The sequence below is a fragment of the Vipera ursinii genome, assembly GCF_947247035.1.
Source record: "Vipera ursinii genome assembly, chromosome: 10".
Taxonomy (NCBI): Eukaryota; Metazoa; Chordata; class Lepidosauria; order Squamata; family Viperidae; genus Vipera; species Vipera ursinii.
This window is the reverse complement of record NC_139520.1, coordinates 9,193,609-9,337,787: the sequence shown is the minus strand read 5'-3', so window position 1 is coordinate 9,337,787 and position 144,179 is coordinate 9,193,609.

Genomic DNA, 144,179 nt, shown 5'->3' with positions numbered 1-144,179 from the left:
CTGTTTGATCCCATACTGGTGCCTTTCCAACTGTTAAGTCTTAAAAAGTCCCTTGGCGTTTCTCTCCTTCCATCTGCCTTCTTGGCCCTTGAGGATTCTCCAGATCTTTTGAACTCTTTCCCTTTCTTTCTAATCACTTCTCTTCCCTTTGCTACCCAGTACTTCTCAGCCTAACTGTTACCCTGTAATCTCCTAAGAACAAAGCTAATCTAGTCAGAAAGGAATTGGATGGCATGGACACTCTTGAGCATCCCCACAATTCTGGAGGAAGCCGTTTATAAGAAAATGAACAGAATAATTATTGGTTACTTTCTATTTGTAACACTGAGAGTTGAATGAAGAAGGAGAAAGCCAGGTCTGTACACCAAGAAATAAATTAAATAAAGGTTACAGCACTCATGAAGGACTGAGTTACTCTACTTAGGGATGCTATTCCTGTGATGGTTTACTATCTTCTGAACCCAGGCATATCAGCTGCGAGGCACCACAACTATCACCTCTGCTCCATGCTTGTGAGTTTCTGGGGCACAGTTGATTTGTCCACAGAATGTAAGATCCAGAAATGCACTCTCAGTGATTAATCCCCTGGCACCTCCAAGTAGGACAGCATGGAAAAATACTAGATAATTGTTAAGTCGTGGGCTCTTGGGTGCAGGAAGGAAGACACAAAGCTGAGTACAAGATAACACATTCTTTATTCTTGCCAGAACTGTACTGGAACTTGGGCTGCAACCAGCCACAATATATAGTCTAGCCCCTAGGCGGCAGCCAATAGGTTTGAACCCACTCTTGCTGCCTGGGGCTAACCAATTGCAGGACCGGAGACAGTTAGTCTGGGTTGCTGGAGAGCCGTTAGCTGCTCCAGCAACGCACGTGGTGTAACATCACAAGCCCAATACATAACAATAACTGTAGGTAGTAACTTTTTTCTAAAGCAGATTCTTATTATTAAAATAGATGCACAAGAGTGTGTGTCAGTATGTATGCATGAGAGAGAGAGAGAGAGAGAGAGAGAGAGAGAGAGAGAGAGAGAGAGAGAGAGAGAGAGAGAGTATAGCAGAAGAACAGAAGTAAATAGGATGGATGACAGCTATTTAGGATATCTGAGGTTTTGGTCCTAAATCTCGCCCTTGTTACTTTAGAAGTAACTCAAGGCAGCAAACATACATAATACTCCTTCCTCCAACTATTTCCCCCTCAACAACAACCCTGTGAGGTGAGTTGGGCTAAGAGAGAATGAGTGGTCCAAATTCATCCAGGTAGCTTTCATGCCTAAAGCGGGACTAGAACTCAGAGTCTCCTACTTTCTAGTCCAGCACCTTAACCACACCACCAACTTAAAGAGATAAACTAATCCAATCAACTTTAAAGAGTATGAGGAAAATATTCGATATATATCTGGTCCTTAAATGCCATTTCTAATATCATTGTGGTTTACAAGCTTTGGGTGCTTGTGATCGAGGCTTTCACTTACTTCATTTACTAAAAATGAAAGAGTAAAATTAGGTATATTGTGTCTGTTATTCACATTGTGGAATCAATGACTCAGTCACCTTTTTTTGGCACTTGCTAGATTTCCTGTTTTACCTGGACTCTATAAACCATCCTAGAAAATAAAAAAAAAATTATCTATAGCCTGACAATTGACTCAGCCTTCCATCCTTCCGAGGTAGGTAAAATGAGGACCCAGATTGTTGGGGGCAATTAAGCTGACTTTGTAATAATGCCGCTTGGGGCCCCCCCAAAAGCCCTAATAAGCAGGCATATACATAGAATGAAGGCTACTGCTAAGCACATTGATTTGTGCTTTAAATTGTAAGCCGCCCTGAGTCTTCAGAGAAGGGTGGGATATAAATGGGATTAAAATAAAAATAAATAAATAAATAAAAATATCAACCCTTACAGATAGGCCTAGTCAGGATTGCACTAGAATGCTGAAATTCTATTTTATTAATATGAGCTAAAGTAACAAAGCCTTGGAAGCCTTGGAGTGTGTTTTACCTTCCCTCCCTAACTTACCCCAGGGATTTAAGGCACAATCAGTTTAAGTTTCTTTTTAATGTTTTCTTTGTTTCCCAGGCTTAAATCATGCCACCCCAGAGTTTGTCCTAGGTCGTTCATAAAGAGATGCAAAAGCCTTCTTCAGGAAGCCACTGAACCAAATCCACACGGATATTTAGAAACAATTATTACAAAAGACTGATTCCAATTCCAAGAAATATAACGTGAACTCCTTTTGCATAATACCAAAAAACAGAACTTAAATCAAGGCGACATCTTTCTTTTTCTTTGCTTGGCAGAACAGCCACAATTGAAATAGGCCTTTTTCTTCCTCTTCTTTCAGATGCTGACATTTCTGTTGTCAATTCTGAACAGGCTAAAAATTTTTATTTCTTTCTATGTAAACATTAAGGGGGGGGGAACTGTAACTAGACAAACTGTACAAGATAAGCAAAAATACAATGGAGATTTAGGTATACTAAATCTGAAATATATACTTGTTTTCAGTCCAAACAAGTATAATTAATAATAATTCAAAATATGTTTAAGTTGAAGTAGTAGTAGACAACCTAGTAAAATAATAGAAGAAGGAAGCCCTTTATTTGAAAACCTCCGATAATAGGGCAATTTCATTGTTATCTGAAATTAAGAATTTAAATCTATATTGAAAAATTGCCCTAGAAGTTTGGACCAAATTCCTAGCTTCATCTTTTTCCTCTGGTCACCAAGGTATTAAATATTGACATAAATACAATTAACTAGATTGGAAGTCTAGTTAATTTTGTGCAAGATTAGAAGATGTGGAGAGACTGGCCCACAGAATTGCCAACAGTTGGACACAACAACAACAACATAACAACAACTACAACAGTAGTAATAATAGTAATGAAAATAATAATAATAATAATAATAATAATAATAATAATAATAATAATAATAATAATAATAATAAAGTTGGAAGGGACCTTGGGTGGTCTTCTAGTCCAACAATATCATTATCATCATCATCATCATCAAATAAAAAATTGGGGGACAGATAACTTAGAAAGATTAGTTATGGGTATTACATACAAGCTGGATGAGGCATAAGTATTCTGATTTCCCTATTATATTTTCAATAACCTCTGTTTTTATTAATGTAGCCTGAAGATGAATTAGACACATTATAACACAATTTCTAATCAGGTGTAAACATTGACAAAAAATGAAGAATGGAGTATGTTCATTGAATATAAGTGGAATGAAAAGAACCTTTTCAAATTTATACAAATGTTGTATGAAGTATGATCAATTTACCCCAAAGTCTTTCAAAAATCTGGAAAAAGATTTGGTATTTGAACTTGTTAGTTCAAATACCAAGTCTTAGATTATAGGAATAATTTTCAATCTGTTTGGGAAATTATCGAGAACTGACTAGAAAAAAAAAGATAACACAATTTTTAAAAAATTGTGTAAATCCTTTAACTATTATGGGATACTAATCAGAAACATTATAGATAGTCTCAGAGGAATTAGAATAAAATAAGTACTGTACATCTTTCTCATTTTTATTTTTCATTGTAAGGAAAATTACATAATGGTTTTTAATCTTCATGTTAGTGTGGTTTTTTTACCATTGCCTTTACTTGGATATATAAACTGGTGTAACATAAGAAATTAATCTAAAGGTTTTTTTGTTTGTTAACTGACAGATTAATAAGTGAAAAATACAGAAAACACACACACATACACATAACGAATGGTAGTCAAAAACAGAGAAAATACTTCTCGCTGAAAAATCAGCACAGAAGCACAGAGTCTTGAAGAATTATTTAAATAAATACAATTTGTAAATACAATTTGTTTTTATTTCATAGTTACATCAACAAAGTAATTGCAAACAGATTACCCCTGTTTGTACAAGTGTCTCTTGGGACGCAGCTATTGAATATGAATGTACAAAATTGTGCAGACATTTTTATAGAATAGTCTTCCAAAATATACATACATGACTGCTTTGTGTTTTCTTTCCTGTTCCCCCCATATACACACACACTCTCCATTTTTCACCATAGTTTTAACTCTTGATTTTTTTTTTTAAAAAAAAAGAATTAAATTGTATGGGTATCAGCTCTAGATTTTGCCAGTCCTACTATCTGCTCACTGTCTCCAAAGGCAAGGTATCCCCTTGGCAATATTATTCCCCCTTGAAATTCCACTAGATCTCAATTATAAATATTTTCTAACATGCTTTGTTAACATCCTCCCTTTCCTTCTTCTTTTTTCCTTTTTAATAAATTAGGCATATATATATGTGTATATATATATATATATACAGAATATATATATATATTCTGCTGTTAAAAACCACTTTGTGAACCCTTTTCTTTTCCTCACTCCAGGCCAAAGAATTGATTGATTTTCAAGTTAAACATTGGCATCTGCTGTTATTGAAAAGCAGGGGCCAGGTCTCCACTCATCCTCCTTGCTTTCAAGCTTAGCCACCAGTGGGCCGCAAATGAAGACAAGCTGTTGTCAAATGAGAAATGCAAAACAGTCAATCTGTTTGTCTGTTTAATGTAACTGGGAACATAAGCTGCTAAAAACCCGAGCATTCGGCACTGTCAGATGGGGAGCAGTCACTAACAAATGAAAGCCTAATGGCCCATTTTACTCGGTGCTCTGGAGTTCCTCCTAATGGTATTTTCCATATGCACTTCAACATGCTTTTAACCGAAATTGCAAATGGTACTATTTTCTCTCTAACAGAAGCGTGTAATCTCTGCAGCACCCGCTTTCCACCTCAACCCCCCCCCCCACTCTCTCCCTCCATCCTCCATTTCCCCCCCCCCTTTGGCTCGGATGTCTTTTTTGCTTGGCACGGTGCAGGAATGCTGATGTTCAAAGCGTCTTGAATCAGCAAGCATATTGTGCGCCCATACGAAACCCTGCTTTGTTTTACACCTGTCATTTTATGGTATTAAAAAAAGTGTGGGGGGGAGGAGAGAGAGAGGAAATCAAGTCATTAACCATGATAGATATGTTTTTAATAAGAAAGTGTTTTGCCTCACCAGGCAGATAAATTGCAAGTCTTAAGACAGCTCCACAGCTCTAGCGCACAATTAGAGAGATGAAGCCCGGAGTTTCGAAACACACTACAAAGATTATGACAACTCACCCTGGTTCTTGGCTCCCTTCATTGCTCAAGTATGAATCAATTAGATTTCGCTCCACCACTCCAAGCTGGGGAAGACAGGCTACCACTCACAGATCATGGATCACAGGGCTGTTTTCATCTGTAAGGAAAGGCTTGAGGCTGGAGCCCTGGTGGTAGCCAAAAGCTGTCCACTAAATTTGTTGGCAGAGAAACGGAGTGGTAGGTCATTTCTCCAAAGTTCTGAGAAGGGTACCAAAAAATCCACTAAAGATTTCTTAAAGGCAGGATTTCCTTTTAGGAGTGACCCAAGACCACATGGAGGAGTGAACCCTTCATAAAATCTTTTTTTTTTTTTAGGATGGAGGGAAAACAGGGAAAAAGGGTCAAATCCTTTGCAGAGATGATTGACCTCACCAAAAAGAAAAAAGGCAGTTAATGCTGTATATATACTGTAATACTTTCATAAACCAGATTTTGTAGAGACATCTTTGGGAGAAAGTATCTTTCACCAATATACTTTGTGATACAGCAGCCTAAAGTAGAGGATAAGACGATGGGGCTGTAGACTTGTAGGAACTGCAGCTCACTCCATCTGACTGCCTTCCTGTTTTGCAAGTGTGTAGGATACTTGCAAGTGCTTAAGGACAGAATTATGAATATCAGCTGTGGGCAGCAAATGGGACCAAAATTTCTATTGCTAAGCAAAGAGTGAGTCATTCCTGTGTTTACAAGCACATTTTTGCCATGGTTAAGGGAATCACTGCAGCTACTACAATGAGTGAGTCCTGTGGTCATTAAATTAATCCAGCAATCACATGACCCTGGGATGCTGCAACCATTGTGATTATGTGCCTGAATTTTGATCACGTGACCACAGGAATGCTGTGACCGTCGTAAGTCACTTTTTTCAGTGCCGTTTAAACTTTGAACGGTGGCTGAACCGATGGTTGTAACACTACAGTTTGCCACCAACTTACCCTTTTTTAATGTGGGGAGCAGGTCTGTATTTTATGTGTACCTAATAACATTTCAGAGGGACGCAGTGGCTCAGTGGGTTAGGACACTGAGCTTGTCGATCAGAAGGTCGGCAGTTTGGCGGGTCGAATCCCGAGTGCTGCGTAACAGAGTGAGCGTCTGTTACTCATCCCAGCTTCTGCCAACCTAGCAGTTCGAAAGCACGTAAAAATGCAAGTAGAAAAATAGGAACCACTACAGTGGGAAGGTAACAGCATTCCGTGCGCCTTTGGCGTCTAGTCATGCCGGCCACATGACCACAGAGACGTCCTCGGACAAGCGCTGGCTCTACGGCTTTGAAACGGAGATGAGCACCGGCCCCTAGAGTTGGAAACGACTAGCACGCATGTGCGGGGGAACCTTTACCTTTACCTTTAATAACATTTCATTCTGACTTTATTAAAGCAAATTTTGCTTGGGCCCTCTTCACCCACTTCTTTGTTCTAGACTGCTTTGGGTTTGCTGTCTTCAAGGCAACATCCATTGCTTCCATCACTTGCCCTAATATGTCCCTCGGCATTGAATTTCTGCTTCCCTCTTTTTCCAAGAGGGAAAATACAGCATATACGGAATGTACCTCAGTAGTTTAAAAGAGTGTGGGGAACAGAAGTAGTTTTCTGGAGTTTTATAAGTTTTGATATCCTATGAAACGTTATGGGGTTGAAAAGGGGAACCGGGTCATCATATCTCCCAATCTAGTGCTCCCTTAGCTAATGTGTGTGTGTGTCTGTGTGTCTGTGTGTGCATGTGTGTGTGTGTGTGTATACACCTACACACACACACACACACACAAAAACACATATTTCCCATCCAATTCAAATCCTGACTTGATGTTGACTAAACCACCCCACGGTGTTACAAGAGCTGTGAAATAACTTAGTCCTATTTGTTTACTGTGTGCTTTAGAATTTGTGCAGTTCTTGCTGAAACAAGCTCTGCTTCCAAAGTGCCTACGTTTCCACTGGATTTAATTTTAGACCCAGCTTTATCTCTGTCCTGCACAAACCCGCTATTATGACATGGGTATTACTGTAAAATATTTACATCAGAAATGCTCAGCCATATAACTCGAGTTGCAGAAAATGTCATGTATGCTAAAGAAATCAATTTCACATTTCTGAAAGTGTCTGTCAGGCTTATTTGCCTGGCGCACTCCTCTCTTGCTGACTTTGCCCCACATTTCGGTCCTGGGGTTCCTGGCAGGCAGAGGTGAAAAATAAGTTGCTTCCCTTCCAGATTTGGGATTTGAGACCCAGCGTTTGCTTTTCTTCAAAACAGCAAATGGATGGCACCAATAAAAGAGGATATTTGCAGCTCAGAGTTGAAATGAGGGGTCCTTGGTGCTCTCTAAGCTTGCTTGTTTCCTGAAGACATTTCACAACCCAAACTGGATAACACCATCAGTGCTAGTAAGGGAGCATTTGAGAACAAACCCTACTCCCTTACTAAAATTGAAAATATCATCTGGGGAAAAAAAAACAAGCTCAGAGAGCACCAAGGACCCCCTCGGAGCAAATGGCATTCTTCAGTTCTGTTTTTTAAAAGTCATGTTGTCTTTTTTTTTTCCATGAAGTGACCCAAACTAAACACTTTCCAGAAACTTTTCAGATTTGGAGTTATTCGAACTGACTGTAGTGAGTCACAGGATTATATATAGTTTTGTTCCAGGAACAATTTTTCAAACCAATTTTTGTAGATAACAGGTCATGTTATCACTTGCAGGTATAAACATGGTGCTCACTATTTTATAAATACATTGAACAGAGGCTACCAACTTGCCTTGCCCATAATGTCCGAATTATGCAGTGTTTTAAGAAGTCAGGTGCAGACATGCCAAGGAGTACAAGATTTGAGGGGTTTATTTATTTGATTCTTTTAAGAGCAAGAATGGTTAACACGTCTAGTCATGCCGGCCACATGACCACGGAGACGTCCTCGGACAAGCGCTGGCTCTTTGGCTTTGAAACGGAGATGAGCACCGGCCCCTAGAGTTGGAAACGATTAGCACACATGTGCGGGGGAACCTTTACCTTTCGTAAGACCACACCTGGAATACTGCATCCAGTTTTGGTCACCATATTACAAAAAAGATGTTGAAACTTTGGGGGAAAGTGCAGAGAAGAGCAACAAAGATGATTAGAGGCCTGGAGACTAAAACATATAAAGAACGGTTGCAGGAGTAGGGTATGGCTAGTCTAGAGAAAAGAAGGACTAGGGTGAGATGATAGCAGTAGTCTTGTATTTGAGGGGCTGCCCCAAAGAAGAGGGAGCCAACTTATTTTCCAAAGCACCTGAAGGCAGGACAAGAAACAATGGATGGAAAGTAATCAAGGAGGCAAGCAACCAGGAATTAAGGAGAAATGTCCTAACAGTGAGAACAATTAACCAGTGGAACAGCTTGGCACCAGAAGTTGTGGGTGCTTCATCACTCGAGGTTTTTAAGAAGAGATTGGACAGCCGCTGATCTGAAATGGTATAGGGTCTGGGTGCTGGATTAGAGTATCTCCCTTTCAGCTCTATTCTGACACATAGAACAGTTAACATCTGGCTAACATACTTTTAACACTGCCAACCAATAACATCTGCCTATCCCAAGAATCTTGACAGGTGGATGAAAATGCCAGATCCAGTCTAAAAATCTGGCTGACCATGTGACATACCATAATACTTATCTGATCTAATAGAAATGACTTAAAATGCTTATCAGAGAAACAATGAAATTCTAAAGAAACACTACTAATTTTATAACTTTAGTATGATAAAGAAAACGTTAGGAGGAAAAAGTCACCTGGAACAGCAGAAAATAATTTTACTTCACCTAACTTTTTAAAAATCATCACTCAGATAATTACTATTTTTTTTTCCTGTGGGAAAAAGGGAGCTATTTAGGCATTCCTGTTTTTAAATAATATATCTTAAATTTTATTTTATTTACTTTGTCAGAGGCTTATTAAATACGTGTCTTTAATGAAAATAGTTCTTTTTTTTCTCTTTTCACACAAAAGCTGTACCAACTGTTGAGATCTTTTGTTTAAGAAAAAGAAAAGAAGGAACTATTGTAACAGCTCATTATCAGCCATTTACTGATTCATCAGTTTCTGCCTGAATGGTTTAAAATGCACACATGGAGTCCTGATGGCAAACACAACAGTGCAGGCTGGTGGAAAATAAAAATAAAAAATAAAAATCAGTGTTTACAACTAGTTTACAATCCAATGATTGAAAATATTTAGGTGCAATCACAGGGTTATTGTCTTTTAACAATCAAATGGCATCAAAATGCAGAAAGGAAGAATTAGATCTCAAGCATTTTGGCCAGAGGGTAAAACTGTATATAAGAGATGAGCCAATATCTTCAAATACATACCAACACACTACAGATAGAACTTAAACACTCCCTTTTTTCTTTTTCTTCGCAGATTAGAAGATCACAGAAGATCACAAAGTGGTAAATTAGCCAGCTATTTATTAAAAGACATAATCCTACAGTAACATATTGCTGGGAGAGGCAGAAGTTCAATGGTTACAAGGGCAGAGTTAAAACTTTCATGGAAAGGAGGGTTAGGATTAAATCTATACTAAGTCATGAAACTCATGGGGATTCTCACACTAAGTTATTCGTAAGGTTCAGCAAAATAGGAAGGGAGAGAAGATCAAACAATCTGAATGTTATCTCAGGGTTGGGATACATACTAATTCACGCCCCAAACTGGCATATTATACAAACCACACAGCTACTATAGTTAGTCCTTGACTTACAACCACAACTGGGGCCAGAATTTCTGTTGCTGAGCAAGGCATGTGTTAAGTGAGTCACAGCCAATTTCACAATCCCTTTGGCTACATTGGTTAAGAGAATCGCTGGTATTGTTAAGTGAATCACAAGGTCATTACGCACATCTGGATTTCCCCGTATACTTTGCTTGTCAGGAGCCAGCTCATAAAGTAACATGTAATGATTACATAACCTGGGATGCTGCAATCATCGTAAATACATGTTGGTTGCCAAGTGTCCAGAGTCTGATCATATGACCATGGGAATGCTGTGACAGTTGTAAATGCAAGGACTAGTCATAAATTCATTTTTAGGGCTGTTATAACTTGGAATGGTCACTGAATGAACAGTTTCAGTTGAGGACTATCTGTAAATTGTACTGATGAAAAATCAAGGGCAGGTTTTGGCAGCAACCATTTATACGCACAACGTCTCCAAAACTCTACTTAACACACCCACAAAACCCCTCTTTTATGACCCTGTAGTCCCATCACAAGTGGATAATTACTTCTCACTTGGATTTCAACTGAAGAGAAGAGCAGACAGAGTTGGGTGGCGGAGTGAAATGAGTCATCGGCCTAGACCATTCCCACAAATGGTCTAAGTTCAACCCTTCCTAAATTACACTGACCCTTGTTGTTGTTAGTTGCGATCGTGTCTGACCCATCACGACCCCATGGACAACATTCTTCCAGGCCTTCCTGTCCTCTACCATCTTCTGGAGTCCATTGAAGCTCACGCCTACTGCTTCAGTGACTCCACCCAGCCACCTCATTCTCTGTCGTCCCCTTCTTCTCTTGCCCTCAATCTTTCCCAGCATTAGGCTCTTCTCCAGTGAGTCCTTCCTTCTCATTAGGTGGCCAAAGTATTTGAGTTTCAACTTCAGGATCTGGCCTTCTAAAGAGCAGTCAGGGTTGATCTCCTCTAGGACTGACCGGTTTGAATGCCTTGCACTCACAGGAGTCTTCTCCAGCACCATAGTTCAAAGGCCTCACTGACCCTTATCTGGCACCAATTTAATGTTGAACTTTAGTTGACTACATTCTTGGGTATAGGCTTGAGCAATAGATCATCTGAACTGCAACTTAATGTACGGTCCCATTTCTTTGCACCCGACAGAATCTTTCCTACCAAAAAAAAGGGGAACACCCATATCAACATATCATGTTGGCCGCTGTCAGCAACGATTGCAAAGAAAAGAAAACGCATCTAGCCATTTCCCTGCCAGGCAAGGGGAAAGTAAAAGTTTATTTTTTAAATTGTTCCTAACTGCCTTCCATAAATTAATAGGTCATCAGGCATGGTGCATTTAGCTAATGGAGAGTAATTTTGTCTGAAGATACTCACAGAAAATGTCAGCCTGGCATCTACTTGCTGAACTGAAGGTATTTGTATAAATGGAAAGATTTCATGCTGGACTTGGCAAAGGCTTTGCAAAAAAAAAAAGATGTGTGTGCCAAGATGAATGGCATGGCTTGGACTTCAAAATTCACTGGGTTCTCTAATTTAGATAATAGTCCCTATCTGCCAACCAAGTAAATTCTGAAGAAATTGTCAAATAGTATGAAAATAACTTCAAAAATCAGAATCTGAGTGATGGATTTCAAGAAATTACTTTAAAGAGTTCTTCCCTCCACAAATTATTATTATTATTATTATTATTATTAATAATAATAATAATAATAATAATAATAATAATAATAATAATAATAAATCTGTGATGAACTTTTGATGCAGATATCATTGCATCATGCTGCTCAGAAACAGGATAAAGGAGACCATTTCTCAATGTGTTTGGAACCATACACATAGGGATTACCAGTTTGCATGAAGAAGGGGATTGATTTGAGTTGAAAAAAAGATTGATTTGAGTTGAAAAAAATAGATCAGACCTCATTCAAACAATTGGAGCGATTCAACTTTCGAGTTTAATTCGGTTCAATTAATTTATTCAAATGGTCCAGTTAGGTTGAATTGATTTGAAATCTTCATTTTAAGTTGGACAACACATTCTTCTGCACGTGCACAGAGAGATCCTTCTGTCCGACAGATCCAGTGAGACTGTTTGGTCGAGTGGGATGATCCTATAGATTTGCTGCCTCAACAGGGAATTATTGAAGCTCATCAAACTGAATGGGAAAGATGAAAGTGGTGCAGAACCTTAATAGTAAGCAAGCACTTTGTCTTTTGCCCGGAAACAAAATGGCAACTAAGGTAATTCTCCTAGACATGTATAATGTGCTCTCTTTGAGTTTTACCAGAGGCTAACTTGACTGCTTTGTTCCAAACCACTTGAGGTTTTAACACAAGATATAAATGCAAATTCACGTGGAGGGCCTTGCTATAATTGTTGAAAACATCAGTACCAGCAGTATAATTTCAAGGATCTTTTCATTCAGGAAGAGACACATTTGATACAACCTCTTAAAAGAGTAAAATTCACCCCTGCCAATTGGCATAATCTGGGAAACTAAGGAACTAAGGAATATAGAAAAAGTTGCACCAAGATTGGATTCTACTATTAAAAACAGAGCAGGGGATCGCAACCTCATCCTTAGAGAGCCACTTTTTTAGGGGTAGAATGACCAGATAGATCTGTAGGGATTTTTTTTTTTTTAAAAAAAGGCGTTTCAGTAAAGATGTTTACATTTTTATACAGTTTTATAATGTCGCAGGCTAAGAAAACAGACAAAAACATAACAATAACTACAATGTATTTTTGAAGGAAGCTAACCTTTCAATGAAGCTTTTGAGATTGATTCAAAGAGTTTTTTTGAGATGGGAGCAGAAAACACTCCATTTCTTAATTTCTCTTAAATTAAAATATAAATAAAATAAAACAAATAAAACAAAACAAAACTATATAGACCCCCAATAGTAGAATAGAGATAGTCCCTCTCATAATGAACACAATTGGGAGCAGAATTTCCACTGCTAAGCAAGTTGGTTCTTAAGAAAGTCCTGCCCAATTTTATAACCTTTTTTGCCATTGTTGTTAAGTGAATCACTGCAGTTGTTAAGTGAATCATGTGGCCATTAAGCAAATCTAGCTTTCTCCATTTGACTTAGCTTGTTGGAATAGAATAGAATAGAATAGAATAGAATAGAATAGAATAGAATAGAATAGAATAGAATAGAATAGAATAGAATAGAATAGAATAGAATAGAATATTATAGAATAGAATAGAATAGAATAGAATAGAATAGAATAGAATAGAATAGAATAGAATAGAATAGAATAGAATAGAATAGAATAGAATAGAATAGAATAGAATAGAAGCTGGAAGGGACCTTGGAGGTCTTCTAGTCCAGCCCCCTGCTCAAGCAGTAGAAGCGATACCATTCCAGACAAGTGACTGTCCAGTCTCTTCTTAAAAATCTCCAGTACTGGGGCGCCTATGATTTCTGGAGGGAAGCTGTTCCACTGGTTAATTGTCCTCACCGTCAGGAAGTTTTTCCTTAATTCCAGGTTGCTTCTCTCTTTGATCAGTTTCCAATCATTGTTTCTCGTCCTGCCCTCTGGTGCTTTGGTGAACAACCTGCCCCCCTCTGCCTTGTGGCAGCCCTTCAGATACTGGAAGTCAACTGGGAAGGTCACAAATGTCAATTACTGTACCCCAGGACACTGCAATCATCCTGAATACATGCTGATTGCCAAGGCCCCAAATTTTGAGCACATGACCCTAAAAGGTAAAGGTTCCCCCACACATGCGTGCTAGTCTTTTCAACTCTAGGGCCTGGTGCTCATCTCCGTTTCAAAGCTGAAGAACCAGCGCTTGTCCGAGGACGTCTCCGTGGTCATGTGGCTGGCATGACTAGACGCCAAAGGCGCACGGAACGGTGTTACCTTCCCACCGTAGTGGTCCCTAGTTTTCTACTTGCATTTTTACGTGCTTTTGAACTGCTGGGTTGGCAGAAGCTGGGATGAGTAACAGGCGCTCACTGTTACGCGGCACTCGGGATTCGACCCACCAAACTGCCAACCTTCTGATCGATAAGTTCAGCGTCCTAACCCACTGAGCCACCATGTCCCCTAGGGATGCTGAAATGGTAGTTAAGTGCAAGGAATGGTAATGCATCATTTTTTTTACCAGTGCTATTGTATCCACAAAGAAATGTAAACTTTCTAGAATAATATCTCAACAAAGTTGAATTTAAAATTAAAAACAACACTGTCTCAGACTATTAGTACATTAACCAATATGAGACTTCAGTTCTTCTGAGTAAAACAGAAGATTCCATCAGATGAGAATGAGGGACGAATCTTGGATGAATGGGGCTAGGTGAGACCTAATTATAATGAGAGTTAAAGAAAACCAAATTGTTAAATGGCAGGCTGGTATTTATGCAAAGCAAATTCTATTGATTTCAGTGGATTTTCATTCACGTAAGCATGCACAGAATTGAACTCTGATGGGATCTTTCTGGCTGAAGATCAGTTGGATAAATGCAATCATACTTCAAGTAGAATCATTTAGATCAATAGGACTGAATAGGGTTGAACAATACCGCTGCTGAATCTTATCACTGGCTGGTGTTTTATTTCAAAAGACACAGACAGAAGGGTTAAACGTTTCCACAGCTCTTTGCTTTCCAAAATGCATTCTTCCATCCTCTGCATAAAGCTTTGATTGATGCCAAAGAAGACTTTTTAAAAATTCAGTTCCAATGTGGTGGATAGGGAAAAAAGCAACGGGGTGGGGGGCTGGGGGGGTGGGGTGGGGTGGATTTTATCTCTCCCTCCTCACACAGAGTGGTTCTAATTCAGATCAAATCTCCCAGTTTTAGAAAAGAGAGGCCATGTGCACACCACCAGCATGTAAATATTGAGTCAAATATGTACTGTTGACCTTTACTCAAATCATGACTAATGTAAGTTTCACTGATGGGTCTATTCTAACTTTGACTAAGTCTGGATTCAACCACCAAATGTTAAAACAAATAGTTAAAGGTGTTTCCAGCTCTCCTTTGATTTGAAGATTTGAAGAAAGAAAAACGTATTAAACATATGCAACCTTTTTGATGATTTCAGGATCTGAATTTTCTCAGGGGATCTATTGGATGGACCTAATGCCTCAGCTGGTGAATATCTTTCTCTTCCTGGTACCACATAGGAGCAGAAGTTCTTCTTACAACTGACCTCTTGCCTATAAGTTTTGAAATTAAACTAAAACTGATTAACATTAACCTAAAGTCACCATAAGGCCCCAGGACCCAAGTTGCAATTCCTTGTCCTCATATGTCAAAGCCCCTCCTAATGCATTTTGAACAATGCTAGAAGCCGTCAAGCTATCATTAGCATGATAGTCTGAAATTGCAATGCTTGGACCTGAAATGACCAATTATGAGCTAATCTCAATGTACACATAGTTGTACTTTGACAATAAAGGTTCATTTCATTTCATGAGAATACAGGTAGTCCTCAACTCACGCCCATAACTGAGCCAAAATTTCTGTTGCTAAGTGAGACTTCCTTTGATAATGTGTCCCACCCTCAAATTGCTCTTAGTATTTGTTCTTTCATTGTGTTTATGTTTTGTCAGATAATTCAAAACAGACTAGAAAAGGGTCTCCCCTCATTTTATGCAGCCTATAATACCTCCATTGGCCCAAAATTCCCTAGTGACTTCCATGATCCTGTGGAAAATTAAGTGGACTTGAATTTTCTAGTCAGTAATCTCAGTAATCCTTACATGGTTGCTGTAACACCAAATCAGAATTAAATGATGGAATGTAATCAGGAGGTGGAGGGAGGGACTGCAATCCAGAGGAATAAGAGGCAACTCATCCTCAATGTTAGGTGTGAGAAAAAGAGAGTAAGGACAGATTCTTCCTAACAGTTCACAGAGTATAGCATGGATGCAGATAGCAGAGTCCTCCGCCTGGCAAGATTTTGTCTGTAGGTGTGAAACAATAAACACCTCAGCTTGGAAGAATGTCCATGTATCAATTTTGGCTTTGGTTTTGTTGTAGGATCTTAAGAGTTGTCAAAAAGGTATAAAAGAATATCAAACCAGTGTTCGAAAGGTAGATGGATTCTGCAGAAAAGCAAAGAAATCTTAGGTGCAAATCCATAAAATGATGCTTAAGATATTGTGGATTAACATTACAATGCTGCCTGAATCGTTTCTATTAGGTTTTATGGAAATTGAATTCGAAAAGAAATATGGGAAATTAATATTGTATATGGTAACAGCGGCAAGATTACTGTATGCACAAAGATGGAAGAATAATGAAATACCCACTGCACAAGATTGGATTACTGTGTAAAATTGATGGAGCTTGCAGAAATCACAGAACTGACCACTTGGCTCTGGGGGGGAAAACAGTAAGGCCTTTTTTTTTTTTTTGGAAAGAATGGAAACCTTATATGGAATTTGTGTGGAAAGAAACAAGACTGAATTGATGATCTATGGATTTTGGGGACTAAAAAGTATTAAAGAGGGTGGAAAAAGAATAAGATGGCAACTACTTGGCAGAACCTGGTGGCGCAGTGGGCTAATGCCTCCTTAAGTAACACCAGCTGCCTGCAATTAGTGCAGGTTCGAGTCCCACCAGGCTCAAGGTTGACTCAGCCTTCCATCCTTCCCAGGTAGGTAAAATGAGGACCCAGATTGTTGGGGGCAATTAAGCTGACTTTGTAATAATGCCGCTTGGGGGGGGTGTGTGAAAGCCCTAATAAGCAGGCATATACATAGAATGAAGGCTACTGCTAAGCTTGTAAGCCGCCCTGAGTCTTCGGAGAAGGGCGGGATATAAATGGAATTAAAATTAAAAAAAATTAAAAAATTACTTTACAAAAAAAAAGTAGACTTCTCATTCCTCCCTCTCCTCTCCTCTCCTCTCCTCTCCTTTTTTCCTCGCTCTCCTTCTCTCTGGTTCTTGTTTTTTCCTTTTTCTTATTCTTCCTTTATATTCTTAATCCCTTTATTGTGTTGTAAAACTCAAATAAAAATAAATAAAGATATTGAGATCACAGGCTTTCCACCTACCGTTTAAATTATACAAATTAGGTGCTAATGTTACATTTGGTTTTTATCAACTAGACTTCACAGCTTGAAAGATTTCCATGTTTACTGCTCTTCATCTCTTTTAAAAGAATAAAAATCTTACCTCTCCCCCTTACCCCTCCAAAAGGGGGAGGAGATGAAAATGACACTACTTTACACAGCTGGCAAAAGTCACAGAAGCCCAGAGAGAAAATAATATCGCCTCTTTTTATTTTTGAACCCTGGCCAGATTCTTAATGAAATAAGATGGCAGGCAGGAACTTAATGTTATTCAACAACTAAAAGCAACTAGTTGCATCCATCTTTAGCTCTGGCACTGGTAAAAAGACAAAAGCAATAATGGAGTTTTGGAGACACACTGTCAGCTCAGTATAAGATGCAGCCAATCATGGAGTGGAACTCCATAACATTTTGGAACTATGCACGATTTACTAAGAGTCCCAAACTGCTCATTGGTGCCACTATTTCAGACATGTCAAACACAAGCCACGGGGGCCGGATCCGGCCCGCGAAGTGGTTTCATGCGGCCCGCGAAGCCATCCTGGAAACAGTGAGGGAACGGCCCCCACTGCCTTGGCCCTGGCCCAGAGACCCTCAGATCTGTCCCACTCCTGCCCAGGCCCCCATAGGCACCCTTGATGCGAACGATGTAGAGCTGGCCACGCCCACCCAGTAGGCCATATGCACTCTAGCCATGCCCACCCAGTAGGCCACGCCCACCCTGGCCACACCCACCCGGCCCCTTGAGGGCAACCGCCATGCTGATGCGGCCCTCAATGAAATTGAGTTTGACACCCCTGCACTATTTGCTAAGATGGGGAAAAAAAATCTTCTTCAAACAGAGCTCTGGTGACATTTCAACATAGTATTCTTGGCAGAAAGCTATGACATACAAAGTTTATTTAATGACCATTCGAAGTTACAACATCACTGACCATTTTTCACACTTACAACCGTTAACAGCATCCCCATGGTCATTTGTGCTCTTCCTGAGAGTTGCTGAGGGCACTTGGAGGGTTTTTCCCCCCTCAGGGTCACCTGAATAGTACAAATGGCTGAGGAATCTTATTGGAATGGCTGAAAGGACTATGTTCTAAACAGGAGATAGAGTGCCAACTTCCAGATGACTGCAAGGAATGTAAATCCTTCCATTCTCCACCATTCAGTACAAACTGAAGAAGCTTCTTGGGTGAGGAGCAAAACGCCTTAAAAAACAAAAACAAAGAAAATCCATTTGTCTTTGAAAAAGCATCTTTGGGATAGGTCTCCAGAAGTTCAGCATAATGAGTTGAAGATCATCTCATAGCTGAGATGGTACTTGCACTATTGTCTTTGAAAAAGCATCCTTGGGACAACTATGACCTAGATCAGAAGTCCCCAACTTTTTGGGCACCAGGGACCGGTTCCGTGGAGAGAGGTTTTTCCGTGGACCAGAGGGGGTGTGGTTTTGTGTGCTGCCTGTATCTCGTGGATGGGACTTGTTTTTACAGCCCGGTTGCTGGCATGCTGCAGCCCGTTACTGGTCCACAGACTGGGGGTTGTGGACCCCTGACCTAGATGACTGGGAATCTCCATACACACTCTGGAGACCTAAATTTCTACTGTGTTCACCTCTCTGAAAATCTCAAGACATTCAGGATCGATTTGGGTATCCTCTAAAACAAACAGATTGCAATTCCAAAAATTTCAGTTCTACATTTATCACTGCTTGAAATTTTGAGAGTTCCTGAAATGTCCAGCTGAAAAAAGCTAACAAAGTTTAGAAGATTGTGGGACGTGTTCTTCTGGAGTCATAACTGTTTTACCAGGCAAGCTCGTGATAAGTTAAGAAGACTACCAAATTGCCCTTCTTAGTAATTACTTATTAATTCAGCCCTTAATAATGTGACCCTGGACTGGAAGTTGCACATTTTAATGGAGTAATTTGCTGAAATGGGCAAATTATTTTTTCCAAGGAGCTCGCTCAAGTCAACATTAATTTTCTCCTTAAAGGTAACATTCATAGAAGGTTTCACAAACTTGTTTTCATCTTCCTTTCATGTTATTTATGGTATATTTTACAGTTTTTGCCTTTTCTTGTTTTTCTTCTTTGAACAGCTCTGATAATTTTGTTATTTGGAAGATAGATAGAGATGCACAAAAAGGACCAGTATCTTTCTCAGATCCTGGGCTGCCCTTCCAAAATGTTTAACAGTTTCAGCCTTTTATTTTACAAAATGAAATTTTAATTTGTGGATGGTGAGGCACTTTACCAAGTAGTGAAATTGGGATTACCATGTTATGTAGCTGTTTATATCCAGACTCATATATAATATTTATTTTTGAAACAAAACCAGGAATGAGGCAATTTTGTAACCCACATGGGAAATGGGATGGGAACTCAAATAGTTAACAATCACTTATAACAGTGACTAAGATAGTAATATAATGTATGAGAAAGATAAGCAGAGCCTGTGGGGGGGGGGGGAAGAGTCAAGAGAGGAATAAGCCTGGAGTTGTTATGTTTCCAGAAGTGGTCCAAGTCCAATCCCTCTTGAATTCTGTTAACTCTCATCTAGCACCAATTTAGGCTTGACCATTAGTTGACTAGATTCTTGGGTATAGGCCAAAACAATAAATCAGCTAAATTGGAACTTAACATGTGGTCTTGATTCTGCCTGAGAGATAAGCACTGAATGCAACATGATTTACAAGACTATGCCCTCCTTGCAGTTCCTCCTTACTTGAAAGATGGAGATAACTTATAGAACAGGCATATTTACAAGTTACTCCAGACAGGAGGCACACCTAGATGAGCTAATTTTACTTTATTGTAAGGTTACATTAATGGAATCTGAAAGTACATTTCTTCCATCATCTCCTTTACAGCCCAAGAAACTAGGGAGGGTCCTTCTCAAATGTTTGTCACACCCACTTTTCCTCTGCAGTCTAAGTTGCCTCTTATTCAACCGTACTTCTGGATGAGGTATCTCCCTATCTGTTAAGGTCATTCCGATAAGGCTTCCCTTAGGGGATTTTTTTTAATGGGTGACAATGAGCACGAGAATATTTTGAATTCTCCTTGGATTGATCCTGCCCCCAAAGCAGGACCAAACAGCAATCAGCTCCCCAAAATGGGCAAATCAGAAACCTGCCTGTGAATAAGGACCCAGTCAGGACCCAGCTGCTCAGACTAACCAAACAGAACCCAGTACAAGCAGAACCAATAAGGAATCAGCACTCCAGAAATGATCAGTCAGAAGCTGGTGTGAACAAAGGACCAATCAGGAGCCAACTTCACCAAAATGAACAATCAGCATTGGGTGCAAACCAGCCCTCATCAACCTGCACCAGTCGGAAAACAGCTAGACTAAAGGCCAATCAGAAGTCAAGACACCCAGTTAGTCAGACCCTGTTTTACTTGTGTAGCCCACCACCTTGTCTCTGAAGATGTCAGCCACAATTGCTGGCAAAATGTCGGGAAAGTTGTTTCCTAGATTCCAGTCTGTAAACCCTGAAGTTCAACATAGCCCAGCTCCTTGGACTTCTTCTATTGCTCTTAGATCCTCTCTTCCACCCTGGCGCCAGTCCTTTGATTCATTGGGGTAAAATGGGAAATTCATTTTGGCACCAGCTTCTTTAACTTTACATTCTCCATTGCCAAGGAAACCTTTTTCCTGGTTTCCACAAAACTTGTGGAGAATGATTGCAAAGTTGGAGGTGCATCTTTGTGAGCCAGCAGGAGCAGGCTTTTAATGTAGCCCATGAATTAAACATGCTAGTTCACAGTGTAGAGATAATAAATCAAGTCATGCTCTATAATACTCCCAACCATCACCTTCTTCCTCCTCTCCCTCTCCTCTCCAACTGTTTTCTATTCACTCAGGTGATATGAATATTGCATCGTGCCAGGAATCTCCCCCGTTATTCCACTTGCATCACTCCCATTATGGCAAATGGATGGGCTAAGGACCACACGGGGTGGAACCAAAATTTTCAGCTACAGGGAGGTTGCGTTCATTAGACACTGGTTGGGTGGGCAGACAGGCGAAATGGCTTGTAGGAGTCAGACAGCAAAGACACCCAAAGCTTCAGAGGAGATTGTAGTTGGTTATCGAACAAGCAAAACAGCTCATTAATCTTGGTCAGACAGGATAGCCAGATGGAAGAAGTGAAAAGGTGGATCAAGAGAGTGGCGTCAAAGTGGTGTGAACTTTCCCTCCTACTTAGCTTTAAGTGTTACACTTGTCCTTCTTAATAATGAGCTTACAAATGAAGATCTGGAGAAAAATAGAAAGTACGTTGCAGCAGGGCAGGCAAGCTGCTGCTTCAGAGCTGCACATCTTTGAGTCTATGTTTTGGCTAATGCTATTGGTCTCAGATTAGATTAGATTAGATTAGATTAGATTAGATTAGATGATTAGATTAGATTAGATTAGATTAGATTAGATTAGATTAGATTAGAATTCTTTATTGGCCAAGTGTGATTGGACACACAAGGAATTTTTCTCCAGTGCATATGTTCTCAGTGTACACACAAGCAACAAGTGATAAATCATGATCCTAATCATAAAATACTAATCATAAAGCATAAGATAAAACAGTGATAATCATGTCAGAAACCGGGCCGTGCAAACAAGCAAAGCCCCATCCATGGCATGCAGGCAGCACACGAAACCACACTCCCTATGGTCCATGGAAAAACCTCTCCCCACAGAACTGGTCCCTAAAAGGTTGGGGGCCTCTGCTCTATATTATGGAATTTTTTCGTTAGAGGCTCATAGGTTTCATTCAAGATGAAAGTAGGGAAATCCTAAAAAAAATAAGACAATTTGGCTCAGATGATACTGAATCATTCTTGATTCTTGCCTGGCTGTTTTGTGATCAAAATATCAAGCATACTTTTAAAAATATAATTGAAAATATCAAGCATACTTTTAAAATATATATTTGAAAAAGCACTATTTATTTAACCAGGCTGTTTAACTCAAGCAATCCTTCAGCTAGGCAAAGGATAAAATGAAGGATGAAGCTATGAAAGATAGATGATTGTTAAAAGTGAGCTATGTATTGGCCTTTATGCTCATGCATAATAATTGAAGAATGATTTCCTTTTTAACTTCTAGACGAGAACCGGTCTGTGTTACCCATTCAGTAAAACAATGTGATAAATTATCTTGAGAATTTAAATCAGTGTTTTTCAAACTTGTCAACTGGCCTGCTGGCTGGGGAAATCTGAGAGTTGAAGTCTGCACATCTTAAAGCTTGAAAAACACTGATTTAAATGATTTTCAGATTCATTATTGCCTTAGTAGAAGAGAATATTTGTAGCTCAGTGCACTGTTGATGTTCCCTAGTTTGGTCATGAAATGTCTGCAAGAGAACAACCAAGCTCAGAGAGCCCCAAAGACCCCACAATTATTGTATGGTTTATTGCAATTTTACTGAGACTGCTCACAAAGCCATAAAATACACAAGAAAAATTGATGTTGGATTCAGTAATCCAGAGGTCCCCAACCTTTTGGGCACCAGGGACCAGATCCATGGGAAGAGGTTTTTCCACGGACTGGAGGGGGCATGGTTTTGTGTGCTGCCTGCATCCTATGGATGGGGCTTTGCTTGTCTGTGCAGGCCAGTTGCTGGCATGCCACAGCCCAGTACTGGTCCACAGACGGGGGGTTGGGGACCCCTGCATTAATCACTTCCTTGAGTGATCAGAGTTGTTCTGTTGGATGAAAATTCCTTCTGGTCATGGAAACTTTGCTTCCAGCATTACAACTCCTCTATTGTGAACATCCCAAAGAAACAAAACAAAACCAGACTTCCTTTCATTAAAAAAGGAGGGGGATGGGAAGAAAGAATGAGTCCTATCCTTAAGATACCTTTTTTCTTTTTTCCCCAGAACTTCCCAGCCAATATGACTAGAAAGTTCTGGGAACCTAAATCTACAATACAGGTAGCCCTTGATGTATGACCAAAATTGAGCCCAAAATTTATGTTGCTAAGCATGATAGTTGTTAAGTGATTCTTGCCACCACCACCACCCCATTTTACAACCTTTCTTGTCACTGTTGTTAAGTGAATCACTGCAATTGTTAAATTAGTAACCCAGTTGTAACATGAATCTGGCTTCCCCATTGTTTGTCCGAAGGTTGCAAAGGGGGATCATAGGATCCCGGGACAACTGCGACCGTCCTAAATGTGAGCCAGTTTCCAAATGTCTGAATTTTTATCCCGTTAACTCGAGGGATGCCGCAGTGGTTGTAAGAATAAAAAAAAATGGTCTCAAGTCACTTTTTCCAGTGCCGTTGTAATTCCAAACAGTCACAAGTCAAGGACTCCCAGGTTAGCGAATACCGACCTAAGAAAAAGAAATACATATATCCTCGAGTTCAGCCTTGGGAATCTGCCTGGTTATTCCAGTTTAATTTGTTTTGTGCATTTTAAAATCCTACAAGGAAGAAGAGCAGTTATCTGATGTAATGAAACATGGAGCAAGGAAATGAAGTGGGACCTAGCATTACACGGCTCCTTTGAGAGACTCGTACACAACCAAGCCACCAGCCTCTGTTGTGAGACCAAACAATTCAGTAACTTTTGAATGATTTAATCCACAGGCTGCATCCATCAGTCTCATGAGGTTGTTTCACTGGGAACAATGCAGAAGGAAAGCTGCACAACCTCTGTGGAAATGTGAAAGGCAGCAGCGAAGAAAAGGGGAAAAAATCCTACCAGTTTGATCAGCAAAACAAGCTAAAGGTTTGGAGTTAATGAGATCTCTGGATTAAAAAAAAAGTGAATGATTTTTCCCCCTCATTAGTGGGTTTTATCATCAGATGTTAGCATTGTTTGAATGAAATTCATTCAAAGGCCATAAATGAAAGCAGTATTTGGGGGGGAAAAAAGAATTCCTCATTTGGGCCTATTAACAAACAACCCATCTTGATAAATAATTCCTTTATGTGCTGTTCAAGAACAATGCCAATCTGGGAGTCAGCTGCTTCCAGTCGGCCCTCAGAAAAATCTTTAAATTGGCTTCTTAAAAAAAGAAAGAAAAAAAAAAGGACTGAAATGGTTGTTATAAGTTCATACCTGCATTCAATTCAATTAAGCTGTAGCACAGAGATGAAGGTGACGCATAGCTTCCTTTCAAACAGTTAACTCTGGAGGAAGAATAAATCTTGTAAAAATTGTTTCAAAACTGAGCAAAGCAAATACACAACGGAGGCAAACTTGAAGGGAGGAAGGGAGAAACTCACTGTGAAATTGTAACAGGCTCTTTTGGAAGTCAATCAAGAGAAATCAGTCTAAGAGGAGTGGGATAACTCATACCAAGTTAATGACATGACAAAATTGCATTAGTTTTCAAAATAGTAAAATAGTAAAAGATCAGGCATGAAGAATCAGAACCATAGGATAAGCTCCAGTTAAACTGATTTACTGCTCGTGCCTATACACAAGAATCTAATCAACTAGCTATCTTGGTGCCAGATAAAAGTCAACAGAATTCAAGAGGGGTTGGACTTAAATTGTTTATGGGAACATAAGGATTCTAGGCTGATTCCTCTCTTGACTCCAGCCCCAGGCTCTGCCTGTCCTCCTACAGCAATCCAAGGTTCTGATCATTATCTTTAAAGATCTATATGGCACTGAATCCAACTATTTTTGGGCTCACATCTCCCTGAATGGGCAAGTGCCCATTCCACTAGGTTGGATAGGATGACTTTTTGTGTGTCATTATTTTGTGTACCTTTTCTTTCCTGACTTAACAAGGCATATGGAAAGCAAGGAAGACACTTCTAGTCTGTCTTGTTCTGTACTATCCTGTGCTACACTATATACCTAGATCAGCAAGCTTTTTTTTTGCTATAGAAGCCCAGTTCAATATCTTAGCAGGCCACCTGCCTTTCTTTTGTGTTAAAAAAAAGGAGGAGGGGAAGGAAGGCTCTTTGTGTGTCCCTTTACGGCTGCCATTACATTTTCCATTAAAAAAAAAGGTTAAGCTTCCTCAGGAAACTGGTAATCACTCTCAAATGGGGAAGCAGCCAACAGATCAGACTTGATGGACTGCTGTTCAAGAATCTACTCTTAGCTGCTGAAATGCCTTCTTGTCCAATTAAACAAATTACCAAGGAGGACTTCAAGCCAAAGGCAATCCTTGGTAGGTTGCAGCTAAGAGGATGTTTCTGGGAGGGAAGAGAGTGGAGAATAGGATGGGCACTAGGCAGGTGGAAGCTAATATATGAAGGCAGATTTTTCTCTAGGCGTTTGTGGAACACAAGGGATCATCTTGTGGAACAGCGGAAGGGAAGTTGGTGGACTAAAATGCTTTGCTGATCACTGACCAAGTATACATGCTGTTATATTGTCCATAACTACTTCCATTTTCAAAAAAGGGGACAGGGTTGTACTTATGATCTGGAAGGCCTAGCAAATGGGAGAGCCGGTTTGGTCTAGTGGCGAAGGCACCAGGCTAGATAACAGGAGATAGTGAATTCTAGACCATCCCTTAGGTATGAAAGCTACCTGGGTGATTTTGGGACACTCACCTCACCTCATAGGGTTGTTGTTGTGGGGAAAATGGGGTGGGAGGAAGGACTAGTACGTATGTTTGCCACCTTGACTTATTTATAAAAATAATAAAGATGGGATATAAATACAGAAGAATATACATACTGCTTGATTCTTTCTTCTCCTCCCTATAACATACATCTATGAGGGGCAGAGGGAACAAAGGTGGAATCAAAGTTCTAACCTCCCCCTCCATTTTCTTGCTGAGAACATGAATGCAGGTAGGCAAATCGAGAACAGATTTCTAAGAGATGATTAAAACTAACAAAAATCCTTTCAGTTAATACTGGTGAAGCCCAATTCTACCCAAGGAATTTAGGAGGAGTGGCTGAACCTGGGGTGGAATTAAGAGAGGAATCAGTCTAGAAACCTTACGTAGCCACAAGTGAACTAAGCCCAACCTCCCTTGAATTCCACAGACCCTTATCCAATTCCAAGCAGGTGCCTTAGTTGAGCTGATTCCTGTGCATAGGCATGATTGGCAATAAATCAGTTTGCTTGGACCTTCATGTGTAGACCTGCTATTTTGCACATGCCGGGACCCACTAGGCATCTTGGCCCTTCCTATTTTGGCCTTGCCACGCCACTCCCTAAAAGTCCATTTGCTGGCAAGGCACAAAAGGTTGCCCACTCTTTGTAGAACAAACCATTGTCTGGTATTTAATGCAGGGTTCAATGTGTGTTAAAATGAACTAGGGGAATAGATTAGTGAAAGAATCCTCCCATTGTGATGGATAGAAGTCTCTATCTCTTCTCCAGAATTTGCATTGGGAGTCCTTCCCTTTTCCTCTAAGTAGCCCATCCAACTGATTTCCATTTGCTATAGTGATCTTCTCCTCTTTGATGTAATGAAGGAGCTTTATAGCAGGTGCAGAATTGACAACTTAGGAAAAACAAACCCATCTTCATACAAAGAATGCCTGGCATTGCCTGTTGTTTCCCGGCCCTTTCAAGGCTGCCAAAAGCTTTGCCTGATTAAAAAGAGCAGAAACCTCTTTCAAATGTAATTGCTTTATAGTACACAACACATAAAGCAGTTCTGAAACTAATAAGCTTCTGACATTTATTATTTGTTAGATTTATATCCCACTTTTTCTTCAAGGAGGTCAAAGCACTTAGGTAGAAATTTCTCTTTGTATTACTTCCACAAAAAACCTGGTCAGATAAGCTGGACTGAGAGAGGAACTGATCCAGTAGGTTCCATGTCTGAGAAACAAGTTCACAATGGATCCTTTCAGTCCTAGGCTAACAACTCAATCTTTACACTGACAACCCTATTGGAAAGCAGTGAATTACTCTAGGAAGGGATTCTCTTTCTATATCAATACACTTAGGTAAATGAACCAAACGTGGACTCTTCCAAACCAAGCACATCATCCATGGTTTAAATTTCTCAATTTAACAAACCACTGGTTTTCCCAGTTGTGTATGGTTGTGAGAGTTGTACTACAAGGAAGGCTGAGTGCCGAAGAATTGATGGGTTGGAGAAGACTCTTGAGAGTCCCTTGGACTGCAAGGAGATCCAATCAGTCAATCCTAAAGGGAATCAACCCTGACTGTCCTTTGGAGGGACAGATCCTGAAGCTGAAGCTCAAATACTTTGGCCACCAAATGAGAAGAGCCAGATGTTGGGGAAGATGGAAGGCAAGAAGAGAAGGGGACAGAAGAGGATGAGATGAGTAGATAGTGTTACTCTAGGATAGAGTTTTGATAAGGGCTTTTGTTGTTTGCTGTTCAGTCACCCAGTCCTGTCCAACTGTTTGTGACCTCATGGACAAATAGATCCTAGGCCCTCCTGTCCTCCCTCCAGGCCCTCTTGGAGTTCGCTCAAATTCATCTTCATTGTGTGAACATGAATGAGCATGTCCCATGTGTGAACATGAATGAACATGTTTCGCTTCTCATCCAAGAATCTTCTATCCAAGAAGCTTCTTGGATGAGGAGTGGAACGTCTTCAGAGGGGAAAAAAAAGAAGGTCCAGTTGTCTCATGAAAAAGCACCTTTGGGATAACCATGACATGAATGAACAGGAAGTTGGGCAAAGCTCTGGGAGACAATGGAGGACAGGATGGCCTGGCATGCTATGTCCATGAGGTTGCAAAGAGTTGGACGTGACTTTACTGACTGAACCACAAACAAGAAAAGTCCTTATCAAAACGCTATCATAGAATCTGCCCCCTCCCCACCTCTCCCATATCTTTGGGATTCTTAATAAAATGCCGTTATCATGAAAAAGTCCATATAACGAGCCATTCTTTTGGTGATGCCATTCGACCATACGTCCAGAGTAGTTCGGAAAGAAGAAGAAAAAAAAAGTCTAAACATAATTATCTAACCAAAGCCATGAAATTAAAAGAGGAGGGTGAAGGAAACGACACCATTGAAACTGCACTTAAAGTCCCAGAAAATGAGGAAGGCATTGGTGGAAGAAGGAATGTTTGGGAAGGATCTTTTTTACAAAGACAAAACACGAAAGCAAATCCATTGTTTTTAACAGTGGGATATTAACCCCTCCTCCAGCACTGAAAAATTTGCCTGAAGGTAAAAGAGGGGAAGAGGTGCTCAGAAAAATCATGGCAAAAAAAAACCAGAGTTATTTTTGAAGACTGGAAGAATGCAAACAACTAGGTTCTGGGGGGGGGGGTGAGCAATGCTTTGACAGGGTATGTGATGAAAGTTTCATGTTTAATCCCAAACAGATAAAATAACATGCTAGCAAATTTCCTGCCATGGAATTTTAACCTCTGGGTCCGTCACTGTTAGTCAAGGTTCAAGCTGTTCAACGGAAAAGCTAATGTTTCAAACGCACTATTTATCCTAGGATCCCATAAAGCACCTTTTTTTTTGGCAATTTTGAGTCCTTGTGTGCTGCTGGATTAAAAAGCCCATCATCCTTGCCTATCAGTCGTGTCGGCTGAGAGGATGATAATTGCAATTCTTTCAAGCTGAGGTTGAATTGTAGTATAATTTCAGAGTTTTTCCCCTGGCCATTAACAAAGTCTTTTTTTTTCTCCTTTTCCACCCATCACCAGGGCCTCAATATTTCATAACCTCTGACATGTCATGGACAATAGGGAGGAAGGAAGTGGGGGGGGGAAGGCTCCTTGTAAAACTGACAGCTATTCTTACTGACCGTTTCCTTGTTTGAAGCCAAGTGAAGCTTCCATCACTTTCCCTCCCCAAAAAACAATAGATAAAGAGGTTAATACACAAAGATAAGACAGCTGGGCCCTAACCTGGAGCAAACATGCCAATTCTCATCGCCTTCATTTTTGCTAATTGCTGAAGATGCTCCTTTGTTCATTTCTTCTCCTGCCACACTTCAGCTATTCTGCAACCATCTATTTTCTGCTCATCTGTAGCCAGGTGGCTTTTCTTTCCACAAAGATGGCCAAGAAGCTGCTATCTGTAAGCCAATATCTACAACTCTTGCAAGGTATCTGCGAAACCGTCAGATACAGATAATCCTCGACTTACAACCATTCATTTAGTGATTGCTTCAACTTACAAGGGCACTGATAACCAGTTTTCACCCTCTGGGTTGCAGCATCCCCTGGTCACATGAACAGAATTTGGGTTGCTTGGCAACTGATGTGTGTTTATGACATTGGCACTGTCCCTGGGTCATGGGATCACCATTTGTAACTTTCCCAGCCAGCTTTCAACAAACAAAGTCAATGGGGGGAGGAGGAAGCCAGATTGACTATTACGCGATTCACTTAACAAGTGCAGCGATTCCCTTAACAGCTGTGACAAAACGGTCATAGAATGAGGCCCAACTTACCTTGCAACTGTCTTGCTTAGCCCCAGAAATTTTGAGATCAATTGTGGTTGTACTGTAAGTCAAAGACTACCTGTACTGGTGCAGTCACTTCCATAAATAGGTAGTCCTCACTTTGTGACTGCCTTGTTTAGTGTAACTGTTCAACGTTACAATGGTGCTGGGAAAAGTAATGTTATGTATGGTCCTCACACACAGAACTGTCTCGATATCCCTGCAGTCGTGTGATCAGAATTTGGGTGCTTTGCAACCAGCAGACACTTATGGCCATGGCAGGCCCATGATCACCGGATCACTATTTGCATTCTTCACTACCAAGCAGAACCAATAAGGACCTGGCAGTGAAATCACAAGTCGTAGTAATGTGATATCTTGCCTAATAACCGTGATGCTTAGTGTTGGAGTTACCAATGACAGTTGTTAAGCAAGGACTACCTCACATATGTTTGTGCAATAAGAGGGATGATTTTGTGTTTTTTTGTTTTATTTCAAACCAATGGGACTGCAATATGTGTTTACTAACAAAGATGCATCTCAGGACCGTGTAATGACAAAGGTTTGCTTCTGCCTAGAGCAGGGGTAGGCAACCTCGGCTCTTTTATGACTCATAGACTTCAACTCCCAGAATTCCTCAGTCAGCATAGCTGACTCAGGAATTATGGGAGTTGAAGTCCATGAGTCATAAAAGAGCCAAGGTTGCCTACCCCTGGCCTAGAGTCACTTGGTGAGATGGACAGCAAAATAAAATGCATACATAAATAACATGAGAATCTTCTACAAAACAGTTGCTCTGTCTAGCCTGAAGAAACGACTGCATTATTAAGATGATAATACATCTTAAAAATGTATTACCCTACCAGAAAAGCTGGGAGAGATTAGAATCCATACACCCCTCGCTTTCTCTGCCTCCTTTTCAAGAACAGTTCAATACAGAATATATGTGCTCTCTGCAATTTTCTTCTTACAGAATGCATTGAACAACGACCCTGAAGATTAAAGGTCCACAATGCGCAATAGACAACATTCTAACAAAAGGACAAACTGGGGGTCAATCCCGGTCTATTTCAAATGGGCTTCAAAGTCCACAGAAGGGTGGCAAATACAAGAAGAAAGACTCAGCAAACCCAACTTTGTAGCTCTGGACTATCTTAGCTTTCTCCAAGTTCCTACTCTGATGTAGAGAGAGTAAGGAATTGGGCAACTAAGGTGATCAAAGGCCTGGAGACTATGAAGAACAGCTGCAGGAATTGGGTTTGGCTAGTCTAAAGAAATGTAGGACTAGAGGTGACATGACAGCACTATTCCAATATTTGAGGGGCTACCACAAGGAAGAGGGGGTCAACCCATTCTCCAAAGTACCTGAGGGCAGGACAAGAAACAATGGATGGAAACTAATCGAGAGAAGCAACCTAGAACTATGGAGAAACTTCCCTACAGTAAGAACAATTAATTAGTGGAACAGCTTGCCTTCAGAGATTGTGGGTGCTGCATCACTGGAGATTTTTAAGAAGAGAATGGACAGCCACTTGTCTAGAATGATATAGGCTTTCCTGCTGGAGTAAGGAAAGATCTCTAAAATACCTTCCAACTCTGTTATTCTGTTCTAGACAGAGATTTAAGCAAGATGGAAAATACTCAAGGGTTTCTTGAAGATCTTCTAGAGTTTCTAGAGGTGCTATTTTGCCCAATAAAAGAAATCCACCCCAAATTTCTACAGAAGTAAATGTGCATGATTCTTGAAATAGTCTCTGCTTGGCCAAGGCCATAGCCCTGAACAAAATCCAGACAGAGCCTGCTTTTATTCCATTGAAAATCTACATACTTCCGCACATGTGTGTTCACAAAACCCACCCTGAATCATCTGTTAGACAAGGGATGTTTCTGAAAGTTGTGTACCAAGACAAAAATAAAAAATAAAAAATGGGCATTTACATATTTTTTTAAAAAAGAAAGGAGTTGACATCACAGAATTTTACATAATAAAGACAGCAATCAGAGGAATTTGCATAAAAATAATTTTGCAAGGGAATTTGCATTTCCAACTATTTACGTTAGGGGAAGTTGTCTATAAAACTGTTTGCATTACAAAAAGCTGTGAATAGAAATAGATGCAGGACTGTTTTTTTTACTTTGAATGTTTACCTCTCCTTTAAAAAATATCATGGACCAGACAGCCTGACTAATGCAGAGAGTCAAAGGAACAGATTTTCTATGCTCACTTCCTATGCTGAAATGTCTTTCCTTGATAGGCAACATAAAGCTCAACCTCTTTGCCCCATAGCTACAGCATGAAGCATTAAAGGATGTTCATAGGACACTGCTTTTGCTTCATTCCCAGCCATTGTTAAAAAGATTCCCATCTGTTTACTTATTCCGGTTTTAAAGTTATGATTTCCCCAAGTCTCCTGCCTTATTGTAACCATTATCCTCGATCAATAAAGGAGAATATTTGTAGTGAGGAGTTGAAACGAGGGGTCCTTGGTGCTCTGAGCTTGGTTGTTTTCTTGCAGACGTTTCATTACCAAACTAGATAGCATCAGCAGCAGTTTGCTAGCTTGGATGATATTCCCAAGTTTGGGTAATGAAACGTCTGCAAGAAAACAACCAAGCACAGGGAGCATCAAGGACCCCTCGCTTCCTTGATCATTTGCTGATGAAGGGGTTCCAGGTCTGGCATCTGTCCAGCTCCAATGGAATGCTTTAGGCTGGTGCAGGTGATCACTTCAACCCTGGGATCATTGCCCACCATGAGTATTCTGATTTGAGATGTGGGATGTCCAGATACTTGATTTTAACAGAGACACACTGATGCTGTCTGAGCTGTACAGATGTACAGCTGAGCTGTAGCTATGAGGCAAAGAGGATGAGCTGTCTGAGCATCAGTTACATAAGTACAAGCTTATTACTATCCTTAATGAGCAGCAGACCTGTCTAAAAAAACAGGTCTACTACAGTCTTGGATATGTATGCTTGTATATTAGCGAAGCAACAAAGCTGATCAGAAAAGTTGACAAGAGTTTCAGCAAGTGGGCTGATGGATGAGGGAATGGTTTTCTCAGCCAACTTTGCTCCTTTGCTTGCTTCCTCTACTAAATTAGGCATGAAGGACTCACAGCTTTTACCCTCTTTAATAGAAGGCCAGTTGTGATATCCTTGCCTCCAATAACAAAGATATATTTAAATGCAGAGCAGGAATAACATACTGTATACATATGATTTCTCATTATTTTGTTCGCTGTTTACTTTTTAATCTCTAACCAGCAGTTTTCCACCTTGGGGGAAGGGAAAGACCTAAATATCTTTCCCAATTTATCTTCCAACTACTCTTATTGTCAGGTGCAAACAACCAGGAACACTTGTTAAGTTCAAAGCACAGAAGAGTTTATTACTGCTAACTATAGACAAGAATCTGGTCCACCAATGGTCAAAGCTAAATTGGCACTAAGTAAGGGTCAATGGAGCATTGGGAATGGACTTGGGTCTCTTGTGACAATGTGATGATTCCAAACTGATGGCATGTTTGACCCCACTTTCTAGCTCAGCCTGCTCTTCTACAATTATACAATTATGCAGAAACTTGTCAACAGAAGTTTAGCCCTGCTTCAGATTAACAGCATTCCAAAATAGCACTAAAGTAAAAAATCCAAAAAGAGTCGGAGATTCAGATGATCACAGAGTTCCCTTTAAGCACACCTGAGCAAAACACGTGGGCAAAACCAGAGCAATGATTGATAGATGACTCTGGTCAAAATCCACCTCTTTCCCAGAACAGGGTCATCTTACATTATGGAAAGCAAGTGGCCATTCTTTCCCCTCCTACAGTATTTGGTGATAATTGGTAGGTGGGCTTACCAAGTCAAGGAAATCTGGTACAAGTAGTCCTAAACTTACAACCATAATGGAGCCTGAAATTTCTGTTGCTAAATGAAAGATTTGTTAAGTGAATTTTGCTCCATTCTACGACCTTTCTTGTCACAGTTGTTAATCACTGCAGTTGTTAAAAGTTAGTAACACGGTTGTTAAGTGAGTTTGGCTTCCCCCATTGACTTTGCTTGTCAGAAGGTTGCAATGAATGACCCTGGGACACTGCAACTGTCATCAATACGAGTCAGTTGCCAAGTGTCTTAATTTTGACCACGTGACCACGGGGATGCTGCAACGGTCATTAAGTGTGAAAAATAGTCATAAGTCACTTTTTTCAGCGCCGTTATAACTTTGAGTGGTCACTAAACAAACTGTTGTAAGTTGAGGACTGCCTGTAATCCCATTCCTATTAATTTATCCCCAATTTAAAACCGTAAGGACACTGTGGTTTAGACTTGTTGCTTAAATTAAGAGAAGGGTCAGCCCTGAAACCATACAAGCCTGTTTGGGGATTTTCTCAAAGACTGGAGAAAAAAACCAACTATCATGCAACTAAAATGAAAAACCAAAGACTGTATGTGCAATCTGGTTTGTTTTTGTTGGATGCAGGTGATAATAGAGGCTAGGTTCCTAAAATTCATTAGAATAGAATATTATAGAATATTAGAATAGAATAGCAATAGAATAGAATAGAATAGAATAGAATAGAATAGAATAGAATAGAATAGAATAGAATAGAATAGAATAGAATAGAATGGAATGGAATGGAATGGAATGGAATGGAATGGAATGGAATGGAATGGAATAGAATGGAATAGAATAGAATAGAATAGAATAGAATAGAATAGAATAGAATAGAATAGAATAGAATAGAATAGAATAGAAGCTGGAAGGGACCTTGGAGGTCTTCTAGTCCAGCCCCCTGCTCAAGCAGGAGAACCTATATCATCTCAGACAGGTGAATGCCCAGTCTCCTCTTAAAAATCTCCAGTGACGGAGCGCCCACGATTTCTAGAGGCAAGATGTTCCACTGGTTGATTGTTCGCACTGTTAGGAAGTTTCTCCTGAATTCCAGGTTGCTTCCATTGTTTCTTATCCTGCCCTCAGGTGCTTTGGAGATTAATTTGACCCCCTCTTTATTGTGGCAGCCCCTCAAATACTGGAACCCTGCCCCCCCCTATTTCTTCTTTTCTTTAGACGAGCCAAACCCAATTCCTGCAGCCGTTCTTCATATGTTTCAGTCTCCAGGCCTTTGATAACCTTAGCTGCTCTTCTCTGAACTTTTCCAAAAAGACGTCTCAACATCTTTTTTGTAGTATGGTGACTAGCCATAACATACATTGGATACTGATTTGGATAAGAAGTTGCTAATTTCAGTAAGAACCTACAAAGCGTTGTGTGTTTGTTTTTCAAAGGCAATCCACTTTTCTCAAAACTTCATTTACTAGATATCAGATACAATAGGTAGGAGTGAGCCTCCCTTGGGAGATTCAGTTACATTAAGAACTTACACTTACATACAAAGCATAAATAAATCTACACTGCCTATCTATTATATAATATACATCTAATGCTGTTAATAGCAATGAAGCCAGCGTGTCTTCTTGCTTCCATTCATTTCTGAACCACCGCCAACGTCTTGAGCGGGTAACTAAGAAACTGCAAAAGACACCAAAGGCTGGCTTTGATATTTCTCTCGTCCTTCCCTGTTCCCTTTAGGAATCGAAAAAGAGGAAGCGACAAGGCAACCCGACTGGGTGTTTTTGTGACATTATCTAAAAAGCATTCCAAGCCCATCTCTCATTTCGTACCGGTAAGCATAATTCTACTACCCTAAAAACCTGCCTAATCAATACATTACAAGTGAAGGGCTTGTAGATTGTTTAACTCTATAGTATCTTCCAGCGGAGGGTGATAGTGACACAAAAATAGTTGCAAAAAGAAAGCAGATTTGCCAACAGAGTAATGATGCAGACAATGTCACCTTTGTGTGTGTGTGTGTGTGTATGGAGGGGGAAACCACTGGAAAGATGGGGACAATACATAGGAAAGGAAACATTCTGCAAAAGGGCTGCCTTCTCAAATCCCAGAATTCCCTAGCCAATGCTGGGGAATTCTGGGAGGAATAGTCCATATTTAAGGAGGATCAGAAAAAAAAAAATCCGGGGAGGGACTGCAAGACAAAGAGAAAAAAAAGAAGAACAGGATATAAAGATAATGGAACAAAAAAAAAAAAACTCCAAGCAAATTACAGCTGGCATTCTTCCTTCCCAGCTGTAGCCAGACAATGTGCTGAACCATTAAAGACCCAATTAAAGATCTATTTTAATGATATTGGTTTTAATCTCTGTTTCCGTTAGTGATTTTAATTTTAATTGTATCGGTGCCATTGTTTTGTTTTATGCTCTGTGTGCTGTAAACCAGCACGAGTGTTTTATAAACAAAAAAGGCAGGGTGTAATTTCAACAATAACAACAGTTATCATAAATAGTTACATTCACACAAACTGCTGTGCCCTGGTTTTTAACTCTGCTTCATTTTCATGTGTGACTTAGTAAGTCATGAAAATAGAATCGGTTGGTTAGCTATGCTTCAGTGTCTTGCACGAACCCAGAAAACAGAGCAGTTGAGCATGTGCTGTGAACAGAAATATCTACTTAAGAGATGGCTATTTTTCCCCCCTCTACACCAGAAATGCATTATCTGAGGTTTCTGGTGCAAACGTCTTACCAAATTGGCACAAAAGGTCTGATCGAGCTATTTTTATTATTATTATTGTGGGAAATATACAGGAGATAATCAAAACATAACTGGGGAGTGAACATTAATTAAATGTGCCTATAATTAAATGAAGTAACATTGACATTTCATCTTGGTCAAATCCACTATTTTATTCTCCAGGGTATCACTCTGAAGCCAAGTGCCTTCGTTATCTTGGAAACGTTTTCTGCACCTTTATACATTCCTTAACCAATTGTTCCAGGAATTACTAAAAGTTTTTTTAAAAAAATCAGATGTAACAAGTATCCCCCAAGATGTAAAAGACCATGAACAGAGAGCAGAATCTGTTCACAGAAAGGAGTTGGGTTGCATCCATTATATGGCATTCTTGGAGAAAATTAGCTTCCTCCTTGAGACTTGGGTGCCTGGGTGGGATCAAGGCAACCCTATTCAACGTTTTTCCCTTTTTCTTTTTTTCTCCTAGAGTTTATCTTATTCCGTGCAAGCAAGCGAGCAAAATAAATGTATACGTCAAGAAACAGAGAACTGATGACGTTGAAAGATTTGCATCCCAGAAGCAGGCAGTGACGAATCAGAAGAATCAAGAGGACTAGAAGACCTGCAAGGTCCCTTCCAGCCTTATTATTCTATGTTCTATGAATCATTTCAACACTGCAGCCTAGAATACTGTATGGATACCTCCAGGTAAACACACCAAGCGCTGGGCTTGACTTGAGACATTGCACAGAGAAAGAATATTGTCCTTCCAAGAATCTCTATTTGCATAGCACTCCCCCTTCCCTTTCTCACTGCTAACATTAGCGTGACCTTTTCCTGCTAATTGGAAAATCTTCCAGAAATAAAGCCTGTCAAAAAAAATGAGAAGTGTCTCCCCTTTAGGTTGGCCAAACGACCTCATTGGGGGAACGAAGTTCGGAAAATTCCTGCTTCTTCTGCTCACTCGGCAAAATCTTTATTACTTCAGAGAGCCCTGAAAGTTAGTAATGCCCCTCCAGTGCAACAAGAAGTAAATAAATTTCTTCTTATGACCACTTTGGAGAAACACACAACCAGATTTACTCAGCAGGGATAGATACTGGACAAGATAATGAAGAGTGAATAAGAAAATGATAGGGGTTTACAGCCTCTTCTGTCTCTTTAAAGTGTTTTAATCCTTCAGAAACAGGATATCGGATCCATTTCCTTAAAGATACAGTAACCCTTCTGGGACAGGTAATGTTATAAAAAGCCAAGATGTAACATCTATCTCTCAGTATTGATTGGCACTTTAGTGTGATAAAGAGGACTGGACCTGAAGGAGGTAGAAAAGTAATTCAGGACTAGTCTTGAAGCATTGCAAAGAGAGACCTTTGTTGCAGTAGGGCACTTTTCTAAATTACCTTAAATTTACACACAAAGTATTGCTAATGCAAAAATTGGGGGGGCCTACTGTCCAACTGATGCCTAAACTAGCCTTTTTCAGATTTCATTGTCCACTTCCCTCCCAAGATAGGTATAAAGGTAAAGGTAAAGGTTCCCCCGCACATGCGTGCTAGTCGTTTCCGACTCTAGGGGCCGGTGCTCATCTCCGTTTCAAAGCCGAAGAGCCAGCGCTTGTCCGAAGATGTCTCCGTGGTCATGTGGCCGGCATGACTAGACGCCAAAGGCGCACGGAACGCTGTTACCTTCCCACCGTAGTGGTCCCTATTTTTCTACTTGCATTTTTACGTGCTTTCGAACTGCTAGGTTGGCAGAAGCTGGGATGAGTGACAGGCGCTCACTCTGTTACACGGCACTCGGGATTCGACCTGCCAAACTGCCGACCATCTGATCGACAAGCTCAGCGTCCTAACCCACTAAGCCATCACATCCCTTCAACTGATAATATGAAATACCAATTGGAAGTCCGGTGACATTATGCCATTTTGAATTGGATCCAACTTCAAAGGAAAAACTTCCAATCTGATTCTGAACCAGGACATTTAAAATTAAAAAAGTAGCTCAGCATAAGCCTGGTCAACCAGCTCAGTTATAATTCAAATGGCAACATTTGGATAGGACATTGTTTAGCAACATACCATGCCCAGTACAAGGATAGCAGCATTGTTTTAGTCATTGTGAATAATGTCAGCAATAATATTCTATTTAATTTCTATTAAATTTCACACTGATATATTCTGCCCTCATTCTGTATACCAACAAAATGTTCCTTGTCACTTTATTGCAGTGTATATACCTAGCTGACTACACCCAGCTGACTATATCAGGGCTGTAAAACTCCACATGACCGCTAGATGGCAGCAAAGAATTAGATGACTTTATATCTTTTTCCTGCCATCTAGTGGTCCTCTGACACCCTTCTGGTCCTCAGTACAGAAATAGTCAGCCTATATTTATCCAGGAACTGTGTTACATTTTGGTGGAATCATGCTATTTGGCATCCTGCAGAAATTAGCAGTTCGAAAGCATGTAAAAATGCAAGTAGAAAAATAGGGACCACGACGGTGGGAAGGTAACAGCATTCCATGTGCCTTTGGCGTCTAGTCATGCCGGCCACATGACCACGGAGACGTCCTCGGACAAGCGCTGGCTCTTCGGCTTTGAAACGGAGATGAGCACCGGCCCCTAGAGTCGGAAACGACTAGCACGCATGTGCAGGGGAACCTTTACCTTTACCTTTACCTTACGCAGATCTTGGCTAATCTAGAAAAAGCTAAGCAAGTTCAGACTTGATTATTATTCTGATGGAACCACCAAAAAAATACCAAGGCTATGGGCTAGATGGAAAAGTTGAAAAGAATAGCGTCCCAAAATAATGGCAAACTACGTCCATAATGCTATTGAAACTATTATCAGATGTATCTACAAACTGACAGTTGAGATTGATTCAAAGAAGGATTTGTCTTTACTTTCTCTCTAATCCTTTTGTCTGAATTTCCTCCAAATGCCAATATTTATGAAACTGGGCTATTAACATCACTCTTTACTATAAAAAAACCTCAGTTGAGTGCTGATAGGTCTGCAAAATTTTTTGACATGCTGACAAATAAGACATGAGTATTACGTTTGAGTGACTCTCGAGATTTGTTGAAATACAAAACTATTTAAAATATTTTTAGCTTTCCCTCCCACTTCCTGTAATACAGTATGTATCTTTTTAGGCCACGCCATGGCTGGTTTAAATACTGAATCAAACACTGCTAAAAGGAAGCAAGTATCTGTAAAGTGACATCTAAAATATCTGCAAGGTGGGGAAAACATCTAAAAATCAAAATGGAAATGGTTAAATCTTTAAAAATATCAATTCCGTAAGATTTCAGGCAAAACAACAATCCCAAAATTGAGTGAGACCTCCTTTTTTTTTTGGAAAAGACTAAAACTTTTAACATTTTTGAGCAGCAACATAAGATGTGTGTCAAAACCTGCAAGACAACAGGTGCAATATTGTAATTCAAAATCTAAGTGTCATCCTTACTGTACTCGCCATCTGGCAGATTTTTCACAACCCCATTCCTTGCAGGTCCCTTTACATGTAGTCCTCGACTTACGACCATGACCGAGTCCAAAATTTATGTTGCTAAGTGAAACATTCATTAAATGAGTTTTGCCCCATTTTACGACCTTTCTTCCCACAGGTGTTAAGTGAACTGCTGCAGTTGTTAAGTTAGTAACATGGTTGTTAAATGAATCTGCCTTCCCCATGGACTTTGCTTGTCAGAAAGTCACAAAAGCGGAACAGAGGGCTGGTGGACATTGCAACAGTCGTAAATATGAACCGGTTGCCAAGCATCCAAATTTTGATCGCGTGACCGTGGGGGTGCTGCAACGGTCGTAAGTGTGAAAAAAAGGTTGTAAGTTACTTTTTTCAATGCCGTTGTAACTTTGAATGGTCACTAAATGAACTGCTGTAAGTTGAGGACTAGCTATATTCTTGCAAGATCATCATCGTTCAAGGCCTTGAAAATGAGATCCCCAAAATCCCTCAAGATTTGGACCATTTTAAAATTTACTTGGTCACTGTGCAAAAAAAGTCTTGTTAACCCAGCTATAAACTTTCTGAACAAAAAGACCATCTCCAGTAATAAAGGATCAGTTCTGCATTAAGGTGAGTAAAGCCTGACCTGGTAACATGTGTCGTGTGCTTGTTTTTCATCCAGATTTCTGCTTCCCATTTATTGCCCTGTAAATATCCCCTTGCTGCTTCTTTTTGATGCTACAAGAGTTAATGAAACAGTTATCCACCGCCTTCTCTGCGTTTGCCAGTCAGAAGGGTGACATCAGCAGAAACAGGTCCCTTTTCAGGAGCCGCTAATTGTTTCTTGTTTTTTTTTAAATGATCCAGGGCAAGAGCCCCCACATGTTTGGGATCCATCAAAGTGATTGATGGCCATGCTCTCCAGCGAGCCCTGATGCAACATCACCAGTTGAGGAGTTAAAGGTGTCTTTGAAAATCAAGCCTTCAGTGGGTGATAAATGACAGCCTGTAACAAATGTGTTTGCCGAGTTCTGGTGTGTTTGGAAAGTGCCGCAACTTGAAAATGAGTTCTACCGAGGGATGTAAGTTCTTTCCTGCGGACATTGGCAGAACAACTTAATTGGCCGAAAAGCTGAAGGCTGCTTGCAAACCTCAGTTATGGTTTGTCCTAATTCGCCCATTTAGTTTTAATTGGCCATTATTTATTTGTTTCTTTGATTTATCTCTATGACCCCATAAAGTGAGGAGATGATATTGTGCAGAATGGAAGGTTTTTACCTAACAGTGATTCTTTTTGTGTTGGGGGGAGGGGGAAGTCATGGACTGGAAAGGTTGAATAAGCTCAGCATGAGTGCTTTTAAGAACTCAATCTGTAAAATAAAGAGACAGAAAAGCATGGAACAAATCAGCACTGTGCCTTTGAACGCCAGTTGTGTGATCCCTGGAGGGTGAATTTAGGGGTATCAATCATTAGTATAGGGGCTACAGGTGATCAAAGAATTACTCAGTTCTGTTCTACAATTTTTTGTAGGAAAAATGGATGTATTGCATGGTCTACAACCTCTTTAACTTCGCCCAACGAAATTCTTGAGGCGTTGTATGCACCAGATGTGTTCAAACCACATGTAAGTTAAACATCCAGCAACTCCACCCATACAACATGCTAAGTGTGCTTCCCACTTGTATGATAGAGTCCTGTCTATGAATGAACCTTTATTATCAAAGTACAACATGTGTACAGTGAGATTGGCTGAGCCTTCCTTCGTGCCACCCCCCAACTCACAGTGACAACAAACCCACCATCTTGTTACACCATGTGAGCTAATTGCACAACACACCGGCCTCGCAAGTCAATCACACATAGAGTTATTTCCCCTTCAGAAGCCTGACAGCCCATGGATGGAAGCTGTTCTTCATCCTGTTGGTACGGCAGGCTATACTTCTGTAGGATCTTCCTTTCCTTTTTTTGCATTTTAATGTGTTGTGTTTGGTTGGTTTACAGGCTAGTGTAGACAGATGGTTAATTCACTAATCAGCTTAGACATTTAGGTGAGAGCTTTAGCTTTTTTCTTTTTTTTGCTGGGGAAAAAACAAAACGGTAAGCCAGTGATATTGTCCTTGTCGCTTTAGCCTGAAGTGGGACAGCAACAAAGGGGGATCTATCACACAAGAGGGAACTGGGGAAAAAATATTGAAAGCTATCTGTGTCACTGAATAAGTAATATGGCCAAGGTTTGATTGGGTTTACACACTCACTAAGTCACAATATTGTTTTGTTCTGGCTAAGCAAGTGATACCAACCCAGCCAATTGAGTCTAATTGGAGGAACCATAGGAAAACAAATCACAGTTTAGCACAGTATACAAACATAGAACATAAAACATAAAAGAGCCTTGGTGGAGCAGTGGGCTGATGCCTCCTTAAGTAACACCAGCTGCCTGCAATTAGTGCAGGTTCGAGTCCCACCAGGCTCAAGGTTGACTCAGCCTTCCATCCTTCCGAGGTAGGTAAAATGAGGACCCAGGTTGTTGGGGGCAATTAAGCTGACTTTGTAATAATGCCGCTTGGGGTGTGTGTGAAAGCCCTAATAAGCAGGCATATACATAGAATGAAGGCTACTGCTAAGCTTGTAAGCCACCCTGAGTCTTCGGAGAAGGGCGGGATATAAATGTAATAATAAAAAAAAAACCATAGGGCTGGAAGGGACCTTAGTGATCTTCTAGTCCAACCCCCTGCTCAAAGCAAGAGAACTACCATCCCAATTTTAAACGTTTGTCCAGTCTATTCTTCCGTGATGGAATACCCACAACTCTGGGAGGCAAGCTATTCCATTGGTTAATTGTTCTCACTGTGATAAAATGTCTCCTAACTTCTAGGCTGGATCTCTGTTTAAAGATCTTCCACCCATTGCTTCTTATCCTGTCCTCTGGTGCTTTGGAGAAAAAGTCTGTTCCCTCTTCTCTGTGATAGCCTCCTCAAGTACTGGTAGACAGTCGCCCTTAATCCTTCTCCTTGGTAGGATAAACATACCCAGCTCCTTCAACTGTTCATCATATGATTTAGCTTCCAGACCCTTTATCATCTTTGTTGCTCTTCTCTGCAGAGTTTCTAAGGGGTCAGCAAAACTGGGATCATTGGTTCTTAAGCAATGGAATTCACCTAGTCGGTTTCCCAATTGTTCAACCTCAAGAATGTGTTCAAAACAACTTGGTGTTTTTTTTTTGGGGGGGGGGTTGGCCAGATCTACTATATTGTTTAAAAATAGGAAAAGGAAAAACTTACTGCTAATTTTGGCTCTCCAAAACAAGCTCATTCCCCATTCCTTGATAAGATTATTTTCTCAGAAAGTTATTTCAACTGTGCTGTGTATTAGTCTTCTCCTCCCTAATCGCCCTTGTTTGGGTTAGTGGCTCAAAGGGCAGATTTCAAGAAAATTCACCAGGCTTGATTCATGGGTTTTGTTGCATTTTGCAAGAACGTATCAGCTTGGACTCATTAGAGCTTCCTGCTAATGGATAGGTCTTTCAAAACTGCTTATCTGGAAATATTACGGTAAATAATATAGGACAAAAGCTAATATAGTGAGGCACTGGAAGATGGAAGAGGGGGCAAAAAGGAATGAATTGACTCCCACAAGGAATTAGTACAAAAGAAAAATGTGTCCAAATTTACAGGAATAATATTATATACTAATTAGAGTTCTAAAAGCATAATTTGCCATTCTTTGAATTTTCTGCCAAGCATTCTTCAGAGATTTCTCACACACATGGGCTCATTTGAAGATATCTAGCGCATGCATGTTTAAGGGAATGGAAGATCACAAACTTGAAAATAAGTTCTGTCTAACCAAACAAGACAAGAGGCTGCAAAATACAGTTTCAAATCTGGCGAGATCTTAAGTTTAAAGTTTGACTTTTTTCCCCTTGCCAGATAAATTTGCGTATCGCTTTGTGCCATTGTTTGAAGGGTCAATCCAAAGTCAAAAAAACCAGTACTGTTTGAAATAGAAATAACATTCTTGGTAATATGTTCATTTTTATTACAGATATTCTCCCCATCAAAGGCAGCTGTAGGTGATACCATCCTGAAATGTTTTTTTTTTCCCCATTTCATTCCTGAAAACTTCTTTACCTGGCAAGGGGATACCTGGATCATGAAAATAAGTTCAGTTGAGCAGAATAGGATTTATCTTAGGGTAATGATTTAAAGAATCTTTATTTATTTATTTATTTATTTGTCGTATATCAAAGAGCAGGGGCAAGTGTGCAGCAGTTGAGAGGTCGAATGGCATGGAACAAGTGAACAGAAACAGAATTCTTTTCCTGACTTTTTCTTTCATTAAACCTGAAGATTCAATAACTTTAGATGATACACTGTGATTCTTCAAAACAATTGAGGATGATTTTGGCCTGTTGCAGACACAAGTGTGTTTGTGGGTCTCAAAAAAAGAGGTTCAGAGACCAACTCTGCTGAGTGCCGAGTAGTTACCTCTTCAATATTGTTTCAAAGCTTGCATTCTTTGAACATGTGGCACTTTCCTTTCACATATAAATTCTCGACAGCCTACATTCCCAAAGCCTGAAATTGCTGAGTTATTAGCCATGCCAACAAAAAGACCTCACACTAACTAACAACTAGCTTTAGAAAGCAACTTGGTTATGCTGACTCTGAAGGATTTGCCCTTTTGTATAACCAAAGCAGATAATTTCGTCAGGCAAATTTGGAAGAACATGACATAACAACACATTGGAGAGATGGGTGAAATCAATGTCTTGTTTGCTTTGAAAGAAGGAACACATTCTTGGACAGCGGTGTTTAGGTAAAATGCAGCTGATGTGACAAGAACAGTCTGGGACAAATGAATTATACTGAAAAATATACAATGTGCAATAAACTTCAGCAGCAGGGAGGTCGCAGGAGATTGGCAAGGAGCAAGGTAGAGGTGAAAGCTTGCCTTTCCAACAAAAAGCAGCACACGCACACACAAACACACACAGAGAGATGGTTTTCAGATGTCCTTGATTTCTTAACCTTTCTTATTTCTCTTCCTAGGGGTCCTTCAGCAAGGTCTCCAGTTGCTGTAAAATGGTCATGTCTAATGTGACCAAAGGGAGCAATGATTACCTGAGATTAATGATATTGGAATAACATTGCAAACAATTTCTCTCTCTTCCACCTTATAAATAAGAACATTAAATTTCCCCAAGGGAATTTCACCCACGTTCACATATTTTTTTGAAATAAATTTCAAAAGCAAATTCTGTTTCACCAAACTGCATGGGAACTTGTGAGGAAGAGGAAGCAAGCTTTTTTCTTTTTCTTTTTTCAGTATGGCACAATCTTCTCCCTGAACAAATTTCCAAATCTAACAGTGAAGCTTAGGTTAAGAATAATACAATGTATTAAACAACAACAGCCAATCAGTTGTCATTTTGTCTAAAAAGCTATCCCAATATTATCAAGCTTCCTAGGGCCCAAGAAGCTGGTTTGGAAAACAGACTGATGTGAGAACCTTCCAAATTGCTCACAAGTAGCAGCTATCCCAAGATTACCAGCAAACTGAGCACATATCCTTCCTATGGTGTCAAGTAGATATTATTCCATTATCTTGTAGGAGATGATCAGGATAAGCCCGAGGGAGGAGTCAAGCAGGTGATGAGTTTGGAATTCCTTTGCACCCACAAAAGAGCTACACCCAGCCCTCCTTGAATTCTGTTGACTCTTATTTGCCTTGATCATTAATAGTTCAGATTCTTGTTTAGAGGAAGCATGAAATAAACTTATACTCATTTTGGATCTAAGCCTGACTCCCAATTTCTTGTGCCTGACATGTCCCTCTGTTTCTCTTCTCTTTTGTGTGTGTTTGTGTGTGTGTGTGTGTGTGAGTTGCTGGAAAAGGCAGTTCAGATATTTAGCAAAGCCATTTAGCAAAGTTGTATGCTGCAACAAAGGTAGCAAACAGAAAAAGTGCTCCTGAATGAATTAAAAGTAGAGCCCATCCTTTGCACGCAACAGATCCATGGTTCAAGCTTCCAGCCTGTACCTTAAAAAAAAAATCAAGTTGTGCACAATAGGGGAAAAACAAATTTGATATTAGCAATTGCCAGGAAAACAGCAATACTAGTTAGGAAAAGGGCCTTCGATCCCAAACCCCCAAGGTTCTTTGCTTTCAAGCCTTTAGAATTTCTTTGAAAGTTCTAATTCTAAAGCCAAATTCTTTTTTTTAAATAGAAACATGGCTCTTACTATTCAGGTTTCATTTCCTTCCTTCAGTGCTCACTCAAAGGAAAAGTGCTATCCTTCACTTGAGAAAATTTGCATACCCCTTGCCAAAGTTAGCAAATAGTCTTTTCTGTTAAAAGGGAAGAGTGGTTAACTTCTGGTCCATAACTTTAGAAGGCATGGTTCACTCTTCTCCTCCTCCTATCCCAAATGCATCTAATGACAAAACATGACATCTGATATCAAAGATTCCCCTGGAATCTCCCCTGTGTCAAACACAGCATCCCCTTTTTTCTAATCTAGGGAATTTTCTCTTTCTTTCTTTTCTCAGTTGCATCAATCCTATGACAATTCATGGCTGAAGGTACATCTAACCGTGTCTTCTTCCTGATTTTGTTCAACATCTGAAATGTTTACCAAGAAATGTACACAACTGTTTATGCAAAAGTATTTGTCTTAACTTGCAACTTCTTCCTCCTCTCGTTCAACATCTAGATATTTACCCAGAATTTGCACAAAGTACTGAGGTTTGAAATACAGTTTGGCTAGTCTTCTGCACATAACCAGAGATCTATAAACTATGAGGAGGATCCATGCTCCATTTCAATAAATCCTTAGCAAAACTGCCAGCTCAAGCACAGATTCCACTCAAATTACCACTATCCAAACAACATCAGATAAAACTGTGATACATCAGGATCTCGTGATGGGGGCAGAATTGGTAATTAATCCACATCCATTAAGAAGATTACAGTTGGCAAATTAAAAGTCTATGACAGTGCCATGAAAAAGTATCAAGGTAACTCATGATGTTTGACTAGTTACAATTGACTTTATTAAAAAAATACAACTTCTTTATTCTTTCATTTTAGAAGAAAGTACTGGACATTAATTGAAAATAACAATCAATTACTAAAGTTTGGCTCTCCGATTCGACTTAATTTCAGCTTTGTATTATTATTATTTTATGGGCTATGCTGAGAATTGACTTAGAAACTGTAAATGTCTACCCCCACTTGCCGTTTGAAGAATCTCATGTCAACTTTACAAATGGCCATAATTTTTAACAGCACATCAAGTTCCCCACTCCAAATAGCCTGACCTCAGTTATTTTCAGGTAGGGAATATATAAAAATTGAAAGGCTTATTTAAAAAAAAAAAGCCAGATTGATGACACCACTTCACTCATTTTGCAAGCTTCCACACCCCAATGCTATTGTTTGGGGAGAGAAAAAAATCATTCCCCATATTAAATTGATTCTGCTTTATCCTTCTTCTTTTCTTATAGAAGTGCACAAAAACAATGCGAGATGGATTTATAAACAGCATAGAAAAAAATGCAGTCAAGATTAAAATGTTTTCCTGTGTTTTGATTAAAGCGAGGGCTTTAATGCCGGCCATCTGGATGCCTAGATGGAGTATGAAAGGCAAAATCTCTCCGAAGGTTCAATTATCTCACCTTGCCAAGATTAAGGAAACTCCAGGGGGAAAAAAACTTTTGAAGAACCCACTGTGAAAATGAAGGAGTCCAAAGCCTTTCGAATGACTCCTTTCCTTACCTTTGGCCTGAATATTTAGCAGATTAACAGCGAGGATAAAACTGAAGGAGGTGGCAGCCTGATTTGCTGTTGAAAAAATCTCTAGAGCTGAATGGCTTATTGTTTTACACACTAGAGAAGCGGAAAAGCTACAGGTGTGTCTCCTAATAAAAAGAGGAAAGAAAACAAGAGATTGGAAACCATTGTGTAAGGAAGGAACAAATAGATCGTGGTTCGTTTTGCACCCAGGACGCTGTGACACCGAAACATTTGTGTAGATCACTTAAAAAAGAAGAAGAAAGAATTGACAAAGCTATCCCAGTACTCTGTATCCTAACCTAGTACACAAAATCGCGGAAATCTTATGAGGCTCCCCAATTTCTTTGGCCAGGTTAAAATGTGAATCTTTCATTACAGAAGTTACATAGCCATGAAAGCCAGTTGGGTGATCTCTCTCTCTCTCTCTCTCTCTCTCTCTCTCTCTCTCTCTCTCTCTCTCTCTCTCTCTCTCTCTCTCTCTCTCTCTCTCTGCTCAACCCACCTCACAGGGTTGTTGTTATGGGGAAAATAGGAAGAGGAAGACGATCACAGCTGAAGTCCCACTTTTTGTCAATGTGCATACAAAAATGGTGGTATTTGAATTGTGCTATTCTGATGCATCTTAGCCGTCTGACTCTCCTGCAGACAGTTCTGGTAACATGACTAGCAGAGAATAAAGAAACCACTAAAATTCTGAATATTTTCCCTAGGAATAATTTTGGGGGACTGAGCTTAGTTTTAAATTATCTTTATTTTGTTATCTTCTTCCACTATAACAAATTTTACTCAGTTCTTTCAGGTTTTAGAGACTTGCAGTATTGTAGTGATGGATGGATGAGTAGAGTCCCAATTGCCTTCATATAAATGCTTTCCAATAGTTCATTGGCTAGCAATAATAAAAACTGTCCTGTTCTAACTTAAGGCCCAGTTTCCCAAAGTGACCTGCCAACTATGGAAAACCCACAAGTAGAGTTCAAAGACAATAACAGTCCTAAACTACCCAACCTTGGACTATTCTCCAAAATGAGACACACAAATTTATACTGTATATAAATATGCTATATATTATATACAGTATGTATATAATATATAGCATATTTATCATATACAGTAACTTTTCAAAATTATATAGATTATTTGTACAAATGTGTGATTTAGTTTTGCTATCAAATCTAATAGCTATATACTGTTTCGGTTAAAACTAGGTCACTTATTTGCCTTCAGTATTCTGGTCTTGTAATGGTACGTGGGAATGGCCTTGGGAGATGGGTGGAAGAATGTAGAAGAGCAGACAGTGTTGGAGGGTGGAGTTAAATGCGTCATCAGTTTAGAATCCTTACATTGCCACAAGAGATCCAACACCAATTTAGTGCTGAACGTTAGTCGATCAAATTCTTATGCATGGGTGTCAGCAATAAATCTTTCTGAGCTACAACTCAAGCTATGATCCTGATCCTTTGTGCCTGACAAAGAGCCACAGTTTATTTGATGGTCATATAAGAAGAAGCTAAGTCCTCAGAAGGAATGTGGGTGTGGTAAAAATCTCCCTAGTTTCTTACACAGTAAAAGTGGGTCAAGGGGAGGGAAGATGGACTTTCAAATTCTTTTAACGTAACCTTACAATAAAATCAGAATGAATACTTCTATGTGTGCTTCTTCTCTGGACTACCCTACAAGGTTGACAGCTCTCCTGTATCACTTGTCTGGCTTGGACTTCCTAGGCTTCTCTCCTTCCCTTGCTTTTTTATCCTCTTGATGCCTTTGATCTTGAAACACTGTTTGACTGGCAGTCCACTGAGTGATAACCTGCAGTCTAGAGATTTCCTTTTGATTTACTAGTTTAGCTTCAATGAAACCTCTTATGTACATCAATGAGAAAGGAGCAAAGTTGGATCTGCTTTTGTGGCTCCCTTGAAAGATGAAGGAAACCGAGTGATATCATAGTTCCAGCTGCCAGCACGACCCCCAGATAGACTGGTAAATATGAATTTTAGAGGAGGTCAGCACAACGGCCAATCCTGCACAATAACTCATCCCATTAGGATGACAGAAGTATTAGAAAGTATTCTCTCATCTTTATTCCCTCTGGAAGAGCCTTAGCTGCTCTTAACTACCCTTCACTCCCCAAGAAAAGCAACGGTGGGAGACAGTAAATACATTTAAGTAACTAAAACATTGGGGGTGGCTTGTCTCGTCTGTCAAGGAATAAAATTGATGGCAGTCAGAATCAATTCAATACCTACTTGTCCAGGCAGCCTACTCATGCTTACCCATTTTCTTTTCTAGTGCTAACTGCTTACAATGCAAGGCTGAGCCAATGTTGGCCTGTGGTTTTTTTGTTTTTTTTTTAAAAACGTTGATTATTATAGCACATGACTGTCCACCCCAGTGATAACCGAGGGAGCTATTTTTGAACAGGCAGTGAAGATCAGCAAAAGCAGAGACCTTGATAAAAACTTCCCAGCAAAACATGTGCCTCCTGCTCAGCCCAACTATCTCCTCCTCGTTTAACATCTCCACAACTGGCAACTCCATGGTGACTCAGTTGAAAATGTATGTTATCTTGAGGTTTTAGTACTTGTCAGCAAACATACAGAAGGAGTGAATACGCTGATTAAACACAGGCCGTTTTGAGAAAGTGGAGGTGATCACAGAATAATAAAGTTGGAAGGGACCCTAGAAATCATCTAGTCCAACCTTCTGTTCAGTACAGGATCTAACAGACCATAGTCAGTACAGGATGACTATTCATAGATGATACATTTTCACAGGCGTGCAAGAACACAAGATTAAAACAATTTAAATGTTAGTTTTGGAATAAGCAATTAATCTGACTTTGTAATAATGCCGCTTGGGGTGTGTGTGAAAGCCCTAATAAGCAGGCATATACATAGAATGAAGGCTACTGCTAAGCTTGTAAGCCACCCTGAGTCTTCGGAGAAGGGCGGGATATAAATGGAATTAAAATAAATAAATAAAATAAATAAAATTTCCCCCTCCCCCCATGACATACTCACTAAAAAGTGGGATATTTTTTTTAATGTAAATAAAAATTAAAATAAATGCAGGCTGAAGAACAGAATCTACCTTTGGACTTATTTCCACTTGACCCATGAGTGAGTGGATGGAAGAAAGGGAGAAATTCAAATTCATTTAGTTTCCTTCAGATTAAATGCAATCAAAATCAAACCATTAAGATGATTGCTCACCAGCCATGTGCTTCATATTTTTTTTAAAAATCATGTTAAAAGAAGATTTAGAGTTATCAATGTAATAAAGTTTAGACATTTCCAACTATATCTGACGCAGGTAGGGACCACAAAAATGACCATGTTTTAATATTTTGCATCTCTGCTGCTATGGCACAGTACTAGAAGTAAATGCAGCCTAGAATCACAACATACAGAGAGAGAGACACACACAAACATACAATTTACACAATTTGTAAATTGATTTGTCTGGATTATTTCTATATGTACATCCTATTCAGGTGTATTTATTGTCTCAGGATATGGCTCTGTTTGGGTAATATGATAAACTGCATCATGAGCAGGGCAATATTTTTTTTTGAAACAACAGAACACAGATTGGGATGTGGAGTTACAAGAGTGCATAGGAGCCCAGGATTTGTTTGGGGTTAAGCCAGCTCACTGATCAATCACATCAGAGGATTAAATTACCTCTCTGCTGGTGGACACAGTCAAAACCCCAGAGAGGATCTGCAAAATGACGAAGCTCCAGAAGCTCCATGTATGGTGACAGTTGAAGCTCAAATACTTTGGCCACCTAATGAGAAGGAAGGACTCACTGGAGAGGAGCCTAATGCTGGGAAAGATTGAGGGCAAGAGAAGAAGGGGACGACAGAGAATGAGGTGGCTGGATGGAGTCACTGAAGCAGTAGGCGTGAGCTTAAATGGACTCCAGAAGATGGTAGAGGACAGGAAGGCCTGGAGGAACGTTGTCCATGGGGTGATGATGGGTTGGACACCACTTTGCAACTAACAACAACAACAACAACAATGGTGACACCAACTTCTAGCCAGCCACTGCAATTTTTATTTTTTTTACAACTTTTATTTTTTACAAAACAGCAGAAGATAATGGCCTTTCAGACATTCAGACTGGGCACCATCAGTGGACAGAAATACTTTATGTAGGTTAGCAGCTGAACGTGGATGTGGCTGTGAGATTTTATTTTATTTTGCATGCATGTTAAATTGAAATCTCATGCTTCAGAGAAAATGTTCATTGCCTTCTCAGTCCTCAGAATTAAATAATAATAATAATAATAATTATGGAAATAGAGTCTGTTAAACGGTTCAGTTAACTGATTAAAAACCAATAAACAATGTATCAGCTAAAATTATGAATTTATCCAGCCTTTCCATATGGAATTTTTTTGAAGCTCAAAAGAAAACATAATGTACAATAAACTTTACATTTGACCAGACAAAAGAAGTGGAAATTATTTTTTCCCCTTCTTTAAAAGGTGGAATTAAGAGTGTAGGATTCTGGTGATTTTTTCGCCCCTATATGATGCAATTTTACTTGGCCTTCCCCTTTTCTCCCATTGTGGAACCATGTCATTATAAAACAAAACAAAGCAAAACAACATTTAAAAAACCCAACAACTTTGATTCCAACTTTATCACACACCAGGCCCAATGTAGAACACTGAGCACTGAGTGAAGGCAATAATTAATTTCAATTTCACCTGTTTTCTCATTTTCCTAAATTTCAAATTATTTAACCCTGATTTTTGTTAAAACAAATTGACAGAAAAATGGGTATGTATTTAATGCATGTTTCTGTTAAGGTTTTTTTTAAACAACAACAACAACAACCTCAACTTTGCCTAGTACAGGCAATTTTGGCAAACATAAGGTCTCCTGCCTTGAGCAAAGAGTTGGACTGGATGACCTCTGAGATCCCATCCAGCCCTATGATTCTATGTTCTAATGAGATGTCTAAGGAGATTCTCAATCATCCAGCTCATGGTCATCCCAAAGCTATTTTTCCAAAAGGCAACTGGACTTTCTTGGTTTTTTCCTTGAAAACATTTCACTTCTCATCCAAGAAGCTTCTTTAGTTCTAACTGACTTGTGGGGGAATGGAAGAGTTTATACTGATTTTAATATGATGTGCTTTTGGATATTATCTTATAGTCAAGTATGGATATATATATATATTTTGCATTTTCCATACACATTTCTTCTGTATTTGTGATTTATTTATTAAAACCTTTTAAGCCCCCTTTTTGTTAAGTTATGCAAACAATTTAAAATTATATTTAATGCAATGCACCTTTAGAAAAGTAAAAAACTTTGCATTAATATATATGTATCTGTATATATGTATGTGTATATGTGTGTGTGTGTGTATTTTACATACATTGATTCTGCAAGTCCAAATCAAGTCTCTTTTATTTGACTCTGAATAAATGTCTTTCCCCGGTAGTTCAATGGAGATTTGAAGTGGGGTCTCTGAAGTCCCAAACCTGCATTGAAACACTATCTAGGTTCTCTGATTGGTCCAGAAAGCCCAGCAATTAATTATAATTATAAGAACCTACACTTCCGCAAAGCAATTAAGCAGTAGAAAAACAGGATCTCAGGACCGTCTAATCAATGCCCCCAAATGAGAGCGAAATCACCCAAGACGCAGCAAAAGCAGACAAAGGAAAGTGTGACTCTTAATGGCCCTGATTTTCATTAAGACTGTGAATACAAGTGACTACCATTCTCCAGTTTGCTTTTCCCAAAAAAGTAGGCTTAGCACGCTGCACAAACAGAAAGGAAAAGTAGTGACCCAGGTTTTTTTTTAAAAAAAAAATGGCATGAAGAATGCAGAGTATTGCAGAACTGGAAAAGGACTTTGACCACTCTCTCTCTCTGAGCCTCATAGCTCGGATGGTCCAACTCAGGGGTCTTCAAACTTGGCCCTTTTATGACTCGTGGACTTCAACTCCCAGAATTCCTCAGCCTGCGTGTCTGGCTGAGCAATTCTGGGAGTTGAAGTCCATGTGTCCTAAAAGGGCCAAGTTTGAAGACCCCTGGTCCAAATCATGCCTCTAGAGCAGTGACCTGTCCAATGCTTCAGTTCATCCAAATAAATTTCTGCAGTAAACTAAGAATCCTGGCCTTTAAAATGCTGGCAATAAACATGAGAACTATGTCAAAACGTAGAGGAGAAAAGGACAATTAATTCAGCTTCCTCCAACAGGGCATCATAGAATCATAATACCGAAAAGATCTATCCCAAGCCTTTGGTCTCAGAGGAGACCAACTAAGGGACTGCCACAAAGAAGAGGGGATCAACCTCTTCTCCAAGGCAGAGCAAGAAGCAACGGATGGAAACTAATCAAGGAGAGAAGCAACCTAGAACTAAGGAGAAATTTCCTGACAGAACAATTAATCAGGGGAATGGCTTGCCTCCAGAAGCCTTCAACACTGGAGGCTTTTAAGAAGAGATTGGACAACCATTTGTCTGAAATGACATAGGGTTTCCTGCTTGAGCAGGGCGGGGTGGGGGGGGTTGGACTAGAAGACTTCCAATGTTTCTTCCAACTCTGTTATTCTGCTCCTTTTTGTCCAAGGGTGCTGGGATTACATGTCTCCAAACCACTCACTACATGAATGGTTGTAACCAATGAAGGAGAATATTTGTAGCTCAGGGTTGAAATGAGGGATCCTTGGTGCTCTCTAAGCTTGCTTGTTTTCTTGCAGACATTTCATTACCCTAAATAGGCAATATCATCAGTGCTAGTAAGGAGTGCTGTTTGCCGTCAGGTTATATTCCGGTGTCTTGCCTGTGTGTGGGGAGCGGTGGGGGGGGGAAATGGAATGGTTGCAAGTCAAGGACTATCTACAGCAACTGCAACCCCCCATCCCCAACATGCTTCTCCTGAATCTCTTCTTTCTCCGATTCTATCTGCTAGTGCAGGGGTCCCCAACCTCTGGTCTGTGGACCAGTACTGGGCCACGGCATGTCAGCAACTGGTCCACACAAACAAGCAAAGCCCCATCCACGAGAGGCAGGCAGTACACAAAACCACGCACCCTCTGGTCCACGGAAAAACCTCTCTCCACTGAACCGTTCCCTGGTACCCAAAAGATTAGGGACCTCTGTGCTAGTGAACAGCCTGACTTGGCAAGTTTATATTAAACTAAAAGTTCAGGCATGATAGAAGTCGCTTTTGGGAGTAACATCAACGGTCAGACCGACAGGCTACAATGTGTTGAATTAAGGTGAGAGATGCCATTTTGCTTCCACACCTTCCCTTAGGTTAAGAAAATTATTCAGACAGCTGTCCTTCCTTTATACTTCCCTTCCTACTGTGCATTCATATGCTGTAGTTGTCTCCAGCAATGGTGTCTTCAGAGGTGTTCAGCTGCACTTTCTACTTTTCCCAGAAAGATCCCAGTTTAGCCAATTTAAAAAACATCCTTTAGAAGATTCAGAGATTTCCAATCCAAATAAGTGATACCAGTTCAGAGACTAAGACATAAATGTTCTTTAAAAAAACCACAATGGAGTTTAATTGTCTAAGACGTCTTCTTTTTAAATTTACACTATCAGTTAATGATCCATGAAACGGTCGTAAGTGGATTCCAGTTCTCCATCGCTCCTCAACGTACCTACTTGTACTTATCTTCCAACAAATGTGATAAATGCTTGCAGTGGCTGAATGCTTGCAAAGTGTGTAACAATGACATATACATTGATACATCTATATGCATATATATATATATATATATATATATATATATATATATATATATATATATATACATATATATATATGTGTGTGTGTGTGTGTGTGTGTGTGTGTGTGTGTGTGTAGGAAGCGGTGGCTCAGTCAGCGGTTTGGCGGGTCGAATCTCGAGTGCTGCATAGCAGAGTGAGCTCCTGTTACTCGTCCCAGCTTCTGCCAACCTAGCAGTTTGAAAGCACGTAAAAATGCAAAGTAGAAAAACAGGGACCACTATGGTGGGGAGGTAACAGCGTTCCATGCGCCTTTGGCGGCTAGTCATGCCGGCCACATGACCACGGAGACGTCCTCGGAGAAGCGCTGGCTCTTCAGCTTAGAAACAGAGATGAGCACCAGCCCCTAGAGTCGGAAACGACTAGCACGCATGTGCGGGGGAACCTTTACTTTTACCTTTACATATATATATATATCTCCATATAATATCCTTCCAATAATTAAAACATTAATTCAATTAATCTCATAAGTGGCTTAAAATGCATTGCTCGGCATGCTATTAACAGCCAGTTCACTGGCTGATCAAGAAGATTAATCAAACACCATACAGCGATATTTCTGATTAGAGAGAACAATACAGCATCAACTGCCCACCGAATTCACTCTGGTGCTTTATAAGGTATGCCGATATTTGCTCCTGAACTGCCATATTCCCTTAATGAACACAATAACAGAAGAATAGTTAGCAAAGACTTAAGCTCAGGGACTCTATAAAAATCAAAGTCTTAGCAAGATGTTGTACAGAGATTAATTTATAGATTGCTATTAATATACTGGAGGTTCTCTTTTGTAGGACTATAAAAATCTTTTTTTTTTAGTCAAGAAAGAAAACGCTTGTAGTGTACAGTCACTCCCTGGCATGCACGGAAAGACAGATTCTTTATGTTTATGAATAAACAAAGATTATACAAAGACTATGTTAGAAATGTAATCTAAGCAAAGCCAGAAGTGAAGAGGTTTTCATGGCATGCAGGTAAATGGGAAACTTCCTTCCTCTCCTGTCAATTAATTTTCAAAGATTAAATGGCTACCTTTTGAATTGTAATCATCCTTTCAAGAGCAGCAAAACAAAGAATATGATTCTTGGGTGGCGTTTGTCCTGTAAAAAACTGTCTGCAGAGTTCAAAAATTAAGAAGACGATTCTAAAGGGGAATAACTCCAGAGATATTGTCTATACAACAGTTTAGGATATTTTTTTTTTGTTCTAAATGTATCCTTTTATTTTTTTAAAAAAAGATTTTTCTTCAGATTGATTCATGTAAAGCCTGGAAGGAATAACTGGATGTTAAGAAAGTAATTCTTAACACCCCACCGTCCTGTGCGCTCCCACAGAGAGGGCCTCCTCAGGGTGCCACCGCTCAAGGAATGTCGGCTGGTGGCCCCCAGGGGGAGGGCATTCTCAGTGGGTGCGCCAGCCCTCTGGAACAGCTTACCAACCGAAATCCGGACGGCCCCCGACCTCCGTACCTTCCGACGCGACTTAAAAACCTTCCTGTTCCAGCAGTCCAGCCTGGCCTGATAGCTTTAATTGGGGTCCCAGTTTGTTTTTACTATTGTTTTTATTGTTCAATCTGTATACCTTCCTTCCTCTGTACACCGCCCCGAGTCCCTCGGGAGAAGGGCGGTTTATAAAAACAAATAAATAAATAAATAAATAAATAAATAAATAAATAAATTCTAAATAACAGACCACATCAACGGAACACCTAAGCTTACGCTATCTCTTAGTAAACAGTATGTACGTCTGCCAAAGACTTGCGCTACAAAAGGCTAAATTTTCTTAAAAGCATGTTGAAATATTAATAGTTCTTGCAAACAGTTGCTTATCGAGGGTTGCCAGTCTAGTGAAAGATTACATCACAGTGGAAACGTCCAGAGAAGAACGAGACAAAAACAAAAACATATAACCAGGATTAGCAAGAGAGGAAGGGTGAAAATGGACTCTTGCTCTGTATGCATGGATGCTTTTATCTGTACACACACAGACAGGCACACAGAGAGAGAGAGAGAGAGAGAGAGAGAGAGAGAGAGAGAGAGAGAGAGAGAGAGAGAGAGAGAGAGAGAGAGAGAGAGAGAGAGAGAGAGAGAGAAAGAGAGAGGGAGAGATCACACTTCTTCAAGTCATTATTGTCTCCTGGTGATTGCCTGGATCTTGCAATTTCCTTGGCAAGATTTTGGAAGTGGTTTGTCATTGCCTTCTTCCTAAGGCTAAGAAAGTGTGATGTGTCAAGGTCACTTAACTGGCTTCACACCAAAGGGAGAACTAGAACTCATGGTCTCCTGGCTTCTGGCCCAGTGTTTTAATCACTACACCAAACTGGCTTTAGTGTGTGTGTGTGTGTGTGTGTGTGTGTGTGTGTGTGTGTGTGTGTTTGCATAATGTGTGTCTGCATAATACAAGCATGCATACTGTATATAATCATGTCTTAAAGGATGTTTCTATGAATGGATGGATGGATTGATGGACAGAAATAGATGATAGATAGATAGATGATAGATAGATAGATAGATAGATAGATAGATAGATAGATAGATAGATAGATAGATAGATAGATAGATAGATAGATAGATAGATGGGTGGGTGGATGGAATGACGGACAGACAGACAGACAGATGGATAGATAGATAGATAGATAGATAGATAGATAGATAGATAGATAGATAGATAGATAGATAGATAGATAGATAGATAGATAGATAGATAAAAAGGGAAAATAGAAATCTGGTTTTCAAATGCAGCTACGGTTGTAAAATTGGAAGCTATAATGCAAGCTGAATCTCATATCTTTTTCAGAAAATAAACCCTACTGAGAACTGTAAGATCTGTTCTCAAGGATAGGATTACAAGGCGACAGAATTAGTAATGAAGGCAGGAAAATATTACTGGGAACAACTGAATGAATCAAACTAAAAGTAAGCAAGGCAGTCAATGAAGTGGAGAAAAAAACCTACAGGTAGTCTCAACAGGTTTTTTTTTTTAGAAATTAAGTATCTTACAACTTTCAAGATCTTTCTTGTCATCAAATTGACAGGTACATTATGCTAATATCCCTGCATTAATTTAAAATTCAAAATGTAAACAGTTCAAAATCACATGAGAAATGAAACACAGTATTTTTAGAAGAATCAGGCTGGCAGTGTGTTTGCTCACGGCTATAACAAAATGGGTCCCATTCAGGCTCTCTGCCGAAAATCTCACAATCTAGCAATCCAAACGGGAAGGAAGAATTTTGTTCATCTCACTTGATGTGCATTATCTTTTTTTTAATTATGCTTGAAGTATCTTAATTTCATCAGTGACTGAATGTTCAGTTCTTAAATCAAGTTACTAGATTTTGTTATCAGATGAGTGCACACAATAGGCATCATTTAGCTACTGAACAAAGCAAATACACTGATGTCTATGGTTGTCCTAAAGATGCTTTTTCAAGAGGCAACTGGGCTTTCTTTGTTTTTCCTTGAAGACATTTCTCCAGAAGCTTCTGAAGTCAGAATAGAATAAGCTTCTTGGATGAGAAGAGAAATGTCTTCAAGGAGAAACAAGGAAAGTCCAGTTGCCTCTTGAAAATGCACCTTTGGGACACAACGCACTGATCTATACTGGTTGAGTTTGCATGACATGGTGAATTACAAACCCTTCAGCAATTAACGAAGGTTTAACAAACCAAGTTTAGTTGTTGTGGGAATGAGACTTCTGAGTCCTTAATCTGGTGAAAAGTACTGTGCAAACACACCAGTTGTGTTTCCTGATGAATGAAGGGTATGATTTTATACTGCTATTTAATTTTTCATGGTTTAGAATGCTATTTTAAGTTATGCAAGGAAATCTTATTTCTTTTTTCTGATGACTCCTTTAATGATTCAGTGAACTAAATCATAAATAATTTCATTAAATAATACATCAATAACAACAACAAATTAGTATCTACACTTAAAGAGAAGCTTCGTTGGACAGCATTATGCAAAATGCATACATATATACAATATTGAAATGGTCACCAAAAACCTGCTTACGAAAGCATCAAAAAACCAGTTTTAGATGAAATAAGATCCACAGATCCACAGGCTTTTACCAGGTAAGCTCATTGCTTCAGTAACCAGCTACTGATGAGGAACATCTAAGACCTACCTCCTTAGATGGATTAGGTTTAGAGATAAAAGTTACTGAGGAGGCTTCTTATTTATTTATTTATTTATTTATTTATTTATTTATTGATGGGATTTATATCCCGCCCTATCTCCTGAAGGACTCAGGGTGGCTCACAATAAAACATATAATAAGTACATAAATCAAGATAAAATGAAAATTGAGAACATCAGTGCAATAAAAAATTAGAGAATTTTAAAATGAATTAAAAATACTAAATATAAATTAATTAAAATGCCTGTCAGTCTAGGTCAGCTTGGTGGAACAGGTGTGTTTTGAGGCCGCGGCGAAAGGATTGGAGGTTTTGGGCTATCCAAAGCTCAGGGGGGAGCTGATTCCATAGGGTTGGTGCTCCCACAGAGAAGGCTCTCCCCCTGGGGGTCGCCAGCCGACATTGCCTAGCTGACGGTACCCTGAGGAGGCCTTCTCTGTGTGAGCGTACTGGACGATGGGAATTTGTTCCCGGCAGCAGATGGTCCTGCAAGTATCCCGGACCTAAGCCATGTAGGGCTTTAAAGGTAAGTACCAGCACCTTAAATCTCACCCGGAGGGCAACTGGTAGCCAATGCAGCTCACGCAGGAGGGGTGTAATATGGGAGTATCGGGAAGCTCCCATCACAACCCGTGCAGCTGCATTCTGCACCAGCTGAAGCCTCCGGGTGGTCTTCAAGGGCAGCCCCATGTAGAGAGCATTACAGTAATCAATACGGGAGGTAACGAGTGCGTGGGTGACTGTACGTAGGGCATCTCGGTCCAAAAAGGGGCGCAATTTCAAGAAAAAAAAAGAGAAAGTCCAGTTGTCTTTTGGAAAGGCACCTTTGGGACAACCACAACCGGGATGATTGAGATAGTGTGAAGAGAGATGAGTTTTGGGGTTGAGCAGAAACTTGGACCGTATTCCAACACAACATTCTAGTTGGTACATGATGTTAGCTCAGCCTTCCAGAAACTTTCTCCCCTTTTAATATTTTGCCAGTTTTAATTTCCAAAGTTCCTAGCTGACATTTCTCCAAATGGGGCAATTATGCCCTAGCATTCTGAAAGCTCTTGTAATCTACCACGAAAACACAATTTTACAGATTGCATATCTTACACTCAAAAAAGGGCCTAGCACAGTGGGTGGCGAACCTTTTAGAGACCGAGTGCCCAAACTGCAACCCAAAACCCACTTATTTATCGCTGGGTGCAAGGTGGGCATGGCCCACTGGGTGGGTGTGGCTGTGGTGGTCATGGAAGATTGGGTGGGTGTGGCCAAGGTGGGTGTGGTCACCTCAATGTTGCTTGTGGGGAGGGACACCTGTGGGGGGTGGGCAGGGTTGGGGGAGCTCCAGGAGGTCTCTGGCAGGTAGGGCGGTAGGCAGGAGACTCATCCTGTGGGGTGAGGCGAGGCAGGGTGGAGGTGCCATTACTATGGGGCAAGGCAAGGGCTGGGGCAGCTGCTGCCTGACACCATCGGCCCCCGCACACAGAGGCCAGCGAGTGCATGGGGGCCAACGGTGTCCGTCAGTAACCACAGCCTGCCGGCCTCTTAACAGGCGCACTCTGAGGCTCCACAGCCCGTCAACAGCAGTTCAAAGAAGCTGCCTCCAAGATGGATGGTCAGCCAACAGCTGAGGAGGTGATGCAGTGGGTCGTGCCTGAGAAAAGGAGAGCATGTGGGGCCAGGAGGGACGGGATGGGGGGGAGGGAAACCAGCCCTGCCGGGATGCATTCAGCCACATGGGACCTTGGCAAATTAGCAGGTGGCTGGTTGGACAGTTGCCACCTCCAGTGCGTGGCATGGGTGCCCACAGAGAGGGCTCTGAATGCTGCCTCTGGCACCCGTGCCATAGGTTCGCCACCACTGGCCTAGCAGAATCAGCTCCCTGCAGTAATTAAAAGAGAAGATCCCTGTGATTTAGAAAAAACAGGGAAGTCCCACAAATGGGCAAGTCTCTCAAGATGCACAGAACCTTATTGTTCCCATCGCTCACTTTCCCCTGAAGAGAGGCCACTTCTTTCTTTGTTTGCTTGTGCGGTCACTCATGAGTGCTCTCCTCTGCCTAGCATTAATCTTTCCGTTCGACCAAAAGGCCTCCACATTTATGCTTACTGGATGTAGGGGAGCAGATGGGAGACAGACTGAAAGGAAATGCAACTCATTAACTACTACAGTACTGATGGAAAAGGAATAATGTAATTTCCAAGGGCGCATCCTTTTTTCCGTCCACTTTTGCAGTTATCCCTTCAAAGAAACAAAATCATTGGAGGAAACTTAGGCGGATGGTGTAAGTGCAGAAAGATCTGTCCTAGTCAAGATGGAACTTCTGACTATCATTCTTTTGTTTTACTTTTTTTTTTTTGCCCAAAACATCTTCTTCCATGTTTTACTTATGAGTTCCCCTTTTTGGGAGAAGACAAAATCTTTGGGGACTATCTGCATTTGTGAGAAAGTTAAGCCAATAGAAGACTAAATTAACCTTAGAAAAAGGACACCATTTAAATTTCTTATAAAGAAATGACTTCCCCTTCATCGAGAAAAGTACAGTACAAACAATTTCAGTAACTTACCACCTTCTCTAACAACCAAAATTGTTCCACCAAAAAACCCCTTCATCCTACTGTACCTTTTATCATCTTTGTATCCATTAGCAAATCTGAAAGCTTCATTATTCAATCTGAGCCAGCAAAAGTCCTTTAAATGTTACCATAAAACATAGAATCTTAGGGTTGAAAGGGGCGTTGGAGGTCTTCTAGTCCATCCCCTGCTGAAGGCAGGAAACCTTATACCATCCCAGTTTAATAATTCCCAAAAAACATTCTTGCTATCATTGGATAGTCCCTGTCATCTTTAGAAAAATGTTTTTGGAGGGAGACAACACACTTTATCCCCTTCCTTCAGAAATAACAAAACATAGATTTTAACCTTCAACAAGTAAATCAATTTCATTTTCCTTCTCTTCCTTCTTTTCCCTTCCCTTCCCTTCCCTTCCCTTCCCTTCCCTTCCCTTCCCTTCCCTTCCCTTCCCTTCCCTTCCCTTCCCTTCCTTCCCTTTCCTTTCCTTCCCTTCCCTTCCCTTCCCTCCCTTCCCTTCCCTTCCCTTCCTTCCCTTCCCTTCCTTCCTTTCCTTTCCTTCCCTTCCCTTCCTTCCCTTCCCTTCTTCACTTCCTTTCCTTTTTCCTTCCCTCTCCTCAGCAACTTATCATTTTCTCTAAAAAATGTAACAAAAAAGAATCTCTTCTCCCTATCCTTATCTCTATAAACAACCTCGAAAGCCTTGTCATTCAAAATTAATCAAGAACATTTATTAACAAGTCGAGAAATAACTAATGGTATAAACACATCCTTACAGGATTGAACGCTATTGCGCCTTTAGCTGCCGCTCTGTCACCTGGTCACTGATGACAGGTACCGGACAAGAGGCTTAGATGCCTATCTGCAGCACATCCAAGCTAAAATTATGAGCCACGTGACTTCCCATTAGCCATTAATCCCTCCTTGTAGAGCTTCTATTTCCTGTAACGGGACTGGACTAATGGTGTGTGTTTTTTTTTGACAAAGAGTCATGTCAAGTGTTTCTGTGTTAGCAACAGCCTAAGGTCACAAAGTCAGACGGTCAGTCTGGAAAAGAAATCCATATTCCTAATCTTTAAGGCTGATAGAGCAAGGAGATAACGGAGTTTGAGTTTGCGAGCAGGAGGTTATGCCAAGTAAATACCAGCCGAGAGAAAACAAATCCTTCTGAGAGTTAGTCTGGCTAGCAAGGAATGCTAAGAGATTTCTTCACAATTTCTTGTGGGCTGCTGGCTTGCTTGGGCAATGAGACATTTTCACGTTGTTCACCTGAACCCTCTGTTTGCATAGACCAAAGCAAAAAGGTCTGGAGACTATATGCATGTGTGTATCTTCTATTTTTATACTGGCATCTGGGATATACTCAATTGTTTTCCATCTAATTCAACCCTGTGTGTGTGTGTGTGTGTGTGTGTGTGTGTGTGTGTGTGTGTTGTTAACTTTTAATATTGGCAGAAAAGGAAAAAGGTAAGAAATACTTGGGGAGCAATACTATTTTTTTTATTGAAAAGTTTTAACATACATTTTATCTTTAACAGTCCCCCTCCCCCTCCCCTCTCCCTCCCTCCCTACCCCTCTCCACCTCCCCCCCCCCTGACTTCCCAGAGCTAAGTACAAGGTATAAAAACAAAAAAAAACAATCATAAACATCCATATGCTAACAACCATAAACTCTAAAATCTATCACTCTCTGGCTCATAAAGGATAATACAAACACTATTAATATTAAATACATATAGAGAAAAAAAGGAAAAAAAGAAAAAGAAAAGGAAGACTTATTCAAATGCTACATGAAACTTTTTAGTCCTATATTTGTTCTGGATATACTCAATCCATTTTCTCCATTCCATAATATAACGTTCTTGCGAGTGATCTTTCAAATAAGCCGAAATCTTTGCCATCTCTGCCAGGTCAGAAACCTTTAAAGTCCATTCTTCTATGGTCGGCAGTTCCTCTTTCTTCCAATACTGACCTATTAAGAGTCTTGCTGCCATAGGGGAGCAATACTATTAAACGTATTTGGTCTGATGGAAATGGAAATTCAAATTCAGTCCCATTTAGTATTTGTCTTGAGTCTGCTTACTTTGGAGTGTGTATTTGAGTGCAGCACTAAAAAAGTTAGATGTTATAGGAGATGACCAAGCTGAGCCTGAGAATGGGGTCAAATGCCTCATCAGTTTGTAGTCCCTATGTAGTCCCATAAGAGACCTAAGTCCAGCCCTCCCTTGAAGTCTGTTCATTCTTATCTGGCACTAATTGGCCTTGACCATTAGGAGATAAGATTATTGTGTATAGGGAGTTGTACTCATTTTCCGTTTCTTAGTCCAGGGAGCCAGCGTTGTCCGAAGACATTTCCACGGTTCATGTGGCCAGCATGACTATATGCCAAGGTGCATGTAGTCCCACCAAACTATTTATCTACTTTTCATTTGCATGCTTTCAAATTTCTGGGTGGGCAGGAGCTGGAGCAAGCAACGGGAGCTCACCCCATCATGCAGTGCTCATGTCTCGGACTCTGTCAATTTTCTAACTGACAAGCTCAGTGTCTTTAACCACTGAGCCGTTGCAATGCTTGTGTATAGGTAGTTCATTTGAACTCTATTCTGTAACCTGATTTCTTGCACCTGACAGGTATTGTCTATTTGCAGGGGTGTCAAACTGCCAGCCCGCAGGCCAGTTGCATCATACAGAGACCGCACCCAACCCAGCTCTGGCAATGCAAAAAAAAATAAAAAAAAAAATCACGATACGTCGTGACACATCACGTGACGTGGCAAGTTTGACACCTGTGTTCTATAGAGTAGAACTGCAGGTGGCTCCTATCCAAAAGGAGTCAGGTCTGGGTTTATTGTGATGATCAGAAAATGAAAAAAACAAAACAAAACACCAAAATACCCCTTCTGCTTTGTTACCAGGAAAACTGCACAGATGAATCCATGGAATTTTTCATCTACAGCACATCACTCTCCAAGGATGTTCTAATTTCTTTCAAAAGATGTTGCAGATTCAGTCATGGACCTTTTGAATAACAAGCTCAGCCCAACAGAGAAACTGTGTTCACAGGACCTGGAGAATAAGGATATGGGCAAAAGCCATTCAGTTTGAATTTCCAGCGCAAGCCTATCCATTCCCATGAAATCCTGTGCTTTCCTAAATCTAAAGAGGTAGTTTGCAATTGAAAAAAGAAAGAAAGAAAGAAAGAAAGAAAGAAAGAAAGAAAGAAAGAAAGAAAGAAAGAAAGAAAGAGAATAAATATACAGCCCGGGTACATACCGAAATTTAGGATCCAACAGAATCAGGTTGATTTGATTTAGCTTTCAGAAATATTTTTGGGGAAAAAAATGTTTTTCCTTATGCATGGAAGCATGCAGGTGTATTGAAATGATTCCAAAGCATCCACTTCAAATCAAATTGGAACCCACTTTTTAATGGGATTCAGCACAGCCACTCGATTCAGAGAGGCAGCTAAAGTGAAACTCTCAAGCACACACATCAAGTCCTGCATTAAAGTCAAAACATTTCCCCATTTAAATAACCCGGCTGCAGGTTATTAATATTGCGCCCCCCCCCCTAGTGATTGCTTATTTCATTCTTTGCATTATTCCTTTCCTTGCCTCCTAGCAAATCTGCAGCTGGGGAGAGATTAAGAAGCCGCCAGAGCAACCGCTGCAGACGGAAAGCTCTCGTCTCAAACCCAAAGTGGATAAGCCGCAGCTGAACTCTGAAAGCTCCTGAACTTGAACTAAGCTTAGCAACCTGCACAGATTGGGAACTTAGCGGCTTAATTCATATGTACTTGGCTCACCTATACAGTTTCACAGTTGAGACATCAAATATAGTACGTTAATGTAAAAATCTGTCATAGAGATACTTTCTCCTCTGTTCCTTGCTTTCCATGCTTCCCTTCCCCCCCCCAAAGAATTGCAGATATTGAAACACTTCTTGTGCTTTTGCTTGTTGGGCATTGCACAATAACCTCTAGCTTTGGTAGTACTGCATGTACACATACACACACACTAAAAAGCTCCGTTTCTGAATGTTATTCAAATGACAGTGGCTGTTCTAATAACAGTGTGATCACCGTCTAACCATTAAGCTTTATATCTCACTGTTGACTTACTTGGTTTGAAAAAGAAATTAATTTCATATAGATCTCAGGTTCCCTATTATAATAAAACAGAGGGACTCTCTTCAAACACTCACATTTGTTATTAATATTGATCAACTGTGAGCAAAGATTGATTTCTTTTAATTTCATTTATTTTCTCCTTGGCTTCCCCTGCTGTGCATCTCAGCATCTCCAAATTCTTTTAAAATCTTCCGAACGGCCAAAGGTTTTACCGTGGCACACTAGGCTATCATTTGGTTTTAATTTGCTTAAAAACAAAAACAAGAAAAACCTAATGCAGAATAGAGGCACTGTTATCTCAAGGGTGCCATTTCCATTTTTTGTTCAAGAGTGGTTGCTGGCTTTTTTTTTTTAATCAAAATTTTTAATGCGCCTGAAAGCCAAAGAAGCTTCTCTATTGCCAAGGCTCTAGACTATAGACTTCAACAGTCTTTAGATGAATTAAATTTAATTCATTAAACTGAATTTAATCTGATTTTGAGACACAGTTTACTCCACCAAGAATCAGTACAAACAGACAAGGATGAATTTAAATTTAATCAGATTCAAATTCAATTATTTTTCAATTGAGGGAAATCAAATCCACATAAAGCCAGTGGGTGCTCCCTTTCAATTGGAAATTCCCCATCTCTAGACAGTCCCTTCTATCCCCTGTTGGCTTCAATCATCTCTTCTCTTCTCTTCTCAAATCAACCGGCATAGATTATAAACATAAAAGAAAAGATTGAATCTATAAAGAAATAAATTGCAACACAAGCACATTTTTCATCAAGCATTTATGAGCCCAAAAACTTTATGACTGCATGAGATTATTAATGTGGCTTGTTGAAAATCAGTCAGATGTTTAGGCCGGATTTAGCATTTTTCTCCATCTACTACTGAGGACCTTCCCAAGGATCTGGGAGAGGCAGAGGTTGTTTAAAAATATTAAAGGAAGTATCATAGGATGTAAACTGTAAGAAATAATGGATTCTCCCTGACATGACAATTTACATAATGTCTCTATTTTCTATGAACTGCACCAGGAGCACTTCAGTATATTCTACTTTGTTAACCAGTCTGAAGTATGATTTTCTATAAAAAAGTTAAATGTATTATGGTTGCCCACACAGTCAACCAGAGAGGCAGTTGTTGTTTTATGATGGTGTTAAAGATATCATTGCAGGACGTCAGCTGCTCAAAATAAAGTTGCCTTTTGAAATTGACTGATGGTGATTTTGTCAATCCCGATAACATTCAAGTGGTGCTCCAGATGTTTTGGAATTTCATCCAATGCACCCATTTACTATTGATACTACCTTTGCTTTCTTTCTTTTTTTATAAGCTTTATAAGCTTTATATTTATAAGCTTTATATTTCTCTCTGCATACATACATACATACATACAAACAGCGTGTGATCTGAGTTCATAAAACGCTAATACATAATCAAGTCCTACTCTTTGGTTCTCTCCTCTAGCCATTTGTAGAATAAATTCTAGCTTTGGTAGTATTCTGTTTCTTCTTTATCTTTCAGCCTCATAGTTAATCTCTCCATCTCCGCGCATTCCAGGATCTTTTTTATTACTTCTTCTTCTGAAGGTATTTGTTCATTCTTCCAGCATTGCGCATAACTTATTCTTGCTGCGGTTAAAATATGTAATACCTTTGCTTTCTTTTGCCATAGTTGTTCCATTTCTATTTGCAAGTATTTGTGATTTTTCTCCGGTTCTTTCTTTGTTATTATTATTATTATTATTATTATTATTATTATTATTATTATTATTATTGTTGTTGTTGTTGTTGTTGTTGTTGTTGTTGTTGGTGTTGTTGTTGTTTGTTGTTGTTGTTATGATAATGATGATGATGATGATGATGATGATGATGTTATGATGTTTCGTCACACAGTCTCTAATTATTATTCTTTCTAGAATGGTATATGGTAAACCTCCTTGATTGCTTCTCAGCTAGCAAGAACTCCATTATACACACAGACACCTTTTAAGGTCCTGCATTCAGTCTCCTCCTTGTTTTGTCTTCTGCAACTGCAGACGTATAATTTATTAATAAAGTGCCCCTTTTATAAGGGAGAGTTAATATTGCCTACCGAGCCGGTCCAAAGGAAACACTCACTCAACCAAAGCCCTTCGGAGTGCAAGCACCACTTGTATAAAATATCACACAATATTATTTTATACATCCAGTTTCAAAAGGCCATCAACTTTTCCCATTAGATTAACAAATTACAGCAATTATGCTCAGTAATGTAGAGGTTTCTCGGCAAATGCTCCCTCTCCCACCCCCCAAAGAAAAGCCAATGGAGGGGTGTTAAAGTAACAATGCTTAATGCCAATCAGTGGAGTCATGCTTGGCTCTGAAGCATAAAGCAATCCTGTCAAGTTAGACATGGAATAAATGCTTAGTCTTAAAAATCTATATCCAGTGATTTTTCTCATGATCATTATAACAAATAGTCTCAATGACATCATGGCTACCATGTTGTTTCAAAATCTGCATTATTTTGGAAAGAAAATTACTTTCTTTGATTTAGAGTGGGTAAAGGTAAAAGTAAAGGTTCCCCCGCACATGCGTGCTAGTCGTTTCCAACTCTAGGGGCCGGTGCTCATCTCGGTTTCAGAGCCGAACAGCCAGCGCTTGTCCGAGGACGTCTCCATGGTCATGGGGCCGACATGACTAGACACCAAAAGTGCACGGAATGCTGCTACCTTCCCACCGTAGTGGTCCCTATTTTTCTACTTGCATTTTTATGTGCTTTTGAACTGCTAGGTTGGCAGAAGCTGGGATGAGTAACAGGTGCTCACTCTGTTATGCGGCACTCGTGATTTGACCCGCCAAACTGACGACCTTCTGATCGACAAGCTCAGCGTCCTAACCCACTGAGCCACTGCGTTCCTTTTAGAGTGGGTATTAGAGAGCAAATATCCTGGTTGGAAGGAGGGCTGAAATGAAAAATTAGTCTAGACTCTCTGCATAAACACAAGAAGGCTAGGTCTGATCCTTCCTGAATGCTTTAGAACTTTGGTCATTCTCAGGTGAAAGCTGTCAACCTGGGGAGATTCCTGTGTAACAGGTAGACAACAATAAAGTAGCTAATTTAAACTCTCATATATGGATCTGGATGTTTGCGCTTGAGAGTGGGTTACTCATTTAAGAAGCAGGTTGCTGATATCTAAACCTTCTCCTTTTCTGATCTGAAATGATTTGAAAGATTCCTTTGGAACCATAATGGGCTTCCTGAAGGACCATTTTGATACACTGTAGTTTCAATGTCACTTAATTTCTTCACAACTTTACCTCTTCTTCCTCTCTATCCTTCCCCCTTCTGCAAATTGCTTTCTAAATTTTAAAAAATTGTGGTTCATGCTGTCTGTTATTCCACATTTTTTATTCCATATTATTCCACAATAGGTGCAAATATGTGTTCTTCCTAGATACATGAAGAAATTTTTTTTTGAAAATAAAGAGGTGCCTGAACATGATGGCAAAACAGCCAAGAGTTGGAACATTATAATGGAGTTGGAATTTGAATGTCTACACTTGAAAGTGTGGCTTATTTTGACTAGATTGCTTTTCTCCACGGTCATTCCTGACCTCCTTGCATTACTTTCAGTGGATTATTTTATTTTTTCCACCAAGGGAGATTTTTAAGCATGGACCAGAGTAGATAAGTGATATTGGTCAAAGCCACTACTAGCAAACCCTGGAATTATTGACCACTTTAATAGCTCTTGCTGACCTCCAAATGAAACTTCACCTTTGGTTATTAACATGTCTTTCCACTTTTATGATTTTTTTGGAACATAATTTGTCACAGTTTTTATCTGCTCAGAGCAAACGTTAGGCTTTTAAAAACTGAGTTATCTTTTTCACAACTGCTAACAATTACACATCACAGAACAGAGTGGTTGGAAAAACCAATTATGAAAAGACCCGCGTGGAAAGCGCTGTTGGGAAGTCTTGAATTATAGATTTTTGAAGTATAGCCATCTTAGCAGCACCGCATCGAGGAAATGGAAAGAAGGAAGCATGTTTGGAAAATTGCCTATAAGATCTACAAGATAAGATAAAGGATGCAGAAATTAATTGCCCTTGTTTTGTGTGAGACATCAACAGTGTTCGTTTCAAAATGCAGGCAAAACTGTGCTGTGGTCTGTGCATCTCTCTCCTTGTAAAGTGACATCTGATAATTATGGCAATGTCACTTTTATCCATTGTAGAAAAATCTCAATGTCTGAGGCAGACTTTGGAAATATAAATGGAAGCACCTTCTTCAGCTCTAATTGGCCATCCTGTAGAGCAGAGGTCTTCAAACTTGGCCCTTTTTATGACTTGTGGACTTCAACAAGTGCCTGGCTGAGGAATTCTGGGAGTTGAAGTCCACAAGTCATAAAAGGGCCAAGTCGGAAGACCGCTGCTTTAGAGAGCGTTTCTCCCATGTTTTCATATAGCAGCCATTTGCTCGTTGTAGGACATTCATATATGATGCATTCATTACACTTTTAACATGGGAATGAAGTCAACATTTTAATACTCTCATCAAAGACATGCGATTGACTGTAACCTCTGGATATACATTGGAATAACCAAAGTTATATAAATTCCATCCTTATTCTTCTTATTGCATCCTTATTCTCCAGACAAGCCAAGTTCAAAATATCTCCTCAATCTCTTCAAATAACACAATTTTTTAGAAGCAACCCCCCATCACATTCCATTTTGTTCTCTTAGGTTATTCACCCAAATATGGAGTCTTCTTTATTACAAATCGTGTTATAATTTGGAGCACATATAGTAGTGCTAATGAAGTCAAGGGAGCTGGATGCCTCCCTTGCTAACTTACCCTGCTCATGACATTTTATCCAATGAATTCACCGAGGATCAACAAAAAGGTAAGTAGGACCAAGAAATGTCTCCATTTCCTTGGGAAAGGCAAACAACTTATAGCCTTGAAGTCATTGCATGAATGAAACAGTTGGCGCCTATTGCATATGTATGCTCCCATCAAAATTATCTTTGTAAGCAAGACTGAAAGAAGACCAATTACTGTCAGGTCCTAGGAAGTTCTGTAAAGAACTTGTCTTTCTGCAAAAAAAAAAAGCCTGCAATATTTTTTTAAAAAAAATCTCAGGAAAACATTCTTCCTTTCAGATTCTAAGAACTGCACTCAGATTTATCCAGATTTAACTTTTTTCACTCCTCTGAATGATCTCCTTTTCGACTGCAGAGACTGCAGGAAAAGTGGTGGCTCCAGCAGATATGACCAGTGGTGATAGACGCTGGGAGATAGCAAAATCTGGAAAGTTGCAGATCATCTATCCCCATATTAGTAGGATTCTCCTTGCTAGATTGTATATAAAAGTAATTTCTCCAGTCCAGTAGTGGGGTAATTTAATCCAGTTCAGTTGTTTTCTTATTTCTTGCTATTGTTGCTTTTGTTTCTGAATTACTCTGTTATCTTTTAGTCATACCATGAATGTTTTAAATTATATATTATGAAAGCCAGTGAGAATCTTTAGATTGAGGCAAGATAAGTTAAATTAAACAAACAAACAAACAAATGAAGGTCTCAAGTATTTCAAAAAGTGTATCACATCCTTGCTCTGTCTCCCTAAGGTTCCTTGAGTCTCCACTCCATAGTGATTAATTTTTATTCCCAAAACCATCCATTCTTCCATATGACCATATCATTCTTCCCTGAATCTGCTTTCATTGATCTGGAATCTGAAAGTGTAGTGTCCAGAATTGGGAAAATATTGACGGAGCAATGTGACCAGTTATTTATTAAAGAACATTCCTTGGTTCTATAAGAGTGGTCTTGGATTAATTAATATATACTCTATACAAATGGGTGGGGTGCAGATGACACCCCAATATTAACTGAATAATATTGACCTCTCTTCCTGTGGTGGAATGTAGTCTGGATTCCCAGAAGGGAGAGGGTGCATTACAGAGGAACAAGAGACAACTTGATTCAGATAGTTTGTGTGAAAGAAAGAGGGTGAAGATGGCTCCTCCTTAATAGTTCCCAAGTATTGCTTTATGTGGCTGGTAGTTTGCTTTAGTTTGGCAAGATTATTTCTATGGCTGAAGAACAATAAAAAAAGGTCTGCTCGGAATCACATGTCTTACTTGGGTTTAGATGAAATCTTGTAAGATTTCTATGAAGAACCGTGTATTTTATTTACCTTTGTGACCAATATATAATTCACTGGAAAAAATAACCTACAGTCGCCTCCAAAATTGATGTCCACTCTAATTTATGTTACCCGCTTATTGTAGTTTTTGAAACAGTCTGAGAAACATTTTCAATATGTTGACAGTCACAGGCATACAGTAGAATGACAACTGCCATTGTTTCCTCAAGCCCTGTGGGTGATGGAAAAATATGTAGAATATAGTGTATGAGAAATTAATTATAGTAAAGAATAAAATGATCCCCACTTAAATGGAGCAAAATGCTTGCACATGCGAGAACCCCACACAAGATATGTCTTCGATAGCTCTCTTTTTCTGCCAAAGTGTTTTCCCAAAGCACATGCACACTGCTGGATTTTCACCTTTATTCTCCTTTACATCACAACTGCAACACATTCTATTAACAGCAGTTCATCGAGTGTTAAGATCTCCCACTAGCAAACTTCAGAGCTAATCATAGCATGCTCTCTATACCTCCCCACACTTGGTGTGTCAAAAGCATTTGTTTTAATCAGACTTACAACTTCATTATCATGACTAAACATAGACTGGCTGAGTGTTGTTGCTTGTATGCCGTGGTGTAACATTAATATAAAACTGAACTCCCACCTAGCCTGGTGACAAAGAATATTTGAGTAATAATTGTTTGCTTTGGTAAATGTCTTGGTGTCATTTTGAGATTAGCTGATGCATTTTTAAACAGAGCCTGTTGCTCCCATCTCCATTCATAATTAGTGGGGGAATCGCATGAGACAAGATTACTGACTGATTTATTATTAGAACACACACAGTGTGTGCGTGAGTGTGTGTGTTGGGAAGACAAGTCTGCAGAGAAAAAGAACTAATGCTGTCTTGAAATCTGCCTTACACTGTCTCCCTAAAAAACAAAAAACCTTCTGTTTTCTTACTGTATTCTCAGCATGATTAAGAGGTTCCTTTGGATTTTGGTCCATGTGCTTTTCAGCTTCTTTTATGGTGGCAGAGTGGCTAATAGTGATGTCCCTGTTTGATTCTGATCCATGTCTTCCCTCACTCTGAAACCTCCTTGGTTTATTTTTAATTTTAATTTTATTTTAATTCCATTTATATCCCGCCCTTCTCCGAAGACTCAGGGTGGCTTACAAGCTTAGCAGTAGCCTTCATTCTATGTATATGCCTGCTTATTAGGGCTTTCACACACACCCCAAGCGGCATTATTACAAAGTCAGCTTAATTGCCCCCAACAATCTGGGTCCTCATTTTACCTACCTGGGAAGGATGGAAGGCTGAGTCAACCTTGAGCCTGGTGGGACTCGAACCTGCACTAATTGCAGGCAGCTGGTGTTACTTAAGGACGCATTAGCTCACTGCTCCACCAAGGCTCTTTTAAGTATGGTTGCCCATACTTACGACTCTGAGAAATCTCCACAGGAGGAGCTCGTTTTCAATGTGCTATGTTGGGATTTAATGGACAGTTCGAAAGCCAGAGAGATTGAAAGTCACTGCAAAGAGGCTTGTGCATTGAAAGACACGGGGCATTTAAGACACCTCATGACTAATTAAGTATATCAACGTCACAATCCACCCCATAAATTTTCACCAAAGCTTCTTTTGAAAGCAGATTCTCTTTTAGCCATCCCAAGAAGGTGAGTTAAAAAAAAATGCAGAAAGAATCATCAGCATTAAAGTAGACGTTTGCTACTGCTCCTTTTTTTAGTGGGATGATTGCCTCTTTTATAAATTAAGTCTGATTCCCATCATTCTTGTCTTGTCCTCTTCTCATGTTAAAGAAGGTGATCAGAACCAGTTTAATCGTACACGACCCACTATATTAAAGGTGTGCAAACTAACGACCCAGGCTTCTTGTGTGTATTTCTACTCACTTGGTATTGAGAACCATTTTCTGGACTTTCAACTTTCAAGGTAGAGCACAGCTACCTAGTGATAAACATCAAAATCTCTCTTCCAGTTGGCAGGTGCCACAAAAAAGGTACAGAAGCGAAATGATGAAAATGATGATGAAAAAAAAAAGTAAGGAAATAAACGTGGACTTCTATTAATAATTTAATAAATATGTATTTGGAACCACCCTCTGCACATACGCTGTCTTCATGGAAGGGAACTAACTTCTAACTGCTACACTAGTCAGGCCAAACTTGGAATTCTGCATATAGTTCTGCTCACCATGATACAAAAAAGATGCTGAAACTCTATGAATGAAGATGATAAAGGGCCTAGAGGTTAAATCGTATGATGAATACTTGGGGAAGCTAGATATACATACATGCAGAATAGAGCTGGAAGGAACCTTGGAGGTCATCTAGTCCAACCCCCTGCTAAAGCCGGAGACGCTGTACCATTCCAGACAAGTGGCTGTCCAGTCTCTTCTTAAAAGCTTCCAGTGATGAAACACCCACAACTTCTGAATGCAAACTGTTCCACCGATTATTTGTTCTCACTGTTAGGAAGTTTCTCCTTAATTCTAGGTTGCTTCTCTCCTTGATTAATTTCCACCCGTTGCTCCTTGTCTTGTCTTCTGGTGCATTGGAAAATAAATTGACCCCTCTCTTCTTTGTGGCAGCCCCTCAAATATTGGAACACAGCTATCATGTCACCCCTAGTCCTTCTTTTCTCTGTACTAGCCATACCCAATTCCTGCAGCCATTCTTTGATAATCATTTAGTTGCTCTTCTCTTCGATATTTCCAGAGTCTCAACATCTTTTTTATGTCTAGCATATGAAAAAGAAAGGGACACGGTGGCTCAGTGGGTTAGGACGCTGAGCTTGTCAATCAGAAGGTCGGCAGTTTGGCGGGTTGAATCCCGAGTGCCGTGTAGCAGAGTGAGCACCTGTTACTCGTCCCAGCTTCTGCCAACCTAGCAGTTCGAAAGCACATAAAAATGCAAGTAGAAAAATAGGGACCACTATGGAGGGAAGGTAACAGCGTTCCGTGCACCTTTGGCGTCTAGTCATGCTGGCCACATGACCACAGGATGTCCTCGGACAAGCGCTGGCTCTTCGGCTTTGAAACAGAGATGAGCACCGGCCCCTAGAGTCGGAAACGACTATCACACATGTGCAGGGGAACCTTTACCTTTACCTTATCAAAAAGAAGGATTAGGGGGACATGATAACTGTCTTCCAGTATTTGAAGGGTTGTCCCAGGGGAGAGGGGCTGACTTATTCACCCAAGCACCAGATGGCAGGACAAAAAGGAATGGGTGGAAGCTTGTTAAGGAGAGATCCAACCTAGAAGTAAGGAGAAATGTTCTGACAATGAGAACCATTCATCAATGGTATAGCTTGGTTACTGGGGTTGTGGGTTTCCAGTACCATCACTGGAAGCTTTCAACAACAAACTGGATAACAATTTGACCAGGATAGTATAATGTCTCCTGCCTCGAACAGAAGACCTCCTTCCAGCCCAATGATTCTATGTTCTTCCTTCTTCCTACAGAGACCTTGGATAACCACATATTCTCATTTGGTGGTTGGGCATTTTTATAATAACCTAAGAAGAGCATAATCTTTCCTCTCCTTCTCCCCCCTGCCACCTCCCCAAAGGACACTAGATAAAGCACAGTTAAAATGTTTTACAGACACAAGGAGAACATTTTATCTGTGATAAAGAATCAATATTTCAAGCTAGCAACATTAACACTTTGAAATGGTAAATCATAGCTTCTCATTTAAATTGCTGGCCCATGGAGAATAAAAGTTAAAGCATCAACTATTTATATTCATTTTCTACAACGCAACAGTGACAGAGGGAGGAAGAGAATGAGCAAACATGTCAAAGATGCTTTTGGATTACACAAATAAATGTAAGGAGGCGGAAATAAGGTGCTTAATTAACATCAGCTTTGCAGCCCTTCCTCTCTTCCCTAGGAAAAAACAGCCGATTAATGTGGTTTAAATGGGAGCATGAAACAAAAGAAAACCAGCATGTCTCCTTAAGCTCAGAAGCACTCTTGGTTATGGTTTGGTTATAGTTACCAAAATATTTTTTTTTTTGCATTGGCAACAGCAGAACTGTGTTTAGACTGAAACAGTCCAGGGAGTATATAGGTAAAAGTTATGGGAGAATATTTTATCCAGTGGAAAATCTTTGTCTGAACATACCATTATGTGAAAAAAAATGATTTAAAAAAAAAGATCTCAAAACTCCTATTATTTTTTATTAGGTTACCTCTGATGTATTCAGGCTTTCAAGTTCTGCAAAACTCTTCCATCACACAGTATCTTTTATCACTTAAACATCTATGCCAATCCATTGAGAAAGAGTAGGAAAAAGTTAGGATATTAATCTTTGGGCCAAGACAACTTTTGAGGTTGCTTCTTTGAAAAGTTTTTTTTGAGGCTTGGGTAGGAAAAAAAAACAGTGTCACATTTTTTTTAAAAAAGAAAAGTATCTAGGGAGGGAGGGAGGGAGGGAAGGAAGGAAGGATACATTGCTGTCCATATTAAAAAAGGAAAAATGACAAGGATTTCAAGAAAGGATAGTTAATCTTACTTGGGGTAAAAACAAAGAATAAACTGAGCAATGTCTCATTTATTCAGTAGGTAGGGAAGGAAGGAAGGAAGGAAGGAAGGAAGGAAGGAAGGAAGGAAGGAAGGAAGGAAGGAAGAAAGGAAGGAAGAAAGAAAGAGGGAGGGAGGGAGGGAGGAGGGAGGGAGGAGGGAGGGAGGGAGGGAGGAAGGAAGGAAGGAAGGAAGAAAGAAAGAGGGAGGGAGGGAGGAAGGAAGGAAGGAAGGAAGGAAGGAAGGGGGGAGGAAGGAAGGAAGGAAGGAAGGAAGGAAGGAAGGAAGGAAGGAAGGAAGGAAGGAAGGAAGGAAGGAAGGAAGGAAGGAAGGAAGGGACTTACTCATTTTAGTCATATATATTTTTTATGACTGACATGAAACAGGAAAACCTAGTAAAGTGGCAATATATTTCTTATCTGAAAAGACAAGCAGCCAAAGCTCAATGTAACAGAGTAGGAAGAACTTGGAGGAGAGACAGACTGCTTCAACTCCAGGCAGTGTAAACAATGAGAGACAATTTTTCAATCAGAAAACATTTCCCCCTTTCCTACTTTCTTACAAAGTTCTTTCTAGCGGCTATTGTTCGCATATGGCACAGCTGTCCCTGGGCTATCACCATATGTAAGAACATGAGATTTTTATGACTGCTTCTTTGTAAGATTTATGAAGCTGATCTGCATTCAGCCATTTTTCAAGAGTGAGCAGAAAAGGGAGTGGGAGAGAGACAGCTCTGAAAAAAAACATAGTACACGGTCAAGAGATCTGCCCAGTCTCCATAGAAAATCAAACCCAATGAAACCTACGTCTCTGTTATCCTGAGCAAAATGGAATGGGTTATGATGGACAAACTGGGTCCCGCTTTATGATCCAAAATAATACTGAGGACTTTGACAGCTCTTTAGGCTTCTGGGAAGGAGAAATAAGAATGAGTGTTTTGTCCCAGCACCCTGGGTTCAGCTAAGTTAGGTAGAAAATGTGGCATCGCATATTTCAAATAGGGCCCTCCAGACAGGAAGTTATGCAGCAATGGATTTTCTATAGAACAGGTCCTGGGCTAGCTCTGGTTAGTTAAAATGTGCCAAGACACAACCCTATCTAGGGCAGCAGTTCTTTTGTTAAACATCATTAAGAGATAGATGGATAGATGGATAAAGACAGAGAGAGATGGGGAGAGAGGGAGGGAGGGAGGGAGGGAGGGAGAGAGAGAGAGAGAAAAAATATAGATGATAGATAGATAGATAGATAGATAGATAGATAGATAGATAGATAGATAGATAGATAGATGATAGATGGATGGATGGATGGATGGATGGATGGATGGATGGATAGATGGATAGATAGATAGATAGATAGAGAGAGAGAGAGAGAGAGAGAGAGAGAGAGACAGACAGACAGACAGACAGACAGACAGACAGACGGATAAATGTAGAGAGCCAGGAAGATGGATCTGAAGAAAATATTCAAAAGCCATTATAAAAACAAAAAGGGAAGAAGCATTCCTTGATCCCTGGGAATGAAGATTGTGTTGGGGAAGATTCAGGCTAATTCTTCCCTGACTCAATAAGAGGAAGGAAAAGAAAATTACAGTCAGACCTGCCAGGTTTTCTTAATACAGACTAACATAATAGCAATGACTTGCCTTGCATTAAATCTTATTGGTTTTGATGCTGTCACTGAGCAAAACTGCTGCACTGTTTTTGCTGCATTTAGCGATTGATGTTGTTGTTTTTTTATCATGCTGGTCATTGATCATAACTAAAATAAATTTGAATATCTTTTTTTTCTTTCAAAGTAGTCTGAAAAACAGAGTGCTCTTTAATCTTGAGTAAGAGAAAGCTGGAAAAAAAGAATGTATTTGGCAAAGAAAAGAGCATCAAGGTCTAAAATTAATGAGCAGGACAGCATAGCTTTTAGCAATGTGAGAAAGCCTACTTTTCAAGACCAACCCATCTCCTGTTGTATAGAAATATAGAGTGAACACACCAATAAAGGAGAATATTTGCAGCTTAGGGTTGGAATGAGAAGTTCTTGGTGCTCTCTCAGCTTGTTTTCTTGCAGATGCTTCATTACCCAAACTAGGTAACACCATCACTGCTAGTCAGTATCACTGATGATATTACCTAGTTTGGGTAATGAAACATCTGCAAGGAAACAAGCAAGCTCAGAGAGCACCAAGGACTCCTCCATGAACACATCATTTATACTCCTGATGCAAAGCCAGAACGTTATTTCAAGGGGGATGTGAGTCTTCCCTGAAGTATTTTGTGGCACTGTTCATGCTTCTTAACTCAGACATGTATTTTCCTAGGATTGCACCACCAATCCCTTAAAACAGACATGTCAAACACAAGGCCCGGGGGCCGGATCCGGCCCGCCAAGTGGTTTCATGCGGCCCGCGAAGCCATCCTGGAAACAGTGAGGGAACGGCCCCCACTGCCTTGGCCCTGGCCCAGAGACCCTCCTCCTGCCAGAGACCCTCAGATCTGTCCCGCTCCTGCCCAGGCCCCCATAGGCACCCTGGATGCGAACGATGTAGAGCTGGCCACGCCCACCCAGTAGGCTGTACGCACTTTAGCCACACCCACCCAGTAGGCCACACCCACCTGGCCATTACCCACCCGGCCCCTTGAGGGCAACTGCAATGCTGATGCGGCCCTCAGTGAAATTAAGTTTGACACCCCTGCCTTAAAACAACTAAGCATTGACAGGAATGGGGGATACGCTCATGACCATTCAGATCCGAAGGTTAGCATATCCCTTTGGTGTGTGAATCAGTACTAACTCCATGAACTATTGTCTGAAGTTTTCTTGGTGACATTTTCAGAAGTGGTTTGTCCTTTCCTTCTTCTTAGGGCTGGGAGTGAGTGACTGGCCCAAAGCCATCCAGCTGTCTTTCATGCCTAAGGCAGAACTACAAGTCTCCCAGGTTCTAGCCTGGGTCTCTTAACCATTATGTCAAACTGACTATCAATTGCATCCTCTCAATCCTATAAACCCAGGCCCCCTTGATTATCAGACGTGTCTTATCTTAGAAAGCAAGCAAGGTGGGACTTGAAAGGGGGATCTTCAGGAAATTGTAGAGCTATAGAATAAATCAGGGAAATCAAATCAAATCAAAATCAAAGCCTTCTAGAATATGGCGATGATAAGGTAAAGGTAAAGGTTCCCCCGCACATGCGTGCTAGTCGTTTCCGACTCTAGGGGCCGGTGCTCATCTCCATTTCAAAGCCGAAGAGCCAGCACTTGTCCGAGGACGTCTCCGTGGTCATGTGGCCGGCATGACTAGATGCCAAAGGCGCACGGAACGCTGTTACCTTCCCACCGTAGTGGTCCCTATTTTTACATGCTTTCGAACTGCTAGGTTGGCAGAAGCTGGGACAAGTAACAGGCGCTCACTCTGTTACACGGCACTCGGGATTCAACCTGCCAAACTGCTGACCTTCTGATCGACAAGCTCAGCGTCCTAACCCACTGAGCCACCGTGTCCCTGTATGGCAATGATACTCCTATTTAATATTACTGTCAAGTCTACACTGACATGTTTGCATAGTCACCAGGAAGTGAGTTAGATGTCATCTGTCCTCAGCAGATGGCAGCATGCAGCCACTCTTAGCTAATCTCAAAAGTCCAGTCAGGGTCAAATTAATTCTGATTGAGTTCTGAAGATGACCAAGAAATCTCGGGGCTACAGGCCAGACTAAGCAGTTGAAAAAAGAAAAGCCGCTAAGAAAGCAAGCTATGTCTGAATTATTTCCACAAAGACACCAAGGGCCAGTCTGACTGAAAAGAGTTTTTTTTAAAAATCCTTCTTTTGGTCAGAAACCAATATAAACTAACATCAGTACAAATTCCGATGGTTTTGATGAAAACACTCTGAGATATTAAAGATACCTAAAAGCTCACATTACTAATGCACCATAACAACATTAAAATGTAACAATTCTTAATAGGTAGCTTAGTTGACCATCTCCCACCACTGAGAATGATGTGAGGGAAAGTAAAGCTTAAAGAGCCACATTGATGGTTAACAGGGGCTGCCCTCAAGTGGAACATCCCATCCCACCTTCAGTTTGCAAGTCCCTCTGCTCTCCGTGGGGCTCACACACCTTTTATACAACTCTTCTTCTTCTTGCACATTTTCTCTGTGGCAACGCAAACGTGCCCATCCTGGGCTGCTTCTTGGAAAGATTAACATGCAAGCCACCTCTCTGATGTGGACATAACGTTGGACAGATTCATCACAAAGGAAATGGGTTATTAATATATAATGAGTCAACACAAATATCGTTATTGTGCTCCAGTACCTGCTGACAATGACAAACCTGCCCTAGGAAGGCTGGCCTGAAAACAAGCTTGCTGTGTAATTGATGAAGCAACAAATGCAGCCATTCTCGCTGGCAACATCCCACTTCTTCCTCTGCTTTCTGCACTATCCACAGGGGGTTCTCCATTCGCCATCCTTTCCACAGGAGGCAATGTCAGGCTCCTTTGCCTGATGCAACCAGATGAAGCAATTTGCATTGAATTAGCACTACAGTCTTCCCCAAGGACAGCAGTGGCCAAACCTGGAAAGTGAGTGGCCTCTTCAGGGGTTTAAAGCTGGATGTTATACCCAGAGAGAACCTGCTTGTTGGAGAAGAAAATGTCCATGTTGAAGACTGGAGTTCTGTTTGTGCCTTTCCTTTTATGACGATGTCCTAGGTGGGGGTGACACATATTCCTAGATTTTTGGCCCATGTTGTAGCCTTTTGGAGTTGTTTTTTTTTTAAACCCTTAGGGCTCTTTCCAGCCATGAATGCCAAAAATTCATAGCATAAATTTTCTACCATAAATCAGGCTTAATATAAGTTTTTAAAAAGTGGGATGTTCTGGTCCACTTTTGCAGTTGCTGTTGTAATTCGGTGTTCATCATTGTACATGCTCTGTTTTCTGATCATTCTGAAAATGCTAAGGAAATTATCCTGTTTTCAAATGGTTGGCCGGCCTTGGTTTAAGAGGCCCAGAATGACACTTAGACACATAGCATAGCAAATAGCAATATTTATGAAAGCTCTCATCAACTATAGAACTCAGAGGGGGCATTGCTGTTTCTCAATCCCACCCAATTCACAGAACAGGAATGAAAAAAGAGGGGAGATTCCTTGAACTACCCAGAAATGAAGGTGGGAGGAGAGACAATGAATAATAAATAATAATAACTAAAGTTTCTGTATTCAGATGTCAAAATTACAGGAGTTTTGAAGAATCTGTAGCATTCTGCTCTCTTCTTTCATTCTTTGCTTCCACTATACATTTTAATTCATTTTAAATCTGAAAGATCTGTAGCATTCACCTTCTCTTCTTTCACTCCTTGCTTCTGCTACATATTTATTTTAAATATTCTCCACGACTGGTTTGACGATAGCTTACTGATGATGCTTGACAGTTATCTTTTCCCTTTGCCAATTGATCAATGAATGAATCCATTAATCAATAACCAGTGCTACAGAGAAGGTTAATCCCATTAAAGCAGCAACTTTGTTAATTTCCGTGTTTTTTTTTGGTCACCCAGTTTTCTGAAGCAATGGAAGAAAAAACAACCTCTAATGACAAATGCCTTATTAGATTCACCTCTTGCTAGAGCTATATAAAGCTGTTATCATGTGCCCGTAGTATTAGTCTTCTATTTATTTAACTGTGAGAATTTAACATTTTTCCTGCCCTTGAAAAAAGAAAGGAAGGAAGGAAGGAAGAAAGAAAAAAAGAAGGAAGGAAAGAGGAGAAGAAAGAAAGAAAGAAGAAAGAAAGAAAGAAAGAAAGAAAGAAAGAAAGAAAGAAAGAAAGAAAGAAAGAAAGAAAGAAAGAAAGAGAAACAGAGGAAGGAAGAAAGAAAAGGAGGAAGGAAAGAGAGAGAGAGAGAAAGAGAGAGAGAAAGAGAGAGAGAAAGACACAATCAGTAATAACCATTAATACAACTACAAATATTATATCTATAAGAGCTTCTTATCACACCCCTCTCTATATTTCCTTTGCACAAGTTTCAGTAAAGAATGATTACTCAATGGATGGAAGACCTGATACTTGTGATTTATGAACTCATCTCTTGCAGACAAAGGTAAGATAGAGACAATAATGAAATAAAGCCATTGTTTAATTGTCAGAACTTGAGAAAATCTGTACTTGGGCAACTACCACTTGAGCAGGAATGGAATTGCTTCTCTTTAGGCAATGCATTTTAAATAAGTCAAGCCTTCAGGAGGAACATCAGGGGGCCAAGATCCCTGCTGCTTGTTTGATAGGGAAGATCAGTGAATGAATGGATAGAGGGAGATCTGGCAAAGTCTTTCAGCTAAGAATTCAGCATGACCCACTTGAACGTATCTCAAGTTACGATGGCCTTCTTTCCAAGGGAGATCTCTTCCTCTGCCCATTCTTTCCCTTCCTCTAGATTTACTTACAGGTGGGGAACTATTGGGAGATCCAGGTGAGATCTTGATGTTGTTTGGGAGTCCTTCAAGGTATACTGTTGACGGAAGAGCAATATGTTCTGGTTAGCTGGGATGTCGTCCTCTTCTGTTGAGCATGGAGGAAGTGGCCCTGTTTTGTCTTAGTGACAGAGTTAAAGTTCAGAAAGGTGGAGTATTTACAAATACCCTCCACATAGATATCTCCATTCATGTCATGTCATGTCACGTCACGTCATATCTTTTTATTGGAAGAGTTTTACCACATTCAATACATGTAACTTTCATTTGTCTTTGTTCCACTTAACAGACTTTGGATGTATTCTGTATACCAGAGAGGATCATGATCCTGCATAGGTTGAAGAACCTTTTTTTGAAATCAAATTTGGAAACACTGCATACTATTTAGGGCTCATAGAATATATGAATTTCAATTTCACTTGGTTTCTTGGTTGCACTGGTCTCTGTGACCCGTCAATTTACAAGTTCAGGGTAGGGGAGAATACACCAGAAAATTCAAGAACATTTTGTGTCTAGTTTTACTACAACCTTTAGTTTGCAGAATAGCTCATACAAATTATTTGTCACTAATTTAATGCAATATCTAACCCACCCTTCCTTCCTTCCTTCCTTCCTTCCTTCCTTCCTTCCTTCCTTCCTTCCTTCCTTCCTTCCTCCTCCTTCCCTCCCTCCCTCCCTCCCTCCCTCCCTGTCTTCTACTTTTAATCTGCCCAAGAACAGAAGCTCTTTCTAAATAACACAAAATTGACATGTGTGTATATTTTTTTTAGTGTGCATTGAGACAGCACACATTAAATGGTGCATGGCAGTAAAAGATTATGAGAAGTTCAGATTTCAGAATGCAAGTGTATTCAGCAAGCTTTCTGTAAAAACTCAAACCAATTCCATTCAACCAGTTCAAGCTGGATGAAGGTGGGGTGGTACTCATTTCATCACTAGCCTTCTGCCCCCCTAAATGATAGGGGGGAAAAAACCCCATGATTTAAGTTGCTTAATTTGAAAATGGGAGCGGTCTCTAAAAACTGTTCTCTTGCCAGGGAAAAGTCTCTGACTTATTTCCAGCCTATATAATGTACCCTGTCCTGGGGAAAAAAAAGAACAACCAGATACATCCATATACAGGTAGATAGATGGGTAGCATCCAATTCCACAGCTGTGGAAGGCAAAATTTTCCTTTAATGCAAAGAAGCCGGGGGGGGGAGGGAGGGGGAAGGAGGGAAGGAAGAAGGAAGGAAGGAGATGAACATGGAGTTAAAAGCAAAAAAAGGAAAAGGGAAGTAGTGATTAGGAAGGCAAAGATGGCAGAAGGGAGGTGGGAAAGAGAAGAGGAGGCTGCCCTTGGGATGAATAAAAGAATAAAAGATTTGTTATATCTAGGCAAAAGAGACAAGATTAACAGGATGAGCCTTCCCCCACCATTCCGGGATATGTACAAAGAGGGCTAATAATACTGACTGAAGAGCCGAGGGAGGTTTGCTGGTAATGAATAATTTCTTTTTGAGAGAGCTGTAAAGTGAACCCCAGGTAACCCAGACAGACAATCATTTCCTGGTAGCAGGTCCCCAAAGAAACTAATCAGGCATTAACCAAATGGTGCTTATTTTCAAATAATAGTCGTGGCCTTCTACGGCTCCTTTTCTCTTAGAAAGACGGTTTAAGGAGACTCTAAAACTACCTGGATGTGTCACTGCACCATAGCAGTGAAAAGCTGGTGACAAGCAACCCCCGTTTTGGCTTTTTTGCCCCCTTTGCCCTGAGCCAGCTGCATGTACAACTTAATATATATATATATATATATATATTACACACACACACACACACACACACACACACACACTATGCTGCAGAGAAGCATACTGGATAATTGGAGAACTTCTCAGTTCATGCCTCGATACATTCTTAAGTTTTTATGGGAAGAGCCCATTGCTTAGCTTGCAGACAAAAAGTTTTGAGGATCTATTCAATTAAGAAGGATCTTAGAGAATATCCCTGGGAAAGATTCTTATCTGGAGATTGGCTGCCAATCAGAGATCACAGATAGATAAGATGCCCGACAAACACAGGGCAGAGGCTTCCTCACATATAAACTAATGAGACATTTCGCTGATTTGTTTTGAGTTACAAAAAATAAATAAATTAGAAAATGAAATGATGAATGAATAAAATTCATTTCCTGTAAAATCAATGTGGACCTCCCTAAAAGGAATAATAAGTACAGTTCTGCAAGGAAATTAGATATAAAAGAGGAGAAGTAAATAACAAAGGCATTTATCCAAACCAGTATTGCTGGTGACCTGCTTTTCCAAAACAGAATCCTGGAGATTGTAACACCATAAGAGGAATAAAGGTAAAAATATGGAATCTAATGTTTCTTTCAACAAACTAATATTCTATGTGCTACATTCAGGAGAGTGAAGAAACGTATCATTCCCCTTCTTTTAACTCACAGTCTCTTCTTGAAGTCCCAAGCTCTGTAAAATATTTTTGCAAAGATGAATCACATCTTTGGACATTTGGGAAAGAATAGTGTTATTTTTTCCCAAACTTGGCAACTTTTAAGCTGGTTGGTTGAATTCTGGGAGTGGAAGCCCACATGTCCTAAAGTGGCCAACTTTGAAAAACATTGGGATAGTTGAAACGTAGACTGGAGTCCACTTAGAGGTAGTGGAACAATAAATAAGATGTAGATCAGCCTGTGTTTTGGACTTCTAGTTGTTTTAATAATAGCCTAAGCAAAATAAACTCTTCTTTCCACCTATCAGGCTTTTAAAAGCACCGATCTGCCGTAATTTAAATGGAAACCTCTACTTTTATATGAAGGTCACACCCACTGGGTATAATAAGCAGTGCTTTTTTTGTAAAAGAAAAAGGTGCCGGAACTCACACATGTCATACAACCCACCTTGCCTAACCTACAAGGTTCCATCCAAAAAAGGTACCGGAACTCCGTTCTGAGCATTCTATGAGAAAAAAGGCCCTGATAATAAGTAAGTAGGTTTTCCTCCGAGCCACCATTTGTCATCTGGCTATGGGTGATAGATCTCAGAGAGGTCTAGTAAAAGAGTCAAAGGAGCTTCTGCAAAAAAAGCTGAAATCTGCCACAGCTGCTCTGCTTAGGATAAACAAAGCAGGAGATTTGTTCTGCATGGTACATTGTCCTCCCCTACACCACTAACACAAAAATAGAGTGCAGATTTCTAAGAGAGCAAGGTGGTATGTTCTACTTTAATAGGCTGCACAAATTGCAGCAGTGCAAAGCCTTCCAAATTCCATCCAAACTTGACTGGACAGCCTTTTGACTAGGCTGGTATAAACCATAACCATTGGTTTGCAATAGGTGCATTTTAGAACAAAAAGGCATGGGGCTGGAAGGGAACTTGGAGGTCTTCTAGTCCAACCCTCTGCTCAAGGAAGGAGCTTTGTACCACCCTAGTCAAAAGGCTGTCCAGTCTAGTTTTGAAAAACCCCAGTGATGGAGCACCCACGACTCCGGAGGTGGGGGGGGGGAAGAAGGGGCAAGCTGTTCCATTGATTAATTGTTCTCAGTGTCAAAAAATTTCTCCTTATCCTAAGTTGGATCTCTCTTTGATCAGCTTCCATCCGTTCCTTCTTGTCCCACCTCCAGTGCTTTGGGAACATGTCAATACAGATGTGATTGACACTGGACATAAAGCAGACACACATATCTTATTTGATCAAGTTTGTGGAGTGTCTACTATGTCATTCTCCCTTCTGCATTTTACATCTTAAATAAAAGAACCACGGAGGGATTTTTTTTAAAAAACAAACACACACAACAACAACACTGCATCAGATGCTAACAGTAGCAGAAGAATTCTGAAGAAAATGAAATGGAGCAGGATGCTAATTCAAAAATAAAAACTCTGCCATAAAAAGATGTTGCTTTTTCTACATCCTCAGGACTACTGTAACTGTAAATAAAATGTAGTTTCATAAAAAGTTGCATCAGCATGGAATGCATTTCTGCATTCAGAACGGGAAAGAGGGAACCACATTTTGCCCATCTGCAAATGACTGCAGGCCAAGAAGGAATAAAGGCAACATAAGCCTATTTATTGGGATTACAACTTGTGTTGTTCATGCTTATCCCAGCATGCTGCTCCAGGCACAGATAGCAATCGTAAATTGATTAATTGATTAATCACACCTGCTAATTACATCGCACAAATTGGCAAAATTAATATTTGATGCTGGTCTTAAGAAGATTAAGTTTCCTACTGATAAACCGGGGGGGGGGGAAAGGGAGGGGAGAGAAAGCATTTCAGAGCTTTAAAAAAAAAGTTTGATGAACAGTTAAAGGGTTGAAAGGGTGAAATGCGGATGAGGAACCAATAATGAAAGTAAAATAGCTATCTTTCACCTTTCTTTCTTCTTTGCCTCCTTTCTCTTCTGTGGGTCATCAAATAACTCAAACCAAAGTTCTCACTCAAGGACCAAATTACCAGGCTCAAATTATCTTACTTCAAACACAATGCACAAAGAGATAGTTCTCTAAAAAAAATATTTAATACTATAAACGGTGAAAGGAAGAAGAAGAAGAAGAGAACAACCAGCCACAAGGCAGAAGGACTCAGTTACAATGGCAAGGAATTCACCACTGACGCATTTGAAGAACCATGTTAGGGGCAGGACATTATGGAGAAAACCTATTTATGTGTCTGCTAAGAGTAAAAATTGATTTGATGCACGAGGGTGAGGATGCTGATGAAAGCACTGCAAATGCAAGTGCCATATAGCAAGAGGGTGTTTCCCTCCATGTTCCAGGTTCTCACAATTTCTTCCAGGAACAAAGAGGGGGTCATGTAAATTTGCCTGTCTTCTGATCAAACATAAAATCTGGGCTCAGTTTTGCTGGCAAGTCAAGGACTACCTGTAGTTCGCATTTAACCGGCGTAGGTTTCTCGCGCACCCCTTCCTATAAGAAGTCTTATATTTTCCCCTTGCTAAAAAGTCAATGACTTCACGGATTTAAAAGCTGAGTGTTACTGCCAGTAAAGTAAAATCTTCCTCTAGTCAGACTCAACTTCTGGCTGCCTCGTGGATAATACATGCCCATGTAGTTTTCTTGGCATTGTAGTTTTCCACGGCTTTCTTTCCAAGATGTATTTTAAATTCCCAGTCCAGCCTGCAGTTCTGGGATTTCCTGGTTATCTCTAGTCCCAATACTAACTAGAGCTGATTCCAATTAGCTTCCTTCATATAAGCCAGGTGTCGTATTGCCACCCATGTTAACCAGGCAATTTCCGCACTAAGCTCCTTGAAACTACATGTATGCAATCAGGGTATTTGCTTGCCACTTGAAATAGAAAAGGATTGCCTTCCAAGATTTGATTTCCTAGTCCCACCTCCCTGTTCATTTCCCATCAGATTTTCTCCCTGTTCAACCCTGCTTAACATCTGATCTCAGGTAAGATCAGCCAGGTGCTGCCACCTACTGAGATCTCATTGCCATATGCAGTATTATGAGTATAGATGTCATGATTACAGGAGGGTCATTGTACCGTCTGTTCTTAATGTTCATACGATTTAAGTGCCCCGATCACTTGGGGGAGTCCAGCCATGGTTCTTCACTCAAGGCCAATTAGACATTGCTTCAAAGGAAGGCACTTATCACCCTGATGAAAAAGAAACCACCCTATAATGGTCCATCAGAAAGTCCTTGAGAGGAGGAGGAGGAGGAGGAGTCATAGATTAATCAATAGCTTGATAAGAGGCAACTTAGCCCAGAGGAGCAATGGGCAAGTAGTAAGTATCTCAAAAGAAACCCTCCCTATATATAATGGTAAGGTGGTGTTGGGGGAAACAGATGGACTTCCAGACTTGCAAGACTCTGTTATTATAACCTTAAATAAAAGTAGAGTTAATACCAGAGCTTTTTTTGTAAAAGAAAAAGGTGCCGGAACTCACACATGTCATACAACCCGCCTTGCCTACCCTACAAGGTTCCATCCAAAAAAGGTGCCGGAACTCCATTCTGAGCGTTCTATGAGAAAAAAAGCCCTGGTTAATACTCACCGTTGGTGATTCTTGTCTAACATCAGCCCTTCCTTGAAGGGCTGACATCAATCTTGGAAGTCTAAAGGAAAGCCTTCCCCCCTCACTTTTACAGTTCAAGAAGTTTGGGAAGGTCCTTTCTGAAATATTTACCACACGCCCTCCATTCCTTCAGGAAGGCAGCGGGCTAGAATGCCTTTTATCTGACCACTGCAGCTCCTCCTCCTCCTCCTGTCTCTCAAGGACATTTTCACAGATCATTACACCTCCAGACCAAGTCCTGAAGAGCCATTGTCTTTGGTTTCAACTGAACAGACTTATAGAGGTCATCGTTCCCCAGGCTGGCTTCCCACCATCGTCTTCCTATTTAGCCCTACAAAAGAGTCCTGAGAACCGAGAAAGGTTTCATTTCAGCATCTAGCAAATGCCCCGAAGCTTAAAGTAGTAAATGGAAATGGTAAAATCAGCACTTTTAAATACTACATTGATTTTTGTCTTCTTTTACTGTAGCAGACAGCTTCAGCAAATGAGGCCGACTTTGGCGAGATGGACTTGGCTTTGAGAGAAGCCTTTATCTTGCAAGGATCTGGGCATGTAATGATGGCTTCCCTGGAATGCAGAGGTCCCACATAAGGGAAATGCTTTGCATTGATTTCCTCTGCCTGCCAGCACAAATATCCCTTTGCTGTTTCTTCTTTCTTACTTCATCCTGTTTGTTTGTTTTTATCACAAAAAAAATCTTCTGATTTCCATTCTGTAAAGCAGAAACCCACATTTAATAAGTCCAGAAAGGAGAGTGGTCAAGAAACCTTTTGAGTCACCAAACATACCACCCAAGTATATTAGTTCAATTGACTAGCTGTGGGTTTATCTTCATGTCCTGCCCACGGTGGCACAGAGACACTTCTCTAGCCTCTTTTAAACGATATACTCATGATGTAACCAACATCGCATGATGTCGCCTTCATCTCACCCCCACTCACAGCCTTCTTTAGTAGTTCCAGGATTAAAATAGCATTTTTGTTCTCTCCTAAGACAAGTACAGCTCAAACTGGTGCCCCTGGACTGGAAAGAATTCCCAATATTGACTTTGGGCTTCATCCCACCTTCTTAGATCACTACAATGCAATTTATATGAGGAGATCTGGTTCAGAATGCGTTGACCCATTGATCAGCTGGCATATACTAGCACAAACATTTTTTTACCTGTGCTCCATCCGGATTCAACCCATCTGTTTCATTTATTTGAGTAGAAACCATGAGTGATTCTTCAATTTTTAAAAATGGGGAGGAGGGAAGAAAAAGCTCACAAACACCGCTTTGAGTGATGTTTTTGCTTCTATTGATCATCAAAAGGCATCCAGAAGTAGTTTAATTCCATTTAGATCTCATCAAGTATACATACCAACAGATCTTACCAGGAACTGAATTTATGGACCTTGCACTTTTTGTGACACTATATACAAGGCATCAGCTGTAGAAGCAATCTAGTTCCCAAGGCTTAAAAATATTGTAAAAAAGAATACAGTATAGCCTATCTTTAGAATGGTATATAAAGTCCACCTTGCTTTTTTATAAGCGAATCCTCTATTCCATTCTAAAGATAGCTTGTTTCTCAATGACTTGATTTGTTATGTTATGAAAAAATCTCCCATGAAATTAGCTTGGCCTTTATACTGACGGCTTTCTGCACACTTTCAAAATCTGAGCTGTTCAGGAGTGCTTATTAAGGGTAAGGTGATACCACCTATTGCTGTTATTGTGGTTTTTACTTCTTTGTAATCTTTTTATTTATATCCCGGGATGTTTTATAATATTGTATGATATTGACGTAACTGCCAAGAATAACAGTTGCGGCAGACACAAAACCGATAAATAAAGAGTTTTGCTGTCCGAAAGATCTAACACACTTCATTGACAATGTGGTGGGCAAAATGGTTCAGGGGCTAAAAAGCACCCAGCTCCTCTGGGTCATTCACACCCTTTTGGACCTTTGGACCTTTTGCATTGTTTCCAGAGTTTTTCTGGTTTTAGCACCGGGTATATCTGATTCTTTCAAAGTTAGCCAACTGGAGACAAATCAAAAAGCCAATTATTACTTGATCAACCTGAACAATAGTCAGGCTAATGAAGTTTTGGAAGAAGTTTTGTTCAGATCATAATTTTTCTTTTTTTAACCCCCTGTCTCTTGTCTGTGAGTGATCTGGATGTATAATTTAATGCCAGAAGGAGCTCAGTTATTGGTGGGAATTTATTATCATTAGAATGAATGGGATTACCAGGAACATCTTAGAGAAAGTTACTTTTTCCTCCCTCCTCTTTGCCCCTGGACTGTTCCAGTTCCCCCACACTTACAAGAACAGTCCCCAAAAACTGATCAAGAAGAGAAGATGCACCAGTTAGCTCATCTGATAGTTAAAAGAAAATAGGGAGACAATTTCTTTTGAATTTCCAGTCCCCTTATAATCCATAGAGAAAGCAGTGCACCTAGTCCTGTTTAAAGCACCCATATTTCAATCAGATGCATCCTACTTCTGCAGCAACCCCAGTGTTTGACCATCAGCTGTGTGGGAGAGTAAGTCATCTCTGCATGAAGATACCTGAGACATAAACTGCCTTCTCCTCCTCTCTCTCCAACTGGAAGATGGCCAAGTGATTAAGATTAGCCTTAGCCAAGTAGAAAGTGTGTGTAAATGAGATAAAATATTCCTCCTCCTCCTCCTCCTCCTCCTCCTCCTCCTCCTCTTCCTCCTCCTCTTTTTCCTACAGGAAATGGAAGTAGCCACTGACACCCAAACCATCATGGGCAACCTCTTTCCACTTACCATGATTAAATCTTTTCTCTCACTGAGACACCCGCAAATGTATCTCCCTAGCTGGTTGCATTTTCTCCTCTACCGGATCTAATTTGGATCTGAATGGGATTTTTGCAGGGATCTTTGATGGGAAAATAGGATAACACTTCTATTGGGTTCGCTTCTATTTCTAAAATCTAAGACATTGGCTAAGTGCAGTCACATTTTCATGCTACTCTAAGCTAAGTAGGGGCAGCTCTGAGCTTTGAGTTGACTCCTGTCAGTGGTGTTTCACAGGAGCAGAGATGGGTGTATGGCCATTCCCGTCCATCACAATCATTCCCCCCTTCCAGGTGATCTTAATGCCCACCAGGTTGTAAATCAGAACCAGAACACATTTAAAGTTGGTGAGAGCAGTTGAAACCATGTATGCATCTCTCTGTGTGTAAACACATAGACACACATACACACATATCAAATGCCTGTAAATTAAATAGCATATGAGCAATGCAAAAAATGCTGAATGTGTCTTTATCTCCCACCTACATTATGGAATTCAAGAGAAACAATAAGTCACCGTGCAAGACAGATGGCTCTGAGCTGAATCTGTCTACTGCAGCATATTTCTAAAATTTGTATCATGGTTAAAAAAAAGGCTCCTTCTCATGCCAAATGTAGAACACAGGTGCAGAACAAGAGAGATACATTTTCTGGATAATGAATACATATCCCACCCTCCCAGGATAAACAGACCATTGTAGATATGTTTCTCTGCCGACTATTCCCCCAGGCTATAAAAATGCTTGTTAGAGAATGAGGTCCAGTCTGTGAGCATCACAGTACCCATTAAAAAACATGAAGTGCTACTCAAGTTCCCTGCCCCATTAATGTTTCCACAGACAGAACCTCATGCTTGGATCCTATGCACGATGCTAATAATGGAAGTAAATTACAACATGAGAAAATCTCACTTGGTAGATTTATATTTGAAATTAATCTCTACTTAGATTAATAATACATCAGTGCAAGATTAGCAGAGGCTTGCTGAGGATATAAGGCAAGATCTTGCCTAGAGGCCAGGGATAAGACCCATGACTTTTGCATGGAAAGCATATGATACAATCAACCTCTGAATTAAAGTTATTTTCTTACAAGTTCACCCATTCCATGTGTAAGAGCCGGAACATATTTAAAGGTAGTAAGAAGATAGACTGGTGTCAGGCTTGAAGAACCAGGACCACACATTATGTTTCAGTTAAGCTGATTTATTGTTCATGCTTATATACAAGAATCTAGTCAACTAGAGGTCAGCACTAAATTGACACTAGATAAGAAGGAGTAGACTTAGACTGTTTGTGAGAGTATAATGACTCTAGGCTGGTGACTCTCTTGACTCTGCCACTGCCTCTCTTCTACAACTGGTCTGTTAGCCTTTCTTCAAAACTAATACTGAAGCACAGGTACTTTCCACTCATGATATTACATATTAGCTTGAAGAGGCACCAACCCGATGGAAACAGCTCTTGTTTTCACCACCGAGAAAGTGACTGTGTCTAACAGAAAGACTAGCCTTGTTGCTGTCTTTGCAAGCAAAGGATTCTCAGCCTAATCTGAAGGAGATGTAGCATTAGAGAGACATCCCACTAGCACACAAAGACTCCCTTACCATTATTTGAAATATATCAAGGACCGTGTTCACACAACACTTTTAACCTGGTTATTGAAGTCACCATTTTGAAGGCTGGCACAATAGGCTCACTCATAAATAAAGCCAAAGGGCTAGATCTCTACAAAACACTAAGCCACAAAAAATATTCTAATCTGGCTAAGATTAGCCAAATGTCACTCTTTCCAGAAATGGAAAGTCTGATTAATGAAATGTGTGCAGATCCAATATTTGTAGAGACAAGTCAACAGAAATCTGCAAGCTCTATTAATTGTGCTACTCTGACAATATAGCAGTTGGCCATTTTATGTGAACTTCAACTCCCACAAACTGGTTGGGGAATTCTGGGACTTGAAGTTCACACATCTTAGTGTGGCCAAGGTTTGGAAATATTGCATACATACAGTTAGCAAAGAACAACAAACCAACAAACCATAACATATATGGGCAGGGTTGTGTTCAAGGATTGCGTATATCTTTTCATTGTTTGTGGACTAATTTTCAGTTCTCAGAACTTTCCTTTGCTTCATCATTACTGCTGGATATGCACAGGCTTCCACACAAATGTGCAAAAACTTTCCCACTAAGAGGTATCTATTGGATAGTGTGGGTGGGTTCAAATCACAGTTAGCCTTCGGTCAAGCTTTAAACCTCTGAGAAAACTCTACTTTGCCACTTATCAAAGATGGATTAAACAGTATATGCTTCTGCACTATGTCCACTTCCAAACCAATTTCTTTACATTCACATGTCCATTTTAGATGTCTATTAAAGGTCATAAATCTCTCAAGGGTACATGTAATTCGTAGTTTAGTTTTATTGCAGTCTTATGCACACAAACCAGCTCTGTGAGCATGCACCATACATTGGATGAAGTCACAAACAAGCATGCTGTAGCTAGTTAATTGTTAAAGCCACTATATTTTCTCTGCAACAAAAATCAAAGTAGTATTTCCTCGATGGTGGGTATATCTCATCCAGGTTCCTGCTGCTGATATCTTTTTTTCCCACCCCTTTTCTCTTGTTTGCATCTTTGTTTGAAACTTTCTTCTTCCCATGTTACCAGCCATGGACAAAGCAAAGCTGCATTTGCTTTCCTTCCTCACATCTTTACACGCCACTTCCTTCTCTTTGAAACAGAACCTTGTTTGAGATAATCAGCACAAGAATGACCCTGGAGTTGAATTTTTCTACCCATCTTTCCCATCCCGGCATGTTCTTTCTTTTCCTCCTCTTTAAAAAAAAAAAAGAGAGAGAGAGAGAGAGAGAGAGAGAGAGAGAGAGAGAATGAATCTCGGTGGAAGTTCCTCTTCTATGATATTGTCCTCCTAGGGAGGCAGAAGTCAAACCTAAAACCCGTTTCAGATGAACTCTAGTTACAGTTTCCTCACTACTCTGCCTTGCCCCCTCCTCCAGTCGTCCATGGCTCTGTATTATGCTGAGAAGCATGAATTAAAGCAACTTCCTCTATCCAAAAGGAACATTACACAATCTGTGCCTTGCAAAAGAAAGGAAGAAAAAGAAGAAGAAGAAAAAAAACCCACCCACAAAACAAGGGGAAAACTGTAGCTTGCCCCAGAATGAGCACTTAATTCAGTCAATTGGGCCCTGGGTGGGCAGCCAGTTGTCAAACTGGAAAGGGGCAAAATGTATGTTATGTATGGCATATGGATAATGAGCAATGCCGGCTATGGAATTTGTTCAATGTTGTGTAAACGTATTCCAGAGAAGAAATGCATGCCTTTTTCAGTGAAAGTATATCCAGAAGATAGGAAGGGAAATAGGAATTGTGATAGCCCCTTTTGTCCACAGAGGGCAAAAAAAAAAACATGTATATTTATCTGAGGAAGAATAAATATTCATCAGTAAAGCAGAAAAAGAATATTTTCAATTCTGGCCTCTTGTTTCAACACTGGCTGCTAAGAAATACATAGACATTACCTGTGCAAGCCAGGTTTCCTGATTACATGAGCAAAATACATATTTGCTAAAATAGGCTTGCCTTCACAGACTGTTAATATCAATAAAAGCAAGTTATAATTTGTAATTTCAGCACGCATGAAAAGCGCCTTTGGTTCGGGATCAAGGAATGTAATTCGGAGACGTCTCTCTAAACTTACCCAGAATCACGCTTCTAAAACACAACTCTAATGTAGTCACATTCAGTGCCACATTGTTGTTTTTTCTTTTTAAATTCAGTCAGCCAAATAAGAGTATCAAGCTTCCAATGACTTCACCTGTCCGATGTACTTTTGAAAGCAATTCTAATTTATACATAAAAGAAAATGGGATTTTTTTTTTGAGATGGAGGCAGCGTCCTGTTGCTTGAAGTCACCCTTGCAAGATTGTCCAGACCAGAAGCTCCAAACATGATTATTAACACTATTTTTACTGTAATGTTACGTTAACAAAATCTTGCAAGTCTGAAAGTACATGTCTCCCTCTTCTCCTTTACGGTCTAATAAAGTAGACTGTTTGCTACATCTCTATTCCTTCTATTCCTTCAATACTAGGAAGAATTGCTACAGTTAAAATGAATATATGAATATATTGCCTAAGATTTTATTTTTATTTCAAACAATTCCGATAAAACTGGAGAAAAAATTCTTCCAAGAGTTGAATTCATTAATTTTGAAGTTTGTATGGCAAGGAAAGAAAGCTAGAATAAAGATGAAAACATTGCAAGATGCTAAGGAAAATGGAGGCTTTTGCCTACCCTATTATCAAGCATCTGTATTAACATGGGTGAAACAATGGATAATTCTTAGGAATAAAAGGTTGTTATATTTGGAGGGACATGACTTACAATTGGGGTGGGACGCTTTTTTGTGGTACGGGAAAAACAAAATTCATTAAGTATTTTCACTGTATTAGAAATGCTTTGATAACAGTATGGGAAAAAATCAAAACTAAAATATATGTAAAAATCCCAGGGTGGTTATCAACGACGGAAGCTTTCTCAGAAGGCAAATTTGGTAGATTTTGAAAAAAAATTGGGCATATAGAGATATTTTGAATACTGATGGGACATTAAAATCGAAACAAGAGCTGGAAAATCACGGCATCAACATGTCATGGTGGGCACTGTTACAAATACAAAATAGATATGAAAAAGATGTGAAACTGTATGGATTTTATAAAGAACAAACTGTGTTTGACAAGATATTGTTAACTTCTGATGATAAATTAAGAAAATGTATAATTTTTTGTTAATTTTAGAGATGGAAAGTGAACAAACTAAAGAGACAATGACAAGGTGGACGAAAAACTTTGGTTATAATATAGAATTAGAAAAATGGCAAAAATTATGGGAGAGAAATTATAAACTGACAATGTCAACTGCGTATCAAGAAAATTTATATAAAATGCTTTATAGATGGCACCTGCCACCAGCAAGATTAGCAAAAATGTTTAAAAATATGTCAGATAGATGTTGGAAATGTAAACATAATTCAGGTACATACTATCATATCTGATGGACATGTGATAAAGTGAAGGCCTATTGGAAAAAAATACATGTTTGGTTAGAAAAAATATTAGGAGAACATGTAGTATTTAATCCTGATTTTTTTCTGTTAGGTCAGGGGTCTTCAAACTCGGCCCTTTTATGACTCGTGGACTTCAACTCCCAGAATTACTCAGCCAGGCATGCTGGCTGAGGAATTCTGGGAGTTGAAGTCCACGAGTCATAAAAGGGCCGAGTTTGAAGACCTTAGGTATAATACCAGAAAAGATTAATAAGCAAAATTCATATTACAACGGCAGCAAGAATAATCTATGTGCAATACTGGAAGAATGAAGGAATACCATCAGAGGAAGAAGGAATTAAAAAAATACTGGAATTCGCTGAGATGAACAGACTAACTACGAGGCTGAAAGATAAAGAAGAAACAGAATATTACCAAAGCTGGAATTTATTCTACAAATGGCTAGAGGAGAGAACCAAAGAGTAGGATTTGATTATGTATTAGCGTTTTTTGAACCCAGATCACACGCTGATTGAAAAATTAACATATGTATGTAGAGAAAAAATAATAATAAAAAGCTTACCAAAAAAAAAGTTGCCCTCTTCTGTTTTACAGGGATGCTGTAAAATGTATTAGCAATTTTTGAACCCAGATCACACAGGGATGCTGTATACAAAGGAAGAAATTCTGCTTTCAGAATTCTAATGGTGGATTGATTCTGCCTCAGAAAAGAAAGCAAACAGTTCTGCCCACCAAAAACAAGTTGTATGCAGAAAATACAGGTCCCAATTTTTGTTTCGTTTCTTTTGGGTTTTCATAATAAACAAGAAGCTTTGCTCACAAAACCCCCCGCTGGTCATAGATATACAAGCGGGCTTCCAAAAGTGTGGGCAACAAGCCACAGTGATGTCAAACTGACATGTACCTCCTGATGTCAGTATACATGTGACCTCAGCTATGTCCTGGTACCTGATGCAAGTATATACACTGCGTTATTTGTTCAGCGATGTCCTCTCGTTTGCTCTCTGCTCTTCCTACAGATACCAATGCTGACTTTTACTGATGCAGATGCTTAGTTTATCAGCTGCAACTTTCTAGCTTTACGTCAGATTTTTGCCCCAGTCTTGGAATGCCAAAGATTGACACATATACACAGGTGTACACACACACACACACACACACACACACACATACACACACACAACCTTTGCTATAACTTCTCCCTAAATGTGAATTTACTTTACGTAGGTTTGGGGTTTTTCCCGCAAAACATCTCTAACATAGTCTTCTTCAGACATAAGGCTGTTGACTTTAGTAACTCCTGTTCCCTTCTGTTTTTTTTTTGTGCACAATGTCTACCATTTTGAGCATGCAACTTGCCTGTGCACATTTCAATTGGAAAGAGTCAAGCTGACCTTCCGTGCCTTGAAAGTGTTTCTCCTCACTTCCCATTTTCTTTGCCCTCCTGTTCTCTTCCTAATGAAAAACCACTGAGGCTCAGTTAACCACGGAGGCCCAGCTTCTAGTTCTCAATGGAACCTGTGCTTAAGGGAAGATCCAACCTAGAACTAAGGAGAAGTTTCCTGACAGTGAGAACAATTAATCAGTGGAATGGCTTGCCTCCAGAAGTTCCTGGTGCACCATCACTGGAAGTTTTAAAGAAGAGATTGGACAACCAGTTGTCTGGAATTGTATAGGGTCTCCTGCTTGAGCAGGGGGTTGGACTAGAAGACCTCCGAGGTCCCTTCCAACTTTGTTATTCTGTTATTCTTACTGTGAGACTCCTCTCGGCTCAAGTTGCTCATTTTGTGAATTTAGACCCTAAACAAGCTGGGTAATTCATCATTTCCTGTCTCAGGTATCCAGTCACTGTTTTGGCAAGTTGTGTGCCATTACCTTAAGCTTTAGTACTACTTACATGTTTGGGCCCAGAACACTATGTGAACACATAGCACTTTTAACCAACACTTTAAGAGTGGTGGTTGAATTTGATGTACATCTGAAAATTTAGCATGAATTCATAATTCCAGGGCAGGACAAAGATCATTGCTAAACAGGTCTAGAATGAACTTCAGGAGCTGATGGAGAGTGAGAATGGAAGGCTGGAGCATATATGTGAACAGTTTGACTCCAAATTGAAGCAGAACGGGTCAGTCTGACCCGTTCTGGACAGGAGGGGTAAAAGCATTCAAAGTTCGTTTTTGTTTTCCTTTTGGCAAGGGAGGGGGAGGGATTGCTTGCCATGTCAACTCCACTTGTAACTGCTAAGATGGAAATCCAAATTAAAATCCTCCCCTTTGTTACAAAACTGCCGTCTTGCAATGTGCAGTTCCTTGAAAATTATCTCCCCTGACCTGTCCGCTGCTCTACAAGGAGGTTTGGCAGAGTGACTGCACTATCTTGTGTAAAGTAGCAAGGAGCTTCAGCCGTTCAGATAAATTCAGCCTGACCTTGCATCTGCCTGTTACATTCCATCACTCCCTCCCTGTCTTAATCAGACTGAATTCAGCATGCTATTAAACAGGGTGGGAGGGGAATCTGAGGTCAGCAACACTGTTCCAGAATGATGACATACACAAAAAGTTGTCCTGCCACTCCTTGTGTTTCCCACTCCTCCACTCCCACTCCTCTAGTTTAATGAAAAGAAGGACTAGGGGAGTGACGTGATAGCAGTGTTCCAATATCTCTGGTGTTGCCACAAAGAAGAGGGAGTCAAGCTATTCTCCAAAGCATCTGAAGGCAGGACAAGAAGCAACAGATGGAAACTAGTCAAGGAGAGAAGCAGCCTAGAACTAAGGAGAAACTTCCTGACAATGAGAACAATTAACCAGTGGAACAACCTGCCTCCAGAAGCTGTGAATGCTCCAACCCTGGAAGTTTTTTTAAGAAAGAGACTGGACAGCCATTTGTCTGTAATGGTATAGGGTTTCCTGCCTGGGGAGGGGGTTGGACTAGATGATCTCCAAGGTCCCTTCCAACATCATCATCATCATCATTATTATTATTGTTATTGTTATTATTATTATTATATTGTCCTTCTATAGGGTAGAGGTGGGAGGCAGCAGGGGAGTTGTCCTTTGAGCCTCTCTCCAGTTAACAGAACAGAATAACAGAATAACAGTGTTGGAAGGGACCTTAGAGGTCTTCTAGTTCAACCTACTGCTCAAGCAGGAGACCGGACACCATTCCAGACAAGTGGCAGTACAATCGCTTCTTAAAAGCGATGGGGCACCTACAACTTCTGAAGGCAAGCCATTCCACTGGTTAATTGTTCTTGCTGTTAGGAAAGTTCTCCCTAGTTCTAGGTCGCTTCTCTCCTTGATTAGTTTCCATCCCAGTTCCCAGTTGTTGCTGGGAATGAGAGTTCTTCATAATTGCAGAAGTGTAAATTATAGAAGACCTGTTTGTGATAATCGTGAACAATCTGGATAGCATTGTCATAACTCTGGACAACTTTTACAGTATAGCACTTGTCTCTAAGCAGGGACCTCACCCAGATGTTTGGCCTCAAAGTTCCCCAACCAATATGGCCATGGATGAGTAGATAGACTACCATTCCCTTCCGAAGTAAGCAGCATTAGGCAGGAATGGATTAAGAAATGGAACACCAAAGAAATGAAGAATAAGGGGGAAATGCCCATATGTTCCCTATATGTTGACTCAAGGTTGACTCAGCCTTCCATCCTTCCGAGGTAGGTAAAATGAGGACCCAGATTGTTGGGGGCAATAAGCTGACTTTGTAATAATGCCGCTTGGGGTGTGTGTGAAAGCCCTAACAAGCAGGCATATACATAGAATGAAGGCTACTGCTAAGCTTGTAAGCCGCCCTGAGTCTTCGGAGAAGGGCGGGATATAAATGGAATTAAAATTAAAAAAAAATGTTTCTCCATACGTTTCTCTCCTTGCAACCCGTACTTGATTTCACCAAGTCCTTATGCCACTCCATATACTGCCTCGTGTTCTTTAAACTTCTCATTCATCAACTCCATCCAACCATGACCTTTTTAAAAACTTCCTCTCCACCCATTCAATTTCCCTTCATATATTTGTTGTGCAACTCGATCCTCATTCATTCTCTCTCTATGACAAAGTCTGCTCTCTGCACTTCTCCTTTCTCCCGGCTACTCACTTTCATGCTCAGTTCTCACTCGTTCAACCTCCATTCATTTTGAACCCACATCTCTTCTTGTTTTACCACACGCTCTTTTAAATACTCCATTTGTGCTGCACTCAGCGCACTGTGAAGCTTCTCCTGGTGTAATCACAAGCATTTCTGCAAGGGCAGGGACGTGTTCTTCTATGCAGCCATTTTCCCCTCTTTGGGACCAGGTTCTTACCTTGCCAAAGGACCCACCTGCTCATTTCATTTCTATCAGCGTTTGTACATTGTAAAATTTCTTCATTTCTCCATTTTTAGTCAATCTTCTATTAATGGACATAACATTAGTGTTCATTTTCTTGTGCTGGATGAATATTTTTATATTTTGACAATTTCCAGTTGTGTGGAATTCTGAGATTTGAAACACAGACACCTAAAAATGGCTATGGTTGGGAAACACTGTTGTAGATTTTCCCATTTATAGAAAACTTGCAATTATTCACTCCTTTATCCCTGTCAATCTTTGACACATGAATTAATAGACATCTAGAAGTCACTGGAAATTATTTGGTTTCTCAGCCAAACCACAATATCTGTTTTCAAACCTATAAAGAGGCATCACACACTCTTGTGTTACCCACAATTTGTGCTGAACATTTTCCTAAGCATCCTAGTTATTCTTGCATTATTCTTTCATGCTATAAAGGTAAACGTAAAGGTTCCCCCGCACATGCCTGCTAGTCATTTCCAACTCTAGGGGCTGGTGCTCATCTCTGTTTCAAAGCTGAAGAGCCAGCGCTTGTCCGAGGACGTCTCCGTGGTCATGTGGCTGGCATGACTAGATGCCAAAGGTGCACGGAATGCTGTTACCTTCCCACCGTAGTGGTCCCTATTTTTCTACTTGCATTTTTATGTGCTTTCAATCTGCTAGGTTGGCAGAAGCTGGGGCGAGTAACAGGCGCTCACTCTGTTACGCGACACTCGGGATTCGACCCGCCAAACTGCCGACCATGTGATCGACAAGCTCAGCGTCCTAACCCACTGAGCCACCGTGTCCCTTTTCATGCTATACCAGTCTTATATTTGCAACCCAATTTGAGCTGCATGTACTCACATACGAAGGCCCCAAACTAGCTCCCTCTTTCGTACCTTTCTCAATAATCACAAACCAGAAATGTGGATAAGCATTCAATCAAAATTCTACCAAACGCCACCCCAGGCACAGTTAATAAGCTAATTTCCCTGTAATGTTTGTATACACACTTCTCATCTTTTCCTTTCTATAGGGCAGTGGTGGCGAACCTATGGCACGTGTGCCAGAGGTGGCACTCAGAGCCCTCTCTGTGGGCACACATGCTGTTGCCCCAGCAGAGTTCACCAGAGTAGCAAGCATGTGGCATTTGGAAGAGACGGGGCAGGAAGTCAGCGGCATTGGCCCCCTGGGGATGCCATGGAGATGGCAAGGGACTGGTCCCCACCACCCTGGTCCCAGCCCACCCACCCCGACCACGCCCACCCAGTCTGCCATGAAGACTGCAGCTGTGACCACCAGCAGCCATGCCCCCCCTGCAGTCCCTGAGAGCACCACAATGCTGATGCAGCCCTGGCACTTTGCAATAAATAAATGGGTTTTGGGTTGCAGTTTGGGCACTCGGTCTCTAAAAGGTTCGCCATCACTGCTATAGGGTAACAATGATGGCATTCTTCAAATCATCAGGCATAGCTCACACACAACCTGACCCATTGCACAAGGTCTTTGTAAGCAAACCACATCCATATTTTAATGTGTTTTTAGTCACACCATTTACACTGGTTAACATTTTCACAGCAGTTATGGGTTGCTTTTCATCAACTTTTGGATGCTAGCATTACAGCTTTTGTTCTGCTCCTCAACAAATCACTTTTCGGATTTCGAATGACCCATTGGGATCCCCATATCAAAATAACTTACCTTATGTCCGGCCAGAACTTGAAAACAACATTCAACGTAGCACAGTATTTAAACAAAATGATCTAGTTAAGATCTGCATATGTGGGACTGATTGGGGTAGATTGTAAGGGTGACTCCGAAATATAATGTTACCATATTTTATCTATATCTTAAATTTGTATTTTATTACTATTTTAACTTAAATTGTATTTTAATTCCATTTTAAATTGTATTTTATCCAATTCCATTTCGGATTGCTTTTATCTAGTTTTGGTGATGGTTTGTTGCTGGAACTTTGTACTTTGATATGGCCCAAAGGCTAATCAATAAAGTTGTTGTTGTTGTTGTACTTTTTGGATTTCTTTACCCCCACTCAGTGGTGGGATTCAGCCGGTTCCCACCACTTCGGCAGAACCGGGAGCTAATTTTTTGTTGCCCAGGCCCAGAATGGACTTCCGGAAGTGGCATCCACACAGAGAACCAGTTGTTCACATATTTGAATGCCCCCACTGCCCCCACTATCATCCTCAAAAAAATATGGGATAAAAATACAATAATAGCAACAGCAGTGTGACAAACCATACTAAGAATACCTCGATAGGTTGATAAAAACGCCACATCCTATCTCAACTTCCGGCTGTGGAATCAACAATATCTTTAAAAAACACTTTCTACATTTTCTTACTTCACTTTCATCCCAAATCATTTCATCATTTTTAATTCTATCCCTGCTACCGAAGGCCCCTTTAGTCTTCTTTCCTGCTTCTCATACAATCCTTCATTTCTATCAAAAATTATTTTGCATTTTCTCTCTTTTAATCTTCAGCATTCCTTGCTTGCTTACAATGATCTTACTTAGAAGTATTTTTTCTCTATATAAACATTACACATTTATCTTTCTTTTTTGCAGCAATGCTTTCTCAACCTTTTTTCTGTTTATTATTCCATTAAGCTTTTTTTTCATATTTCCCACTAGTGTAACTCTAGATGTTTTTGTGACACTCTGCTATATACCGGTAGTTATTTTTTCACTCTGTCCCAAGCTATTTCATCCTCCTCCTTCCTTATCATAATTTAATTCTGTCTTCTACTACTTACATGTCTTAAGTCTTTCTCTTTCTCCAATATTTTACATTCACTCTCATTTTGTTTATTGTTTTGCTTTGTTATGCTCTCTGGTTCTTCTTCATTTCTACATTCACACAGTTTATGCTTTATTTTATAGCATATTGAATGTTGTGCATTTTTGCCCAGACTCACTTCTGTTTCTTTGTTTATGATCACAAGGGTGTAAAACACAACAATCACCTTGGGGTTCCTACTTTCGTACACACCCACAAAATCTGCATTTTCCCAATTCATAATTTCAGATGTACGTTTTAGCTCTTTCATTTACAATTCAGCTTATGCTGCCATTTCTCTGGGTATATTTCTCAACTCCATTCTATACAATCAGACTCTCTTCGTTCATCTTTGCTGATCTCACAAAGTATCTACTCTCCTCTTTTTTTTTCCATTTCATTCATTAATCCATTTACCTACCATAGACCACTGTCATCAACAGATGGGCCCAGAGATATTGACTTTTGCTGCTCATCATGTCTTTGATCAATCAAGGCTTTCACAGAATGCTTTTTATTAATATGGAGAAGTTGTATGTTGTTTTTAAATGGTCTCCAAATAATGATGATGACAACAAAAGCAATATTAATATTAATTAATCCTGCTGCATGCAGGATCTAAGGTCAGTCGGTTTGGATAAATTTTCAACAGTATTTAACAGGCACAGTCAAAGGCTAGCTGTAACTCAAGCATGCTCAAACAATTCTATGGAAGTTGGGAGCTCTAAAGTGTCTCTTGCAAACAAACACGCAACTGACAGAATAGTTGTAGCTCAGGGTTGAACTGTGGGGTCCCTGGTGCTCTCTGAGCTTGGTGACTTTCATTACAAAACATGGTGAAATGGACTACTGGGGGAATTGTCCTTCTCACAACATGGCCAACATTGAGTAGCTATGATCAACCAATATTCCTAAGAAGTCCACAGACAGAAAGTTAAGTCAACAGCTCTCAACAATCATTTGTTCTCAGAAGGGGTAATCAACATAATTTTGCTGATAAGCCTGGAAATTCCCTCTATCATAAAAAACAACCAGTAGTAGATTATTCCTCTTTTATGAATGTGAATAGCCCTCTTTAAAAGCAATTGGGATTGTGTGCATGAAACAATGCATTCTATGTACCAAAGTTTGTATGAAGACATTTCTTTTGCTACAGATAACACCATCTCAGTGTTAGTCTTGATTTTCTCTTTTGCAGACATTTCGGCAAAATATTAAGTCCCACTCTCCTCCTCAAGCTTATGTAATTTTTTGTCAACTTTTATCAGAAAAGCTAAGACAAAGCAGTGTAAAGCTTCACTTAGGCAAGAAAGCACCCTACACACACACACACACACACACACACACACACACAAAAGGAAAAAAAATAATACTCCCAGTGTCAAGTACTTTAAAGACATCATTATTTAACTGTATTGTCTATTCTACAGATCTGAGCTGCCCTCCGCATTTCAAGCAGTCGAGCCCTCGTTGTTAAACAAAACCTCCATCCTGTTCTGAATTTACTGTTTTTCTCTGGCAATTCCACCTTTGACATTCTAAGTGGACAGAGAAAAGCAGAAATATATTTATGACTATCTCATGTTCTCCCCCCCCCCTAAACGTTCCCATTCTGATGTTTAAGCAAGAGCTCCTTAGATTATGTACACCACAAGAATTCACCACCCAAGAGCAAGGTATTTTTTCATCATTATTTCATCATTATTCTTGAAGAAATATTTAACGAGGTAACAACCACAAAAGAAAATAAATAAAAGACAATAAAGGAGAATAGTAAATAGTGTGAAAAAAGAAAAAAAAAGAAGGGGAAAAAAGGAAAAGAAAGATGATAAAAAAACATCTTCCAATCTTTTTGAGAGCAGTTATAAATTCATTATAGGGACGCGGTGGCTCAGTGGGTTAGGACGCTGAGCTTGTCGATCAGAAGGTCGGCAGTTTGGTGGGTCGAATCCCGAGTGCCGCGTAACAGAGTGAGCGCCTGTTACTCATCCCAGCCTCTGCCAACCTAGCAGTTCGAAAGCACGTAAAAATGCAAGTAGAAAAATAGGGACCACTACGGTGGGAAGGTAACAGCGTTCCGTGCGCCTTTGGCATCCAGTCATGCCGGCCACATGACCACGGGGACGTCCTCGGACAAGCGCTGGCTCTTCGGCTTTGAAACGGAGATAAGCACCGGCCCCTAGAGTCGGAAACGACTAGCACGCATGTGCGGGGGAACATTTACCTTTACCTATAAATTCATTTATAGTTTGTCTGTTTTTTTTAAAATCACAGCAGCTGGATTAAGGCTGCTCCATAAGCAAGAAGACTGAGATACAGTTTACTGGGAAAGGAAAGTGGAGTACAAAATGGAGTGAAGAGGCTGGAATTCTGAATAGCAAAACTTTGCATTAAGATAAGTTATTATAGGATTTTTGGCAATGTTATCCCTTTGGCTTGGTTAACCATAAGAGACGAAAAGAGGTAAAAAGGTGCTCCATAAATTGGTTAGTTTATAGCTAAGGAGACAGGTTTGTACTAAGTTCAGTCATCATTATCGCCATGTTTTCTTTGCATTTCTTCAGCGTATTATCAATTAGCCCACCCTGAACCAAAAATGAAGCAAAACAAGTCAGCTCCTGCCAACATCTATGAGCCTGGAAGATGGCAACAAATTATTAAACTCCAAATGAAGACTAGATAGTCTGGGTTGCCTCCCACTGCAAAAGACAAATTAGCTCTTTCATATGATTATCTAATGGTGTTAAATAATTGGCAGAGCTAGAGCAATGCAGTGCCTGGAATGCGCTTTTATTAATATAGTCCTCAGTTAGTGACTTTAATTGCACAGCAATTTCTAAGAACCCAGATCTCTAGAGCTGATCTAAATCTCTCCTTCGTTTGCAAAGGAGATTACATTTTTACAGAAGTCAGGCCTCTTCCATATATAGGATTGATTCTACCTCTGAATTTGTATGGTGTCTTCAGCAAATGTTAAGTCATCGTTGTACCAGCATCGAGGGAATGGGTCATTGTAATGGATCATCATGAAGATGGAATTACACAGTCTTTTAGAACTTCCAAAATCCATTCTGCTGAGTTCTGTGCTGAGAACCTACATCAGGGGTGTCCAACCTTGGGAAGTGTAAGACTTGTGGACTTCCAGAATTCCCCAGCCAACCATGCTTTATCCATCCTATATCCTTTTTGTATTGTTCTGGGACAGCAATAAAATGCAGAGGTCCCTGCTTTATATGAGTATGTTCAACAAATTCTATCCTTCGGCATTATAAATCATGAGCTGCAGTCAATAGAATTACTATAATCCCCATCAGCATGCAAAAATAAAAATAAAAATGGACAGAGTAAAACCAGAGAAGTTCAATCTTTCAGCACACTTGATTACAAATTTCTATGTTGCTAGCCTAGAAATTATAACAACATCATAGAGCAAGAGATTGCTGAACTATCATACATCAAAAAGTGTCACATCAGCTTAAAAGTCTCAACAAACACAATGGGTTTTTAACACACTACAATAGCTAATTGATGAGATACTTGTAATCTGTCTCACATGTCATTTGCATCTGCATCCTCACCCTTTCTTCCCCCCTTCTTGCCTCATTGACTTTTCAAATCCTACATCAGTTTTGCAGTCCCAAATTAAATTTGTTCACTTTGGACTGGTTTGCTCCAATTTTCGTTGGGAGCCTGCAGTGATCTTGAAGGGCAAATCCCTTTTCGCTGCGGTGTTCCAAAGAAGAGGAAGTGAAAGAAAAGCCATTTCCTTATATTATCAGGAACTATTAAAAAATGATAATTCAGCAAAGCATCTCTCTGATCCCGAAAGAGGAAAGGAAGAACAACAAACAGCAGAGATCACACTTACAGAAAGAGCCAAACAACCCTGCCTCACATACACATGGACGAAATGGCAACCTTCTTCCAAAATATGTCAAGGCACACCTAGAGTTCTCCTCTGATGGCAGCAGGAGAATGATGCCCACCTGTTGGGACTTTGGAGGGTCCAATCCCAAAACATATACATGGGTTGTAGAGTCAGGGGGTTCTCACGACAGCACTTTGGATATTTTTGAATTGCACAGGTTCCCATTCTTGCAGTGGTAAATATCTGGTGGTGGCCCACTAAGGAACTTCTCATAACATCTCCCTGACAGATGTGCTCCAAGAAAGATAAATGCGGGAGAATCTTATTTCAAGAATGCCTGGCTTGAATTAAGGTGTGCAATTCTTTTGTCTGCTCATCCATGCTTTAATCTCTAAATTGCAAAAACATTAACGTTATTGATTGGTCAGACATCACTCCAACAGGAAATTTAATTAAATTAAAATATGTCGCTAAGCAGTCCCTGGCTTCACTGTGTATAAATCTTTGGGGAATGTTGACAATAGGCACACACAATTCATATTGTGTTCTCAACTTTAATTTAGTCCCTGGCTATTTTAGTTCTTACTGCTTGATAGTCAGTGGGAATCTGTCTGTCCTGGAGTTTAAGAACAACCAGCTTCAAAAACACCCAACGACAGATAGTCCTCGACTAACAACTGTTAGCTTAGAGGTCCTTCAAAGTTATAATGCCACTGAAAAAAGTGACTTGCAACCAGTCTTCACACTTAATGACTGTCACAGCACCCCCATGGCCACATGATCAAAATCTGGGCTCTTGGCAACCAGCATATATTTACAACAGTTGCAGCATCCCAGGGTCATGTGACTACCATATGCAACCTCCCCAGGGGGGTTCTGACAAGCAAAGTTAAAGGGAGAAGCTGGATTTGCTTAATGACTACATGACTGATTTAATAATTGTGGTGATTTGCATGGCAAAAAGGTTGCAAAATTGGGCATGACTCACTAAACAACTGCCTTGCTTACTGCAGAAATCCTGGTCTCTGTTGTGCTCCTAAGTCAAGGACTATGTGTACTTTGGCTTCCAAAAAATGCTTCTATTGTGTACTATTCTGAACTGAGCTGGGGTGAAAGCAGGAGTTGAAAAGGCCGTGCCAATCTTCAATATGTTGTTGAATAAGGAAGCCCCTTTCAGGAAATCAATGCTTCTCGAAGGGAAGGATCGACAATAAGAGAACAACGACCAGTCAAATTGCACCAGATAAAACAGCACACCTTTCTCTGCTGCAAACAGAGAAAGAAAAGGAGGGAAAGGACTGTAAAAAAAAAGATAAAAATCTTGCAATTACTGAAATGGACAGGTAAACTTATGGCTTACCGGAAAGTGCAATTAAACCTCTACCTCCGCTTTGGGCACATAATGCAAAGATCCAGCTCTCTGGAGAAGTACTAAGAGAATAACAGGGTTGGAAGGGACCTTGAAGGTCTTCTGTTCCAAACCCCATGCTCAAGCAGACCATCCCATTCCAGACAAAGGGTTGTCTAGCCTCCAGTGATGGAACACCCACAGCTTCTGAAGGCGAGCCAGTTCACTGGTTAATTGTTCTCACCGTTAGGAAATTTCTCTAGTTCTAGGTTTGTCCTCTCCTTTTCCATCCATTGCTTCTCGTCTTGCTTTCTGGCGCTTTGGAAAATAGGTTTACCCCCTCTTCTTTGTGGCAGTCCCTAGACACTGCTTGGAACACTGCTATCATGTCCCCTCTAGTCCTTCTTTTAATTAGACTAAAGGTAAAGGTAAAGGTTCCCCCGCACATGCATGCTAGTCATTTCCAACTCTAGGGGCCGGTGCTCATCTCTGTTTCAAAGCCAAAGAGCAAGCGCTTGTCCGAGGACGTCTCCGTGGTCATGTGGCCGGCATGACTAGATGCCAAAGGCACACGGAATGCTGTTACCTTCCCACCACGGTGGTCCCTATTTTTCTACTTGCAGTTTTACGTGCTTTCGAACTGCTAGGTTGGCAGAAGCTGGGACGAGTAACAGGCGTTCACTCTGCTACGCAGCACTCGGGATTCAACCTGCCAAACTGCCGACCTTCTGATCGACAGGCTCAGCATCCTAACCCACTGAGCCACCGCGTCCCTCTTAATTAGACTAGACATACCCAATTCTTGCAACTGTTCTTCATATGTTTTAGCCTCCAGCCTCTAATGCTAGGAAAGATGTAAGAAATGAGAAGAAGAGGATGACCAATAGCAAGGTCAGTTACAACGGCGATGGGTACAATCTTGGAAGACTGAAGGACCAGTCTTGTGACAGATCTTCATGGATTAAAATCTATCTATGTGGTTGCTAAGAATCAACAATAACTTGGCAGCCCATAATTAATCCTGTTCTCCTGTTTGTCATGGAACAACCTATATCACATGGCTATTGCATAGATTTTACATGGCAATGATAAATGCAGGTGTACAGTATATATAAAATATTATGTTCCAGGAATACAGCATGCTATCTAAAGATATGGTACATTTTCCCAATTTCTATATTTTGTCTACCCTAGCAATGCTTCTCTGATTGATGGAGGGGAAAAAAACGTTGCTAGTGGTTCTATAGAGAGGAAAAAAAACCTTGCTGGATCCTAGAAAAAAGTTCATGCAATCTAGCATTCTTCTTCCCAGAGTGTTCAGAACTTCTGGGAAGCTAACAAGAGTCCAGAGAGCAGAAGAAAATAGTATTCAAATGCTGCGGCCTCCAGAAAAACAGAAGAGGTCCCACTTTGCCTACAGACATTTCCTTCGTGGCCAATAATTTGCATACTTCATTAGTTGCAGTAGCTGGTTAGTTCCCTATCCGATATCATAACAACACCCCCAGGCTCTCACTGTTTTGTCAGCACTTTTGGGAGAGAAATGTGACATCATGATCTGCACAGAAAAATGTGCGGCTTGCATTGCCCCAACTATAATGATTTTGATTGCATCACATGGACCAACTCAATCAGCTTTCAGAACCAAAAAAGTGAAAAAGAAATTAATACTCAATAAAAATGCAACCATCACAAAGCTGCCTGAATTTAAACAAAAAATAAAATAAAATCAACGACCACAAAATAGCTCATTCTAACCCTGGATCAAAAAGCAATTGAAAGGGAAACCAGGAACCACCAGCCTCACCCATTTATTCAAAACAAATGAATTATGCATTAGGGCTTCTCTTAAAGGCTTGTAAAAAAAAAAGAAGGCTGATTAATACTATTGCAGAGAGTACAGAATTCCAGACTCTTCGCATCCCTCATGAAAAGAAATATGTGGCAAATGATTTCTGATATCTTTATTTTTGGACCTGCTTTTTCTCAGTAGTCTAAATATAAAGCCTTTTTGTGCCCTTTCCTGCTTTTCAATTGACTTTTTAAATTTGCAAATTCTCTTAACGGTATTCAGAAGTGTCCAAAGATTGCTATTCCAGAACAAAACGTAAATGTATGTCAGATAAATAGATTTCATCTTCACGAGCCTAGTGCAATTTCAGGGACGCAGGAAGAAAAGGATTTGGATGCAATTTATTTATTTATTACATATTGCATGCCCACCTTTTTAAGTCTCCTGGCCACAGAATACATCCCGCACCCTTTGAAAATACAGTTTCTCTATTTTTCCATAATAAATTTTGTCGGCACCAGCTTGGAGACGGCACGGGAGATCCTGATGATGGGAGTTTTGCAGAGAAAAATGGGCTTCTCCCTTAGTAGGGGTGTAATTCGGAATGCCAGGTGAGCAGCTTGGATGAAGCTAGAAGCACAACAGGGTCCCTTTAGACTGGGCAGGAGGCAAGAGTCACTTTACATTGTTATTGATTTATTCTGTGCCTGCAGTTAAAAACTATGCCCAGACAGACAATAAAAATAACTGTTCTGACCATATAATAGCTTCCTGCTACTAAAATGGATTTTACACTTAAAGTCACAGCAGACTGATCTTTTACACATCTCTTTCTTTTAAGGCTCCATCTGAAAGAGTGGGGAGGACCTTGGGAATTTAGAAAGTATGAAATTGGACAGTATCCACGTTAGCTCTTCTGGGGTCACTTCGGTGCTTCTTCTTACCTTGCCTATCTCCAATTTCATCTGTGGTAAAAGTTGCTTTACCTGGGAAGTCTTTAGTAACCTCAGGCAATGCATAGAACTTACTGTAGACTAGGGTCCCAAAACACTCAGTAGATACTGCTGGTAGAAAGCAAAAATCCAGCCCAAGAATTAAGTGCAAAGAATGGGGGGGGGGGGCAGAATTTCAGGTTTAAATTGTGGTGGCATACTTTGGCTATGCAAGATTGGAATCAGATAATCAGCTGCCCACAAATTGAACAGTTCTATTATTTATCTATAATTTGCTTCCCAAACCTGGGCAAATGATCCAAAACTGAGTAAAAGGTTCCCCCCCACCACACTTTCTACCCATTATTCATACACCAGAGACAATTAAATTGATTTAAAGATTGATATATATATACTAAAATATATACAAAAGTCTTCTGAAATATTCCTATTAAAATAAAAATAGATGAAATTATCAATGATACTTTATTGAAATGATCGAAAGATCATTCAGTGATAGTGTTTTTATAATACAGCTAGTCTTTGAGTTACAACCATGATCTATTCACATGGATACATTTGATCAAATTAATGATGTTAACTGAAAGTTGACTTAGCATTTCATCCATATCTTCAGATGACTACATACTAATAAAATAACCCTTTGTTTCTCATTTATTTGTATATTGTCTAACTCACTTTGACATTGGGTATTTCATTTCATCTCTTCCATCAGACACAACCCACAAAGTTTGCCATCACTGCAAGGGGCCATCAGTTTATGATGCAATATTCTCACCACCTAACTCTCCCACTGCTAAGAAATAACATGCCATGGAAGACAACATGGAGTGTGCAAATTTTGTCATGGATGAGACTGCCTATATTACAATATCTAAAGGAATAAAGATAGAAAGTCTCTTTCAAGTGAAGCTTGACTTCATGGGCATATTCATGGAGTTTTCTCACCAAGAACTGGCAAGTCTTTAGCCACAGCTTTTTTTCCCTGGAATTTTTTTTGACTTCAGAATAAAAAAACAATTTACAGTCTCAGGATTTGCTGGTAGTCTCTCATCAAAGTATTAATCACGTCTGATCCTGCTTAGCTTTTAAGCATCAATCAAGTTTGGCTAAGTGTTTCCACTTGCCTGGATAGCAAGAGTACTAACTTCTCCTATATGTACCTGCTAAGATTCTTGAATCATTTTTGAAGGCCTTATCTATAAAACTGTGCTATTTCACCTCTTTCTTTAAAAACTACCAGTACCACCACTAATTTTTTTAGTGTCAACCAAAGACACTCTCTCCTCTCAGGAATTGTGGATTTATCTCTTTGTTGTTCTAAGATAGGATTGCTTTTTAAAAATATTATAATTCGTTTGCTGATTATTGAAATTTCTTTCATCACATATTCATGCTTATTTATCTAATTTGGCATTTTCAAATCTATCTATCTATCTATCTATCTATCTATCTATCTATCTATCTATCTATCTATCATCTATCTATCTATCTATCTATCTATCTATCTATCTATCTGTCTATCTATCTATCATCTATCCATCCATCCATTCCATCCATCCATCCAGTGGTGGGATTCAGCCAGTTTGCACCACTTCAGCAGAACTGGTAGCTAATTTTTTTTGTTGCGTAGGCTCAGAATGGACTTCTGGAAGTGGCATCCACACAGAGAACCGGTTATTCACATATTTGAATCCCACCACTATATCTATTTATTATCATCTATCTAGGAAGGGTGTCAAATGAGAAGAAGGTGCTACTGGGTTGGAGAGGTGTGAAAACTGCAAGGGGGAATGAAAGAATGCAAAGCATAAGCAATTAAAGCAAAGAAGAGAAAAACTTATGAGTCACATCAATTGCACATCTTGATTGCAGCAATCAATTTTCATAACAATAACACTAGTGTATTTTAAGTATAGCCAACTTAGACATGTGAGTTGTGATGGGTGACTCAGCACATGTCCCTTAATGTATCAATAGAGCAAAAGTCTAAGAATGGTCAGAATTCAGGGGTCTTCAAACTCGGCCCTTATATGACTCATGGACTTCAACTCCCAGAATTCTTCAGCAGCATGCATGGCTAAGGAATTCTGGGAGTTGAAGTCCATGAGGCATAAAAGGGCCAAGTTTGAAGACCCCTGGGACAGATTCTTGGGATAGGCTTGTTTTGTTTTGTTGAAAACTGAAATCTATTGTTTTTAGCCTTTCTGGTTAGGAAGAAAGGAGAATAGCAAGGAAGTAAGGAACAGCGGTAGAATCTGGAAAGGTTTTTCAGTGTGTATCTACTCCAAGGCATCATTGTGAAATCTTGGCAGCTGGATGGCAAAGCTGTAGTTGAGGGATGCAGAGAAAATTTAAAACCAATAAAATCAGTTGAAGAAGAAATCATGCTTCAGTAGGTCGCATGGGTTGTTTCCTGTCATGTTTCTGAATTCCACTGTATCATTAACTTGCATTCTTTTTTTTAAGAGCTGGGATACGGGCTGGTAAAACCAGGGTATAAATAGTTATTTGTCATTAGCCTTGATGGCAGCATGACTGCTTGTGAATCCCATATACTGGGAGACTGATTTGGTGTAATTGGTTGGCCACTGTGAGAACAGATTCATAGAGTAGATCATCGGGGGATCCAATCTAGCAGGGCACTGCTTATGACAGTGTTGCATGAGTAAGAGAGTAAGAGAGCCATCTGATCACTGACTGGAAATTAAGCCTTTGTTTACATTCCTCAATTGTACTGTCCCATCAGGGGATTCATGTTGCTTCATTTGAAAGAAGTTTCATTGGCAAAAGTCAACCATATTAAACCATTGCCAGCAATGGCAAAAAAAGACATGACACATCATGACACGTCACGTGATGTTGCGAGTTTAACACCCCTGGCCTAGAAGCTGGTTTTCTGCTCAACAAACAACTGAAGAAGAAAACTTGCTAGGGGGTAAGAAACTTCCTAGAAACTAAACAGATGGTAGGCAGTGATCTTACCAAGGTGTAAATATAGTGGGTCTGCTACTTTAAGCTTCTGGGGCAAATAATTCTAAGAAAGAGGAAGAGAGAGAGCAGCTTATTCTATCCCCATGTTAGCTATATCACAAACCTCATTGCGCTTGCTTCTGAAGCTTCACATTTCCCTCGTAGCTGCCAAAAGGTTGGGGATCCCTGCCATGAACAAGCCAAAGCATTTTAAAATACGTTTGTGCAATAAAAACCCAGACAGAGAGTGTAGCTTGCTTCTGTTTTGGGCTACCTCATAAATCACCAAATGGAAAATTGCTTCTGGGCCTCAGGTCTTCTCTTGCCAACCAATAAACTTCAGCAACAGCCAGAAGAACAGAAAGGTGGTGGGGGGGTGAGGGGGGAGGGAAGGAACCAGGGTGTTCATTTTGGATAAGTGACATCACATAAATTGGGTGAATGGAGTGGATTTATAATTAGCGTGGGACAGTCATCGTGTCTCTCTGTTTTCATTTCTGACTAGTGTTCTTGCCTTGCAGACTGGATTGGGGGAACAGTTTCACACACAGTAGTGTGTACAAATGCTGCACCTTGCCAAGCCAACTGTTTCTACTCGGGTGGGAATAAATATTGAGAGCCAAGGCTTTTTCCTTGGGAGCTGTAAAAGCTGGGAAAGGGATCCTTGCCAGGCAGAGCAGAGAATTCTCTAATTTGACCAGGTTGCACGTAGTTTGCACCTTGGGGATAACTTCGGATCATGAAGTTCTAAATTGCAACCTTCTGCAGTTGGAACAAATGATGGTGACTGGGAGTATCTGCATGGCTTCCTTAACTTTGCATGACTTTCCCTAGCTTTTTTGGAAAGGAAATCCCATACCTGTATGTGCCAAGTATGATTAATCCACAGATCTTTATTCTAATCACTAAATTTGGCTTTCCAGGCTTCACGCACAGAGATTTTTTTTATCATCCCAGGATAGAGATTTTTCCCAATAGGACACACTAAGTTTGGAGAAACTAAATGTGAAAGGCATGCACGATAGTGTATTACCCTAATCTGAGGTCTTTGTGGTAGTTGAACTACATCACCCCAAATTCTCAGCCCCCAAAGGCCAACGGGATTCTAGAAGATGTGATGCAAGGTATCTGGCGAGATTGGATATAACTCAGTTTTGCCATTAAGTGCTATTCCTTGAGAAACAATGGCAATTTACATTTTTACAACTTTAGCAAGAAGGAGGACTAAGAGAAGCATGGTTTAAAATAAACTGAGCTTTTCAAGAACCTGATTTTTACCAACATTTCATATCATGCCACATCATGCATTGCTACAGAACCACAGCATACACTTAGGATGCTTTGCAGCTTTATCACCAACCAATATGTCAGCAGAACCATTCTTAGCACAAGAGTCTACCATCGGAATGAATAGCTGATCAGATTGGATTAGATGTTCCTCCTCAAAGCCATACACATAAGATGACCCAATGTCTAACAGCAGCACTCTTCTGATTTGGAATCCAACTTTCCAAGGAAACAAAAAGAGAGTCTGTATTTCCCAGTTTAAATGACATTTGTAGAAAAATGCGGGATTTCAAACCAATATAATCTACATTTTTAAACTATAGAGCTGCATAGAATCAAGATCACGTGAAGTATTAGTACCACTTTATAAAGCTCTAGTAAGACCACACCTCAAATACTGCAGCCAGTTTTGGTTGCCACATCGCAAAAAAGATGTTGAGAGACTGGAAAAAATTCAGAGAAGAGCAACTAAGATAATCAAAAGCCTGGAGACCAAAATGTATGAAGAATGGCTGTGGAACTTGGATTTGGCTAGTCTGAAAGAAATAGGGGAGGCAAGATAGAAGTATTCCAGTATTTGAGGGGCTGCCACAAAGCAGAAGGGGTCAGGTTGTTCACCAGAGCACCAGAGGGAAGGATGAGAAACAATGGCTGGAAACTGATCAAAGAGAGAAGCAACCTGGAATTGAGGAGAAACTTCCTGACAGTGAGGACAGTTAACCAGTGGAACAGCTTACCCTGTATAGGACCTCCTGCTTGAGTAGGGGCCTGGAGCTTGAGCAGGGGGCTGGACTAGAAGACCTCCAAGGTCCCTTCCAGCTCTATTCTATTCTATTCTATTCTATTCTATTCTATTCTATTCTATTCTATTCTATTCTATTCTATTCTATTCTAGTCTAGTCTAGTCTAGTCTAGTCTAGTCTAGTCTAGTCTAGTCTATTGCTGGTCTTTATATATTTATTCGTATCTTGCCTTTATTATTTTTTCAAATAACTCAAGGCAGCGAACATATCCAGCACACCTCCCTCCTCCTATTTTTCCCTACAGTAACAATTCTATGAGGTGAGTTGGGCTCATAGAGACTGACTGGCCCAAGGTCACCCAACTGGCTTTCATGGCTAAGGCAGGACTAGAACTCACCATCTCCCAGTTTCTAACTTGGTGCCATAATCGCTAGACCAAACTGGCTTTCTAATAATGTCCGTAGTGCATAGACAGACTTGTACATTAGAAAAATCAGCCAATGACAATATATAAACGCAACAGCCAGAATAACTGCTTGTGGTACTCAAAATTTCTTGAGTTCTGTGCAATAAGGAGGCTTTGCAAATATTGGACTGTTTTCAGTTTCAACTGCCAAGGGCAGTTAACTATAGAAAAAGAATGGGTTGATTTTTTCTGGACTGACCATTAGCTGAATATAAACCACTACTTTTAAATGACGGTTTGGCCTTCCAATAAACCACTCAATCAATGCAGTTCATTTTAAAAATATTCAGTAAATACAGGACTTGTTTGAATGCTGTCATCTTCTTTGTGTTATGCATAGTTCCTTGAATTAAGGACATAATTGCCTGTTTTGTCCCACCTATGGATTCCAGCAAATCCATTTAGTCTCTGTGTCCTGTTCTTGTCTATAAATGTGCTTTGAAAGTTGACACTGTTCAAGAGAGCCGAGGGAGGGAGCAGGAAGAGAAGAGGGAAGAATTCTATTGCATTGCCATTAAACGGGTGGGGGGGAAAAATGGGTTCAGTTTGCCTACTATCAATAGTCTAACCACTCTCCACTGCCAATCTAGAGATCATTGATTCTGTAGTAAGACTGATAAAACCATTTAGACCACCACAACCTCGTAAAACAGAGATTAACTCTAGATGTACAGAATGCTAGTCTGAGTAGGGTGATTTGATGATGTTAATAGTAGTAACTGGTCACACTGTACCACTAATAAAAATAACAATCATAGTACAGGCTTCTTTTTTTTTGTCTGTTTACAATAAAAATGTAAAGCATAATTAAATACAAAGACACTAACAAACAAATTAGATCTATGGATGAGCTATCAATATTGAAATCAGAATACTGCACGTAAAATCATCTTGGCCAACAAGAATGGGGGGGAGAGATATCAGGTGATTGCAGGTAGTCTTCAAATTATGACCACAATTTCTATTGCTAAGCAAGACAGTTGTTAAATGAGCTTTGTCCTATTTTACAATCTTTCTTGCAACGTTCGTTAAGAGAATCACTGCAGATGCAAAGTTAGTAACACAATTGTTAAGTAAATTGGGCTCTCCTATTGACTTTGTTTCTTAGGTCACGAAAGGTGATCATGCTTTGCCTTTGAAAATCCAGTTGTTGCATGTTTTTCCCATACAGAGTATTTTTTTTTTGGATGACATTACCTAGCTGGGTAATGAAATGTCTGCTAGGAAAACAACCAAACTCAGAAAGCACCAAGGACCGCACAGGTCAACCCTGAACTACAAATAGTCTCTTCTACATCAAGTTTTTATAATTCACATCTCCAAAGGGGGAGAGTACAGCCAATTACAACTTCATTGCATCCTAGGAAGGAGATAAGCCAACATTGCAGAGTTTGCAGCTGGCGAGTCTGCAATCACAAAAAGAAGCTGACTCATGGAAAGAGACTTCTGCAAAATGTCCAGCGGCAATTTTTCTCTACCTCGTTTCTGCATGCTTTGGGGATGATATATGATGTATCTTATTTACTCTGTCCCATAAAACGTCCTTTTACAAATTATTTTAAAACGTTGCCAAGTACCAGATAGGTTGTTCTTTGATATACTGCTCTTATGATTTTCCCCTTTCTTTCTTTCTTTCTTTCTTTCTTTCTTTCTTTCTTTCTTTCTTTCTTTCTTTCTTTCTTTTTAAATCATGATTCAGTTTCTCTCTTCAATATGTCTTGAGAAAATTAGTCCTGGCTCTATTTTCCTTTTTTTATTTACAGTATATAGCACTGCTATATACGCGGTGGCTCAGTGGGTTAGGATGCTGAGCCTGTCGATCAGAAGGTCGGCAGTTTGGCGGGTCGAATCCCGAGTGCCGCGTAACAGAGTGAGCGCCTGTTACTCGTCCCAGCTTCTGCCAACCTAGCAGTTCGAAAGCACGTAAAAATGCAAGTAGAAAAATAGGGACCACTACGGTGGGAAGGGAACAGCGTTCCGTGCGCCTTTGGCATCCAGTCATGCTGGCCACATGACCACGGAGACGTCCTTGGACAAGCGCTGGCTCTTCGGCTTTGAAACGGAGATGAGCACTGGCCCCTAGAGTCAGAGACGACTAGCACGCATGTGCGGGGGAACCTTTACCTTTACTAGCACTGCTTTCAGATGTCTTCAATTAGGAACAGTGGACCTAGTCATCCATTGTCTGTATTTTAGAAGACCAACAATTCTGAAAGACAGGGAACAGGAGGAGAAATGCATTCTGCAATGCATTTTGTGATTAGAAAGCATATTATTATTATTATTATTATTATTATTATTATTATTATTATTATTATTATTATTATTATTTAGCTGGAGCTTTAGGTTCACATCTCTGCCATACTAGGTTGTCATCCATGAGGAAAGAAGTAAAATTTCTAGAGTGTATTTTTTCAATATACACATGTACATGTGCACACACACACACACACACACACACACACACACACACACACAGACACATACAGTGGGAGGGAGAGGGAGAGAGAGAGAGCGTTACCTTGCTGGCTGAAGTCTAACTTAATTAATAGAGGGAAGAAAAACTTTCACTTATTTGAGTTGGCAGAATAATGTAGTTGTGCCAGATGAGACAAGTGACAAATTGAAAAAAAGGATGCAAAAATGTCACTTTCCCCCAAATTATAAGGCCACAATGAAGATAAAGAAGTGGTGGATAGCATTTGTCTTTTGGGATCAACCATCAACAGTAAAGAAATAAGCAGCCAAGATTTGTGCCAAAAATGCAGGTAAAGTAGCCATGATGGTCTTGGGAAAAACATTCCAATGCTATGATTGTGCCTACAAATACAAATATCAGAATCACGGAGGCAATAGTGACAAACTATAAAAGTAAAACTGGATTTTGAAGAAGCAGGAGAGGAAGAGTTATTATGCTTTCGAACTTTGGTGTTGAAGACAATTCTGGAGAATGTCATGGACAATCAAGAAAACAAACAAATGGATCATTGAGCAAATTGCTCGAATTGTCAGACAATTCAAAACACAAACGACCAGGCTCAAATTATCCTACTTTGGCCACATTATGTGAATACCTAGTTGTCTGGAGAAGATTCTGTTGCTGGGAAAGATGGAAGGAAAAACAAGAAAATGACAAGAAGCAGCAAGGAGGAAGGACTCCATTCCAGTGGTGATGAGGCACTATTGAAAGGCCTAAAAGACCACATGAGGGGTGTGGAGACAATAAGTTTAGGTGGTTGCTAAGAGTTGGCTCCAACTTGATGGCACATAATCAATCAATCAATAACTATTACATCTGGGCCAAGGGGAAGAGTATGAGCATAGTTTCTCCAGTTCCTCCTCCATCCAACATCCTAATAGATTAACAATACCATATTGGCATAGGGACACGGTGGCTCAGTGGGTTAGGACACTGAGCTTGTCAATCAGAAGGTCGGCAGTTTGGCAGGTCGAATCCTGAGTGCTGCGTAACAGAGTGAGCGCCTGTTACTCGTCCCAGCTTCTGCCAACCTAGCAGTTCAAAAGCACGTAAAAATGCAAGTAGAAAAATAGGGACAACTACGGCGGGAAGGTAACAGTGTTCCTTGCGCTTTTGGCGTCTAGTCATGCCAGCCACATGACCACGGAGACGTCCTCGGACAAGCGCTTGCTCTTCGGCTTTGAAATGGAGATAAGCACCGGCCCCTAGAGTCGGAAATGACTAGCACGCATGTGTGGGGGAACCTTTACCTTTACCTTACCATATTGGCACCACGGCCCTTCCTGTTTGCAGTCAATCACAATTGAGGTCACAGAGACACAAATTGGTTGAAGAGAACAAATGTGCTGGTTCTGTAGCTCAGGTATTTCTCAACTGTTTCTAAGCACCTGAAATTGGCATCCAAAGATGTCCATTGATTATATTACAGAAAGGAGAGACCAGATGTTTCCAGCCTTACACAAGAAAGGTGGTCACTGGAAATGGCTAGGAAAGAGGCACATGCTTTGTGCAACTCTGACTTTCAGGTCTTCACTATGAGGAGGAAAACTATCAGAAAGGATTATAATATAACTGAGAGAGGCAGAGAGAGAGGGGGGAGAGAAGAAGCAAGAGAAAGAGATGGAGATGTTATTTGACACCTTGCAACTTTTCTATCACAAACATTCTCTATCATTCCATTGCTATCTCAGTGATCACTCAAAGCTTGGCGAGTGCTTTTTTTTTTTAATCCCATTTGTATCCCGCCCTTCTCCGAAGACTCAGGGCGGCTTACAATCTAAGCACAAATCAATGTGCTTAGCAATTTTCTCTCTTTCCCCCCTACAACACAGTCTAAATGATAAAACGACACGTCTTCCAGACACATAGCGTAAGACCAATCACCCTATTGAAGTTTTCAAACTTTTTCAGGCTATGCAACCTGTTGGTTTAATAAACAAACGAGTTACACAGAGCTGGCAGCAAAATCACCACCTAAAGATAACCTATCTCCCTGCCATTTAAAACTGCTTCCCTTTTCTGCTAATCTAGCATTATTTTTATTTATTTTTTTATTTATTTTTATTTTAATTCCATTTATATCCCGCCCTTCTCCGAAGACTCAGGGCGGCTTACAAGCTTAGCAGTAGCCTTCATTCTATGTATATGCCTGCTTATTAGGGCTTTCACACACACCCCCAAGCGGCATTATTACAAGTCAGCTTAATTGCCCCCAACAATCTGGGTCTCATTTTTTGTGCTTTGGTGGCCCTTAAGCCCATTAGAGCATGTAGTCTGATATCAACAAAACCCTAAAGGAAGAAGGCTTGAAATGGGGAGCACAGGTTGAAGACAACAATATCCATCTGTTTCTTGGCCTTTTGTCTGGCTTGTTTTGAACATCAGTCGCCACACTGGCAATTGACTTTGTTTTTCCACTCCGAAGGGCAGACCTTCGCTAGCCTCTGCCCATTGTTCTCCCAACGCACTGGAGACAGGGGCTTTAGACTGCTCACTGCTCACTCAGCACAACTGCTGTGAAACGCAACTGATGAGCTCACAAAACAATTCAGCCCATGTTTCTGGATTTGAAACATTCCGGGTGACGACGATTTTGTCTTTTGAACAATAGCAGCAAACCCTAATTGTCCAAGTTCTCTTCTTTCCACCAACTTTTATTTTGTTTTACAGGTGGTTCAGTTACAGCAGAGTGGATCAATCAATTCAACAGCCCTTTATTGGAAAATTTCACAAAAGGGCTAGCATGAAAGGTGGTCCTCGACTTACGGCCACAATTGAGCCCAAAATTTCTGTTGCTAAGTGAGACATTTGTTAAGTGAGTTTTGCCCCGTTTTATGACTTTTCTTGCCGGAGTTATTTAGTGAATCACTGCAGTTGTTAAGTTAGTAACCTGGTTGTTAAGTGAATCTGGCTTCCCCATTGACCTTGCTTGTCAGACGGTCGCAAAAGGGGATCATGAGACCCCTCGACATGGTCATTGTCATAAATACGAGTCAGTTGCCAAGCATCCACATTTTGATCATGTGACCCTGGGGAGGCTGCAATGGTCGTTAAGTGTGAAAAATGGTCCCTTTTTTCTGGTCCGCTGTAACTTCAAAATGTCACTAAATGAACAGTTGTAAATTGAGGACTACTTTTACTTGCATGTGATTGTAGCCAATCCACAGCCAAGAATACTGCAGTATTAGAGGCAGAGGTTGTGCATATAATCAGAAGTTGATAAAAATGGGGGGGGGGGAAATTCTTGAAATTATAGGTTATACTTTGCATTTAATTTTATTTCCCCATTACAAGAAATGAATGGATAAAAAAATAAAGCCAAGAAGACTAGCGGGCATATCTGTAGTCCCAAGCATAGAATTTCTTATCTCGCAGTTCTAATCAAACTAAACCCTAAAAAAAGAGCCAAAATCTCTGAAGCATCAAGGCTTAGAGATGTATTTATGCAGTTTGATGTGGAGGGGCAACGATGGGTGATCACCAAAGGCATTTTCCAGATCTCCTACTCTAGCCCCTAATCCCAGCATTTCTGGGTGACCAAGTTCTAACCAGGCTTCGAAGCCCAGATGAAGTCCATCAGATGCCTCCACCTGCAGAGACACTTGATGATCACTCCGTTTTATTAGGACTGGGGGAGGGAGGGAGATGCTTTCCTTGGTTCTTCATGACATGGATATGATGCTACAGTAGTTGTTCACAGGACATATTTTACTTTGGGGGGGCATTCAGTCTCACTGTTGCTCCCGTCCATCCCAGGAATTCTTTTGGACCTGTCCTAAGAAGTCCTAGAAAGGACTCAAAGAAAGCAACACTGCACCTTCACATTTTAGAAGGAGGGAGGCCTCTTCTGAAATGGTGTTTCGCTTGCAGCATGGGTTACAGTGAAGCATGCCTTCGATTTGGCAGTTTCCCTCCTTTTTCATTTGTCTACCTCTATTTTGTAAAGGGCCTTAAGAAAGTAAGGATTAAAAAAAATCCATAGTTTTTTGGGAGATAGCCAATTCTTTTTTTCTAAAAACAAAAATCAGAAAACGGAAACAGAAACAGAGAAGGTGGAAAAAAGGATAGAATAGAATAGAATAGAATAGAATATGAAAGAATAGAACAGAATAGAATAGAATAGAATAGAATATGAAAGAATGGAATGGAACAGAGAATAGAATAGAATAGAATAGAAGAGAAGAGAAGAGAAGAGAAGAGAAGAGAAGAGAAGAGAAGAGAAGAGAAGAGAAGAGAAGAGAAGAGAAGATGGAAGGGACCTTGGAGGTCTTCTAGTCCAGCCCCCTGCTCAAGCAGGAGAACCTATACCATCACAAACAGGTGAATGTCCAGTCTCTTCTTGAAAATCTCCAGTGATGGAGCACCCACGATTTCTGGGGATATATGAATGGGATGGCTGAAAACTGTACAAGGTCTTTAACAAAAGGCATGGCAGGCTCAAAACTAGAGCCTCACTCCTGCTTTTTGTAAATATTCTCTCTCTCTCTCTCTCTCTCTCTCTCTCTCTGTGTGTGTGTGTGTGTGTGTGTGTGTGTGTGTGTGTGTGTGTGCATTACGGGATATTTCTAACAGATGAAAAATGTTGACTTGATAAGTTGATAAGTTGTTGGCATCTTGGCAAGTGAAGAAGTCACTTTACAAAAGAGGAACCGGGAGAAAAACTAAAGATTGTTCAGGGGAGGTGACCACAGATTGAGATTAAAGAGCAAATAGAGAAATCTATTTATCTTTTTCAGTAACTGAAGTTCTGTGTGTGAGTGTGTGAATTGTTTGGCTTAAAAATTGGCTAAACTCTTATCAGCTGGACAACATGCAACAGGGCTGAGCAGCTGTAACTTAACAGGATTTTCCACAAACCTGCCAGATATAGAAGGATCTGGACCAGCAGTTTGTTGCTAATATTTTGAGTTGCATGGCATTAAAAATTCCAGTGAGAATTTTCTACTGTTGTTATGCTTGGAATAATACTTGCTGGAATCTTGCTCCGATTTTGCGAGAACTTTTATCCCCAGTTAAAGAAGCTTCTGCTTTCTTGTCTCATCCTCAAGTGAGATTTAGAAGTCCTTCAAGGGTGGTTTAGAACTTACTTGAGATATTGCGGTTGGTTTTGACGATCTCTCAATTGCTCTTGAAGTTTCCTAAGGGGTCATACTTCCCAATTTCCTCACTAGTCCCTTATAAGTTCCTCCTGATATACTTCCACTGGGATTTTATTGAACCTAGGGAAGCTCAGAATACAGGATGACGATAATCCCCATCCTTTTTCCCAGCCGCACTGTAACATGCGCAAGAAAGCAGAAAATCTTTGAAGCAGGGATGAGGCTTTTCCTGCAGCTTTGGTGGCTTCGGAAGTCACCAAGTCACAGCAGAGAAGAGATTACAGACCAGTCCTCTCAACTGCCACCTGCTTGATCAAATCTGCATTTTACAGACAAGGGGTGTTCTATAAAAGACAGCCATCAACTGTCAAAGGGAAATTCTTCCATGTCAAAGCTAAACTGAACACAAAGGCAGGAAACCCAGCTCAGAAAGGGCCAGATTCATTTCTTCCACCTCTTTCAACCTCACTTCCTCATTGGTTAAAAGGAGAATAAGAGCAAATGAATAATTCAGCCTAATGAACTTGGTATTAAGAGTTCTGCAAGTTATAGCAGAAAAATCAACGGTATGGCAGCAATTTCTTTTGCATGATACTATTGTGACAAGGGGCTATCATGAAATTAGGGAAAATAAAACCCTTTTTCTCACTGCTAGCTTGCAATGTCAACTGACATGAACGTAGCTATCAACACAAAAAAGTTGTGCTGATCTTTCTGAAAATCTCATCATTTTCTTAATAGGATCAAAGCTTTATAGGAACATCTCTGATGCTAATTCTGTTTTGCCTTTAATTAATTGAAATGTTGCACAACATTTTCAATAACAAATGGCTATATTTGACATGCTTCCTTGGTAGAAGTGATTTTCGCTAACTTCAACAGAGTTTATTCCAGGTTAGGGGCATAAACAACGCAGCAGCCCTGATGACTCACCATTTTTCTTCCCAAACTCACAGGCAGAAAGAAAATAAAATTTCGACATAACTATAAACACTTTCTTTCTTTACGGTGATAATTTTGTCGTGTTCTGAATACTGGATTTTCTTCTCCAGTGTCAAATTCAATACTCCTAATTGGAATCCCCTCTTTTTTCCACATCTGTTTGGTTAAAGTGGCAATCTGAAAATCCTAAAAGTATTGGAAAATGTTATGGAGAACATAAACATTGAAATGACAGAAGAAATAGCTACATCTCTTGGAGCTACGTCTCCAAATAAAATTGGAGAAAATTAGAGGGCAAACTCCTCTCTCTCGCCTGCCCTCTAATAGAACTCAAAAGAGGCAATTGACCTTCTTTTTCTGGGGTGGTTGAAAATGCAAAATCAAATCAGTTGGGATTCAAAATGCAAACCTAACACAACATCCTGTGCATCCCGGGTCATGTTCTGGAGTTCCAAGGAGCATGGCCACACTATAAATGCTGGTATTTTGGAAACTGGATAAGCATCTTTTAGCTAAGCATTGGAACATTGAGAAAATAAAGCCTTGTGTCAACCATGTCTAGGAGCAACAAGTATTTAGCACTGCAGGAAGATAACGCAAACAAGAACAAGCTTGTAAAAAGGAAACACCATACACTGATATACCAAAAAAGAAAAAAAAAGAAAAAAAGAGAGAGAAAGTTGGAGTTTCAAAGGTCAACAGCTCTATTATTAATGAGGTTTATGTGATCTGAATCGAGTGTCACTGACTTCAGATCAGCACTCATCCCGTTTTCAATAACCTGTTTGCATTCGAGGTAGGGCCATTCTAATTTTTACGATGCATCAATGCATCATTCTGGATTCTGAGCTGCAGAAGAAAGGGAATCTTCTAAGGCCTGTAATTGGAATAGCTGGTATTTGTCCTCATCCCTGTTCCAATTTATTAAGTTGTGCAATCAGTAATTTCCTCTTGTGGCTTTGCTTTCCAGATAATAGCACTTTAAAAGGGTTAAGGTTTTAATCCAAGATGTGTTTACCCAGCCCTACGAATTTTGGAACTGCGGCAAGATGGATAGAATAGCAGTGCTTATGCTTCCCTTTCTGCACACAGCTCCTTTCTAACCAAGAGGCATAAAAGAGCTAACAATTTAAAAGACCCACCTTTTGGGGGGGGGAGCAGGGGGGGGGGAGGAGAGGCCATTTAATCACAAGGTAAAGCTACAATGGCAGCTTATAGAAATGAAGGGCTTTCATAGCAGGAACGGAAATGAACGATTTGGCTGGGGCGAAAGGCAGAGAAAAGAAATTGAGGCAGAAAAGAGAAGTCGCAAGGAGGGAAAACAGGAAAGCAGAAGGTACTTCTCATTTTGAAGAATTTAACCCTCTTTTCCCCCAATTGTAACGTACTGAACCTGTAGACTGAGTGGAGACAAAGGGACTGGCAGAATTTTTCCCTTCTCCCCAGTGATTCTGCTGTGAGCTCTTTCAATATTCCAGTAGTGCCATATTTTGGAAGGAAACATCATTTACACAGTTGGGGCATATTGCTTCTTGCACTCCACTGTGCAGACAATCTTCAGAAATTGGCACAGCGGTTTGTGTCTATTTGGCACGACCTTTTGACATTTCTTACTTTCGGGAAAGAGACTCGCAGATCCTTCAAGGCAGAATAAAATTGAGCTATACCCTTTAAAAGAGATCTTCTTTGCTGACCTCTTGACATTCCTTCTTACCGTTCAGCCCTTCTTCTGGTGTAGTGTTCAGAGTTTTGGTTAGCTATAACACAGTATAGCACAGACTTTTGTTTTGTTGCACCTGGAGACGGAGAAGCTAAAAGGATGAGAAAGTCTCTGAGTGGCAGTTACTAAGGAAGATGTAGGAGATGACCAAGCTGAGCCCAAGGGAGGGAAAAACCTGTCAGCAGTCTCAAGTCCCTTCACACCCACCAGGGATCTAAGTTCAGCTCACTCTTGAATTCCATTGACTCTTAACTGGCATCAATTCACTTTGACCGTTAGTGGTTAAGATTCTGGTACAGAGCTTTAGCATACGATAAACCTATATATTCATTTCGACCGCATGGACTCCTGATTTCCTGTGCTTGACAGAAACCTCAGGTACAAGAAGTCAGGAGCCAGGATAGAGTTCAACAGTACTGCAAGTTTATTTCATGCTATCTATAGACAATACCACTTTACAATGCCTTGGTAAGGCCACACCTGGAATACTGCATCCCGTTTTGGTCACCACGATGTAAAAAAGATGTTGAGACTCTAGAAAGGGTACAGAGAAGAGCAATGAAAGATTATCAGGGGACTGGAGGCTAAAACATATAAGGAGCGGTTACTGGAATTGGGTATGTCTAGTTTAATGAAGAGAAGGGTGAGGGGTGACATGATAGCAGTGTTCCAATATCTCAGGGGCTGCCACAAAGAATAGGGAGTCAAGCTATGTTCCAAAGCACCTGAAAGCAGGACAAGAAACAACGGATGGAAACTAGTCAAGGAGAGAAGCAACATAGAACTAAGGTGAAACTTCCTGACAGTGAGAACAATTAACCAATGGAACAACCTGCCTCCAGAAGTGGTGAATGCTCCAACACTGGAAGTTTTTAAGAGGAGACTGGACAGCCATTTGCCTGAAATGGTATAGGGTTTCCTGCTTGAGCAGGGGGTTGGACTAGATGACCTCCAAGATCCCTTCCAACTTACTTATTATTATTATTAAGAATCTTATCTACTAACGTTCAAGGTGAATTGGTCAACAGACTTCAAGGGGGCTGGACTTAGGTGCCTTACAGGGGCATAGAGACTCCAAACTGATAATGTGTTTGACCTCACCCCCGGGGTCATCTCCTACATATAGTCCTCACTATATGTTTGGAAGACATTCTAGGTGATATTATGCTCAAAAAAACCTGTTTGTAAGTTCCTCAAACTTTTCTTTCTTTCCCTTCAGAATGGTCTTGTCTTTTTCTACTTTATTTGTAGAGTGCTTTAAAACTTTTAATGAATTGGGGTGGTTACTTCTTCCTAGACATGGTGGACTAATGTGGTTGTTTTCTTTCCAACACTCTAAGGCTTTCCTGGCTGTCTACAACCAGAATCAACCGATCCTCTCTGGTTGCTCCAGTCAGACCCAATTTTCTGGATAGAGTCTTATGCAAAGTTTTCCCCTTGAGATTTAAGGGCAATATGGCAAGCCAGGGAGACTGCAGATCCCTGGGAAGTTGGCTCCACATTGAAGGACAAGGCAATGCTGCCATTCTGGTCATCCTGAAACTTACATGAGCACAAGCACTGAAATTTTCTTTTTCTCCTGAAAGAAATTTCAAAAGTAAATTCTCCTTCATTGTACCGAATAAGAACTGGAAGGGGATAGAGAGAGAGAGAGGAAAAAAAAATAATTCACAGGAGGTTTTCTGCCTGGCATTAGTTCCCAGGAAAGTAAGCCAGATTAACTGCTGCTGGCTTCACATTTTATACTGCTTAGCTGCTGGAAAAGCAGGCTTGCTTTGCAAGAAAAGGAATGCTGCTTTGGGTTATACAGTGGCTCAACTGTCCTGGTATGGGATCCCCCTTTGTCTGCATATTCATAAAGGTTTATTGCATGCTGTGGAAGAAATCAAGCTGTTGGAAGCTTCTATTTCTAATCCTGCTCATACTTTCCTTAATGACAAGAGAGGGGGATGGCGTATGCATTTCCCATGTATTGATGTGATGGGAGAGCAGGGAAAGTATATTATGTTGGTTTTTCTTGTCCATAGGTTGTGGTAGTTAAGCCTGCAGAGAGGCCCAATCATTTTTTTTTCTTAATCCCCCGTGCCATTCTGAAAACACTGTTATAGGAAGTGGCCGGTATCTACTGTAGATCAAAGACAAAGATGGATAGCTTGATTCTTTCTGTTCACACCATGTACCAGGGTAGGGAGAGGGGATGGACATAAAGGAAACATTGCCAAGTGTTGTGATTCAGGGTCAGCCTGTGGGTTCGGCATTTGGGTCGGACGACTCAGAGGAGGAGGAGGGGGGTGTTGGAGAGGTTGCTGAGGGGATTGGAGAGCTTGCTGGTTTGCCGAAGGCAACCGTTTGAATAGTTCCTGTTTCATGGTTCGTGTTTGCTCTCTTTGCTCTGTTTATGTTTTTATGTTAATAAATTTGGCAGGCTTAGTTCCAGCCTCTTGCCTTCTTGTAAAAGGGGTTGTCCCTGCCTTATCTGCAGGGCCGGTAGCAGGCTGGTACAGAACACCAAGGTTAAATGACCATCATTCTCTTTTCATCTTCTCTCTCTGTTTTTCAAAACAAGCCCAGTAAGAGATCCTTTAGCATATATCTCCCATTCTTCTGTTATCACTTCAGCTTGCTTGCTTACCTACTGGTGCTTTAACACTCCTTCAGTCAAAATGAATCTAATGGCTTTACGGAAGCCATACATTTTAAGGAACTTCACTACTGTATGTATGCATCCATTTCAACAATTTAGTAAATTGTAATAACAACAAGCAGCCATCAATAAGACCCATACACATACTGATGTAGGAGAAGGGCAGGCAGAGATGGGAGTTAAACCCATTATCAGCTTAGAGTCCTTACATTGCCACGAACAGTCAACGTTGACCCCTATCTCCCCCCAATTTAGTTGACTAGATTGTGTACAGGCTTGAATGAATACCTATGACAACCCTATGCTGCAATCTAACAGATGGCCTTGATTCTTTGTGCCTGACACCTGGATACATCATCACATCCAGGGCTTTTTTTCCTCATAGACCGCTCAGAACGGAGTTCCGGCACCTTTTTTGGATGGAACCTTGTAGGGTAGGCAAGGCAAGTTGTATGACATGTGTGAGTTCCGGCACCTTTTTCTTTTACAAAAAAAGCACTGATCACATCACAGTCCTCAAATACCTGCTGAACATATCCAGGTCTTGCCAACATTATGAATGTGAATAATAAGAATCCTGCTCTTCTTTCCAGAGAAGAGCTAGTTCCACTGGAGGAGAAGTTCTCCATGAAGGAAGTGAACTGAGTTATAGGTTAAAAATCCCTAAGTCCTTGTGTTGTCCTTCAGATTCTACTGATGGTCACCAGCACAGGGGAAGGAAAGATACAGCAGAGGTGCTTTGTTCACTACATCTGACTTTCACATGTCCTTCAGGCATTTTTTACACACCACGTAGCTTAAACTGAAGGACATACAGGCAATGGAAGCGGTAATATCATGCATCAGATTCTGGAAATAAAATTCCACAGAAGAGACTGGAGCCAGCATCATCCCAATTGATCTCATTTGACAAGGTCAAGGAATTTACAGCTTTAGAGACCACTTGAGCGGATCCCCAACAGCCATTCATAAGCCCCAGCCAAGCATACCCACCGCTTGGAAAGAGGCATAACTGCATGCCTCTTTATGAAAATTATTGGGGCTGCCATAGATTAATAAATATTGGGACTGCCAACTGGTTAATAATACTGCAGAACGTATTATTTGCAGTATTCATTGGGAAGTTTTCTCTAATTACAAGCACAGAAGTTGATTTTGCCTTGTGTGTTGTTGTTTTTTTTTTAAGATTACATTGTCGTTCTGTTATACTTGTAATATATTTGCTATGGCCTTTTACAAATCGCAAAGCTCGTTAAAAATGTAAGAATTCTATTGAGTGCAGCTCATCTCGTCTTGCATTCTGGTATACACACCAGCCTAACAGTTGTATTTGGGAAGCTGAGAAGCTTGAGCTGGAAAGCAAAAACTCCTTCAACCATTACTTCCCAGGAACCAATATTGTACGACTTTCTGCCTGTGATTTAAGAGAGAATCAACACCATCAAAATGTGTTGCTATCGATCGCCTGATTCTCTATTACCTGTCCATCCATATCATCCAAACTGGCTGGTTGTATGTTAAATATTGGGATCGTTATTTATCCCCATTCCTTGATGACACGAGGAACTGGAATGTTGAAAGAAAATTGAATTTCCTCCTTCCAGGTACCAAGCAATTTGTGACACAGTGAGTTGCTATCTTTGCAGTTAAGGCAGCAAGGCTAAGGGGGAAAGAAATAATGGATTCTGCCTGACATGACAACTTATATAATGCCTCTATTATCTAAGAGTTGAACTAGAAGTATTACAGTTCCTATTCCACTTCGTGTTAACCAGTCTAAAGTGTGATGTTATAAAAAGTTAAATATATTATGGTTGCTCATACAGTCAACCAGATGTTTAGACTAGATTTGACATCTTTATCCACCTATCTAATCTTTGCCAAGGACCTAGGACAGGCAGATGTGGATATTTAATGGTGTTAAAGGTATCTTCCCAGGATGTAAACTGTTCCCAGCAAAACTGCATTTTGCAATTGACTGGTGGTGATTTTGTCAGTGTCGATGGTGTTCAGATGGTGTTCCAGATGTTTTGGGATTGTGCTCAACGCCCCTAATACTATTGGTACTATCTTTGCCTTCTTTTGTGACACTCTTTCTACTTCTATTTGCAAATCTTTGTATTTTTTTATTAAAGTTTTTATTATTTTTTCCCCCATACATACAATAATAATTTTTCAACCAACGTGCTGTCTGAGTTTACATTCACTAATACATATTTAATTCCTAATCCTTTATTCTTTCCTCTAGCCATCGATAAAATGTGTCCCAAGTTTGGCAATATTCTGTTTCTTCTTTTTCTTTCAGTCGCATAGTCAATCTTTCCACCTCTCCGCATTCTAGTATTTTTTATTATTATTTCTTCATCTGATGGTATTCTTTGTATTTTCTTATCTTCTCCAGTTCTTTCTCTTCTCTTCTGTTGTCTCCAAGTACTGCCACGTCCACTATACAGACTTTTTTTTGTCTTTCTTATCAACAATTGTTGAGTTTGGAGTGTTATGTGGTGGGTGCTTGTCTGTTTAAGCACTTTTTGTTGTGGTTAGTTGCGAAGTCGTGTCCGACCCATCGCGACCCTATGGACAATGTTCCTCCAGGCCTTCCTGTCCTCTACCATCTTCTGGAGTCCATTTAAGCTCATGCCTACGGCTTCAGTAACTCCATCCAGCCACCTCATTCTCTGTCGTCCCCTTCTTCTCTTGCCCTCAATCTTTCCCAGCATTAGGCTCTTCTCCAGTGAGTCATTCCTTCTCATTAGGTGGCCAAAGTATTTGAGTTTTAGCTTCAGGATCTGGCCTTCTAAAGAGCAGTCAGGATTGATCTCCTCTAGGACTGACCGGTTTGATCGCCTTGCAGTCCAAGGGACTCGCAGGAGTCTTCTCCAGCACCACAGTTCAAAGGCCTCAATTCTTTGGCGCTCCGCCTTTTTTATTGTCCAACTTTCACTGCCATACATTGCAACTGGGAAGACCATAGCCTTATTATTAGAAGTAAGATGATGATGGTGATTATTATTATTATTCATAATTTACATTAAAATTATAATGCTTACAATTTCCAATAGAAGAAAATATTGAACTGCTGAATCCTTGATGCTCTCTGAGTTTGTTTGTTTGCTTGCAGACATTTTATTGCCCAATTAGGTGGTATCATCAGTGCTAGTGAGTCTGGGGCTTGCTTCCTGTTTATATACGTGTAATTTATTAATTTTAAATTTAAATAATAATAATGTCTTACCCTCCTTGATCCCAAGCTTGTTCTTGGTATCTCAACATCTTTCTTTTAAATATCTTTTTTGTAGCTTTGAAGGTATTGCCACAATCCAACAGCTCCTTGCCCAACAATATTCTTGTTCAGTCCAGTAGTCAGATTACTCATAATTTGCAGATTGCAACGTTCAAACTTCACACCTTTATGACACATTACCTTGGCCTGCTAACTTTGGTCCCCAGCCAGATTTAACTTAATTATTTTTACAGTGAATCTGAGATTCAATATGCCATTATCATTAACTGGAAGAGGGATAACGTTGGAAAAGAACCAAGAGGGGATTCAAAGCAGACTAAGACCAAGAAGAGAAAATATGCTTAAAAACCAAGGAGATCTAATCAAATCTTTCTTTTATCCCCTGCTCTCTGATTCCATTTTTTAAAATACAGCTTCAGTGTAATCATAGCAATAGTATACGAAATTAACCAGTTAAATATTTTTTTTCCAGTGATCTATAGTCCTGAAGAATCTTATATTCGGTATTTTTTCCTAATAAAATTAAGGATGAAAAATATTAACATATATTATAAAGGTAAAGAATTGACTTGGGAGGCCAGTGTGTGGTGTAGTTGGTTCACATGGTGTGGTAGGATGGTTTGTTGTCACTGTGTGTTGGGGGGAGGGAGTATGGGGGGGGTGAGGCTCAGCTAATCTCAATGTACACATGTTGTACTTTGACAATAAAGGTTTATTATTTATTATTAAAGGTCAAGGTTCCCCTGCACATGCGTGCTAGTCGTGTCCGACTCTAGGGGCCGGTGCTCATCTCCATTTCAAAGCTGAAGAGCCAGCACTTGTCCGAGGACGTCTCCGTGGTCATGTGGCCGGCATGACTAGACGCCAAAGGCGCACGGAAGGCTGTTACCTTCCCACCGTGGTGGTCCCTATTTTTCTACTTGCATTTTTACGTGCTTTCGAACTGCTAGGTTGGCAGAAGCTGGGACGAGTAACAGGCGCTCACTCTGTTACACAGCACTTGGGATTCGACTCACCAAACTGCCGACCTTCTGATCGACAGGCTCAGCGTCCTAACCCACTGAGCCACCGCGTCCCTTTTAACATATATTATAAGAGGTACCAAATGATATGCAGACCCAAAAGACATCTCTCTCTTTTTTTCCCTCTCAGTCTTTTTCCCTCTCTCTTTCTACACACACACACACACACACACACACACACACACGTACACACACACACACACAGCCCCTCAAAATGCCACATCCAGCACAGACACCAACATTTTGGAAGTAAGTCCATACTTCCTCCCAAATCATTTGGGAGAACTATGTAGACCCCATACCATAGCACACCCCATGCTAGTGTGACATCTCTGTATTAGTCATTAAAGCAGCCTAACTTTTTCAGGTTTCCCTGTGACCCTAAAAAGATAAATAAAAAAGAGATAACTACAGTTACAAGTGTCACATTAACCTTAAGGGAGAGGTGCCTTTTCTTCAAGCTGACCTAGATGCATTGAAAAAAGGCAGAGAGATATGGACTTTGGAGGTGGTCCAAAACATGTCTTCCTGCTCATTTTCAAAGCCTGCAGTTGCAAAGAACTTTATATTATTGTCTACATCCAGAAAATACAGCAAGAGAGAGCAAGGGAAACAGCAAGTGTCAGAAAGAATAAAACAGCACGTGAATCGCTGGTCAAAATACTTTGTTCCTTTTCTAAGATGTTATCCCTGGCAACGAAAATGGCCTGAAGTAACTTGGAGGGTGCAAAACCTTGTTCTTCTTCCTCCTCCTCCTCCTCCTAGTCCTCCTGTCCTCCTCCTCCTCCTCCTTCTCCTCCGCCTCCTCCTCCTCCTCCTCCTCGTGTTTTGTCTTCTTGTGCAATGCCAAAAGGAGATGCCCCCCCACCCCTCCTTTGTTGCTCTGAGCTGGATGGGAGAGAATTATTAACTAAAAACCCAAAGAAATCATTTCTTACCCATTAGGCTCAGCTCATTTTAAAGACATTCCAGCCGGCTACTCCTTCACAGCCAGAGCCTGAAATTGCTAGTTTGTTTATTGCTAAGTTTAGCCAAGAGGATGAGAACCTAAGCAACAAATATGCATGTGGTCAGCCTCCCCAGCTGGCTATCTGCCTCTCCCCCACTCCCCCAAACACCAACCCTCATGGGCTCCTCTGTAAACAGCATAAAACCAAAGGGACAAAAGAGGAAGAAAGATTACAAGCTTTCTCAAGTGACTTGGCCTGTTGGCTTTGAATGCTACATGCCACATGCTTCTCCCAGAAGAAGGAAGAAGGAAGCTGAAGCCACCAGCCTGATGATGACGGATGGGATTTCGTCGAAACGTTGCTCTTACACCTTCAATTCTACGTGGAAAAAACCCCGAATGACCAAAGATCCATATATATATATATATATATATATATATATATATATATATATATATATATATATATGTATATATGTATATATGTATATATGTATATATGTATATATGTATATATGTATATATGTATATATGTATATATGTATATATGTATATGTATATGTATATGTATATGTATATGTATATATATGTATATATATGTGTATATATATGTGTATATATATGTATATGTATATGTGTATGTGTATGTGTATATGTATATATGTATATGTATATATATATGTGTATATATATATAGCAGCACAACTCACCAGCTCAGGTCTGGAGCTGGCAGCTGAGACCAGCCCATCCACTCAGAACACCCCCCCACCCAATCAGAACACACCCACCATTCAAAACACACTCCCACCCAATCAGAACACACTTGGTCCCCTACCCAATCAGAGCACACCTCCACAGAACACACCCCCTCTGGCAGTTTAAAAAAAGAGGAACAAACAGCCACATGCTTCTCCCAGAAGAAGGAAGCTAAAGCCTGATGATGACGGATGGGATTCCGTCGAAACGTTGCGCCTACACCTTTAGTTCTACGCGGGGAAAAACCCGAAAAACCAAGGATCCATATATATATATATATATATATATATACACATACACACACACACACACACACACACACACACACACACCTTTCCCCTATAGAATAGAGGAATTAATTTCCTTTTCTAACTTAAAAAAGAAAGAGAAGGGGAAAAAAGGGGTGTGTGTGATTGGGAGTCCAGTCACACCACAGCGAGCAAAGTTCTTGACATCGATTAGAATTTAGAATGGTAAAGTTGTTATCAATTTAGTTCAGGGCAGTTTGTTCAATCCGTATTCCTAACAAAAATCAGTGGACCTCATTCAGACACTCCTGAATGCTCTAGATTGGTGTTTCTCAGCCTTGGTGGCTTGAAGATGTATGGACCTCAATTCCCAGAGTTGAGGTTCCCTTGTCTTCAAGCCATCAAGGCTGAGAAACACTGCTCTAAACTAGCCTTCATGCATCAAGAAGTTAATCTAGCTAAGTGGCTGTAGTTAAGAAACTCAGTGTCTGTCAAGGAAAAATAAAATTAGAAGGCCAACCACATCTGTGCTAATGACATGGCTCTGCCCATATTGACTAATCTTGTTGCCACCTTATTCCTTCAAAAATTTAAAAATACAATCATTCCCACCCAAGGTGTTAATTCGTTTTAGCTAAGATAGCTCAAGACTGTCTTTCCATTAAAGAAATGAGGGTTGCTTATATGCCTTACCATCTTGTTTTACAATCCTTGAAATTGGCCATTAAGACAAGCATGTATTCACTCAAGGCATTGTTTCATTAGAGGCATTTAATGATGTTCAGTATTTTTACTTAAATTTATTATTCATTTCTGAATTTGCATGCATACTCATGGAGAGGGGGTTTATTGGCATGGGCAAATATTACACAAATCTGTGGCTTAATATGCAATCTCTATATATCGTCCTATTAAAAGAGTGGAGATCAGCAGGTACTACCTCTGTACTTGCAGATCCAAGACTAGATGCAATTTAAAGTGAATTTGGGAGTTCTATCACCACTGGACTTTGCAGCCTACCATTGTTTATTTGTTGTTGAAAAGGAAGTGATGTGCAAACCATGTAAAAATAATTTCCAAGATTTTGTGCATTGTTTTCTAAATCCATGATAAAAATAAAACTGGCATCCTACTTGAGGAATGAAGCTAAGATCTTTAAAGCCCATTCATAAACCAAATAGGAGACTGAGAAGGTTGTAAGTGGATGAAAGAGTGCTGAGATCCAGATCAAGAAGAAGCAAAACACTGTTTACAACAGGGGTCTTCAGACTTGGCCCTTTAATGACTTGTGGACTTCAACACCCACAATTCCTCAGCCAGTGTGCCTGGTTGAGGAATTCTGGGAGTTGAAGTGCACAAGTGATAAAAGGGACAAGTTTGGTTTACAAGTTTTCACTGATAAAGCTCCAGGTTCTATCAGTGAAAAAAGGGTTTTCTAAGGTTCAGCAGCTGACTTTCGCCATTAAGCTTCGAGTTTCACTATTTTGAGCAATTCCTTTAAAATGCAACATCATCCAGAAACAGCAGACCCATCTCAGAAGGCCAACTTCCATTCCCTTTCTAAACCCTGCAACCTTCAAACGGAAGCTCGGAAACCTGCCTGCAGGACAAGGCCAATGAAAAATACAGAAGAGAAACATGGCAAATTTTAGTTTTGATGCAACCTTGTGACCCAGAGAAGAAAACAACTTAATTTAGGGAAGTAAGGGAAAGAAGTACTGTATGTATTGTACACAACATGCAGCTGGGTCAAATGGGGCCAGTACACAATATGGCCTGAAAGAAGACTGTTATTTTTCTTCGGCTCTGTGCATATTCCTAATCCATAAGCAACTTCCCCTTACAAAGAAAGATTTCCCCTTGTCATTCTTCAGACCTTTATTTATTTATTTATTTGGTCCCCTCTCATATTTTGAATTATCTAAGACAGTCTTAGCTCACCTAGCATCTGCTAGATGTGTTTGGATGGGGCCTGCTACGGTACTTAGCACCATAATTCTGCAGCTTCCACCAAACTCATTACCGTGGCAATGTGATGGAAGCATGCTTACTTCCTTATTTCTTTTCCTCTGTTTTTATTCTTCTGGGATCTAGAACATCATGTTCAAATCAATTTACCTTCTTTTTCAACCTCTTTCAACCTAGAGAATTCTGCAGTATGATCTATTATGCTTAAGACCGCCTTCACTTGGGTAGATGAAATCTCTGTATACTATTGTTACTGACCCAAGATCTGGCTGTCTTGAAATAAAGAGCATATCTAATCTCTGGAATTTATTATCAGCAGAGAAAGATGATCACCAATTTGAATTATTTTAGAGCGGAATTGACATACTGATGGAGGAGAGAGCTAAATTGGCTACCTTATATGGTTTTGAAGGATTTTTTTTTACTAAGAAATCATTAGAAGTAGAGGAATATTTCACAAGAGCAATTATAACAAAATTGGATGAGCATCCATAAAAGACATATTTCAAAATGACATGAGGTAGGAATTCTTGGACTACTAGTACATAAAAGGAACAAGCCTAAGGAATTTTGCCTGCTTAAAAGCACAGAGGAGAATTATCTTAAATCACAGTAATATGAACACTCTGCTTTATTTAGAAACACAGGATAGAAATAATTTGGAGATCTAGAGTGGATGAACTGATTTCTTTTAATTGCCAGAGGGCATTTCAGAACTATTAGATTCTGGCTCCTTCTGGTATCCTATACCTAATACTTAGTCGAGGAATGACTTCACTCATTCGTATCCCAGGAGAAATAATGCCTTGCCTGGCAAAATGCATAGACACCTAGCCTTTCATCTTATTATTTCTTCAAGTGGTCTGAAATTGGTTGAGTAGATAGAGTGGGTGGGGAGAGGGCAGGGATCATGCTGCAAAAATTATCTTCAGCTCAAAATTAAACCTGTCTATCCAACCTTTGCTCTCCACCAGAAAAAACTTACTTCCATTCAGAGGGTCACATCTGACACAAACTGGGTCACCTGCAATGTAGTTAAAATTACCTCTAGGCAGCAAAGTTATCAGGCATTAAGCTAAATCTATCTATATTCCAATTTCTCTGCCAGGGCTTTTTCACAAACACAGAGTCTTGATCTGATGGTAATTAATCAGCCAGAATTCCTTTCTGCCGCTGCTTGCAGAGCTCTTTAATCCAATCGGTGACATGGCAACTGCATCATTGGAAGCCACCAAATGATATTTCTTTGCCAACTCTAAGGGATGATGATCTGGTTTGATTTAGTGCTCGTCTAATGGGTTGGTGTAGAAAATAAACAGAAATGAAATAAACAAAACCCTTATTTTGGCCCCATTCCATCCCCAAGCTGGAATTTTCACCAGTAGATGGTCTAAAAGATTACACTGCAAAATAATTAATAGCACTATCAAGGCATAGATGGAGGCTCGACCTTGATGGGTATCAATGGTAGCTTACTCCCATGGACTTACAAAGTAAATGGCAGGGACAATACAAAATCTAAAAATGGCACTCCAAGGCCTTATTTTGAACACTGTAATTATTAATGCACATTTTTTTTGGTGTTTGCAGTGTGCCCTCAAAATTTTGAAAGCGGAAGGTAGTTTTCTAAATACTTGAGGCTCAAAATCAGTTCAATGGTATCAATCAGCATGCTACATCCAGAATTATTGAGAATATGAGTGCTATTTAAAGGTTCCAATGCCCTGTTTAAATGCTCTGTATTATTTCATCTTCTATATAATTAAACCAGGGGTCTTCAAACTTGGCCCTTTTATGACTTGTGGACTTCAACTCCCAGAATTCCTCAGCCAGAAAAGCTGGCTGAGGAATTCTGGGAGTTCAAGTCCACAAGTCATAAAAGGGCCAAGTTTGAAGACCCCTGAATTAGACGCTACTCTCAACTAAGGTATTCAACCTCTTAGATATGCTTTCACACATGCAGGTAACCATACACACAAGCTGTTCAAATGAGAATGAGAATACCTCAAATTCTGAAATGGTTGTCTGTTTGACCGAGGAAAAATATGAGTCCGTTGTTCTGAAAGTCAGAGAGAACATACAGAGACTTGGTCAAACCAAGCTTCCGAGGAAAACTTTCAGGAAGTGAAGAAACAAGGACAAAAGTCCGTAGGTCATCTTCCACTGATGCTCTCAGACAGAATGAAAGAGACACCACATTTGTAGAAGGGTGCCTTTATTTTTGATCCAGAGAAGAAAATGTTCTCATATCAAATGTTTTTTTTTGGGGGGGGGAAATATGGTAACAAGATTAGGTCTGTTGCTACCTTGAGGAGAGGATTTGTGTTAATTTTAAGGTCACTGCCTACCCTAGGATAGACACAGATCCCAATGGATTGCATTGCCCATCCTTCCCCACCACTGTCTAGGTTGGCTGGGTCTCATGCCATTTGTGGTTAACAACCTTGGGGGACCATTATCATAGTAAACTATGGAGGCACCTTGAATAATCATTCAGAGTCAAACAGTTGGGACCTTCCTACTTGCCTCTTGACAACTAAACTTAGCTAAACTTTCTCCTTGTCATTCAATTACCATTTTTTTTTTGAGTTGAGATGGCAGCCTCAGTCTATAACTCAAGCCGGCAAGGCTGAGCTGAAGGACAAGAACGACAGGCAGTCTAAACAGCTGTGAACCTGGAGTTTCAGATACAAGACAGTCAAAGCACTTGAGTTACACAAGATGAATAATTACACACACATACACACCCCAAAAGGAAGATTGCTGCTATTCTTTGTGTGGCCTGCCACAGGCTGGTGCAGGTTGGATAAATACCTTGGTTTAGTCTAGGCTAATTCAAACAAACAAGGGATGCATAGATGCATCACATGGCCAGTCTCCTCTCCAATAGGCCTTGGTTTTACTGCAAAGATTGGTGGCTTTTTCCCCTGGTTGCTCTTCAGATGGAAAGAACATAAACAGCTATGCAGGAAGCACCTTTATTATACATTTCCCCCCTTTTGGCCATTCCATTCAGCAACACAGCACTAGCAAAAAGATCCATTAAACTCAGAGAAAAGAGAAGCGTGTATTGCAAAAAAGCAGCACCATTTTCTTTTTTTCTTTTAAAAAAAATTGTATTAATTGCTATTGCTATTAATCGAAATAGCAAAATCATGGAAAAAATCATGGTATGATACTGCTATTTCTGTTAACTCATTTAATCCAATTACAAGCACATTATTTTCATTCTCAAGTGCATTTTTTATGCATCAATTGGACAGAGGGGAAAAGGAGAGGGCTCCACTGAACTATATTGAAACTATTCAGTTTGATGCTTCTCCCTTCCCAGCTTCAGACACAATGATTTATTGTGTGATTTATTGTCATGTGAATAAATCGTGCGCTTCAGGCTATCCCTGCTCTTGCGTTCTCCCTGGAGGGAAAGCCAAAGTTTTAACTATCATTTTTATCTTATTGTGGTTTTAAATTATGGCTGAACCTGCATAAAATACAATTTCTTGTAACTATGATTCAGTAAAACAAGCCACTGACGAACCGTGCCTTAGGAAGCTAGTCAATACTAGCCAGTTTACAGTTCAGATTCATAAAACATAATTTAGTGAGAAAGAAATTGAAGAACTCCAATCTTCCATTTGCAGATGCATCAGGAGAATGGAAGTCTAAAAGTAATCACATAAGAGTATCATTTACTGTAACTTTCCCAATTATTAACCTCTGGGTTTCTTGAAATCATTCTCCTAAAATTCCAAGTCAACATGGCTCTTCAGCACTCAAATAACTGATTCGGTATCATATTAAGACATAGTATGGTTGATTTATTTTTAGCTTAATAATATCCATAAGTCCCCATTATGGCATAGCACAATGTCTAACCAAACTATAACAGCTTGTTTAGCAAATCATGTTTTAAAAGGATGTGTTTGTGTGTGTGTTCCTTTTCAGACTGTGAGTTTAGAGTAGTAATTGTCTAATTTCTCATCTTTGGACCTGTGATCAACATCAAAGCAAGCAAGGGCATTTCTTACACTGTTCCTTTCAAATCTTCAAACAGATGGATTCAATTTTTGTTGTGAATTTGTTTGGGGATATTAAGCTTGGGGAAAAAAAATAACAAGCACCTTTACCATATTGCTAATACAATGAAATAATTTGCCCCTCATTACACAGGATTAGACAATATGGTGGCTTCCAGATTTCTAGAACTAAAACTTCCATCAACACAACCATCATGAGAAAAGACAATATATGGGAGACATCATTTATAAGACTCTTGAGGACATTAAGTTGCCTATTAATTTTTAAGAAAGGAAAGCTAGGGATTTGCAAATTATATTGGCTGATAGTCACACCTGAATTGTGTAGTAAGAGCAATTCCATAAATTGCCATATTTTTGAAAAGATTCTGGGATAGCTAAACATCTCCAAAACTACAAAAGAGCATCACAAAATGGTGGCAAGCTATTTACAACACCCAGGCTACGTTTTCTACCCATGCAGAAGAGGTTGAAGAGAGTTCCAAAATTAGCATACAAGCCCAATGTCTGCTGAAAACCTTGTATAATTGCTTAACATGAAATTGGACTAAGCCAATGACCTTGAGTCATCTGAAGAGTTTGCTTGCTTGGGAGGAGAAACAAGAATTGAAGAGGTATCTTTAGTATAAATTATCAGCAACCTTTGTACTTCAGTGCAAACACAAGCTCGCTCACTCAGAAGGGAATTTTACCAAGAATATTTAGAAGAAGGCCAAACCTCTGAAAAATATTCATCTGCTGTTTTATACGTGCATTTATCAGTTTGCCCATATTATGTGCACAAGAAGTGATCGTGCTTAATTAACATGATTGCGGAAAGCAAAAGCTGAGCCATGTACAAAGTAGATTCTTATTTTAATAAACATATCATGACTCTGAGCAATCAGTCTAGTTTCCTTTACAGACTTGATTTATCTGTCACTGCGTTTTTTCCGGATTTGATTTATTGGCCAATTTCTTTTCAGGGTTTGATTTATCAGTCAATTTGTTTTCAAGATTTGATTACAGCACATTTTGGATGTATTTCTAAATATCATAACATATATCTACTATGGATGCTTAAGGCCTTAATTCCCCCAAAACTTCCTCATTCGATAATTCTTAATTCCTATCTGGAGCCTGTCGCTATTATACATGAATATAATCAGAATCAGATGAAACAACCAATTACAGAAAGACATAAAATACAGTAAGTGCAGTTTTAGAATAAATTGCACACTGCAGTGTCTTAAGCACAACCTGGAGATTTATTATAAGGCATTAGCACAAACTAGGCAAATTTCAATGCTGCTTTCAACATTTTCCTACACTGGCAGAGGCATACTTCATAAAAATAATGAAAAGTTTGTTTACTCTCTGTATTGAGCATTCACTCCTCACATAAGCAAGATGTTAAAGACATGGAAATCCAACAGAATCAGCCTGCTATACCTAAGAACGTTTATTTTAATTTTTGAGCAGTCAAGCCCCCCTTTTTTTTTACAAACCAGTCAGATATTTGTACCACCCAACTGCTTCCAAATTCCAGAGAGCACTAATATTAACATGCTTCAACACTCTCCCCACAACAGTTGTGGAGAGCTGATACAAAAATCTTCTCTATGAGCTGAGACTGAGCCCCCAGTGATCAAGGGGCTATTGATACTGCAGCTCATGTCCTGCTAT